This window comes from Monodon monoceros, unplaced genomic scaffold (genome assembly GCF_005190385.1).
Source record: "Monodon monoceros isolate NGI ecotype Baffin Bay Population unplaced genomic scaffold, NGI_Narwhal_1 Super_Scaffold_11, whole genome shotgun sequence".
NCBI lineage: Eukaryota > Metazoa > Chordata > Mammalia > Artiodactyla > Monodontidae > Monodon > Monodon monoceros.
In genome coordinates this window covers 120579994-120707668 of record NW_021703767.1, presented here as the reverse complement: position 1 = coordinate 120707668, position 127675 = coordinate 120579994, and the positions used below count along the sequence as shown (strand labels likewise).

At 38.8% G+C, this 127675-nt stretch overlaps 2 protein-coding genes and 1 pseudogene across 7 annotated transcripts in view; all 3 read right to left on the bottom strand.

Annotated features, from left to right (window-relative positions):
- The window catches only part of TFDP2 (transcription factor Dp-2), a 168665-nt gene extending 125316 nt beyond the window's left edge, over positions 1–43349 (bottom strand). For 3 of the 5 annotated variants that reach the window (XM_029213886.1, XM_029213887.1, XM_029213888.1), the window contains exons 1-3: positions 43051–43349; positions 8276–8394; positions 193–259 (exon numbers count right to left, since the gene is read on the bottom strand). In XM_029213886.1, coding sequence (XP_029069719.1) covers positions 193–259; positions 8276–8290 — 82 coding nt within the window. In that variant the 5' untranslated portion in view covers positions 8291–8394; positions 43051–43349. The remainder of the gene's footprint in view (positions 1–192; positions 260–8275; positions 8395–43050) is intronic. The other 2 variants (XM_029213891.1, XM_029213890.1) reach the window with 2 other exon arrangements.
- Positions 43350–51074: 7725 nt separating this feature from the next.
- On the bottom strand, positions 51075–127140 carry GK5 (glycerol kinase 5). 2 transcript variants are annotated; one of them, XM_029214346.1, is made up of 16 exons: positions 126930–127119; positions 121139–121232; positions 119321–119396; positions 95512–95605; positions 90939–91070; positions 82902–82977; positions 82272–82333; positions 81738–81811; positions 81473–81533; positions 79959–80085; positions 78645–78749; positions 67074–67207; positions 60664–60767; positions 59741–59800; positions 59241–59374; positions 51075–55867 (listed from the first exon to the last, which is right to left on the bottom strand). In XM_029214346.1, the coding sequence occupies exons 1-16, from the start codon at positions 127089–127091 to the stop codon at positions 55719–55721; spliced, it is 1644 nt and encodes a 547-aa protein (XP_029070179.1). In that variant the 5' UTR covers positions 127092–127119; the 3' UTR covers positions 51075–55718. The 2 variants fall into 2 exon arrangements, with proteins under 2 accessions (XP_029070179.1, XP_029070180.1); XM_029214347.1 differs by having other exon boundaries at positions 55543–55867; positions 67074–67168; positions 126930–127140.
- On the bottom strand, positions 116847–117695 carry LOC114890646 (annotated as a pseudogene).
- Positions 127141–127675: the final 535 nt, after the last annotated feature.

The window sequence follows — 127675 nt, the reverse complement described above, 5'->3', positions numbered from 1 at the left end:
CTCCCACCTCTCAGAGGTAACTGACTTTTATATGATAAAAGTCCTTTGGAATACGACAGTTCTTTGGAATATAACACAGTAATATTATATAATTATTATACATAAAGTAATTCTTCATTTAACTGTTTATTTTATATAGCAAATGCAATAAAACTAGCTCAATGCAGAAAATTTTTATTCAACTGTCCTTACCTTTTGTTGGACTGAGATTCTGATCTATAAATCCTCTTAATTCTGCATTTGTAGAAGTCAAACCAACCTGAATAAAACAGTTTAAAAAATTATACATAGGATCTTAAATAATATGTGATCACTTAATAAGCTATTATTAATAACCTTCCACCAGAGGTCCATATCAAATATTATACATTGTCACATAAAGATGAGTTAATGATATCAACTATAGGAGCTGGATTAAAACATTGTCATTTTGCTTGAAATGGGAAAAATAACGCACTGTCCAGATCAAGATAAAAATTAATGAAATAATGTTACTTATGAGCAGATGTGAGATCTACAGATTTCACTGATGGTTTTTTTTTTGAAAGCAAGTAATCTGGCAACCATGAAGTTGCCAAAAGATATACCAAAATTCCACCCTCATTGCTGCCCTTAATTTTTACTGTTCACAATCACTGCATATAATGCTTTTAAACATTATGACCTGTAATGGACCAAATAAAGACCATTAATACCACAACGCAGACATGAGGTCCACTGGCCTTGGGTTCATCCTGCAGTTCATCAAGCCCACTATGTGTATGGCCGTGGTCAAGTCACACAAGCTCTCTATATCTCGGTCTCCTCGTCCATAAATTAGAGGCCGCTAAAGGTGCTTGCTTACCAATTCAGGTTGTTAGAAAGATTAAGAAAAAGAATTCATGTAAAGCACAGGGCTTGGCACAAAGTGCTCCATCCATTTTAATGTTCATTACTGTTTGTAAGATACTTGAGGGACTACCTAAAGCAAGTGTGCTTATAAATTCTCCTTTAGACAATATATTTCTTTTAATGTGATGTCTACTGGACTACTTGGAATCATAAGCTGAATATGGTAGTATCAGCAAGCGGAGTTTTAAAATTTCATTATAGATAGAGCCAGCAGGAAAAAACCCTCTATTTTTAAAAACTTGTCACAAAGCAAGTATCCAATAAATGGTTCTACTGTTACTACTGTATTATTGTTTTAATCCTTGTAGATTTGTAACCTTGCAACATCCACGCTAATTTGGTACCCCAAACATCCTCTCAAAGTACTAACACACCGAAAGGATTTTAAGGCACACAAAGTTCTGTAAGTTTGTATCTGGGTACTTGCTTTATGTTTTTAAAGTATCCACTGCTTTAACACTGTATATTCTTCAAAACCACTCATGTGATACTTTATAATTTCATAATATAAGAGCTAATTATTTCATTATTTGGGAATTCAGATGTTCTACTAACAGCTATTTCTTTTTTTCTAGAGATGCTACCAGAAATATTTCTACATATCGTTCACATCATAGAAAAGTAATTCGGATGCAAACCTATGTCTGGCATCTCATATTAAATTTTTATGGAAGCGGCTGAAGACAGAGGCACCTAAAACATAGCCTCTTAATTCTATGTAGATAATGGTGCAGATCCTTAACCCTGTCTAGCTTCTTGTAAGTATTCTATGAGAAGTAAACCTTTTGCAACACAATTTCCAACAAAATACCACTGCATGGATTTCCAGAGCTGCTCACAAATACTAACGTTAAGCGTTCAATTTGTAAATGCCAAGAGTTTACTGTGGCATCACAAACATGCCTCTCCTTTTTAAGCTCTTCTACTACAAAAAAAGAGAAAGGCGAAATTTTTGTTGGTGCTCTACTGTAAACAGAAAGCAAAGAAGGCAAAGACAGCCTTTAATATATTCCATGCTTAATACAATGTGATTATTTAATACATTACAATAACTTCAAAAGTATCCGTTTATACCTTTTTGTTATTATACAAAGATAACGGCAAAAACCTCAACCAAAACCACATATTCACAGACGAGAGTTCAGTTACTGGATTACTGTTACATTTAAACACCTGCTCTTACTGTTTAACTTTTGCTACTTCTAAGTGAAGTAGCAAACGAATTAGGAAATGTTTTAAGCAGCTGTACACCTGCACCTTAGTGAACAACAGGTTATACCACAAAAAGATAAAAGTCAATTGTAAATCAATAGTGCGTGTACTTTTGGTCTCATGGATGGAGGGGAGGTGTTTGTATTCAGAGCTTAAATAAATACTACTAAAATTTATTTAATTAAAACTTCAAAACTGTATTAATTTCTGCTTTCATAAACACTGTATAGTTTAAAGATTCAAAGAAAAAGTAGATATGCAAGTAGAAAATGTTGGGTAGGAAAGGCATTTAAAAATATTAGCTATTCTTTCTTTATTCTGTCCATTTAAAAAGGATCTTTCTATATAATGTTTCTCAGATCAAGAGAAACAAGTAAACTAATTTTATGTAAAATTTTTCATCTAATAAGATCCTGAGAAAAGTTTTTCAACACAAACACTGTGTTGCATACTGTAAGCAGTCACTAAATGTCTATTGAATAAAAAATATCCAAGGCCCAAATGTTAAGAGTCAAACGATATTCCCCAATAACAGCATTATAATTTCACTGATCTTTAACATTTCAGACTGATATAACTGAAAGATTCAAAGCAAGATGGTCTGTGGTCAAAGTTCAGCTGTACCATTCATTCACAAGCAAGGTGTTCTTGGAACAGTCACTGCAAAATGAGGATGACAATACACATGTGTACAACAAACTCAGACAGCTCTTTAGACCAAATTAAATAATTATGTGAACATGTTTGTTAATGGCAAAGCAATATTCAAATTTGGGTCGTTAATTCAAAGGGCAATGGCCTTACTACTTCAACACTGACCTAGACAATTCATAAGAGAGACACAAATGACCAATAAACACAGAGAATACCAATTTGACCTAACTAGCAATTAGAGAAATGTAGTAAATTACATACCATTTTTTTGCTGATTAGATTAGAAAGAAAATAAAGGGAAATGGCACTCTCATATACCACCGGTGAATATGTAAATTGGTGCAACCTTTCTGAAATGCAATTTAGCAATATGAACCAAGAGTCCAAAAAGTACATACTCTTTGGGCCGGTAATTTCATAAGACTTTTGTTTCATGGAAATAATCCAATGAGTAAACAAAAATAAACAAAAAGTTAAAAAAAAAGAGAAAAAATGGAAATAACGGCCAATATTAGGAAACTAGTGTAATGTCCATAGAATAGGTAACATAAAAGAGCCATTTAACATGATGTTACAGAGTTATCAAGACAAGAAAAGGTTTTCATCATAGAGACTAAGCTAAATAATAGGTTACAAAACAGTCTGGCCTCATTTTTATTAAAAAAATATAATATACATAGATTTTGGTGTATATATATATATATATATATATTTGTGTATATACCAGATGTGTTCTTAGGCAGAATTTTGCTGATAATCTCTAGGCTAGTTTCTTTTCTTTATCTGTACTTTCTAATTTTTCTGTAATGAGTATTATGGCTTACATACTGTTAAAAGATTCTTTGACAAGGCAAAAAATTACACCTCAAAGTATCTTTCAAATTCTTTATTGTATACTAAGTGAACTTCAGTGAGAACACATCTCCATTTATGGAGACACTAGAAGAGTATCACTGGATACTAGATACTACCTGATAACAATTTTGTCCCAGATACAATGAATATATTGCCAGCTCTGCAGAACTTTCTTTTGCAAAACGAAACAGCCCACACTCCCTGCAGTTCTGGTAGGGCTGTTCATCTTGGAGCCTCAAACATGCTACGACAATAGGAGTGGACCCATGACCCACAGTGAAGCAGCAAACCATTTATGGTACCCTACTTCCTTCTCTACTTGTCTAAGTGTGTGGGCCAAGCAGAGTTAACCAAAGCTCCTCCATGGAATTTGAAATATAAATACTAAAAAAGAAAAGTTCCCTCTCTTCTTCTGAGATAAGCATTAAAAGGCCAATGTAGGCTATTATGCCACAATATAGAGCCAAGAGTTGGAAAAAGGGAGGCAGAGCCCTGATGCCTATCATTTCCCTGAACCCGGTTGTATTTGAAGCCAGAGTACTCCAGACTTTTCAGTTACGCCAATCAACACATTCCACGTTTTGCCTTAAGTGATTCTGAATAGGGTTTCTAACACCTGCAACCATAAGAGACCTAGGATGACATGGCTGAGGCAAAACTAACGTTTCACAAAAAACTGTTCTCATAAGAGAAATGCAAAATGAGAAACAGGAACTGAAGATGCAAATATTTGAACATATGTTTAATAATGCTTCCACAGGGCTTCCCTGGTGGCGCAGTGCTTGAGAGTCCGCCTGCCGATGCAGGGGGCACGGGTTCGTGCCACGGTCCGGGAGGATCCCACGTGCCGCAGAGCGGCTGGGCCCGTGAGCCCAGCAAGTCCGGAGCCTGTGCTCCGCAACGGGAGAGGCCACAACAGTGAGAGGCCCGCAATACCGCAAAAATAACAATAATAATAATAATTCTTCCATAAAACCTGCGCAATCTCTTCTATATCTAAGAGTCACTTTTCAGCAGCATGTGACACAATTATCACTCCACCCCCACTTCCTGAAACACTGTCTTCACTTGGCTTCCACATCATCAGGGTAACGTTCTTTCCTTCCTTTCTGTCCATTCCTTCAGTGTCCTTTGCTGCCTCTCCTCCTCCCCAATTGTTGGATATTCCCTGCGTTCAGACCTTGGTCCTTATGTATTCTCTAGCCACGCATGAACTATATAATCTCATGGAATCATACTGCTTTAAAATAATCAATCTAACATGAAATGACTCCAAAATTTTTATATGCAGCCCCAAGCTTTCCCCTGAGCTCCAGAGTCATTATTAATCATTATATTAACTGCCTGGTCAATATCTCCACCTGGATGTTTTCAGGTCCCTCAACTTTAATATATTCAAAACAATTTTTGAGTTTGCCACAAAATCCTGCACTTCCCCAAGGGTTCCTCTTCTCATTAAACCGCAAAGGCACTTACCCAGTTACACAAGCCAAATGCTGAGAAATCTTTAACTTCTTCCCTGTCCCCATATCCTAATTACTCAATAAGTCCTGGTGGCTGTCCCTTCAAATACATCTTAGATTCAACTACTTTTCCCCATCTCTAATATCATTACCCCAGCTCAAGTCACCATACTCTGATGTCTAACTACTGGGACAAGTACCAAATGAGTTCCCCACTTCTACTATGCCCCTCTGCAGTCTATTCACTCAGCAGCCAGACAAGCTTTTGAAAATGCTAAGTCAGGACATGAAACCATCCTCAAAACCTCCAACAGCTCCCCACTGACATTTAAAACACACGCTGCTCACCCCAGTGTTTGAGGCTCCCCATGACCTGGAGCCTCGCACTCTCCCTGGCTTAATTACTCTGTTCCGTCTTATCAACTGGTCCTTTGCTGCTCTTTGAACAACCTCACCTTCTCCCGCCTCTACCTGGAATGTTCTTTCCCCAGATATTCACATGGCTGGCTCCTTCTTCTTGCACTGAGACTGAAGAGCATTCTTCTGTCTAAACGTCATTTCCTTAAAGAGGACTCTTCTGAACACCTCGTTGAAAGAGATCTCCCTCATCGCTGTCACTTTCTCTCCTCTTACCCTGTTTTATTTTTCTTCATAACTGTTATCGTTACCTGACATTATATATTTACCATCTTCTCTCACTACACTATAAACCCCAAGAAGGTAGGAGCCCGGAACAGCGTCAGACACAATCTATTTGTTGGAGAGAGATGGGGAGGGGGGAGATGAGAATGAGTTGTTCATGGCATTGTAAACTGGTATGAGCCTTCCCGTAAGTACCTCGACAAAATATATTAAAAGTCACAAAAATGTTCTTATCTACTGCAGAATGGTTAGTGAACTTGATTAGATGTTTAGCCTCTTTCAATTCTTTCCCACATGCTTCAGCCCAGTCTGAGGCCTGACCTCTCCATGTCCCCAACTCCAAGGAATCAGAAGAGGGTCAGCTCATGACGTAGCCCTTTCCCCCTAGGTTGCTGTAGCGGAAAGAGAAACTGTTTGCATACTCTTTGATTACTTCCAAATATACAAATGAAATAATGGGAGAATAGTTACCACTGGTTCAAATGCTTTGTTACTTTAGGGAAACAACTTTTAATATAGCAAACTCTACATATGGCTAGGAAGATTTAAGGTACATTTTTAGGCCAAAATATACTTGCTACTTGAATGTTAACCATCTTGTTGCTCAGGATAACTTCTATATTCTCTTTTTTCTAGAGGAGGGAAAATCAAGGAAATATCCTGGAAGAAAATTCCCAATACACAGACTAAAAATTTGCTTCTTCTTTTCCCCAGACAGCACTTAAACGAATATATACAAGAGCCATAGATTAAAACAGACTACTCTTAATGGATAAAGAAGATGTGGTACATATACCACACGAACGAAATGAAATTGGGTCATTTGTAGAGACGTGGATGGACCTAGAGACTGTCATACAGAGTAAGTCAGAAAGCGAAAAACAAATATCATATATTAACCCATATGTGTGGAATCTAGAAAAATGGTACAGATGAACCGGTTTGCAAGGCAGAAATAGAGACACAGATGTAGGGAACAAACATATGCACACAAAGGGGGGAAAGCTGGAACTGGGAGGCTGGGATTGACATATATACACTAATATGTGTAAAACAGATAAATAATGAGAACCCGCTGTATAGCACAGGGAACTCAACACCACTTCGCTGTACAGTAGAAACTAACACAACACTGTAAAACAAATGTACCCCAATGAAAAAAATTTTTTAAAAGCAGACTACCCCTGATAATTTATGCTAAAATAATTAATTAGATGATAATGAACCAAAGTCTATATCTGCTTATAGCTACTCCTGTGTGTTAAAAGCAAGGTCAATAATGGGAAAATAGAGATAAGTAATCAGGGTGTTTTTTTGGTTTTTGGCTGTTTTTTGTTTGTTTGTTTGTTTTTGATGCTCTTCTTTAAATGTATAATGGGTAGTATCTGGAACTATCTGTCTGGCTCACAAGATCTTTTTATACCATATAACACCTGCTTCTGGTCACAACTAGCCAAACTACTAGCAGATACCAGGCTGAAGTAGTGCCAGAGGTCCTTCCCAAGGAGTCTGAAATTAGAGCTGACATAGGCAGACAGGATTTGTCAGGCTGCCTGCCCCCATTTCCTTCATCTCTCTCTCTCTCTCTCTCTCTCTCTCTCTCTCTCTCTCTCTCTTTCTCTCTCTCTCTGAATAGGCTGGTACTGTAACAAGTAGATCAAGATGCTGACTGAGAACTGAGGAAGATGCTTTGCAGAGAGACAGAGAGTAATGAAGCCAATGCACAGAAACAAATAGAGTTGACAAATGGAAACCAAATACTGCTTCGATTCCTGGTAGATTTCAAGTTTCTGGACCCAGATCTTTCTGAGGACCCACTAAATTCCTCCTCTTGAATTCCCTGAGACATCCGGTATCTTTATAATAAATTCCCTTTTTGTTTAAGGTAGCCCAAGCTGGTTCCTGTTACCTGTAATCAAATATTCCAACATAATCTGGGAACAGTAATTATAATAAATTATTTCCCTATATGTTGTAGTATTTCTTTTCTGGCATAATCCTTCACCATGACTGGAAATAAATCCATTGATACAGGGTGATAATAAGAATGTAACTTGAAAGGAAGTAGATTCAGAAGTGAGAGCCTTAAGCAAAAGAAAAACAGAAATAACTTCTCCAAAAAAACTAAGTCTCATGTTCCCTCAGAAATCATCTCATGGAGGACAGCAAGCTTCTTCTGAATAACATCTGTACACACTTCCAAGAGTAAATCCAAAAGAAAAAATGTGAGCCAAAGAAAACAGTGATTTTTCTCAATAATGCCAAGTAAGTCTCCAGCAAGCACCAAAACAAATTTATCACAGCACACAAAACAGGAGGGGTGGGGGAGTGGGAAACCTTCTGGAGATAGCAATTTTGCAGCTGTTGAGATGGAGCAACCTGGCACAATATTCAACAGTGTTAAAGTTTACTATCTCATTCTTTGCTGGAACAAAAACAGTGATCAACTAATGCCGGTACACTGAATTTCATTAATCAGAATGACAAAGCAAATATGCATACGAAAAAGTACAACTCATTTTTTAAATACTTACATTTAAAAATTTACAGATACTTACATTTTTTGCCGTCATGTCAAATTGTATTCAATTTAAAATTCTGTAAAGCCATTAAAAAACAAACAAAAAACCAAAACAAAACAAAAAACTTCGTCTTCAATATTCTTTAAAAGAACATCCTGTTAAAGGGAAAAAAGGGAATAATAATGTAATAATAATAATAAGCAACATTTATGTCATATTTACTATGTGGCATGCATTGTTCTTTAAATTATCTAAATTAACCCTCAAAACAACACTGTGAGATAGGTACCATTCTAACGGTCATTTTCCAGATAAAAATTGAGATTTAGAGATGTTAAATAATTTGACCAAATCAACTCAGCTAAGAAGTGACAAAGACTGGGCTTTGAAATATTATACCATGCTGTTTTAGATAATCCACTGAAAGCAACACCAGGGCTTCTTGGAGAAACAGCCACTTCCAGCACTGGGCAGGTAATGTATAAGATAAACCTAGAACATTGTATTGTACCTAAAGTAAGTATGGGCTCGAAAAATGATGGAGACATATGAAAAGTATACAGGAGCCAGCTTAAAGGGTCTACAACTTAAAGGGACAACTTAAGCCAGTTTAAAGGGGCAATTAAGCACCTAAGTATATACTGATAGCAACAGACTAGAACAGATTCTAAACCCATTAAATAATAATCCAGGAGTCCATACTGATAGAAACAGATAAGGAGGAGGAAGGGAAAGCTCTTCTCTGCAATACAATGCCAACTAATATGTATAAAGAAATTAAGCAGTTAGAAAACTACCAATTTGTAAACACTGTGATATTAACGGATTGGGCAAGAATCACCAAAAGATGCTAAAACTAGTAGATGAAAGTTGGTGAGCAAAAGGATATTTACATAGTCTTGAAATATTTCCCTACAAAATACCTCTTAATTCCAATTTTACAGTGCAGAAACCTGGCACATACCACTTCATCCAAGGTGATCAAAGCTACCAAATGACAACCAACAATGAGACAAACCAACATCATACATCTCCTCAAGTGCACTGCAATGGATACAGTATCACTTCTGAGGTATTTCCCAAAATGTATAATCTAAATCGAATCATGAGGCAGCAACTGAAAAATTCAAATTGAGAGACATTCTATAAAATAATGGCCTGAGCTCTTAAAAAAATATTAGAATCATGAAAGACAAAGGAGGCTTAAAGAAACAGTCCAGATTTTAAAAGACTAAAGTCATATGAAAATCAAGTTCCTACATTGGAACTGCTTCACATTTATCAGTTATTTGTTATGTCCTCTTCAGTGTTACAAATATGATGTAAATAATAAAGCACAAGTTCATGACGTCCCATTCACCAAACTACCTGACATATTCACACTAAGGAATTTAAGGCTAAAATGTAAGTATTGCATTTTGAAGATTAATACTTTAAGAAAGTTTAATATATCTACATAAAACTCTGTAGCTAACAGATATGAAACATCTCTTTAAGCACAGACTTACAAAATTTGTCCACATAGAAAATCACCAACGTAGTAGCAACAAATTTCAGAGACAATATTATACAGATTATGGTCTCTGACCACAATGAAATTAAATTAGGAGTCATTTTTTTCTAAAGTTGTATATTTAGAAAATAAAACTATAGCATGGCTCAAACAATCCATGAATTAGAAAAGGAAATTTAAAATGTTTAGAACTGAATGACAATGAAAACAATAATAAAAAAACAGTAAAGTGCAGCTGAAATAGTACTTAGAAGTAAATTTACATTTCTCTTCATTCATTAAGTAATCAACTTAAAAGCTTTTTAAAAGATCAGTGGGAACTCAAAGAAAGAAGAAAAGAAACAGAAGAGTAAGAATTAATGAAATAGGGGGCTTCCCTGATGGTGCAGTGGTTAAGAATCTGTCTGCCAATGAAGGGGACACGGGTTCGATTCCTGGTCCGGGAAGATCCCACATGCCGAGGAGCAACTAAGCCTGTGCACCACAACTACTGAGCCTGCGCTCCAGAGCCCGCGAGCCACAACTACTGAGCCCACATGCCACAACTACTGAAGCCCACGTGCCTAGAGCCTTGCTCCGCAACAAGAGAAGCCACCGCAATTAGAAGCCCGCGCACCGCAAAGAAGAGTAGCCCCCGCTCACCGCAACTAGAGAAAGCCTGTGCACAGCAGTGAAGACCCAACATAGCCATAAATAATTAAAAAAAAAGAATTAATGAAATAGGAAAAAAAATCAAAATAACAACTGGTTCTAAGTGTCCTGCTTGACGTAGACATATAATAAGCAGCAGTGTAGCAGAGTGAAAAGAGCATGATTTTTCTTTTTTTAACTTAGGCTCAGTCTGAGCTCTGACACTTATTAGCTGTGTGACCTTGAACAAGTGACCTAACCTCTTTGAGCTTCAGTGTCCTCATTTGAAAAATAGGTATACAGAGTTTTTCAGGGTTATTATTAGTGAAACAGGAGGGAAGGGGGCAGGGCAAAACCTTTGAAAGAATGACATAGCCCTTGAGGTTACGACATAAAACAGGTTAGAACCAATTAGGTCCAAGAGGGCAGAAGATCAACTTCCAGGAGACCTTGAGCCTCATTACATGCCCACTGTAATACATTAGCATATGCTAAGCGACACACCCACAGGCGCCATGACAGTTCCAAGGCCAACCATAAAAGGCCAAGACGTGGACAGTGGTGGCCCAATTCCTGGAAATCTCCATCCCTTCTCCAAGAGAGGTGGAATAATCCTCCCACTCGTTAGGCTATGAAATTACTCAGCCCATAAAAACTAACCACTCCATATTTTGGGGCCTCTTGCCTTCTGAGATGGCCCACACTCTGTCTGTGGAGAGTGTTTCCCCCAGGGCCATTCTCACCTTTTCAGAGGGACCACATTCTGTTTACGGAATGTGTATCTCTCTAAATAAATCCACTTCTTATATCACTTTGCCTCTCACTAAATTCTTTCTGTGATGAGACATAAAGAACCTGAGCTTCATTACATCCTGAGACAAGATGTGTGATCTCAATTAAAAGACAGTGGGTTCAAGTCCCAGTCTGGGTTTTGGCTGGGTCTGAGTCCCAGCCCGTGGGTTAGAGTCCCAGTCTGGGTTTTGGCTGGGTTTGAGTCTCAACTTGTGGGTTCAAGTCCCAATCTGGGACTCAAGTCCCATCTGAGTTGTGCTGTTTCATTAGGAGTAAGTTAGATACATTGTGTCAAAGTGAAAAGCAACTGTATCACCCAAGACAATGTAACAAATGTCCTCCAATTTATAAATACATAAACACTGAACACTCCAAACAGCCAAAAAAAATCAGTTTTAAATATTTTTTAGATGGTCTTATGACCTATTGAAATATAGTTATAACAACAACAACAAAATAGACTCTTTTCTACCCAAAGTACTTGCTAAATTTTAGAAACCTGCTGTATCTACTACCTAAGGCAGATCCTGTTGCCTACCCGATATGAAATATCATTTTCCTCCTCTTCCTTAGGAAAAGTTGAAGGTAGTAATATGCCCAACTGAAACTACTACATTCTGTCTCCCCCTCAGATGGGTTGACCATGACACAATTCTAGCCAATGAAATATAAGCAGACCATCACTGGGCTGGGCTACTAGATTCAGCTAGTAAATGCCGTTTTCCCCCCTCCCCATTTCTTCATTTCCAGAGTATGCCTGTAATGGCTAGTGCTCCTTGTTTCCATGCATCTGCTTCCTTATTATACTCAGTGTTCAGTATGGGATTATATTTCCTAAGGGCCAGGTTGTTGAGTGACACTGCTACTCATGCAAACAAGAAGAAATTAACAGGGTGTTACTATTTCAACACACTGTAACAGGAGGCAACCAATAAAAATACTTTGTAGCCACATTAACCGAGCTTAATAAGACAAAACATAATTTTGTTTAGTATTCCCTTTGCATCTTCTCACCAAAGATAAGCATAAACTGCAACCTCTAAATGTTACCTAAATGATAAAGTTTGAAATAGAGCCAAAATACATGAATATTTTGAGCACATTTACATTAATATCTCTGTGCCTCAATCTCTTCATCTACAAAATAGTATTAGTACATCTGCTTAATTAAATGAGTCAAGACTTGGAAAATAATTAGGACACTGCCTAGCAAAAGGTAATCAATGTTAAAGAAAAAAGTGGTTCACTGACTCATGACAAATTAAGGTTTCTTCCTCCAAAATAAATAATACTTAATTCACATGTAGTTGAAGTGATAAATACATTTAAATGTGGTAAAATGCTATTACATTTAAATCCAAGTTTAAAGGAGAAAAAACAAGTGTTTAACTGTGGTTAAGAAAAACTCATCTAAAATTAACAAGAGTCGGCAATAACTTCATTCATTAATTTATCTATCTATCCAGCATTTACTGAATACCCACTATGGGCAAAACACGAATCCAGGTACTGGAGACGTCCTAGTAGATGACAGAAACAGGAAGCATAAACCTTCAAGTGTAATTTAAATGATATAAAATTACATTAAGATAAATGTTATAAAAAGAAATGGGATTGCAACAGACATCTTCATTCAATTAAAAATGAAGAAGTATGCTGTACTGGCTTTGAGTGATAGCCTATAACCTTTTAATTAAAAATATCCATTTCTAAGTATTTTTAAAGCTTTTATCTTTCTTTTACACTGTCTTCATTTGCAGTATATGACTTAAATCAAGGGCCTAGAAAGTAAATAAATGCAGCACTGAATGTTTCAAGAAACTGCCATCTTTGGCAGTATTGGTGATTCTCAAAGATAAACCAGTCATGTGCACTGATGCCTTATGTTTCATCCAGACTCAACAATTGTACTCTTCTTCCTGTCACCATGCTCTGCTGTTGGGTAAAAAATTAAGTCAGATTTCTTCTTCCAGCTTCATGAACACATTATGTCAAGCTCAAAAAGTCAATCTTAGTGACCTCACCATCTGCCATGATCTCTTGTCAGGCTCAGACAATTCAACTCCCACAGATGGTCTCAAAATGCAAGCCCCTTTCCTTTCCAATCACAACTTAGCAGCTGTGGGCACAAAGCCTTTTAAATTGGTACAACATTAATCAAAATATAAGGAAGAAAGCAAAAATACTTATGAATACATTTACAGAACTAACATCACTTGAATCGGGGTTTGTAGACTTTCTCACACTGCTGAAAAAGATGTTACTAAAAATTAAATTTCAGCAAAGCCAGCATATTTCAATGGAAGGCAATAGTAATTTTAAATACACGCTCACGTTTCAAAGTTTGGAAAATATACACAACAATAAAACAGATAACAAATAGCAGCCATAATCCCACCTCTGAAAGGCAACTACCATAAATTTTTTTTTTTTTTCTTGCGGTATGCGGGCCTCTCACTGCTGTGGCCTCTCCCGTTGCAGAGCACAGGCTCTGGACGCGCAGGCCCAGCGGCCATGGCTCACAGGCCCAGCCGCTCTGCAGCATGCGGGATCCTCCCGGACCGGGGCACAAACCCGCATCCCCTGCATCGGCAGGCAGACTCCCAACCACTGCGCCATCAGGGAAGCCCTACCATAAACTTTTGATGTAACTTTCTTCAGTATTCTCTTTCTGCACTCTAACTTTTGATAAATGGTATTAATTAGAAGATATTTTCATAAAAAGTGACAGTATATAACTTTTTCTTAGGTGATGAGCACATCTAAGTGCTTCACCTATATAATCTCATTCAATTCATATCACAACTCTACCAGGTAAATGTTATTACTGTTCGCATCTTACACATGGCAAAACCGAGCTTTAGAGAGCTGAAGTAATTTGCCCAGTTAATCAACTGTGTAAATGGCAATGCCAGAATATGAAGTCAGGATCTTAGACCAGCAGACATGTTCTTAACTACTATGCTAATTTGTAAAATATATTTGCCTTGAAATACAATAAATATATCCTCAAAATAAAACAAAATACATAATTACTATTACAATAAATCCATATATAAAAGGATAACTTATTATACCAAAAGAATTATTTTCATATAGTACAAATTATATATCATTGGGTCAGGTTTTTCCCCTTTTTAAAGGTTCTTTCTTTATTTAAATTTCAGTATTAAATTTACATTTATTTTTCTGGGTAGGTAGTAAACTTCCTCATTTTTTTACAGATATATAGTATTCCTTTACATTGTTACACCGTAACCTATGTCACTAGTCACCTACTGATGGACATTTAGATTTCCTACATTTCTACACTGGTGACAGTAATCACATTTTAGTGACTCAATCCTCAGTGTTTGATCTGCTCTCTGACCACCTTGCCAGCTCTGTGTTGAAACACTTTCCCATATCCTTCTCTCATCTAGGTCCACTGGCCTTCCCATCCATTCTTCAAAGACAGGCTCTCCTGCCTCAGGGCCTCTGCACATTCTGTTCTCTCTGCCTGGAACTTTCCCCAGCAGTTAACGCTCCTTCCTTCAGATCTCTTCTCAAATGTCACTTTCTCAGGGAAAACTGTCCTTCTCCCACTACCCAGACTAGGTCAGGAGTCTCCAGTTAATGCTCTCCTACCTTCTCCTTTCATAGTACACATCTGGTTGTCATTATTTATTTGTGTGGTTATCAGATTGTGGCCCATCTCTACAACTGAAGAGTAAATGCCATGAGGGCAGGGACCCTATCTATTTTGTTTGTTTGTTTTTTGGCCGCACTGCACGCCTTGCAGGATCTTAGCTCCCTGACCTGGGATAGAACCCAGGTCCTCGGAGTGAAAGCACTCCTAATTCCCTGGAGGTCCTAACCACTGGACCTCCAGGAAATTCCCAACCCTATCCATTTTGTTCACTTATTATATACCCAGTGTCTGGCACATGGCTGGAACTCAAGAAATATTTGTTTTTTGTTTGCTTTTTAAGAAATATTCATTAAATTAATTATGTACTCAATATTTTATTTATTTTCATGCTTTAATGATAATCTCATTTAATATGACTTGGTAGCAGAAAATGAGAAAACATATAAACATTGAACACATTCACACATCCGAAATGCCACTAAGCTACATAGCAGAATGTGTGTGTCACTGTCCTGTCATGAACAAAAAGTGTTTTGGAGCCAGCATTATATCTGTGTTCATTAATTTCAAAAAATGGGAAAAATTTTATAATAGGGTATATTTAATTTCACTGATGTTTAAGGTGAAAAGAACAGTAGGCAAAAGTTAATTTTCTTCTTTTTTTGGCTGCCCCAGGTCTTAGTTGCAGCACACGGGATCTTCGTTGTGGCACCTGGGTCTTTAATTGCAGCATGCGGACTTCTTAGTTGCGCCATGCAGACTTCTTAGTTGTGGCACGCACTCTTAGTTGAGGCATGCGGACTTCTTAGTTGCAACATGAGAACTCTTTATTGTGGCATGCATGCGGGATCTTATTCCCTTACCAGGGACTGAAGCCGGGCCCCCTGCATTGGGAGCACAGAGTCTTACCCACTGGACTACCAGGGAAGTCCCAAGAGTTAAAATTTACAAGCTGCCCTTCTAAGAAACCATCAACATCTTACACTTAAAAAGAAAAAGATAATTGCTTTTATGTTCATTGCTCACCTTTTTTAATTGAAAAAAAATGTGTCCAGGTTTACATAAGCTTTCACCCAGGACGCTACACAATGATAAAAACTGGTTAATACTACAAGCAATCAGTAACAACTTTTAACAGAGTCTTCCACATATGTGCAGGGAAATTACGAATAATGTTGTCTGAGCACGACTTATTGGTTCACTTATTCAGTAAATACTGATTGACTGCCTGCTGCTTGTCAAACAGTAGGCTGAGCATTAAAGATACTTCGAGAAACAACGAGACGGTCCCTGCTTTCATGGAGCCTACATTTTAACTCTGAAGGTAGGCATTCAACAATGTTTCCCAATTAACTATGTAATTACAATTACTATAAGTGCTACTATAGAGGCAAAAAAAAAGATGCAAAGGGAGCACGTACAACAAGGGTCTGGAACTCTGGTGGTTTTAAAGAAGATTCCTCTGAGGAAGTGAAGTCTGAGCTGAGCTCAACAGACAGAGTAAACCACTGGCAAAGAGAGAGGGGGACCTCACAGCCAGAGGGTGCAAACATGACAGGGGAATGCTCAGAGGAAGAAAAACATATAGCAAGTTCCAGTAGCTGAAGGAAGATCTATGTACCTGAAAACAGAGGGCAAGACGAGGAAAGACTGAGAGATAAGGTTGGAGGCCCAATCATGCAGGACATTACTTTTTTCTTTTCTTTTTAATTAAATTAGTGGGAAGCCTTGGAAAGATTTTTAAGAGCCGAACATCTGAACCAGAGATACTAAATTACATTCACCAAAGATTAAGTACAAATTACGTGCATTCTAATTCTTTAAAAACTGGTAATATCACCTATAATATTCTGTAATTCTTTGGTAACTGAAATATTCACTCACTTCATCATCTACAATTCACTTATCTAACAAACACCTTATCCTATTAGAACAAAACTCAAAGCTCAGAAATAAGCCAAAAAAAAAAAAAAAGTCCCCAGCTCTCAAATTAGCTTTCATAAAACCTATGCACTTGTCAGTAACTCAAGTACACAGGCCTTTCTTCACTTGATTTTATTTAACATAAAATTCTTGGTAAATTTGCTTATCTTGATTTTCAGGGAGCAAATGGGTTAGGCACTGCTATAGGTGAGTACATTGACAAAGTAATTGACAACTGGCAGCTTAATACTAAGGAAAACTAGACATATTATATTTTACCAAGTAAATTCACTGAAACAGGATTTCCCCCGGGAAGTTCCCTGGTGGTCCAGTGGTTAGGACTCTGCACTTTCACTGCCGTGGCCCGGGTTCAATCCCTGGTTGGGGAACTAAGACCCCGCAAACCATGTGGCACCGCAGGAAAAAAAAAAAAAAAAAAATCCTCCCTCATTCCCTGGCAAAACCACATTAATGACATGGTCTTATACAAGCTTTCACAATAAAACCTAACGAATATTATTGTTTAAAACATTTTCATAGATCATAACATTTATTATTTGTTCTTAATTACAGAAAACAAAAGTTAAGAGAGAAAACTTATTTCTGCCCTGACCAAACAAGCAACATCAGAAGTAATTACCCAAATTTAGAAAAAAATCACATTTCAAGATCCTGCCAAGAACCTAATAGAAAGCTTCTTTTATCAAGTGGTACAAGCCAAAATTTAAACCATTAATCAATTTATGCACAATGCATGGATTAGATCACCTGTTGTCCATATGCTCTTTAGCAAAGTCTTGTTTCCAGATACATGTAGCTCTAGATAAGTAATACAAATGTTAAGATCTATCCCTACTTGATACATCACAACAGACTAGATGAGTTTTTAAAACATCATTTGGGTATTAATATAATTTACAGACAAAGTATTGTACAAAAAACGATGCAAGTGTAAAATGTTCAATTCACCTAAGGGTCCAAGAAGAAAAGAAAAATGGAGGCAATCAAAAGGAAGCAACTGGTTATATAAAATAGGTAAGTAATGAGAACCTACTGCACAGCACAGGGAACTCTACTCAATGCTCTGTAGTGACCTAAATGGGAAGGAAATCTAAAAGATTGGGCATACATATATGTATAACTGATTCACTTTGCTGTACAGTAAAAACTAACACAACATTGTAAAGCAACTATACTCCAATAAAATTAATTTTTAAAAAAGCTAAAAAAAAAAAAAGGAAGCAATCAGTGAAGAAAACAGTACAGTTTCTAATCCTCATTTAAAACAGCACTGTTCTTATATAAATACTTCATATATATCCAAATGGAAATGAAACAATTTTATATCCAGCATCATCACAAGAGCTAATTACTATATAATTACCCAAAATAACCTACAGAATAGTTATTACCTCCATTTTACAGGAGGGAAAACTGAGTCAGCTTAAATAACTTGCACAAGGTCATATACAACCAAAATTTGCAATAAAGTTACTACATACATGTTCCATGATATCATAAAAAGATGAGTTCCAAGCAGTTTTAATTTTAAAGTAATTTAAGATTTTAAAAACATTTAAGAAACTTTGTATTGTATATAAATGGCGAAGAATATAAACTATTATATAGTTTAAAATGATCTAAAATCAACTTTTGTATACTTCAATAAAAGTTAATTAAAAAAACTAACACAACATTGTGAATCAACTCTACTCCAATAAAAATTAATAAAAAATTAATTAATTAATTAATTAAAAGAGACTTCTAGAAAAATGGCAGAGGGTAAGAACATTTGTCTTGGGACTTCCCTGGAGGTCCAGCAGTTAAGACTCCACGCTCCCAATGCAGGGGGCCCAGCTTCAACCCCTGGTCAGGGAACTAGATCTCGCACACCACAACTAAGAGCCTACATCCCGCAACTAAAGAGCCTGCATGCGACAACAAAGATCCCGCATGACGCCACTAAGACCCAGCACAGCCAAATAAATAAATAAATATATTTTTTTAGAAAAAGAACATTTGTCTTATTTATATGAGCCCTCTATCAACTTAGAGCTATCACATATTTTTAATTTGATTTATTTAACACTGGTTTAAAAATAAATTAATTTTTTAAAAGAAGATAGCCAGAAAGTACAAAAAGGTGTACAGCGAAATGTTATTCTCCTGATGTTGTTGGCCCATCTGCCTATTTCCCATCTGCCCCATTTATACCCCTGCATGGACAGTCAAAGTACTTTGTTTCTACTGTATCTGCCCCAGATTTCTTTTAAGCACATACAAGTAATACAAAACACTCTCGTTTTCCCATTTTTAAAAAAGCTGAGGGGCTTCCCTGGTGGCGCAGTGGTTGAGAGTCCGCCTGCCGATGCAGGGGACACGGGTTCGTGCCCCGGTCCGGGAAGATCCCACATGCCGCGGAGTGGCTGCGCCCGTGAGCCATGGCCGCTGAGCCTGTGCGTCCGGAGCCTGTGCTCCGCAACGGCAGAGGCCACAACAGTGAGAGGCCCGCGTACCGCAAAAAAATGAGTATGAATTTTGTAATCTGCCATATCACTTGTTTGAAAGAGCTTTCCAGTTGATTCTCTTGGGGCTTCTCTGTAAACAGTCAGATCATCTGTAAGTAATGATTACTTTACCTCTTCAGCCACTTTATATACTTCTATCATTCTTTTCTCTGATTGCACTGGCTGATTTCTGCAGTACAATGTTAAATAATAGTGGTGAGTGGTAATAACAGACATTCTTTCTTATTATTCTTTAATCAGACTGTTCCTTTAATGATACTTAATGAAAAATATATCCATAGGTGCTGAAAGGGCATTTGATAAGATTCCATATGCATTCTTCATAAAATATAATCTTACTAAATATTAATCATTTTCTCTTATTAAATATTTATAATGAGAATTTAACAAGACTGTATAATGAATGCATGTTAAATCTTATCAAATCTTCTGAAAGCATATTTTAGCATTTGCTTAAAAGGCATTAGTAGTCAAAATTAATAATAATTACTAATAAATACTTAAAGTGTTTTCTTATTGATAGAACTTATTTGTAAGAGTACGGCCCCAGTTGCTCTTTAGATGGGCAACCCTTTGACAACTTTATTTTTCCTATGGTAACCTGACAGCTTAGACTTGTTACCTCTTCTGGAGGTAGTTTTTGGTAGTTTATATTTTCCTGGATAATCATCCATTTTGTTCAGGTTCTCAATTTATCTGCTCCCAGGCTGATATTATTCAGCCTTAAAAAGGAAGGGAATTCTGACACATGCTACAACATGAATGAACCGTGAGGACATTCTGCTAAGCAAACTAAGCCAGTCACAAAAAGACAAATACTGTAATTCTACTTACATGAAGTACTCAGAGTAGAGGCAAAATCACAGAGTCAGAAAGTATACCGAATGGTGGTTGCCAGGGGCTGGGGGACAGGGGATGGAAATGGGGGACTGCTGTTTAATGTGTATAGAGTTTCAGTTTTACAAGATGAAGAGTTATAGATATGATGAACTACATACTAAAAAAGGCTTAAAGTGGTAAATTTTATGTTATGTGTATTTTACCCACAATAAAAAAAATTTCTTTAATGGATAGACAATAAAGTAGGGGATGAGCAAAAACAAAAAACTTTACACGGAAAAGTAAGCAAAACAGCCACACAAATTCTGGAAAATACAGAGTAAGGATTAGCCCCGTCTAATTATTAAAACCAGTTATAAAGTTACAACAGTTAAAATGTTATATACTGTAAATGCAAAAGCGTATAGATGGATGGACCCGAAAAACAAGTGCAAGAATAGATTTAAATCTACAAAGAAATTTAGTATATATCAAAGTTGACACTTCATATTAGTTAGGTATAAACGGTTTAGGTAGATTACTCAATAAATAGCAATAGGATACAAGACAATTGAGTAATCATCTTAAAAAAATTAATTGGAGGGCTTCCCTGGTGGCACAGTGGTTAAGAATCCGCCTGCCAATGCAGGGGACGTGGGTTCAAGCCCTGATCCGGGAAGATCACACATGCCGTGGAGCAACTAAGCCTGTGCGCCACAACTATTGAGCCTGCGCTCTAGAGCCCGCGAGCCACAACTACTGAGCCCACATGCTGCGACTACTGAAGTCTGCGCATCTAGAGCCTGTGCTCCACAACAAGAGAAGCCACTGCAATGAGAAGCCCACACAGCTCAATGAAGAGTAGCCCCCACTCGCCGCAACTAGAGAAAGTCCCCCACACAGCAACAAAGACCCAACGCAGCCCAAAACAAATAAATACAATAAAATAAATTTATATAAAAAAATTAATTGGAGCCATAATTTGTACCTTGTTTGAAACAAATTCCAGACGGATCAAAAAATCCAATGCAATTTTTTAGGTGTTAGAAGAAAACATGGGAGCTTGATTTTTTAATCTGTGTGGAAACCTCTTCTAAAATATGAACCCAAACCCAGGAGTCATCAAAGGAAGAAAACTGATATGACTACATTTTTTTATATTTAAAGAAAACACCACAATGCAAGTCATAAGAAAAATAAACTGGAAAGTAGTATTTGCAATTCACATTCCAAAAAAAGAGTTAATTTCTAACCTATGAAAGCTCCTATAAATAAACAGAACATAGAGTCTAAAGAAAAATGGGCAAAAGGTACATAACAGAAAGCACAAATGGCTTTTAAACATAAAATATATTCAACCTCTCTCATAAGAGAAATACAAAATAAAGCTGTAATACACAAGATCAAAAATACTGACACTGGTATACTGTACTGAGAAAAAGGAGGGAAAACAGACTTTATCATACTTGCTGGTGGTAGAATAAATAGGTACAATCTTTATGCAGGGTAACTTCACCATATCTATGAAAATTATACATGTATATATCCCATGAGGTTTTTTTCTAGGGTCATGTGAAACCATAGATATAAAGGATACTCACTATGGTGTCACTTTTATAGCAAAAGTTAAGACAAACCCTGTTTACCAATATTAGACTAGTTAAACAAATGATGGCCTAAAACAAGAAATAAGGGAGCGCATTGTGAACTAATAAAGAATGACCTCCAATGTAAACCTTTCAGTGAAAGGAAGCAAGTTAAAGAGAAGTACGTGAAGCATACTAGCATTTGTATAAAAAGACTACCTCCCAGGCAAGGAACTGGCTGGACATATGGCAAAGAGTGGGAAGAACACATTTTTCTTTTCTTTGATCAATTTTAATGAAATAATAAGATGAGCTACTTACATCCTTTATACATTCTGTATTTTTCCTACAAACACAAAGTACCTATGTAACACACCAATTTAATTTTTAATTCTGTATTTTCCTTCATACAGAAACAATACTTCTGGACTTCCCTGGTGGCGCAGTGGTTAAGAATCCACCTGCGAATGCAAGGGACACAGGTTCGATCCCTGGTCCGGGAAGATCCCACATGCTGTGGAGCAACTAAGTCCGTGGGCCACAGCTACTGAGCCTGTGCTTTAGAGCCTGCAAGCCACAACTACTGAGCCTGTGCACCACAACTACTAAAGCCCACATGCCCTAGAGCCCATGCGCCGCAACTACTGAGCCCACGTGCCTCAACTACTGAAGCCCACATGCCTAGAGCCCGTGTTCTGCAACAAGAGAAGTCACCACAATGAGAAGCCCATGCACCGCAATGAACAGTAGCCCCTGCTCACCGCAGCTACAGAAAAGCCCGTGGGCAGCAATGAAGACCCAATGCAGCCAAAAAAAAAAAAAAAGAGAGAGAGAGAGAGGAACAATACTGCTTTCAAAAAATAAGTAGAAATAATATCTGAAGTACAGAGTCAGGGTATGGTTTTTGTAACATTTTAGATAGAATCCTCGCTTAAGGAGCTTGAAAAACCAGAATTATTGTATTCTAATCAAATCCTATGTAAAGAAAAGCCTTTTTCTACAGTAAGGTAGAGAACTAAACAAGACCAAATTCACCATATCTGACACACAGTGCAATGTAGCGACATGTGGGATTCCAAGATAAAATTACAGGAACACAGGTTTTAAAAAGCCAGAAGATGGCACTATTACTTCATTAAAGTCTCACTGGTACCTACATCTAAGTCTCTCAAGGTCTTATTAAGAGACCTGTTTTTCCTTTTCTCTATGTCTCTGTCCTGTTGCCCTTCTGCATTCATGCCTATATTTACCTATCCTTCTACTCTTCACCCAAGATATGAAACTGAAACAAACATTAGTGGAAAAGGAAGATAGAAGAAATTCCTGAATTTATAACAATACTATTTTAAGTGAATACAACATATTTAAAACGTATTATAAGGTTCCTTTTGCTTTAAAATCGTAGTTGATTTACAACTTTATATAAGTTTAGGTATACAATATAGTGATACACAATTTTTTAAGATTATACTCCATTTATAATTATTATAAAATATTGGCTATATTCCCTGTGATGTATAATATATCCTTGTAGCATATTTATTTTTATACACATTAGTTTGTACCTCTTAATCCTCTAACACTATTTTGCCCCTTCTCCCTTTCCTCTCCCCACTGGTAACCACTAGTTTGTTCTCTATATCTGAGTCTGGTTCATTTTTGTTATATTCACTAGTTCATCTTTTAGATTCCACATATAAATAATGTCATACAGTATTTGTTTTTCTCTGTCTGACTTACTTCACTAAGCATAACACCCTCCAAGTCCATCCATGTTGTTGCAAATGGAAAATTTTCATTCTTTTTAACGACCGAGTAGTATTCCATTGAATACATGTACCACATCTTCTTTACCCACTCATCTGTTGATGGACACTTAGACTGCTTCCATATCTTGGCTATTGTAAATAACGCTCCTATAAACACTGGGGTTCATACATCTTTTTGAATTAGTGTTTTCCATTTTCTTCAGATATATACGCATGAGTGGAATTGCTGGATCATATGGTGGTTCTATTTTTATTTTTTTGAGGAACCTCCACAATGCTTTCCACAGTGGCTTCACCAATTTACACTCACAGTGTACAAGGGTTCCCTTTGCTCCACATCCTGGCCAACATTTGTTATTTGTGGTCTTTTTGATGACAGCATTTCTGACAGGTGTGAGGTGATAGCTCGTTGCGGCGTTGATTCGCACTTCTCTGATTATTAGCAACGCTGAGCATCCTTTGATGTGCCTGGTGGCCATCTATATGTCTTCTTTGGAAAAAATGTCTGTTTGGATCTTCTGCCTATTTTTTGATTGGGTTGTTTGTTGTTAAGATTGACATGTATGAGCTGTTTATATATTTTGCGTATTAATCCCTTACCAGTCATATCATTTGCAAATATTTTCTCCCATACAGTAGGTTCTCTTTTCGTTTTGTTGATGGTTTCGTTTGCTGTGCAAAAGCTTCTAAGTTTAATTAGGTCCATTTGTTTATTTTTACTGTTGTTTCCTTTGCCTTAGGAGACAGATCCAAAAATATGTTACTACAATTTATGTCAAAGAATGTTCTGCCTATGTTTTCTTCTAGGATTTTTATGGTTTCCAGGCTTGCATTTAGGTCTTTAATCTATTTTGAGTTTATTTCTGTACATGGTGTGAAAAAATGTTCTAATATCTTTCTTTTACATGTAGTTGTCCATAAGGTTCTTTTGTTAAATACGAAAACACAGGTTTATATCCATTCTCTTTTGAAACTACACTAAAATGAAGCTAAAGGACTAAAAAGGGATAAAACCATCCAAAAAATATACATATTGGTACTACCCTGGTGGTCCAGCAGTTAAGACTCCATGCTCCCAATGCAAGGAGCCCGGGTTCCATCCCTGGTCAGGGAACTAGATCCCGCATGCCACAAGTAAGAGCCCGCATGCCACAACTAAGACCCAGCACAGTCAAATAAATAAATAAATATTTTTTTAAAAACATATACATATGTAGCATGAAAGGAAACATCAGGGACATAAATACAGCTCACTGAAGCTAGACAGAGGGTAGCTGAACTTGGCTTGGTAAAACAGAACAAGCCAAACCCTATGCATGTGAGGGCAGGTGAGGGTATGAAACCAATAAGCTGCAAACACAACAGAAAGGCTTAAGAATGGAGACATCTGGGTCGGGGCTGAAAATAGGAATATCGGTTGAAAGGCTGTATAAGGAACAGGTTTCACCCAGAAGCCTTATCATGTAGCCAAGAAACTGCTTCTCCTGCACCCTAGCAAGAGACAAGTGATTTGTCTTAAGACACTAAACTAGGATGTAGAAACCAGGTACACACATACCAGGTACACACATATGCGTGTCACAGCATACCACAAAGAGATTAAGTTAAGATTCACATGCTGAACAGTGGACCCCAGCCGTCTTCCCCAAATCAGCTTCCAGAACACAAGCCAATCAAGCAGGAGACTACGAGATTCCTCCATAGGGAATCTGACCCAAGAGAAGAGACCCTCAATCACTCCATCACCCTGTATTAAGACTTGCAGTTAACAACTCCCCACGGACAGAGTTTTTACTGTCTCACTCTTTACACAGATGGCCAAAGTTTACTGAACAAATGAGGAAAGTCTCTAACATGAAATAAAAAGACCGAATTAACAAAACAGAAGAAGGAAAAGAAAGGAAGGAAGGAAGAGGAAAGAAAGAAAAGAAGGGGAGAAAGAGAAAGAAAGCAAAGGAAGAGTGCGAAATCTACAAACTATAACAAAAAGCTTTTTAAAATTAGAAAAAAATAAGAATCACAAATCTAGAATGTCCAACTGAAAGGGAATTTCAGAAAAAGAAAAGAGAAAAGAAGGAAAGAAATTATACCCCCAAAAGGATATATTTGTTTCTGGTAACACAGTGAACTAAAGGGTCTGTAAACTTCACCTTAACAAATATCTAGAAATGCTGGATACATTAAAATACATATTCTCTCAAATGCTGAGCTCACAAGAAAGCAAAGTTTTCAGCTGCCATGGAGGAATTTGTCAACACAAATAACCAAAACTTTTAACTTTTAATGGCCTTAAAGTGACAAGAGATGAGGTTTTGGGAATCACATGAAGTGAAGAGTTGGAATTAAGGCCCCTACTCCCTTTCTTCTTTTTTTTTTTTTCCACCCTGTTTCAAACATTCTCAGTGAAAGGATGGACTAGGGGAGGAGAAGGAAATCAACCACCAGCAAAGACAAGAAAATGTCTCTATCTAGCTCTGGAAACTAGGGGAAAAGGAGGTCTCCTAAAAATCCTCAGATTCAGGTATCATAATGATCTCCAATTAAAAAAAAAAAAATTCATCCAGACACAGCAAAACACTAAAAATAAAGAGATCTTAAGAACAAGCAGAGAATGACACCAAAGGCACAGGCAGCAGAAGACAAAATAGACAAACAGAACTTCATGAAAAATTTAAAATTCTGTGCATCAAAAGACACTATGCGCAAAGTAACAAAGCAACCCACAGAACAGGAGAAAATATGTGCAAATCATACATCCAACAAGGGGTCAATATCCAGAATATGCAGAGAACTCTTAAAACTCAACAAGCAAAAAAAGAAAAAAAAACAAAACCAAACAACCCGATTCCAAAATGGGCGAAGGACTTGAATAGACTTGCTTCCAAAGAAGATGTACAAAAGGCCAACAAGTACATGAAAAGATACTCAACATCACTAATCATTAGAAAAAGGCAAAATAAAATCACAGTGAGGTTCTATCTCACACCCATTAGAATGGCCACTCTCAAAACAAGAAGCGTTGACAAGGATGTACAGAAGTCGAGACTTTTGTGCACTGCCAGTGGGGATATAAAATGGTACAGCTAGTGTGGAGTTTAAACAGTATGGAAGTCCTGAAAAAATTCACACTAGAATTACCATGTGATCCAGAAATTCCAATTCTGGATATATACTCGAAAAAACTGAAAGCAGGGTCTCAAAGAGATATTTGTACACCCATGTTCATGGCAGCATTATTTACAACACCTAAAATTTGGAAGTAACCCAAGTATCCATAGACAGATGAATGGATAAGCAAAATATGCTACATATACACATACAATGGAATATTATTCGACCTTAAAAAAGAAGAAAATAATGACACATACTCTAACATGGATGAACTCTGAGGACACTATGCTTAGTGAAATAAGCCCATCACATAAAGACAAATACTGTATGATTCTATGATTTATATGACTACTTAGAGTAATCAAAATCATAGAGACAGAAAGTAGAATGGTGGTTGTCAGGGGCTGGAGAAGGGGAAAATGGGTGCAGAATTTCAGATTTCAAGAAGAGTTCTGGAGATGGTGGTGATGATTGCACAACAATATGAATGTACTTAATGACACTGAACTGTATCCTTTAAAATGGTTAACACAGTAAACTTTATGTTATGTGTATTTTACTACAATTTTTTTAAATTGGGGAAAAAAACACAGGCAGAGAGAAAAAACAGATTATCTACAAGCAAATGACAATTAGACTGCAGAAGACTTCTCAACACCAGCAAAAGCAAAAACACGGTGAAGTAATATCCTCAAGGTGTTAAGGGAGAACAAAAGCAAACTAGAATTCTAAACTATTTTAGAATAGTTTTCACCTAAAAATAAGTGTGAAATAAAAGACATTTTCAGTGAGTTTACCTTCAACAGACATTCAATAAAGAGGCATCCAAAGGATATACTTCAGGAAAATGGAAAACTAAGCTGAAAATGCAAAAGAAATTCAAGGAAGAGAAATAAAAAAGGTACGATTATATATAAACATACATCATCTGTATGACAGTTATACTGAATAATTTTAGAAGATGAAGAAAGTGGGGGGAAAAACAGGAGGAAATATGCCTGGACAACAGTAATATAAGAAGGGAGGCATTTGATCAGAATTAAAGAATTCAAAGGGCCTTGTGCTGTTTAGAAAATACTGTGTTAAATTAAATACGCTCACTAAAAATGTAAAGGCAACCACTTAAAGGATAAAAGAATTATCAAAAGCTGGTAGGATAGAAAAACAGAAGCAGCACAGAAAAAGCAGTATAAATGGATGGTAGAAAGAAATGCAAATACATAAATAAACTCGTTAGTCAAAAAGACTGTCACATTGGGTTTAAAATAAACAATAAAATGGAAAACAAAATCCAACTGCTCTTTGCAGTATCTAACACATACCTCCACAGAAAGTAACAGAATGAAAAAAGACAATGTGACTCTATAAACACACAAATGGTCTTCACAGTAAGAGCATTATAGAGGATAAAGAGGATATAACGATTAAAGGTTCTTTTCAGCAGGAAGACACAAATATTCTAAATTTGAATGTATTTTATAACAGTTCACAAATGTATAAAGAAAAAAAGGACAAATTTTCAAGGAGAAACTGAGAAATCTACAACTATAAAAGAGATTTTAACATACACCTCTCAGTAATGATGAGTCGAACAGACAAAATAAGAAAGTCAGTAAGGGTATACACAAAATTTCATCAACACAATTAGTAAGTGTGGTCTAAGAGGCATATGTACCAACCTGCCCCCAAAATGGGAGAATACACATTGTTTTCCAAAGAATTCTCTTCAAAACAATGCCTCATTTGATGTGGTCAGTATAACCCTTACACCAAAGCCAGATAATAGGAACAATATGTTAAACTACAGTCGAGTTTAACTTACGTACAGCAACAAAATCAAAACAGAAAAACACAAAAATCAATAAACACTAGGAGGATTACAAGGGTAAAGAAAGTCCAATAGTAGGAAAGATTAAATACTTAATAATAAATTACAAGAAATGTATAAAAACTTGTATGAGGGAATTGAAAACATACGTCTACACAAAAGCCTGCGCACGAATGTTTGTAGCAACATTATTATAATAGCCAAAAAGCGTAAACAAACCCAATGTCTACCAACTGATGAATGGATAAATAAAAAGGACTATATCTATACAACGGAATGCATATTATTTGGCAATAAAAAGGAGATGAAGTATTGTTACGTTACACTATGTATAAACCTAGAAAATATTACACTAAGTGAAAGAAGGCAGTCACAAAATGCCACATGTTGTATGACTGAATTTAAATATGATTTAGATATTATACATGAATAGTTCATTTATATGAACTATTCAGAGGAGGCAAATCCAAAGAAACATAAAGTAAATTAGTAGTTGCCCAGGGCTGGAGGGAGAAGGGAATGAGGAGTGACTGCTAAAGGACACAGGTTTCTCTTCGGGTTACTGGGAATGTTCTGGAATTAGGTGGTGGTGATGGCTGCACATCTCTGTGAATATACCAAAAACCACCAAATCATATACTTTAAAAGGTGAAGTTTATGATAATTATAATGCAATAAAGCTTTTTTTAAAAAAAAAAAAAACAAGGAAAATTTTCAATACTCCTAAAGAAGATTTGAACAACGGAAAGACATACCCTATTCTTGGATAAGACAACTGAACATTATAAGGATATAAATTCTCCCTAAGTTAATTTATAAATTCAATGTAATCCCAATAAAAATACTAACAACCCATTTTATAGAGTTAGACAGGCTGATATTAAAGTTGACATAGAGGGACTTCCCTGGTGGCGCAGTGGATAAGAATCCACCTGCCAATGCAGGGGACACAGGTTTGAGCCCTGGTCCGGGAAGATCCCACAGGCCATGGAGCAACTAAGCCCGTGCGCCACAACTATTGAGCCTGTGTGCCACAACTACTGAAGCCCACGCGCCTAGAACCCATGCTCCACAACAAGAGAAGCCACCGCAATGAGAAGCCCGCGCACCGCAACAAAGAGTAGCCCCCGCTAGCCACAACTAGAGAAAGCCCACACGCAGCAACGAAGACCCAACGCAGCCAAATAAATAATTTTTAAAAAATTTTTTAAAATAAAGTTGACATAGAAAACAAACATGCAAGAATAACTAGGAAAGTACTGGAAAAGAAAAACTATGAATGGAAAATAACCTTACCAGATATTAAAATATGCTATACAGCCTCTATAATTAAAACATTGTGGTACAGATGCACGAATAGGCCAGTAGACCAGTGGACAGAATAGAAAGTACAGAATTAGACCTAAATACAAATGGAAATTTAGTATATGACAAAGTTGGCATCCCCAATCATTGGGTAAAGGTGGACTCTTTTCAGATTTTTTAAAAATTGTGGTAAAATACACGTAACATAAAGTTTACTATCTTAACCATTTTTCAGTTTAGAGTTCAGCAGCATCAAGTACATTGACACTGCAGTATAACCAACCTCCAGATCTCTTTTCATCATGAAAGACTGCAACTACATAATCATTAAACAATAGCTCCACATTCACCCCTCCCTGTGGCCCTTGACAACCACCATTCTGCTTTGTCTCTATGAGTTTGACTGCTCTAAGTACTTCATATAAATGGAATCATATAGTATTTGTCTTTTTGTCACTGGCTTATTTCACTTATCATCAAGTTCCCAGGGTTCATCCATGTTATAGCATGTGTAAGAATTTTCTTCCTTTTTAAGGTTAAACAATATTCCACTGTATGTATATACTACATTTTGCTAATCCATTCATCTATTGATGGACACCTGGGTTGCTTCTATCTTCTATAAACATGGGTGTAAACATGAGTGTACAAATATCTCTTTGAGGCTCTGCTTTCGATTCTTTTGAGTATATATCCAGAAGTGGAATTGCTGGATCACATAGTAATTCTACTTTGAATTTTTTGAGGAACTTCTATACTGTTTTCAACACTGGCTGTACCATTTTATAAATGTTACCACCAACAGGGTAAGGGTTTCAATTTCTCCACCAACCGAGGTTCCAATCCTCACCAACACTTGTTATTTTGTTTTATTGGGTTTTTTTTTATAGGCGTCATCCTAATAGGTATGAGGTGGTATCTCACTGCGTTGTTTTTTTTGTTTGTTTGTTTTGGGGGGTACGCAGGTCTCTCACTGTTGTGGCCTCTCCCGTTGCGGAGCACAGGCGCCGGACACACAGGCTCAGCGGCCATGGCTCACGGGCCCAGCCGCTCCGCGGCATGTGGGATCCTCCCGGACCGGGGCACGAACCCGTGTCCCCTGCAATGGCAGGCAGACTCTCAACCACTGCGCCACCAGGGAAGCCCTCTCACTGCGGTTTTGACTTGCATTTCCCTAATGATTAGTGGATGTTAAACATCTTTTCATGTGCTTTTTGGCCATTTGTATATCTTCTTTGGAGAAATGTCTATTCAAGTCTTTTACCAATTTTTTTTTTTTTTGGCTGTGTTGGGTCTTCATTGCTGCACACAGGCTTTCTCTAGTTGCAGCGAGCGGCGGGGGCTACTCCTCGTTGTAGTGCATGGGTTTCTCACTGCTGTCGCTTCTCTTGTTGCAGAGCACGGGCTCTAAGCACGCGGCCTTCAGTAGTTGTGGCACTCGGGCCCTGGGGGGTGCGGGCTTCAGTAGTTGTGGCACAGGCTCAGTAGTTGTGGCTCTCGGGCTCTAGAGCGCAGGCTCAGAAGTTGTGGTGCACGGGCTTAGTTGCTCCACGACATCTGGGACCTTCCTGGACCAGGGATCGAACCCATGTCCCCTGCACTGGCAGGCGGATTCTTAAGCACTGCACCACCAGGGAAGTCCTTTTGCCAATTTTTGAATCAAGTTGTTTGGGTTCTGGTAGAAGTTCTTTATATATTCTAGATATTAACGCCTTATGAGACATATGATTTGCAAATATTTTCTCCCATACCATAGGCTGCCTTTCACCCTTAATGGTGTCTTTTGATGCAGACATTTTTAATTCTGATGTAGTCCAATTTATCTATTTTTACTTTTGTTACCTGTGCTTTTGGTATCATGTCCAAGAAATCACTGCCAAATCCAAAATCATAAAGATTCTTACCTATGTTTTCTTCTAAGAATTTAATACTTTTAGCTCTTAAATTTAGGTCTTTGATTCATTTTGAGTTAATTGTCATATATGGTATAAAGGCCCAATTTTTTTTTTTTTCACATGGATATCCAGTTTCCCCAACATCATTTGTTGAAAAGACCACCCTTTCCCCATTGAATGGTCTTGGCACCCTTGTCAAAAATAACTTGCCCATATATGCAAGGGTTTATTCTGAGCTATTATATTCCACTGATTTTTATGTCTGTCTTTATGCTAGTACCACATTGCTTGATTACTGTAGCTTTGTAATAAGTAGTGAAATTGGGAAGTCTGAGTCCGCCAGCTTTGTTCCCTTTCAGGATTATTTTGGCTATGTAAGGTCCCTTGAAATTCTATATGAATTTTAGAACGGATTTTTGTTTCTGTTAAAAAAAAGAAATTGGGATTTTGATAAAGATTGCACTGAATCGGTACATCATTTTGTGTGGTATTGACATTTTAGCGATATTAAGTCTTCCAGTCTAGGAACACAAGTTGTCTATTTATTTGTGTCTTCTTTAATTTCAGCAATGTTTTGTAATATTCCATGTACCAGTGTTTTGCCTCCCTGATTAAGTTTATTCCTAAAGTATTTTATTCTTTTTTCCTTTCATGCTATCCTGAATGGAATTGTTTTCTTAATTTCCCCTTTGGATTGTTCACTACGTTAGTGTGTAAAAATGCAACTGATTCTTTTGTGTTGATTTTTTTATCCTGCAACTTTGCTGAATTTGTTCATTAATTCTAATAGGTTTGGGTATGTAGAATCTTTAGGGTTTTCTACATATAAAGATCATATTGTCTGCCAATGGAGAAAATTTTGCTTCTTCCTTTCCAATTCAGATGTCTTTTACTTCTTTTTCCGGACTAATTGCTCCAGTTAGGACTTCCAGTACTATGTTAAATAGAGTGGTGACTGCAGACATCCTTGTCTTGTTCCTGAACTTGAAGAAAAGCTTTCAGTCTTTCACAACTCAGTGTGATGTTAGCTGTGGGCTTCTCCTATAGGGCCTTTTTACATGTTGAGGTAGTTCCTTCTATTCCTAGTTTGTTGAGTGTTTTTATCATAAAGGGTGTTGAATTTAGTCAAATACTTTTCGGTATCAACTGAAAAGATGAACTTTTTAATAAATGGTGCTGGGCAGTCATTCTGAAAAAGATAAAATTAGATCCATATCTCACACCATACACACAAATAAACTCCAAAAGGATTAGAGATCGAGATTTAAAAAATGAAAGTGGGCATCCATCAACTTAACCAAGGTAAACAAGGGTAAACAAGGTAAATATCACCAATGATAAAACATATTGACATGACGAAGCCCTTGATGAGCTCTGTGAAAGAAAGACACATCATCTTTTGTGGTATTTTTAGTAAAAAGGCATAACCATACTCCAATCATGAGACAACATTGGACAAAGTCAAATAAAGGATATTCTGGAAAATATATGATCGGTCCTCTTCAAAAGTGTCAAGGTCATGTAACAAAGAAAAACTGAAGGCTGTTAGAGAATAGGGAATACTAAGGAGAAACAACTAAATGCAATGTGGGAGCCTAGATAGGATCCTGGAACAGAAAAATGTCATTACAGAAAAAAATGATGAAATTCAAATTAAGGTCTGTAGTTTAGTTAATAATATTGTCCTGATGTTAGTTTCTTGCTCCTGATAATTATGCAATGGTTATGGAAAGGTTAAATTAACATTAGGAAGTTGTGTCTTTCCTGTAAGTCTAAAATTAGTTTAAAGTAAAAAAGTTTAAAAAAAAGAAATACAGCAATAATTATACCACTAAGAGTGATAACCATCAAAAGAACTAAAAGCAGATATGGTTAAAGGTAGTTTTACTAATTCGTGCTGTTAGAAATCAAGATAGTTCCCCTTGGGGAAGAGGTGTTCGTGACTGGAAAGGGCAGTAGGGTGCTGTTAATCGTCTGTTTCTGGATCTAGGGTGTTAGTTACACTGATGTGTTATTTAGTTAGTGAAAATTTGTCCAATTTTAGGTATCTATCATCTTTCAGTAAAAAAGCAGTTTTTAAAAACATAGTTTTACCTCTGGATAGTGAGATGAAAAATATGAAGAAGATTCTTTTTCAGAAAATTTTAAATTGGTAACTGCCAAATATTAATACAAGAAGTCAGAAAGGCAAGCATGAGCCCCTAAGCCCAGAAGAATCCAGAAAGCACAACTGGTCTATTTTATTTCCCCATCGTCAGCAACTGATCTCCTATATTCCTCTTGAGAAAAAGTGGGATTTGTGCAAGATAACCAAGAGCTAAGACCAAGAGTAGATATAACAGGGGGTATCGGGCTTCCCTGGTGGGGAAGTGGTTGAGAATCTGCCTGCTAATGCAGGGGACACAGGTTCGAGCCCTGGTCTGGGAGGATCCCACATGCCGCACAGCAACTAGGCCCGTGAGCCACAACTACTGAGCCTGCGCGTCTGGAGCCTGTGCTCCGCAGCAAGAGAGGCCGCGACAGTGAGAGGCCCGCGCACCGCGATGAAGAGTGGCCCCCGCTTGCCACAACTAGAGAAAGCCCTCGCACAGAAACGAAGACCCAACACAGCAAAAATAAATTAATTAATTAACAGGGAGTATCTTCAAGGGAACTATCAGACACAACAAGATTCACACAGTAAGCACTAGATAATGTAAACTATGAGAGAGCTTCTGATATCGGACATAAAAATTTTACCAAACACACACTGGCTACTTAAGATAGATGTAGATTCAATGTGAAAAATTCATCTAAGTTGCTAGTAGTCACAACATGAAAAAGTTTTTCCAAACTTTCTTTAGCCTAGAAATCATTTTATTGACTGCTATTTGTTAGTTGCATATGTTCTTTTTCTTCCAGTTTTGAGACATAGCTGTCAAAAGCACTGCAAAAGTTTCGGTGGACAGCATGATGATCTGTCTACATACATCATGAAGGGATTATCACAATAAGCCTAGTGAATATCCATCATCTCATACAGATACAAAACTAAAGAACCAGAAAACTATTGTTCTCCTTGTGATGACAGCTCTTAGGATTTCCTCTCTTAACAACTTCCGTACATAACATAGAGCAGTGTTCATTATATTTATCATGGTGTACATTACACCCCCAGTTTTTTTTTTTTTTTTTTTGGCCGCACCATGCAGCATGTGGGATCTTAGCTCCCAGGGATCAAACCACCCCCCCTACAGTGGAAGCATGGAGTCTTTTTTTAAAAAAATAAATTTATTTATTTTTGGCTGCATTGGTCTTTGTTGCTGCACGCGGGCTTTCTCTAGTTGTGGCGAGCGGGGGCTACTCTTCGTTGTGGTGCGCAGGCTTCTCACTGCGGTGGCTTCTCTTGTTGCGGAGCATGGGCTCTAGGTGTGCAGACTTCAGTAGTTGTGGCACACGGGCTCAGGAGTTGTGGCTCGCTGGCTCTAGAGAGCAGGCTTCAGTAGCTGTGGCACACGGGCTTAGCTGCTCAGTGGCATGTGGGATCTTCCCAGCCCAGGGATCGAACCCGTGCCCCCTGCATTGGCAGGCGGACTCTTAACCACTGTGCCACCAGGGAAGTCCCAGCATGGAGTCTTAACCACTGGATCGCCAGGCAGGTCCCACAAACTCATTCTTTAATAACAACATACTTGGCTCTTTTCAAAATAAAATGGAATCTGTTACATAAACTTATTATGCTTTTGAGTATTAAAGAAAAAAAAGAAAGATTTCTCTTTTCCAAATACTTTCCCCTATTCTATCTTTCCCTGCACTTAGAATTCTTCAAGGGCTGAGGCTATGTCATGCTCTTCTGTCAGTTCAGTGGCTTACACAGTGCCTGTAACATAGTAAGCACTCCATATCTGTCAGCTGAGTGACTCACACACAGACCAGCTGGTGAGGAATCACCATTGCTCCATGCCTACTATCTGGCTGATGGTTCATATCATCTCTAAGAATAAGTAAGGTAAAAAAATAAAGAGGGTGGGCGAGGCTTGAATTTCAAAGGCTAGTAAACAGAATAAGGGAGTTGGAAAGTAGTCAAAAATTAAAATCTAATTAGATCATTAAACATTTTTCCAGTGGGGAAGAAAATACTTTAAAGAAATACATGCATTTTAAAAACAGGGACTTCCCTGGTGGCGCAGTGGTTAAGAATCCGCCTGCCGATCCAGGGGACTCGGGTTTGAGCCCTGGTCCGGGAAGATCCCGCATGCAGAGCAACTAAGCCCGTGCGCCACAACTACTGAGCCTGTGTTCTAGAGCCTGCGAGCCACAACTACTGAGCCCACGTGTCACAACAACTGAAGCGCACGTGCCCAGAGCCCGTGCTCCACAAGAGGAGCCACCGCAATGAGAAGCCTGCGCACTGCAACGAAAAGTGACCCCCACTCGTCACAACTAGAGGAAGCCCACGCGCGGCAACAAAGACGCACGCAACCAAAAGCTTATTAATTAATTTAAGGAAAAAACATGAAGGACTTCTCCAGTGGTCCAGTGGTTAAGACTCCACTTTGCCACTGCAGAAGGCACGGGTCTGGGAACTAAGATCCTGCATGCTGCGCAGTCCAGCAAAAAAACAAAACAAAACAAAGAAGATGATTCTGGCTGCAATGCTTAAGGATTGGAGACAGAAAAAGATCAAAGAAGGAAGGTCAAAAGGAAGCTATTATTGTAGAGAAAAGGAATGGAGGCCCAGACTATGGTAACAACAGTAGGAATGGCGAGAAACGGACATGGATTACCTTTTTGCTTCAGGTATCTCTATCAAGAAAAATTCTCTTCAGACTGTATGGGGTTAAACAAGCATTGGTATCTTGCACAAAATGGGCATTTAATAAATTTAATCAATGAATTAATGGAAACCAAAGCTCAATATAGATGAGAAGATTCTAAAGAGAGTTCCTAACTGCTCTAAGGAAACCTTCAACAAGGTATATCACTCCCGATGAAATGTGCATGCAGCTGCTAGGGAAAGGGGATCCTGCCAACTATTGATCACTGAAGTTAAATGTAACTCTAGACAAGATTTTAGAGTCATTACTGAGAGAAGTCTATGAACACAGAAAAAACAATAACCAACCTATGCTCCTGGAAATCAGTATAGTTTCATTAAGGATGAGTAATGACAGATTAATGCTCTTTTTTTTTTTGACAGTTATTAAACAGATAGGATTTTTTTTAATGAAGTATATATAAAGTTACCTGGGTTTTAGGAAGGCAATTGTTAAAGTTCCTTATATTTTCCTTGTGAAAACCTAGAACTATTTGAGGTAGATAATGATAAATTAGCTGGATTTCTAATTAGCTGAACAACTTGAATCAAAGAATTAACAGGTTTTTAAAATTCAACATTATGAGGTCTCTAGCAGGGTGAGAGCTCTGCTCCTAGGCCCACCTAGTCAACATTTTAATAATATTTGCATGAAGGCTATGTCAGCATTATCAAAATTATAGTTTATCAAATCTATGGATAAACAAATAAGCTTTTTTATTGAATGACCAAATCAAGACTTTTTCTTTTTTTTAGAGTCAACATACTGGAACCAATCTGACGAGATAAAATTTAATCGGGATAAATATCAAGTCCTACCAAAAAATATTCTATTAAAGAACTGGGAGAGCATGGACAAAACAACTCAAGAATGTTAGGTGACTACAAAATCAATAATGGGTAATGCACATAGCACTTAAATGCCAGGGACTATTCTAAATGCTTTACATATATGCATTCATTTATTCCTTAGAAGAACCCTATCAGATAGGTACTATGATAAACCCCATTTTACAGAAGAGAAAACTGAGGCCCCAAAATGTTTACATAATTTACTCAAGGTCACCCAGCTGATAAACTGTAGAACCAGGATTTAAACCCAGGCAGGCTAGCCCCAGAGTTCGCCTTCCTGACAGGACATTATTGTAAATTAACAGTGCCACGTGATTGCCAAAGAAGCAAGTCTACCCTTAATCTTAAATCAGAGAGGTAACTTACGGTCTTCTCTACTGGTTAATATCTAATTATGGGTACTACACTTTTAAGAAGAATATGGATGAACTGACAAACCCACAAATGAGCCATAAGTAATTTGAGGAGGTGCAAATCAAAACAACAAAATCATTAGAGGAGGTTAAAGACTGAGAATATTTTGTCTAGAAAAGAAACGAATCATGAGAGTATAGGAAGTATCTTCAAATATTTGAAAACCCACTACAGAGGGGACAGAACTAAAACCAGTGAAGATATAACTTCTAGTTCTGTAAAAGAAATAATTTTATAAAAATTAGAGTTGTCCAAATATCTTTGCCTCAGAAACTATGAATCTTCTCTCCAGAAAAATATACAAATGCACATAAAATTTCCAAGGGTTCACAAATCTACTTTTAATGTATTCATGCCCCATCCTTAGAATTATTTATCCCAGATTAAAACAGAAAGGATTCAAGTATGAAGAGGCAAATATATTTTATAATCTTTAAAACTGATTACAGCTTAAAACTTTATGGTCTAAAAAGCACTGAACTTCATGCTTTCTAGTTTCCTCTAAGACACATTAAGATACATGTTACAATAAGAGCTTAAAATATCATGACAGGTTCAGAAAAAAAGTGAAATCAAGTTTGCCAAGCAACAATGTAAACCGACTATAAGTAAGTTCTGACTGTAAGTAATAATGGCTTACTATTTCATCTTTAAAAGAAACATACCTAAGTTTAAAGATTAAAAAATGAGGTGCTAATATACTACTCAATATCTAATATTTAATGCCCAAATTAGAAAGTTTCCCCCTCTGCCTTTAAGACTTCATCTTAAACTCTCCCTTCTCATCTTTTAGTCCCGATTGGTTGTTAAGGTTGACAAACTAAGAAACAATGTACTAGAAGTCAGAATACTAGGTTCTACTTCACTATTTTTGCCATGAATTTAATTTTGGCTTAGTCTGTCTCCTCACCACATTCTACAAACTTTCATATACCTAAATAGCCTTTAAAAATGGTGAAGTTCATATTAACAAATTGAAGGAGAAAAACCATATGATCATCTCAATCGATGCAGAGAAAGCTTTCGAAAAAATTCAACACCCATTTATGATAAAAACCCTGCAGAAAGTAGGCAAAGAGGGAATTTTCCTCAACATAATAAAGGCCATATATGACAAACCCACAGCCAACATTGTCCTCAATGGTGAAAAACTGAAACCATTTCCACTAAGATCAGGAACAAGACAAGGATGTCCACTCTCACCACTATTATTCAACATACTTTTGGAAGTTTTAGCCACAGCAATCAGAGAAGAAAAAGAAATAAAAGGAATCCAAATTGGAAAAGAAGAAGTAAAGCTGTCACTGTTTGCAGATGACATGATACTATACATAGAGAATCCTAAAGATGCCACCAGAAAACTACTAGAGCTAATCAATGAATTTGGTAAAGTAGCAGGATACAAAATTAATGCACAGAAATCTCTGGCATTCCTATACACTAATGATGAAAAATCTGAAAGTGAAATCAAGAAAACACTCCCATTTACCACTGCAACAAAAAGAATAAAATACCTAGGAATAAACCTACCTAAGGAGGCAAAAGACCTGTATGCAGAAAATTATAAGACACTGAGGAAAGAAATTAAAGGTGATACAAATAGATGGAGAGATATACCATGTTCTCAGATTGGAAGAATCAACATTGTGAAAATGACTATACTACCCAAAGCAATCTACAGATTTAACGCAATCCCTATCAAACTACCACTGGCATTTTTCACAGAACTAGAACAAAAAATTTCACAATTTATATGGAAACACAAAAGACCCCGAATAGCCAAAGCAATCTTGAGAACGAAAAATGGAGTTGGAGGAATCAGGCTCCCTGACTTCAGACTGTACTACAAAGCTACAGTAATCAAGACAGTATGGTACTGGCACAAAAACATTGGGATCTCGCCAACGTGGCTCCCCAGCCGCCTCCAGGGCAGGCTACATAGATCAATGGAACAGGATAGAAAGCCCAGAAATAAACCCACGCACATATGGTCACCTTACCTTTGATAAAGGGGACAAGAATATACAGTGGAGAAAAGACAGCCTCTTCAATAAGTGGTGCTGGGAAAACTGGACAGGTACATATAAAAGTATGAAATTAGAACACTCCCTAATACCATACACAAAAATAAACTCAAAATGGATTAAAGACCTAAATGTAAGGCCAGAAACTATCAAACTCTTAGAGGAAAACATAGGCAGAACACTCTATGACATAAATCACAGCAAGATCCTTTCTGACCCACCTCCTAGAGAAATGGAAATAAAAACAAAAATAAACAAATGGGATCTAATGAAACTTAAAAGCTTTTGCACAGGAAAGGAAACCATAAACAAGACCAAAAGATAACCCTCAGAATGGGAGAAAATACTTGCAAGTGAAGCAACTGACAAAGGATTAATCTCCAAAATTTACAAGCAGCTCATGCAGGTCAATAACAAAAAAACAAACAACCCAATCCAAAAATGGGCAGAAGACCTAAATAGACACTTGTCCAAAGAAGATATACAGACTGCCAACAAACACATGAAAGAATGCTCAACATCATTAATCATTAGAGAAATGCAAATCAAAACTACAATGAGATGTCATCTCACACCAGTCAGAAAGGCCAACATCAAAAAATCTACAAACAATAAATGCTGGAGAGGGTGTGGAGAAAAGGTAACACTCTTGCACTGTTGATGGGAATGTAAATTGATACAGCTACTATGGAGAACAGTATGGAGGTTCCTTATAAAACTAAAAATAGAACTACCATACAACCCAGCAATCCCACTACTGGGCATATACCCAGAGAAAACCATAATTCAAAAAGAGTCATGTACCAAAATGTTCATTGCAGCTCTATTTACAATAGCCAGGTCATGGAAGCAACCTAAGTGTCCATCGACAGATGAATGGATAAAGAAGATGTGGCACATATATACAATGGAATATTACTCAGCCATAAAAAGAAACAAAATTGAGTTATTTGTAGTGAGGTGGATGGACCTAGAGTCTGTCATACAGAGTGAAGTAAGTCAGAAAGAGAAAAAGAAATACCGTATGCTAACACACATATATGGAATCTAAGAAAAAAAAAAAAGGTCATGAAGAACCTAGGGGCAAGACAGGAATAAAGACACAGACCTACTAGAGAATGGACTTGAGGATATGGGGAGAGGGAAGGGTAAGCTGTGACAAAGTGAGAGAGTGGTATGGACATATATACACTACCAAACGTAAAATAGATGGCTAGTGGGAAGCAGCCACATAGCACAGGGAGATCAGCTCCGTGCTTTGTGACCACCTAGAGGGGTGGCATAGGGAGGGTGGGAGGGAGGGAGACGCAAGAGGGAAGAGATATGGGAACATATGTATATGTATAACTGATTCACTTTGTTATAAAGCAGAAACTAACACACCATTGTAAAGCAATTATACTCCAATAAAGATGTTAAAAATAACTAAAAATGGTGAAGTGCAATGTAAATATACGACTCATGCATTATGCATAAAACATAAAATATCAATAGCAAGAAAACAAAGCCAGTCTTTCTACAATGCTAAAAAAAATAAAAGCAAATGTATATTCACATTTCAATTCCTAATTACAAAAAGCAATCTTTGAATCCTTCAGGTTGTTTTAATGTATAATTTCCATCCACAAATGCTTTCCATATTAAGGATAAACACATCTGTGCACCCAATTTCAAGCTGTATTGAGGGGACATAGCTCACAGTTAAGAATTTTGGGTGCAAGGGAAAAACCTGAAGGTGCCAGTTGGAGGACACATTTCCAAGAGTTGGGGGGAAAAGTACATGATCACAAAATGGTAACGTGAAGTATTAAACACTTGAAACTTCTGTTTTCCCTCTTAATTAAACAACTAGACATAAAGAGAACTCCAAAATAAGAGTTTAGTAAGTCTTGGGCCTTTATTAAATATAAGCACCACATTGCTGAAACTGCAACTGTACTGCCAGAACAGGGCTACAGACACCATGTCTGCCATGAGACTAGACTCTAGTTCCAGGCACAAGATGTTCTAATAAATAACAAATGCATCAAGAGCCAGCACAGAAGTGTGACAGAATCCGGGGTCTAGGCATTTGATTTTTCTCCGGGTGCTACTTGAGAATGGACACTGCCATTAAAGATTTATTACAGTAACAGGATAGTGATAAAGCTTTAGCTAAATTATAGGCCAACCAATGAAATGGAAAAGCAACATGCAATATCAGATCAACTAAATTATTTTCTGTATAATTTTGTACAGAGGTAGGGTCATGATTACACCGTACAGAAGACAGATGAATAACCTCAACCATGCCTGTTAGGTGAAGATGATTTCAAGCCATTAAGAGAAAAGAAAAGTGGCCCAGAAAAAAAATTAGGCTATAGAAATCAAATGAAAAAACACAACACTAAGATTTGGGGGAGAAAGGGGAAGGAAGGGAATGAGCTACTGACTTACTAAAAAGAGAGCAAAGAAGTGGGACAGGGAGTCTGAGCCCTCAGGGCCAGAATGAGGAAAAGTATTCAAAGCCTCAAAGGGAGCTTCAGCAGTGAATACGGAAAGGGATGAGCCTGTTAACTGTTTCAACGGAAAAAGAGAAACAATACGGGGAACTTTTCTAAACCATCATTCACGGGGGTCAATTAAATGCCTAACTCGAGCAAGGCAGGGCAATTAATAGGAGGTGAGCTTTGTTCCAAATGGTGACACCGATTAGTCCATTTCCTCCTGGCAACACCCTCAATAGGTGGATACTATTTTACAGATGAAGAAACTGAGACCACACAACGCCAGGTAACAGAGACTGGTACCAGAGACGGAGCACTCATCCCCTTAGTTGCACTGTCTCCCTGCAAGAGCCTATAAAAATCTTTACCCTTTTCTGTGGAGAGAGACCTTGGCTCTCCGGAATTTCTCAAAGGAGTCTGGGCCCCAAAAGTGACCCTCTACTTGAGAGAAAAGTTCCCTTATAGAGGCTACGAGGCTCTTCCAAGCGCACGAGGCTTTGGAACTCTGAAATACACCTGGCAGAGATGGAAAACCAGACATAGAAGCCATGCTTCTCCCCTGAAGATACCGAGAAAGTAGAAAGCAGCCCTTCCTCTCTTCCACGAGGCGTGACTCAGGGACGGTGCCTCCCCCAATTCGCTCTGTGTGTCTGTGTGTGGCTGGGGGGGGGGACGGGGGGGGAACGGGGGGGGGGACCGGGGCGGGAGGGGCGGTCTCCGGTTTCCGACTCTCTTCCCCAGACATTCAAGGGTTACTCGGCCAGGCCTGGAAGAAGGCGTGGGAATAAACAGATGGGACTCGGGGTGACAAGGGGACCCGGAGGCGCAGGGAGGGGAACTGCCCAGGAACACGCCGGGCCGGGTCCAGAGGCCCTCGGCACGGAGCCCGCGCCCGCACCCTGAACCTTACCGCCGCTTGGCTGCAGAAAACGAGGCGACCGCGCAGGGCTGTTCTTCGAGCCTGGGGCACGTCTTCGGGCGCCGCCGCTCCAGTGGCGCCCGCGGCTGGCGGCGGCCGGCTCCCGGCCGACTCGCACGCCGGGCAGGCTGGCGATCCGCGGCCTGCCCAGTCGAGGCCCTGGAGTTTGAGGCCCCGGGACGCCGACCGCGCGCGCGCCCCTGAGCCTGCCCAAAGAGGAAGGGTCAGGGCGCGCCCGCGTACCGAGCAGCGGCAGCGGCTGCAGCCGAGACCGCTGGCAGCTTCGTCCGCCCTCGCCCGGCCAAGCCACTGCCCCGCTTCCCCCGCGCGAGCTTTGGCGGCGGAGCAGCACGGTGAGCGCCGATTGGCCCTCGGGATGAATGTCGTACGGCACCTCTTCCCACGGATTGGCCAGGCCTGCGGTGCGTGCGAGGAGTAAACAAACCCCGCCCCGAGGCTTCCCAAAGAGAGGAGGGGGCCGCGAGGTGTAGCAGCGGGGCGTCAGGCACTGTGCCGGGTCCCTGGGCTGTCCACTGGAGGTTCTCAGTGGGTCCCCCGCAGGGATCTCGCCAACGCGGCTCCCCAGCCGCCTCCGGGGCAGGCTACAGGCCTGAGGCCTAAAATTTATAGACACACCCTTCCCCGCCCCTTCCCCCGGCTTGGGTGGGAATCTTGACTTTTCCATCCACCCCCATCCCCCCGGGCCCAAGCAGGAAAACCCCCATCTCTCTTAGAAAAGGAGGAACTAGGTCATCCCTAGTTCCCAAGCACAACTCCGTCCCCAGTCACTTGATGGGTCACCTCCGGGGCAGCAGCATGGAGGGGCATGGGGACGAGTGATTGAGGCCACGTGTGGGGACGAGTGTGCGGTAAATTATTCAGACAGGGGTTAGAGACCGCTGGGCATGTGGCTTCTTCAGTACACAGGCAAGTAAGATCCAAACCGGGCCAGGTCACCATGTCACGTGGAAGCTGAAGAGAAAATCGCAGCTCCCACCCCCCAAATACCTGTCCATTTAGTTCAGTATTAATACATTTTGTGCCTATCTGAAAACCATGTGTGAGCTTACATTTTAGTGGGGTGGGAAGGACAATATGCAAAAGAAATAAGCAAAATATAAGCTGTGTTACATGCTGGGACATGCTTTGGGGAAAATATGTAGCAGAGAAGGTGTTTGAGGGATGGCTTGACTTAAATAGAGTGCTCAGTGAAGGCAGCAGGAAAGGCACCATTTAAATAAATGCCTAAAGGAACTGGGGGAGGTGAGAAAGCACCTTTGGACCTTTCTCTGGGGTGGAGTGGAGAGATAATTTCTGCATAATTGTACGTAGATAAAGTCCTAGGTGGTCAAGAATGCTGAATGCAGTCTCCTTGGACTCATTCTAAAATGCAAAAGCCCCAGTGGAGTCATTACCTTGCATTTTGCAATAACAAATCAATAAGATTTATTTAGTTTCCACAGAAATTTTGTGGTTTCAACTTAAATACTTTTCAAACATCGTAAGCACAAAGATACAAAAATGAGGAAAACAGACGAAACCTCCATCCTCAAGGAGCTCAGTCTATCAGGAGAGATGGATTGTTAATCACCTCAGGTCAAAGTGTAAACTGTCCAAGTAGAAGTAGATGCAGAGCTGTGCTTGGGCTAATGGGGGAGGGAGAAGCAGTGGATGTTATTAAGGAACTGTACCTCGGAATCTCTTTATCTATGAAGACAACTCAGTGCTAAATTTTGGAGTAAGGCTATGGCAATCAGGGATTCTCTAACCTCTTTGTAAATTTTTAAGGTTAGAGTCGGAAGATAATATTAAGTTAAACCACATGAAATTGTTAATATTTGGCAATTTTCATATGACTCGAAGAGTTAATATGAGGATTTTGCTATGTAATACATATAGTAAGTGTTCAGTAAATAATGGTGATATTATGATCATTTGATAATAGTGCTTTTGAAAAGAATGATTTAAAAGTCAATGTTTCATAACACCTTCCAACGCCTTGAAGTAAAATGGGCAGTGCAAGTTTCAAATTTTCCATATACTGGTTTGATCTAGCTGTGAATTTCCATGACCTAATCAGGGTATGCTGTAAAAGACACAAAATGCTAGTTTCACGGCAGGCCAAGAAATTCAGAATAAGGAACAGCTTGGTTTTCAAGCCAAAAACTGAAAATTCCCCAGAACAGAATAAATTGTCAAGTTGCTTCAGGGAGGAAAATTCATGTAAATCAATTTTTCATTCCCACTCACAGTTCCAATTTAGCAATTTGCACAACAGCCAGCTTTCTCTCTTCCTTCTCATTTCCCCATTAAAAGATCTGATTTCCTTTGAAAAGGAAAATAAAGCTTCCACTATCTCCAAAGCAAGAGAGTAGATGTTTGAAACACGACAGAACACTTACTGATTTGGCAAACACTTACTAAGCGCTTATTGTATGCCACCAACAGTGCTAGGCATTGGAAATACACACATAAATGTCCAAAGAGCTTTGTTCATGGGTATTCCTTGTGCTTAGAACAATCCCCCAGTTTATCCACACCTCATCTACACATGCCTTCTCATCTAAGCTGAAACAACACTCTCTCCAGAAAAGCTTCCTCTGACTCCCCGTCTCCAGCTCTTGGCCCATAAAATTGTTTGTCTTTCTAACGTTCATCAAACTTCTGATTACTCATTTAGTACCTGTATCCTGTTAGACCGTAAGCTCCCTGCGATTCGGATCTACGCCATTCTATTCACTACATTATCCTCGGTGCTTGAGGGAAGCTCAGTAAGTTTTTATTGAATGGATGAGTGTGCCACAGCCTAGCACGTTGGAAAGAGGAGACGAGCATAAATAAAGTCTCTACTTGTATATGCGGGGCAACAAACAGACGGCCATGAAAGAGACAGATCTGCTAAAATTAAACCTGAGGAATTTCCCTGTGCTGCCCCTCTCCTGAAGCTGGATGCTGCTTTCTAGAGGCATAGCTATAGTGCTCCTGGACCGATGTCTCTCAGACTTTAATGTACCCAGGAATCACTTAGAGATCTTATTAAAATTCAGACTCTAGATCAGCAGGTCTGAGGTACCCCACCTCAGAGTGGGGTAGAGTCTGCATTTCCAATGAACTCCCAACTGGTGATGCTGCTGCTTCACCAAACACCACAGTTTGAGTGACAAGGACCTTAGTGACACCTTTTTACCATTCCCAAAAACCCATAGTTGTCTACACTTTTGTAGTTGCAGATGACTTTTTTTAAAAATAAATTTATTATTTATTTATTTTATTTATTTATTTTTGGCTTCATTGGGTCTTCGTTGCTGCAGGCGGGCTTTCTCTAGTTGTGAGGAGCAGGGGCTCCTCTTCTCTGTGGTGCGTGGGCTTCTCATTACAGTGGCTTCTCTTGTTGTGGAGCACGGGCTCTAGGCATGCAGGCTTCAGTAGTTGTGGCACGCGGGCTTAGCTGCTCCGCGGAATGTGGGGTCTCCCCGGACCAGGGCTTGAACCTGTGTCCCCTGCATTGGCAGGCGAATTCTTAACCTCACACCCAATCCATCCAGTGACAGACAAAAGAAATAACACTTAAGTGAAAAATGTGTTACAGAGAGGCCTTGTCTTCCAGAGACAGTTGTATTATGTGCAGTTTAGTCACATTAAACTGCAGAGTGGAATCAAAGCCTTGGAATTTCCTCAGTGAGGGACACAGCTTTCTCCTCAGTTCATTTCTGGAATGACTTTGTTCAGGCAGTGGAAAGATTACACAGCCACCATTAATAGAAGTAAACTTTTCTTAATATCAAACCTAAAATTATTTTAAGATAAATATCTTATTTATCCTAAAAATATAAATTATATGTGAGGTATAAGAAATAATGATAATATGATCTAGCAGTCCCACTCTTGGGCATATATCCAGACAAAACTACAATTCAAGAAGACACATGCACCCCTATGTTCATAGCAGCACTCATTTACAATAGCCAAGACATGGAAACAACCTAAATGTCCATTGACAGAAGAATGGATAAAGATGTGGTACATATATACAATGGAATATCACTCAGCCATAAAAAAGAACGAAATAATGCCATTTGGAGCAACATGGATGGACCTAGAGATTATCGTACTAAGTGAAGGAAGTCAGAGAGAAAGACAAATATCATATGACATCAATTATATGTGGAATCTAAAATATGACACAAAGGAACTTATCTACGAAACAGAAACAGATTCACAGACATAGAGAACAGACTTGCTTTTGCCAAGGGGAAGGGGGATGGGGGAGGGATGGAGTAGGAGATTGGGATTAGCAAACGCAAACTATTACATCTGCTAACTAATACAGAGGAGCATGTTTACACACTGGCTCCTGTCCCCATTGTTTAAACATTACCCATATGGTGTCAACTTTCTAGCATTCCAGGCTTGACCATGGGTGAAAAATGACAGAATGAGTTCAAATGAGTATTCCAAGCTGGGAGGCAGAGAAATCCCAGCTCATAAAACCAGAGATATGGTAAAGTAAGATGCTGTCAGGTTACACCTGGGGCAGCTGGTTGCTACAACTGGAATCAAAAAGTGGGCTAAGAGGATGTGAAGTGGGGCAAGAGATGACCAATACTGATATAAATAATTGGATAATAAATGGAGGACAGGCAACAACTCTTCCTTACAGTAGAATTCCATGAATAAATGTAAAGACATAATGGAAATAGAAGATCACCATTATTAGGCAAATATTACAGAAATGATTGTTGCAGACAGGAAGCATCCAGGGATACTAAAAACTAGTGAGTGAAAGTGTGATGGGAAACAGGATATTTACATGGTCTAAAAGTATCTCCTGTGTGGGATGAATTGGAAGATTGGGACTGATATATATACACCACTATATATAAAATAGATAACTAATGAGAACCTACTGTATAGCACAGGGAACTCTATTCAGTACTCTGCAATGACCTATATGGGAATAGAATCTAAAAAAGAGTGGATATATTTATATGTATAAATGATTCACTTTGCTGTACAGCATAAACTAACACAACATTGTAAAGCAACTATACTCCAACAAAAATTTTAAAAAAAAAGTATTTCCTCACAAGATACTTAACTACAAAGGGGAAAATAGTACTTTTACAATGGAAAAACCTGGCAGGCACCCCTTTAATCAAAGGATCAAGGTTAACAACAATAATAAGACATATTGATGTCTTCCTGATAGAATGCACTAAGGCCACGGACATCACTTCTGCAGGATTCTAACAAAAATTCAGAACTTTAACCTAATCACAAGAAAATATCAGGCCAACCCAAATTGAGGGACATTCTATAAAATAACTGCCAATCTTCTTAAAAAATGTTAAGGTCATGAAAGAAAGACAGACTAGGGAACTATCACAGATTGGAGGAGAGTAAGAAGACATGAAAATTAAATGCAACGTGGGATCCTGGATTGAATTCTGGACCAGAAAAAGGACAAGAGTTGGAAAACTGACAAAATTCAAGTTAAGGCCTGTGGATTAGTTTATACTACTGTATTAATGTGAATTTCCCATTTTGAGTAGTTATATTATGGTTATGTAAGTGACATGTTAATTAGGAGAAGCTGGGGGAAAGGAGAACTCTATGTACTATTTTTACAACTTCTCTTTAAGTCTAAAATTATTTCAAAATAGAAAGCCAAAAAGCTAAATATTGAAAATCAACTATATTTCAGTTAAAAAAAAACTAAATACTGGTGGATCTTATTAAAACACAGATTCTGTTTCAGTACATCTGGAATGAAGCCTGAAGTTCTGCTCTTCTGAAAAGCACTCTGGTGACACGGAGGCTACTGGTCCCAACAACATATCTGAGTAGCAAGACTTGTTCCCTCCTGTTGTATTAAGGTGAAACTGACACTCAATAAACTATGCATAAAGTGAGTAACTTGATGAGTTTTGACATATGTATATACCATGAAACTATTCCCACAATCAAGATAATGAATTTATGGTTGGCAGGCAATTCTACACGGCTTTCTTGTTTCTGCTTGTCTGGTAAGCAGAGGTACTGAGGCCTCTGTTGTAAAATAGAGATAGTGTCTCCCCCCAGAGTAGAGGGCAGTTTTGTTTCCTGTCCAATATAATAAAAATTATGTCCTCTGGAGCAAGCATCGGGCACACTTGCTTGCAGCCCATTACAAAAGACTCAAGTTTCCTAAGCTCGAGATTGCTCAGCTGTACTGCAAACCCACTGTGTGCACAGCATCAACCCAGACAATCCACACAGGAGTTAAGAGGCAAAGGAAACCAATGCAAATATGAAGATTATGATGTTTGCTATGTCATGAGTAATAAAGTCTTTAGTCTCTGACCCAGGAGTCTCATATCTGCTGCCAGTATCCATGGAGCTCGTTAGATTCCAAGTACAGTAAAACTTCAAACTCTTCTCAGTTCTTGACAGAGTTTGGTGATGAAACTGGGATGCTGACAGAGGCAGGACCTTCTGGGAGAGACAGGACAACCCTCTGGGCTGGGTTAAAGAATATGAGAATTCCCTGGGATCTGGTGGCTAATAACCTTGCCCAAGTGGTGGGGAAGAGGGAGAGGTAATTTAGTAAATCTAAGGTATTTGCCTTACAATCTCCACATCCTAGTGGGTTGTTTCTAAATAGCAAAGAATCCACTATTAGTCCCTATCACCCTCATTTATTTTTTTCCTACAATTTCTTTTACATAGCCAGATTCTTTACATATATATATATATATTACACATATATATACACACAGATATATATATGTATATTTTTGGCTGCGCTGCACGGCTTGCGGGATCTTAGTTCCTCGATCAGGGATCGAACCTGGGCCCTTGGCAGTGAAAGCACGGAGTCCTAACCACTGGCCCGCCAGCGAATTCCCTAAAAATAATTTTATAATATTTAATACAATTTATAGTCACATACATTTCAGAAAAGTCAGCTCCACATACCTGCCCCTTCCTGTCCTCCTCATTAGACTAATAGGACTTTGAACAACAATAAAATCAAAACCATACCCCTTTCTTTCTTCAAATAATTGAATGTTTATTATCCTTCAAAATCCCTACTACAGAATGAACCATGGGCTCCCCTTCGGTCAGGGAATGGAATCCAGATTGTCCGACTGAATCCTCTGCCATCATCATCGGGATGTCGCTATTTATGTGTGCGGATGTGAAGCAACGAAGAGAGAAACACTAAAAAAAAAATGGCTTTAATACACAATATGTACAGATCATTCACTGTTTCGTTATAATTTCCCAAATAATTTTAATGATAATTTTCATAATGGATTTTAACAGCTGCTAGGTTAATTCCGTCACATTAGCATTTGAAAGTATGTTTCTTCCAGTTATTTAAAATTTTTCTAAACATTTATATATACAGTATATTTTCACAATAGATTGTATCATCTTTTTTCCACTCCAAAGAATTAACTCTCATCTCTAGTAATTTCCTCTGTGCAAGAATGTGGAGTATAGAATAAGCCTAAACAGGATCTAAAGAGGCAGGGTTACAGAAAACCTTTCTTCTCTAACCATATTAAGCCTCATTTTTTTCTTCTTCCAGTTAAAAGGGAAACACAAGCCCAAATTTATCTTGAGTCACAACCGAAGTTAACATATGCTTATTTCTCTGTGACGTTCTTAATGTGCAGAAACCAAAACAAGAAATGGTATTAAATAAGAATTTCCAGGTAAAATTAAAAAATAAATCCAAAAGTTAAAGTAGACAAAAGGTAACGGGAAAATTCCCATACACATGAAAAAGATTCCTTTTATTCTGCATCCTTGATTTTATCTATAGATTTTAACAATGATTTATGATGTTCTCAATGACCATTTAATAAAACTATGAAATTCATAAAGAACATGAGAGAAATAAAATTATAAATTTACTGATGCATACAAATTGGAATCTATATTAACTGTCTTGCACAAATAGAAAAATTTTGAATTAATTTTCCACAAAATCATTCTGAAATATTTACACAAATCAGCTTATTTTAAATAAAAAATATTTTTAGGATTATGATACCTATGTACAAAACATGTATTTGTACACTTTACTTAACATTCTAAGTAAAGGTGTCTTTGAAACTTTTTTGCTATTATACAGTGTTAGTACCACACTACATAATAAGTGTGTAAGAAATACAAGAGCTCTTCTGCTCAGTACATTACAAAGTCATGTTCAAATGCTATATACATTTTGCCCAGAAGGATTTGAAAATGCTACTTAATGACTTCTTAAGTCACTGGACTGATTTTTTTTTAAAGTTTTTAAAAAGGATATTCCTTTAAGGATATGGCTCCTTTAGCAAACAACCCAATTAGCAAATGGACAAAAGATATGGACAGACATTTCACTAGAGGATAAACAGATCGCAAAAGAGCACATGAAAAGATGTTCAACATCATTATTAATTAGGGAAATGCAAATTCAATTCACAATGAGAAAACCACACACTTATCACAGTGGACGAACATAAAAAACGGTGACAACGTCAAATGCTGGTGACAACGTGGAGAAAGTGGATCCCTCATACATTGCTGGTGGGAATGTAAAATGGTGCAGCTATTCTGCAAAACAGTTTGGCAGCTTCTTGGAAAGATACGGCTCATTTAGATTGGAAACCTTATCATTTATTTTCTACACAACATAGGTATCTATACAGACACATCCATTTTATTTTAATAAACCAAATGTAATGTAAAGTGGGGGGAAAGACAATGGAAATAGAATAACAGAGAATTTCCGAAACATCTGATTCTGCAGGTTCCTGCCTCTATCATTCCCATTCCCATGATCATTCCTGCATCCTTCTAGGGGCAAAGGTCCCATGGGAATATGGTAACAAAATAACCAGTGACTCACAATAGATGCTGGTGCCAAAATACTTACAGCTATGACTATCCAAAACTTTAAAAAACAATGTGATTCTTGACGGCCTATTTGACTTCTCTGGAGTTACCCCTTTAGGCTGGTTTGAACCAGATGACCTGGATTTGAGTATGCAAGATGAGGACTCTGGGACCAGATAGATCCAGGGTGTGTTTTGGGCTTTTAATTTTAATTGAGAAACATGATATAAATTTCCCAAAGGGATTCAGAATCCGCTGGGATAGATTAAAGCCTTCTAGGCTATCTCTGGGATGATTAGAATCACTTAAAGTTGAAGAGCCCCAGGGTCCAGCTATGTCTCACCTCAAAGAATTTTAAAATTACTGCCAAACTCCTGGGCTAGATTACTTTTCAAATTAAAGACTGGTCCTCAGTATAAGTGCCTTGCAAAAGCGGGTATTTCTAAAGTTTCTTCCCTCTAACATGAGAGTGTTTGGCATTCCTAAGATTCAATCTGTTAGTCAACTGCAGTCAAATACACAAAACCTGTGAATAGGAAGGCTTCAGTTGTACCTTCGAAAGTTAATATGTATATTTATGGATGTGTATCTCTACACAAATAGATATGCAAATATATAAACATACAAAGACTTTAAGAATAAACAGTATGAGGATTCTAGTTCTCATAACAAAGTAGTCCTTCTTAATCCAACAAAACATCAAATAGAAGCTGCTCCCTATCAAGAAACACATGTAACATCAAGGACAAAATGTACATGCAAAAAAAGTTGCACTTACAAACACAAAGTACAAATTCATCCCACAAATATGAAGGCACAGAGTTAAGTTCTGTGGAAGCAGACATGTTTTCTGCTTTCAGGGAACTTCTAGTTTGGTGGAGGCTTGCGCAGAGGCAGATAAAAGAGTAATCATCTCCTTTGTTCAGAGATGAAAAGGAAACAAAAAGGCAGATCAAATCAAAGATGATCTGGAGACTACATTAATCCCATACTGAAGTCATAAATTCACTCATTAAGACCACAGAGAATGCAGACATGGGGGTGAGGGTAGGTGGATAAAAACAGCAGAAGACAATTACAGCATGACATTTTTTCCCCACCTCATTAACCAGCAAAGCAGAAACGCTATTTACTTTAAGATACTACTACTTCTTTTTGCTAACAACTATTTCCTAAGGTAAAAATGAAGCAGAGAGAAAAGGAGTATGATAGACACTTTACATTCACTGAGTCTTCAATTTTCTTCCAACAGTCTACATCACTGGTTCTCAACTGCGGGGGTGATTTTGTCTCCCAGGGGACATTTAGCAATGTTTGGAGACATTTTGCCATCATTAAGTAGATGGATGCTAGTGGGTAAAGGTCAGGGATCTGGTAAACATCCTATAATACATAGCACCCAAAACCAAAGAATTATCTGTCCTCAAATGTCAAAGATGCTGAGGTTGAGAAACCATGTCATGGTTGGATATAAAAAAATTGAAAAATCAGTAAGTCTATAGTATAAAAGCATTTAGTACCACTTTAGGAAGGATTGTACAGGAAGATTCTCCTCCTTGATAAGATAGCTACAGATCTCCTAAAATTATCTGATAGACCCATAGTGAGGAAATAAAACATGCTGAGAAATATTAGCATAGAAATTTTTTTAACTTCAATTATTAGCATACGTATGAAAAATAAACTTGAAAGGACAATTTTTTGCTAAATTGATTCTGATAATCAGCGCTTTCTACAACCACAAAAGCAAATGTGGTCATGTTTCTGATTTAGGTCAAATCTGACAAAAGATCTAGTAAACTGTGTTACTAAAAAAAAGGCCAGACATATTAAAAATAGAAGATTAACTTGAAAACTAATGGAAGAAAAAATTAGCCACTGATTTTTGAGGAGATGCTCAATTCCAGTAGAAAGATATTCAAAGTTATTTTTCCACATTATCTAAAAGATATTTCTCCTTTATTTTGTGGTTTCATGATGAGAAAGAACAATGTGGAAAATGAATGAAATAACAAATGTTTAGGTATTAATAATATCACAATTCAGTACATCCTAATACAAAAAGACAATTATTTCCTATGGACATCATACCCACTGAGGAGCAGACTCTGTAAGAAATAGTAAAACAGAGTGGCTTTCATATGACTTTGATAAGAAAGCTTTTAATTGGCCACTAAGTTTTGTAAAAAAGGATGTGAATAACAGAAAGAATGAAACGAGTAAGATGTTATCTACATAAGGGGATCTGACTTATTACAGTAAACAAAACACCTTGGCTTAACAAAAATATTTCCAAGTCTAATATCTATTACCTGTCTCTGAAATGGACGTACATGATAGTAACAGCAAACTTCCCTATAACAGTCACTTCTTTAATTACATTATTATTTAACAGTGAGTTCTATAACAGTAGGACTTTATGTGATATGATAAAGCCTGACCAAGAGGGAAATAAATACATTATTGCTGCAAATCTAAAAGGAACCTAGCCCCAAAACAGGGAGGGGCAAATAACATGAGAACATGTTGGAAGGTGGTCAACTTGCCTTAGGACAAGTTTACATCTGGCCTGAAGCTACTCACAACTCTTAGCTCTTTCTTACCTTACTCTACCCTGTTTCTATCAAGTGAGTTTGAAAATGTAGGACTCATGCTGTTCCTCTCTGTGGATCTCTGGCTCAGTGGCTGAGGGGCAGTCACTAGCTTGACTACACTCCCATCCCCTCTGTCAGCTACCTCACTGCACAAATCTCAGAGAGATGAGTAGATTGGACAAAAACAAGAAAGATACCTGGACAAGCAAAATACCCCAATGAAGGCAATTCTTAAGTCAGCAATAAATTAGGGCACTTTCTTCAAATTAAGCTCTGTCGACTAGGCACTTAATAAAAACAAAAGACGTTTACACCAGCATCTCAACAAGTAAGAAGGATAGAGAAGAGGAGAAGAAAGGCAAGATTTATATTTACTACGTGTATTTTGTAAAAAATGAGATTTTATACTTTACCCAGAAATTTTTGAAAGAAATGCTATCTGAGAAGGAAAGTATTCTCCTATTCCTTATGAATCAATACCCTTTTTGGTTTTATTAACTAAAATGATTTTTTTCAGTGTTTTTCAATATATAAAGAAAGCTCAGATTTTGGTTAAACAAGGAAAAATTAAGGCAGTGTCTTTAAACCCAATAAGGGAAAGAATTGACTACCAAATGAGCCTATCTAAGAGAGACACATTGAGCTAATATTTGGATACAACACTGAACAATTATGGCTTTAAATAGAAAATATTAAAATTCAAATATCAAAATTCCACATTTTCTTGGTTATTCTTTCTTTATAACTATATGGACTTCAAAGAGCCCACTTCATTTTAAAGAATTAAGGAAACACTTTTCACATCATTTTGGAACAAAACACGAACAGTGCTTGACCCGGAACTATTAACTCAGATAGTAAACAATTATGTTCATATTGGCCCAGTACAAACAGGAGGAGGACCCGTGACTGTCAAAACATGGTTGGAAATAGCTAGCGTCCTTTGGAATTTGCTACAAAACAGAAGATTTAAAAGTTCTGAGGTATTGTTGCCTTACAATCTTACCAAGGTTTAGAATTTTTTCAATGAGGAGTTTTGTTTTGTTTTCATAAAAGCAGTGCTTTTTCTCTCCGGTTGCAGAGCTCAGCTCCAGTCTTCTCCTCTCATTCATGGTCGTATTGTTGTCCCTGAGCTTTGTCTCATCTGCACATCACAGCAACCAGCCATGCGTGGTTTCAGTCATTCCGTTAGTGCTATGTCTTGTTATACCAATTCATGGAGCGTTTCACTGCTTTGACCCAGTTTCCCATATTCTTTTCATATTCTTGCCATTTCTTCTGTGGCTTGAAAACTATTTCACTTTGCCTCAGTTTCTTTAGTTCCTCCTTGTCAGTCCAAAACCCTATAGATGAAAAAATTTACTCTCAAGTTTTAAGGCAAATAATGAGTCCATAAAGTTTATCCACAAACCTATGTGAACTGGTGAACAGGTGAACAGTTATTACTTTAAAACACAATTCAAAATATTTTGTTGCTTTGAGCTTGGTTAGATTGACTATCCCTGCGAATAAATACATCAGGATTTTAAAATCTTTAGGTTTCTAACTAGCAGCTTTATTTCTGTGTGGAAGAGCACCAGATCATTTCTAGAGCAACCACATTCTGCCATCATTTAATTTCATGACTAGTTCTTAAGAAAAAAAAAAAAAAAAACCCAAGTAAGAAATAGTAGGGGCTTCTCTGGTGGCGCAGTGGTTAAGAATCTGCCTGCTAATGCAGGGGACACGGGTTCGAGCTCTGGTCCAGGAAGATCCCACATGTCGTGGAGCAACTAAGCCTGTGAGCCACAGCTACTGAGCCCACATGCCACAACTAGCGAAGCCCGTGTGCCTAGAGCCCACGCTCCACAACAAGAGAAGCCATCGCAATGAGAAGCATGCACACTGCAATGAAGAGTAGCCCCCGCTCATCACAACTAGAGAAAGCCCGTGTGCAGCAACGAAGACCCAACGCAGCCAATAAATAAATAAATTTATTTATTTATTAAAAAAACCAAAGCAAAACAATGACAAATTAAGGTTTTTCTTTTTTTTTGGCAACACTCTGCAACTTGTGCAGTATATTAGTTACCCGACCAGGGAACGAACCCGGTCCCACAGCAGTGAAAGCACAGAGTCCTAACCACTGGACCGCCAGGGAATCCCCCAAGTTAAGATTTTTGTCATATATCTTAAGGTAAGAGGCAACTCCTCAGGATATGCATAAAATTCAAAGTTGGGGATTAATATAAAAAATAGTTTCTTTTTCAAACTATTGCATTTCATACAAGGCTTTTAAATTCCAGTTCAAAATAATCTTGTAGTTCTGGCATATATTGTTCTTTACAAAGAGGATCATGTGATTTATAATAAAAAGCAGCAAGAAAACATATTATAACTACGATCATATGTAGTCTGAAATGGTAGCGATCCCTTGTTAATAAACTTGGTACATCTCACTTACTCTGAAGTATTAACATAGTTGACAAGTCTTCAAGAAGTACATTTTTCTCTTACCAATAAAGCTGACACATAAAATTCTTTCTTCTAAAATTTTCCATCAGGCCACATTCTATTTACAAAGTCAGTGTTTTAGACTGTCTATATTTAAAGATATTAATTATTTTATGGAAGTTATTAAAAGACTAAAAATAATCTTTATTAGTGTACTACAAGTAGATAAATCTAGTCATGAAAATAAGTATGTTCTTAAAATTCTTATTTCCAGAATTTATTATTTACACTTAATGGCATACATACTCTTAAAAGTCACTTTATTAAATGTGTATTGAACAGACAGTTTCTGGGTGAATTTTGAAAATACAGAGAATTTGCGTAGCCTTCATGTCTCATATTTCTTTTTTTTTTTTTTTTTTTTGCGGTACGCGGGCCTATCACTGTTGTGGCCTCTCCCGTTGCGGAGCACAGGCTCCGGACGCGCAGGCTCAGCGGCCATGGCTCACGGGCCCAGCCGCTCCGCGGCATGGGGGATCTTCCCGGACTGGGGCACGAACCCGTGTCCCCTGCATCGGCAGGTGGACTCAACCACTGCGTCACCAGGGAAGCCCCATGTCTCATATTTCTGAGAGAGAAGTAATCCAACCAGAAATTTCAGATTCTCTGAGGAGGTAAAACTGTTCCCTGTAGTTAGTGAAGTATCTCTGTATTGAAAAGTTTTGAAATTAAATACAGATAAAATGAAGTAGATACAACTCAAGCCACTATGTTATATGTAAGAATAACTTGCATGTGTCTGTTATTTAAAGTGTATTAAATGTTCAAGAGAATTTGACATATTTAGCTTTATAAGGTGATAAGTGTAGATCAATTTGATTAACTTTATAAACAATATTGGAATGCTTATGAGCATTTGGCTTACTGTAATGATAACCTTAATTTATTCATTTTTCAAGAGCTGTTTAAGTACTGGAGAAATTTCTTTGTTATAGTTCTAAGTTTGCTCAATTAGTCATGTGAAATTATTAAAAATAACATCAGCTGTATTGTACTTAAGAGTTGAAATATACAAAGTAACTTAAATTTGTAAACGGGAATGACCATTTAAGGGGAAGTTATTTTCTTCAACTTGAATTAATCAAACACCAATCAATGAACAAATGAAAGTGACTGTTTCAATTTTATTCAAAGTTAACAGATTTTTAGTAGAATAAAGTATAAGGTGAACTTACCAAGATTTGATGCTTTTTGGGTCCATAACTTTAATTGCTAAATAACAGCCTAAACTTTTAAGTGTAAGATATCCTGTTTTGTACAAACACTCCTCCCTTCCATACAGGAACACAGGAAAACACTCCCAGTGTCCCAAGCGTCATCCTGCTCCTAAAGAGCCCTCTAACTGGCCTCCCCATGTCTGTTCTTTACTCCTCCCAACTAATTAGTGAAAACACTCATTGCCAAAGTGATTTGTTCAAATATAGATCTAACCATGTCCTTCTGCTTAAAATTGTTCAGTGGCTCTCCAATGCATTCAAGATCAAGTCCAATCTCCTCTATATGAAGAGGCCACCATGACTGGACCTCTATGTACCTCTCCAGCCTCCCCTCTTGCTCTCATCCTATCAGCACCATAATGGGCCAGTACCTTTGCACGAGCTGCCTTCTCTACTGGACCACTCACCTCTATTCTCTCCTCACCTGGTTGTCTGCTAAGCCCTTCAAAATTGAACTATATGTTGTCGCCTCTGGGAAAGCCTACACCAATTGCTTGATACTGTGGCTGTTCGCTGGACTTATCACAGAAGAATAATAATGGGTTGACTTGCTTGACTGCTCCCACTGGAGACTCCCATAGCAGGGACTATATTATTTAAACTCTATTATTCCCAGCAGCGACTCTCATGAAGGAGGTGCTCAACAAACATTCACTAAATGAAAGAGCGGAGTGGTTTCTAATGCCAAAGACAAGCTTATCTAATCAGAAAGTTTACCCAGAGACATTCCCTTGCTAAAGACCAGACCAGTTGAGAATTAGCTTTCCTGGTCTCATTCTTCTGACTGAAGGAGAGCACCAAGGAGGGAAGAGGTGCAACCAGGCCCACCCACAGAAGAGATCACTGGAACATTTTGTGAGTGATGTGCATATGTGTACGGGGTCTAATGGACACCAAGGCTTTCCAGACCCTCTCTATCTATAATTTTGTGATTTGGGAGGAGAAATGCTATCTGTAAGAAATGGTTTTGCAAGACAGCTCTTGTTTTAATAAAACCCACACGTACCAACAGCAAGACCAGCTAGAGAAGCTGCACCTACGCAGGACATATCAACGTGGACGGGTCTGTCTATTGTCTCATTAATCAGGTCTGAAGTCATCTGCATGACAAAACTGTTCTTACAAACTCCTCCATCTGCTCTGTGGGGAGAAAGATATTGGAGATAAATTACTGTAACAAAAGCATAAATACATTATTAATTCTTTTTTAAAAAGCCACACATTTTTTTTTAGATCCTTGATTTTATTTTTAAAGTTTAAAGGTTCTTATAATACACATATGGGTGCTAAGATCCTCTCAGATTCCATATTGGGTTTTATTCTCCTTAAATCCAAAATTAGCTTTCCTTCCTCTCCAAATTCCTATGATCAAGAATTTTGTTGCAAAGAAGGTAAACATAAGTTCTTTTTGAAATCCTGAATAATCATAATCATGAAAATGCCAACAGCAGCTACCACTTAACTTCCAATTTCTAATTAAATCTATTAGGAACAAAGTTTACCTACCGGATTTTTCTTACAGGAATGTGGATCTCTTTCTGCATCACCTCATATAACTGTTTGTTTCTAGTTAAAAAAACAAGGAAACTATTTAGAGGCAGTTCATATCATAATAATTCTCTGGTTTTTTCCAATCTAGAATAATAACTGTGGTTTTATTTACATGACATTTATAAAATATGCAAAAGAAAACACTAAAGAAATATATTAGCCTAACTGGATGTCAATAACAGATGGTCAAGTAAACAAGAGGTTCAGGCCCTTCTGTTTTTCACTTTGATGCAAAAGAACATAATTTTTATTTCAGAACTAAATTTAATCTATTACCATTCCTGCAAATAAAAATTTAAAGCAAGCATCCATTTAATAGGTATGGATGACACACCATAAATAGCATCTAATAGAAATCAAATATAAAAATAATGATTTTGTAATCAGAGAAAATGTTATTTTAAACATTACAAATGTTCCATTTGTTCCATTCATGACAGCTGCGTTTTTAATTTTAATGAGCTACACCTGCCCCGTAACAAAAAGACCAAAAGAAATATACATAAAGAATAATTCTGATGAGTCAATCTTTGAGTATAAAAGAAGCATTATTAGTTAGAATTCTCCTTCATGAATAAGGAAATAAAAGACTTTGAAAGTCCAAATTTTGAATCCTTTATGCTTAATAAATTGGATATTTTAAAAATCATTCAGTTTTCAGATATCAAATCTAAGTGGTACTGGTACTATTAAATGTGAAAAAAAAGAGATGCAAAAAAATTAGTAATGAGAATAGATTATATCATATACAGTATGAATTAAACTAAAGGTATAAACAGTTAAAATTAAGAAATTTTAAAATTTAGTTTAGTAGAAATTAATAAAAGGAAATAGCGATACTGTATGGGGAGGGGGGAGTTTCGGGCAGGTTCTGGTACCTGAAAGCTATGGACTCCAATATTGCTCGTACAAGGTGGTATTTATTGGTGGAAGACTTCAAACCCATAAAAGAGGCACATGCACAGGGGTCATTTAATGGAGCCTGAAGTAAAAGACAGTAATATATTATTACTGCTCTAAATTATATCTATAGACTTGAAGGTATATTATACAATAAAAACATAGCTATGTTAGAAAAAAAAAGAATGCTCACTCATTTAGAGATAAATAGTTTTAACATAAATGATAGCCCCAAAATGATGTTAACTATTCAAATAACCTTTTGATAGGACTTAAGCAAGGATGAGTCACAGATATTAGACTTATGGGCTGGATCTTCTGTTTGCACCTGTACCAAGAAAAGGGACTGAAGCCCAGAGTAATAGATTATGAAATGCTTAGCTTGATATATGAGGAAAATGGAAAGCAGTGCCAGTATTTCCCCTTTTCTCCAACTGTAAAGTGTTTACACTGAAACTGTTTACTATGTAGAGTGGTTTTTTGAAGATATTAAGTTAGACTTAAGATAAAAAAACTACAACACAAAAAAAGTGTTTTTCAGTGTCATAACTTACACCCAATATGTTGTCAGACTTTCAAAGTAAACTCTATTTCTTAGCTTAAATAGTGTTTTTTCTTTTATTTTATATATTTTATTTATTTATTTTTGGCTGCATTGGGTCTTCTTTGCTGCGCACGGGCTTTCTCCTAGTTGCGGTGAGCGGGGGCTACTCTTCCTCGTGGTGCACGGGCTTCTCATTGCAGTGGCTTCTCTTGTTGCAGAGCACGGGCTCTAGGTGTGCAGGCTTCAGTAGTTGTGGCTCGCGGGCTCTAGAGCACAGGCTCAGTAGTTGTGGCGCACGGGCTTAATTGCTCCGCGGCATGTGGGATCTTCCCGGACCAGGGCTCAAACCCGTGTCCCGCGCATTGGCAGGCGGATTCTTAACCACTGTGCCACCAGGGAAGTCCTAGGCTAGGTCATTTATGATATTAGGCAATAACACTAAAGAATCTGCCTGTCAATGCAGGGGACACAGGCTCGAGCCTGGTCCGGGAAGATCCCACATGCCGCGGAGCAACTAAGCCCGTGCACCACAACTACTGAGCCTGTGCTCTAGAGCCCGCGAGCCACAACTACTGAAGCCCGCACACCTAGAGCCCGTGCTCTGCAACAAGAGAAGCCCCCGCTCGCCACAACTAGAGAAAGCCCGTGCGCAGCAACGAAGACCCAATGCAGCCATAAATAAATAAATAAATAAATAAATAAATAAATATTTATATTAAAAAAGAGAACATAGAGCTGTAGATTTAAAAGAAAAGAAAAGGAAAGAAATGACCCTGCCTAACATCTGCATTTAAAAGGCATAATCTTGAGCTGGAATTATGTATTCATCAGACGAAGTTTGTATTCATCTTTGTGTAGCCAGAAATGCAAGACGATTCTGGGACACAAAGATGAAACACAAAGATGCCTGTCAGGCCTTGCCATCTCACAAGGAAACAGACAGAAGAGTCCCAACACACCTACGCAAAGTCATGACAGAGGGACAGGCTAGTGTCGTCAGGAAATGATGGTCCCCAGAAGCTCCTTCTAGCTTCAGAGCTTGACATACCATCTTTACCTGGAAAACTTTCTACCACACCTCCTCCTAGTTAATCCTACTCCCCTTCCAAATTTTGGCTCAGCTTCCTCTGGGAAAACTTCGAATCCCAGAAACTAGGTCAGGTTCCCCACTATCCATTTTTATGGAACCTTGTAACTTCCCATCATATCATGTGCCAGTTAATAATCACAGATATTTGTGTGATTGTTGAAACTCCATCTTCTGTGCTACACTGTTAGCATCACAGGCAGAAACTCATCTGATGTGCTCACGGTGTGTCTCCAGGGCCTAGCACTGCACCTAGCCCCACACAGGGGATCAATACGCATTTGTTGAATCCATGAACAAATAATACTTTTCCTAATGCCTTAAATGAAGAAATTCTATATTACATCTTATCTTTATCATAGCCATGATTTTCCTCCTTGTGATCTTATCTTTTAAATTTATTTTGAAAGAGAATTTTTCGAACTTATTAAAACATCTTTTGGTGATTCACTCAGTAAAAGCTAAGTGATATAGTAAAGCTGGTCTATATACCAAGTGATATAATACTGTATGACAAAGATGGGTCAGACTCAGCCAGTTCAATTAGTCCCTAGTAGTATGTGATGGGTTTTTTGTGTTTTTTATGGTTGTGCCGCGTGCCTTGCAGGATCTCAGGTCCCGACCAGGGATGGAACCTGGGCCCCGGCAGTGAAAGAGCTGAGTCCTAACCATTGGACGGCCAGGGAATTCCCTTGCTATGGTTTTTTTCTGCGTAAAAATTACTTCTTCCAATATACCACATAAAATCCTGGCCTGAAATCACTTTTGTACAAATAGCTATGAACATAATTTACCGTTAGTAATAGGCCAACTTGAGGGGTTATAAATTCCATAGAAACCTAAAAATTTCTTAATAGGTTACAATGTCCCTGCATTTGTTAGTCCAACTGAGTCTCTCTTTGGGATGATAAAGTAGGAAAAACACTGGCAAGGTACTTTTAAGGGCCTGGTCACACCTTGCCAGGGCAGACAGCCTCCAGCCACACCTCCAATCTATCACTGCCAGGCCCATCAAGTGAGCTTTCCAGAACAGCAGGACTCAGCAAAGTTGTGTGTGGCTCTCTAAGCAAAACCAGCAGACTCCTGCCCGGGCCACAGGTCCTTGTCCCCACTGGAACCTCAGCTTAATCCGCTGGGGACTTGCACAATGGTTAAGGCCACCATGCCTCTTGTCTTTGTCAACCTAGACCCTAAAAGTAAGTTCTTCTGGCTCCAGTTATGTATTCCTGTTGTCAGAGTATTTTATGCTCTCCCAGGAAACAGCAGAGTGGTTAAGAATCTGGACTCCGGAGTCCTAAAGCCATCTCTGTCACTCACTAGCTGTGTGACACTGCCCAAGTGATAGAACCGCTCCAAACCTCAGCTTCAGGATGGGATGTTAAGAGTATCTTCTACCTTGTTGAGTGACTGAGGATTAAATGAGACCGACGCGTGTAATGAATTTAGGACAGTGCCTGAGACATAGCGAGTATTCACAGGTTAGCTGCCACTATAATTTATATTTTAATTGTCATTTCTTACTCAAAGCCTTCCCACTATTACTCACTTTCTTCATAACTCTTTTACTATGCCTTTTCAACTTTTCCTTCTGTTGTCAATAAACTCCTCTAACTCTTAACTCTGAGACGTGCCTTCCACTGATTTTGTGGTTGGTTGCTATAATGAGCCTGGCTCTGTGCTGGGCAAATGGCTTCAGCTGCAGCTATGGAGTGGAAGGTCCACAGGCTTCCATACACAAGGACCAGAAGGACTGTTCTAGCCTCCCATGACCACCGTCAGCCACCATGCATCTGCTGTCAGCAGACACGTCACCTCCCCCGTGTTTGCTTAGGCCCGCATCAATATCGTGCTTTATATCCCTTTACCTTTGCATGGCTCAGATGTCCCAGTCACACACAGAACTAGGGGGGGAATTACAGGGGGAGGGGTTCTCAGCAAACTGCTTGAATCCTTGTCTAAAGCAGCCATGTTTCATGCCCTCGTCCTACTGCTGCCACCACAACTGCAGGGGGAGAGCACAAGTCTGTCCAAGGCTTGAAAAGACAAGGTGGCCCAATCTGATTCCCTCCCCTGGAATCTGAAAGAAGAAGCGCTTCAGAGGGAACAGACGCGAAAAGGATGCGCAAGATGGAAAAAGGTTGTTGTGTTTATATCCAAACTGTGAAAAGGCAGAAAGTATAAGGAAAAGAATGACAGTTAAACAGAAGCTATGAGGAAGAAAGGGTACAGAGCAAAGCTGGTAAGGAGAAGGGAAAAGCAGAGCCACAGAGAGGCAGAAACCACAGAGAAGAACACTGAGAACTGCTACGTCAGTTGTCAACTCCTTTCCAATCCTGGTGCTCAGGAGTGTGTGAACAGCCAGCTCCTCTTGGGCGGGCAGGGGAAGAGAGGGAGGTGCTCAAGCAAGCCTGTTCCTTGCAAACCCAAGAACCTTCACTGGAGCATGACTCCTCATCCGCTGAAGACTAGGACTTGGTTCACGGTCCTGCCATCCTACTGTGTATGGCCAACATCACAGTAACTTTAACATCAGGTAGATGGCCACTGATTCTTGCCTCCGATACCTGTGAGGGATGCTCTGCTCTAGCATGCCCCTCCCCAAACCTAGACAAAGCCACAATGGCTGCACCAATTGATGCCACTCTGTGTACAGCCCTATGCTCCAGCCCATTCCCTAAAGTGGCTGCCCCACAAGTTCCCCCTGTCCTCGAAGTTCCTCCAATGCCCCTTTCTCAGATGATACCCCTGAGGCTATTAGGAGCCTTCAATATCCTGCCCACCATTACTGGCAACTTTAACAATATTCTAAAATTAAAGGCAGTATCATAGATACTTGGCCCTTCCTTCCTTCCATTCTCCTAGCCCGCATTTTCTCTAGTTGTTGACGTTGGCAACTTACAGGTGATCTCCCCACTATTTTCTGAACACCTTAGTATCAACACACTATTGTTGTTTGAATTAACTTTTGGTTTCCAATTAAGAGTTTCATTTTACATCAGGAAATAATGAGCCTGCGGTCCTTCCCCACCCCACCCACTTCAACATACTGCCAGGTTGCAATCATGGCAGGACAGGGACATTTTGTTAGCAACATGAAATTAAAATCACATCTGTGATGGTGTTGTCTAATCTTTTGGACTTTAGCAATACTTTGGTTTCTTTAATCACATAGTTTACATTATTTTTACAGGCATATGAACTGGTGGAGAAGTTAGAGTTGCCAAGACAGAGTCACAACTAGGTCCCCCAGCACATTTTTCAAAAAGGGAAGAATCCACAGTAACCTAATTAAACCCTCCCTTTGCTGATGACAACTATTCATCCAACCTTCCTCCTTAAACCTCAATCAGACAAATATTCTTCATTACCTGTCCTATCATGGATGCTATTTGGGTGCCTCACATCACTCTGAAGAGGATGCAATGCAACCTCTTTATGTAGTTAATACACTTTTAGTCCTTTGTGATAAAGTATATAGAAGGAAATTATTACAGATATTAAAATAATGCTCATTTAAAAATCTAGTTTGAAAATATGGTATTTTTAGGGATTTAAAACCATCCTGATCTAACTCCTTTCACCAGGTTCTACATTGTATTATCCAAACTTTTAAATTTTGGATTTTTTGTAACTGATTGCTTGAGTATAGACGGACTAGAAGAAAGGGAAATTTTTATTTTTTGAAAGAAAAAAATATTTAGAGGAGTATTAAAGGACTAATTATCCCCCCAAAAAGGAATTTTGTTTATAATAATATACTTGAAAACAGTTTGTAAAAGTCTTTGTAACACTCTGCTAAAATTAAAGGTAGTATCAACAGATCTTTCAATTAAATACAAAGTTAAATATTACAAAATCAAGTATTTTACTGAGTTCACTTTTTAGTTAGGCAAGGTAACCAACATCCCACATCATAACGGTTAACCAAAAGAAATTGTGATGTTTTTTTAAAATGTTAGGGACTTGCCTGGTGGCACAGTGGTTAAGAATCCGCCTGCCAATGCAGGGGACACGAGTTTGATCCCTGGTCTGGGAAGATCCCACATGCTGCAGAGCAACTAAGCCCGTGCGCCACAACTACTGAGCCCATGCGCCACAACTACTGAAGCCCGCACACCCTAGAGCCCACACACCACAACTACTGAGCCCACGTGCTGCAACTACTGAGCCTGCGTGCTGCAACTACTGAAGCCTGCGCGCCTAGAGCCCATGCTCCGCAACAAGAGAAGCCATGGCAATGTGAAGCCCATGCACCACAACAAAGCGTAGTCCCAGCTCGCTGCAACTAGAGAAAGCCTGCACGTAGCAACGAGGACCTGATGCAGCCAAAAAAAAAAGAAAAAAAAATTAATGAAACTTATAAACAACTGAAAAAAATAAGGTATAATATATACCTTAACATTATTTTTCTAATTCTCAATGGTACACCTCTTCTAACTAAAGAATGCTGATCTATTTTCCCTCACTGGTAAATGGCTATTTTTGGTCATGATAAAGTAACCATGGGTCTTATGTAAAAGTTCTATAATAAACCTGCCAACTTTTAGTTTTCACAGAGATGGAGTTCTGAGCAGAAGCCAGCAGAATTTGCCCTGCCCTCTCGTGGAATTCATGCTAGGTCAAAACACAACTTCTCAGCCCTAGAAAGTACCTTTCACTTCAGTTCTGTTCAGTGCCCACATTTTCAGATACATAATATTAGGTGTGAGTATGAAGAGGGAAATGTTTGTAATTGCCATTAACTTAAAAAAAAATACCTGCAATCCACTAAAAGATGGAACAAAATAAACTCCTTCAGAATCTTCCAAACTTTTGGCCATTTTTTCAGTTTCAGCAGCATCTGTGAACAGATCTGCAAAAACAAAAACAAACAAACAACAACAACAAAACCCTAAAACAAAACGAAGGGGTTGGGGAGGGACAAACAGAATTATGTTATATGACTAGTATTCACCTGCATCAGCATTTATTACGAATATAATGTGAGAGGTCGCTCACTTAAAAGGGTCAACACAAAGGCAATCTGCCCTAGTGCTATCTGGGTTCTCCCACTGCAAAGGTTTATGGCCCATGGAAAGGACAAGGGAGACAGAAGACCCTCTTAGATGGGCTCTGGATGTAACAGGCCTTACTTTTTTCCTTTAAAGATAATTGGGCTGTTTAAGAATCAATTCTATGTATTTTTTGGCATTAAAAACTTTATTCTCCTAAAGATTACACCCATTCTAGTTTTCTGATGAAAAGATCATCTATCTATAACAAACAAGAGAGTCAACTGAAAAACTATTCCATCTAAGGAGTTCAGTAAAGGGCCAGTAACACAGAGATACACTAAAAGTCAATTTTTATAAAACAAACAAAAAATCAAGATCTAATTTATTTAGTATACTTTTTTATTGAAGTATACATATAGGAAGATGCACAAATGCTAAATGTACAGCTGGATGAATTTTCACAGTGTGAATACACCCAGGAAACCAACACCTAGGTCAAGATGCCAACTTCTTTTGCTCAACATCATGTTTGTGAGATTCCTTTTGTTACAAGTAGTTGTACTTCATTCATTCTCATGCCTGTATAGTATTCCATTCTCACCATATACAGTTCATTCAATTATTCTACAGCTGATACGCATATGGGTAGTTTCCAGTTTGGGGCTAATATAAATAGGCCACTTTGAACACTCATGTACCTTCTTTTTGGTAAGCATATGTATATGTTTCTGTTTGTTATATACCAAGGGATGGAGTTGCTGGTCCTAGGATCTTCACATTTAGGACTAGCTTTAGCAGATACTGCTGAATCATTTTCCAAAGTGGTTTTGCCAATTTAAGGCTCTTGCCAGGCATGTGAGAGTTCCAGTTATCCCATATTCTTGTTAACAATTGATACTGTCTATGGTTTTCATTTTTACTGTTTGGTGGTATTGCACGATAGCTTGATTTTGTATTTCTCTGTTGACTAATGAAGTTGAAATCCTTTTCATTGGCCATTTGGATACACTTGTTTGTAATGTGACTCCTGAATAAGCATGTGAGACTGACAGCATAGATCAGATGCAAAAGATCAGGAATTGGTCATAATAAATATTGCTGGCCTTATACAGTAATACTTAAGTTGGTTTTATTTTCTTGTATGTTTTGTTATTCTTATAATGAAGAATTGATTAAAGACAAGACGTTTAAGGAACACCTATGATAAAACTATGGTTAATGAGGATCGCTCAATAATTATTACAAATTTTACTCAAAATGACAGTTATCAGATCCATAAGTTACATTCATTTGTTCAAAATGTCCAATAACACATCAAAATTGACAGCACTTCAAAAACTAATATATTAAGAAGAAAACACTGCTCTTAAAATCTATACTTTGAAGAAATCATGTCCAAATGTCTAAATTTTTCAACCAAGATGTGGAAAACATACTAGATGGCTGGTTTGAGGAAAGTTTTTGGTAACAGACAAAGAAACAGGGGGAAGAAAATCTAGTTTGTCCACATTCTTTACTGGTTGTTCTGTCCTTGCTTGAAGAATTTCTCTAAACAATCTTCTTCCTAAAATGCTCACCAATGAGCTGATTAATGGAAAGTCCTGTGGAGTAGGCAGACTTCACTCTGTCTCTCCCAGTGAATGCAACTAAGAATCCTGGATGCAATACACAGAAAAGCTATCTGAAGACTCAAAAGAATAAGCTAGCAGTCCAACCAAGGAACTCTGAGTACCACCAAACCAGCAGTGAGTTTCCTGTTTTTTATTTTCTCTGATATCTCCTGTCCTAGAATCAGGGACAGCCTGAAACCTGAAACTTGGGTCTGTACACCAGGTACAAATATGAAGAGCTTCTGAAGAAGCCCCTCTTTTTGGTCTGAGGAGTGAGAGTCAGGGGTCTCCACAGGACAGAGAGTGGGGAAATGATCCTGTTTTTTTTGTTTTTTGAATGTTTTTTCATTCTACCTGAATGAGAGAGAAAAAACATTGTATCTTCATGTTTTTGCAAAAACAAATAGGAAGGATAAACCAAAAACAAATGTAGTGATTATCTACAAGAGGTAGGAAGACAGGGTGAAGGGAGAGGAGAGGGAGTCAACTGCTCCTTCTTTTATGAATTTGACTTGGAAATCATGTTAAAATTCCACATTAAAAAAATGTTTTTAAAAAGGATGCAGAGGGAAAAAAACTAAAAATGAATGGTAACAGAAACAAATGAACCCAGTTCTTTTCAAATTAATAAACTCACCGAAGGGAGAAGAAAAAGAATTAATCCAGGTAATTTGAATAGCATGCTTGGACCATATACCCTTAATATAAAGAAAAAAAAACCTTTGAACATTGTTTGTTGGAGTGGTATGAGTCTAGTAACTCAAACTCTTTGGTGTATATTTTAAGATTGAGCAAATAAGTACATAATATTAATGTTGTTGGGAGCCAGGTTCTCGACGTGGTTTTTTCCACGTCGAGAAAAAACAAGTGGGAGACAAAAATATAGAACAGGGACCCTGCTCTCTCTCTCACACACACACACACACACATTTCCAGCTCTGCTACAAAGGCATTCCAGTCATTGTTCTTATATGTTTTTTAATTTTTTTAAATTTATCAAATTGTACATTTACTTATTGGCTGCACTGCATAGCTTGTGGGATCTTAGCTCCTCAACCAGGGACTGAACCCGAGCCCTCAGCAGTAAAAGTATGGAGTCCTAACCTCTGGACCACCAGGGAATTCCCCCAGTCATTGTTTTTATTTTTTTAATAAATGTATTTATTTATGTATTTATTTTTGGCTGCATTGGGTCTTCGTTGTTGGGTCTTAGTTGCTGAGCACGGGCTTTCTCTAGTTGCAGCAAGCGGGGGCTACTCTTCATTGCGGTTCGCGGGCTTCTTATTGCAGTGGCTTCTCTTGTTGCAGAGTTTGGGCTCTAGGCGTGCGGGCTTCAGTAGTTGTGGCACGTGGGCTCAGTAGTTGTGGCTCGCAGGCTCTAGAGCGCAGGCTCAATAGTTGCGGCCCATGGGCTTAGTTGCTCCGCGGCATGTGGGATCTTCCCGGACCAGGGCTTAAACCCATGTCCTCTGCATCAGCAGGCAGATTCTCAACCACTGCGCACCAGGGAAGACCCTCATTGCTTTTAAATACCATTTCCCACTAAAAGGAGGCAGGGCTCATTGGAAAAGTGGCTAATTCCAGGGCAGGGATACAAAAAACACAAGATGAGCTTAAAACCACCTCGTGCCAGAAATTAAGGAAGTGCTCAAAAATAATACAGATAGACACTTCAAAGACATAGAAGCTAGACTGAGGAAGTTTTCACTGGCCAAATCTGGGGCTATTTGAGCATGAAAAAAAATAAACAAATAAGAACTGTAAAAATTATAACCTGCTGAATAAGATAAGAAACCATGAGTTTATACTAATAATAAATTAACAGAGGAGAAGGGAAAGCTCTTCCTTATATAACAGAATGCTAACTAATAAACAGAGGGAAAAATGGAGTTAGAAAGCACCATTTTGCAACTATCATAGTGAAGACTGATCCAGGTAGGAATCATCAATGAAAGCTAAATTTAGGGGATGGGGGAAGTTTGGTGAGAAAAGGGGTATCTAGCTAATCTCAAAGTATCTCGCCACATATTATTTATTACAAAAAAATGGTAATTATACAATGGAGAAATCAGAAAATATCTTATGCACTTGAACAAAACTGACAGAACCAAAAGAGGAGTAAGAGGCACTTTGCATGTCCAGGTATGTATTCTGAGAAAGACACATTATCACTTATGCATAATTTCAGTCCAAACTATATAACCTGGATCTAGACATGAAACACCCAAATTGAGGGACATTCTATAAAATAACTGACTTATATTCTTCAAAAATGTCAATAGAAACAGAATAGTTGATGAAACTGTTCTAGATTAAAGGAAATTATACAATAAGCAATCCTGAACTGGACCCTGTATTGGAAAAAAATTGCCATGAAGGACAGGATTGGGACATCTGACAAAAGTATTGTACCCACCGTTAAATTTTCTGAAGTTAATAACCATACGTTAGCTATGTGAGAGAATATTCTTGTTCTTAGGAAATACATAGTGAAATACTACAGGAAAAGAAGTAAGATGCATGCAAGCTATTATCAAAGAGCTCAGAAAATTATATAGATATTTATCTATCTTATAGCATATTGGATGGATAGATGGATGGGTGGGTAATAGATAGATAGGTAAAGCAATTATGGCAAAATGTTGAAACATAGGGATAATCTGGGATAAAGGGTATACAAGAATTTTTGTACTATTTTTACAAGTTTGAAATTATTTCAAAACAAAAAGTTAAAACAGTTCTCATTTTCTCTTCTCTCTTTCTCCACCCCCCCACATATACGTATATAAACTCACTGAAACGTATATAGGGTAACTTAGATATGTTTAAAAGAGATTTAGTGTATCAATCTACCTTTTATGATTTGCATACTTTTACCGTTTTTGGGTTGGAAATTTAAAATGCTTCTCTTTATTTGCATATTAATAAGCATTCATCACTTTCATCTAAGTACTAATTTTTACAGAATTATAGTCATTTTCTTTATTTTCTGGACACTATTAAATTGTGTTTCAAATGTTTTCCTTGGCCCTATGCTACTTAAGAAAAGACATTTCAAATTTCCATGTGGCTAAGTACCATTTAAATACTGTTTTTACTATTCATTTCTAACTGTATTACATAACAGGCTGAGATGTCCCACTCTTGTTTTTTTGTTTTTGTTTTTGCGGTACGCGGGCCTCTCACTGTTGTGGCCTCTCCCGTTGCAGAGCACAGGCTCCGGACGCGCAGGCTCCGCGGCATGTAGGATCTTCCCGGACCGGGGCACGAACCCGTCTCCCCTGCATCGGCAGGCGGAATCTCAACCACTGTGCCTCCAGGGAAGCCCTGAGAGGTTCCACTCTTGCTTGTCTAAGTACGGCACTGAGAAAAGGATTTGGTTCTGTGCGTGTGTGTGTGTGTGTGTGTGTGTGTGTGTGTGTGAGAAAAGGGATTTACACAGACTTGAAATAAAAACATAGATGAACAGGAAGAAGAATGAAGAACAGAAAAGATGTACACTCTGTTGTCTATTCTTGACCAGCAATTTGCCCCATAAATTACACATCACAGAATTAAAAGCATTTATTGGAAGGAAAAAAAAAATACCATTTTGAAACATTGGACAGGAACATTACTTTCTTTTGTAGAGCAAGCATGCACACACATAAAATCTTTAAGCCCAGCTTAATTAGGGGCTCTTTTTAGTGTTAAGATCACTTCAATCTCTTAAAAGGATATCCAAAACTATGTTCTTAATGTATGGAAATAAAGTGTTTACATTACAGTAAGAAAACTTAAATCAGTTTGGTATAAGAGCAGCTCAAATAAAATAGAACAAAGAGAAGTCTGGCCTACTACCAGGAAAAAAATATATTTTTATTTGGAAAACACTTTATTTGTATCCTTTGCTTTCTCCATATTGAGATCTTTGTTCTAGCTCATTTTGGGTAATTTCTTCAGAAAGTATATACTGCATGGCCAAGAAATGTGCCTTTTGCACTTAATCTGAATGACGTCTTAGCCGGACCCTGGAATATTGGCTCCCTGTTCTTTTTTCTCTGTAATGGGTAGATGTTGTTCCACTTTCAAAATTTTACAACTAACTTCCAGGCCGGTCTGATTCTCTTCTCTTTATAAATCAACTATTCTTCCTGTCTCAACTCTTTTCTTTATTCTTGGGATTCAGACAATTCATCTACATATGACTGTCTTAGTGTGTGACTTTTTTAAACTTGGTAAAGCCATTTCACTCTGAAAACTTAGGTCTTTCTTCAGTTCAGGGACATTTATTTTCAATTCTCTCTTCAATTTTTACATTTTCATAATTCCATTTTCATATTCTAGAAAAGAGACAATTAGTCACATATTTCTTTCCTCTGATCTTTCCTCTATATATCTTACCTTTCAGCTTTATTTTCTATTTTTTCCCTTTTTGTTGTTAAATTCTTCCTGATCCCTACTTGGGTTTTCAGTACTGTCCACTTTACATTTTATTAATTTCTTTACATATTATATATCACGGTTTTTGCCCTTTGAAATTCTTTATTTGTTCCCAACATTTCTTCGCAATATTTTCTTTTATCCATTTACATGTTTTATTTTTGTTGTTGTTATATATATATATATATATATATATATATTTTTTTTTTTTTTTTTTTTTTTTTTGCAGTACACAGGCCTCTCACTGTTGTGGCCTCTCCTATTGCGGAGCACAGGCTCTGGACGCACAGGCTCAGTGGCCATGGCTCACGGTCCTAGACACTCCGCAGCATGTGGGATCTTCCCGGACCGGAGCACAAACCTGTGTCCCCTGCATCAGCAGGCGGACTCTCAACCACTGCGCCACCAGGGAAGCCCTGTTGTTATATATTTTTAATAAGTTTATGTATTTATTTATTTTTGGCTGCGTTGGGTCTTCGTTGCTGTGCCCGGGCTTTCTCTAGTTGCGGCGAGCGGGGGCTACTCTTCATTGCAGTGCGTGGGCTTCTCATTGCAGTGGCTTCTCTTGTTGTGGAACGCAGCCTCAGTAGTTGTGGTGCACGGGCTTAGCTGCTCAGTGGCATGTGGGATCTTCCTGGACCAGGGATCGAACCCGTGTCCCCTGCATTGGCAGGCGGATTTTTAACCACTGCGCCACCAGGGAAGCCCACTGTTGTTGTTATTTTAATCTTCTGTTTCCTCCATGACATCGGCCTCTGTGGGAGCCACCTGTTGTGCTTTATCGAATTTGGTCACCCTCCTTCAAGGTACTGGATGTTCTTGAATGCTTTGTGCTCCTTCAGGTCAGGCTTATGGGGTTGGCAGGCAGTGAGAGGTAAGGGAATGAATACCCTTGGCTCTCGGGTTTCTCAGAGTTTGAGAAAGATTGGGCCTCTCCACTTATCCTGGAAGAGGAGCAATTCAGACCAATCAGTACTGACGTCCACTGTTATCAGGCTCTCCCAGGAGTGGGGAGGCCCAGCTTTTTCTTCTCCACATCTGAGGGGATTTTCTCTTGGCTCAGCAGGCTCGATCCATAGAGAACATCTACAGGGTCCTCACCAGCCTCTGGTATTTTCACCAATAACACTCAGTTGGTGCCCTCTACAGACCCTGGGTCTGCACAGTCTCCTTGACAACTCAAGGTTTCATTCATGACTGGGTTCCACTCCAGCTGCAGCCATATTTATCTTACTGTGTGTCATCCCAGCAGGAAGCAAGAGGGATGCAAGACCATGAACAAAAACCCTACTCACTAGCAATAGCATGTAACCATTCACCACCACCTAATTAGTTCCTAGATGAGAGAGTGTTTATCTCATCTCCTCTAATGAGAGAGGCTGTTATCTCTCTTCAGAAGAGGCCCAGAGAGAAGAAATCAGTTTCCTTTATTTCTAGTAAACAAGAGTCCTGGGTAATTTACAATGTATGCTGGGAGTCTGATGGGGCTTGCCTGGAGCAGGCAGATGTGACATGTAGCAATTAAAAGTGGAATTGCTAGGGAAAAGATGTCCCCTGACCCGAGTTACTGGAGGACAACAGAGATGGGAACTGTCTCAGTTGTAGAAAAGAAATAGGGCGTTCTTTCAGTTCCTTAAATAGGCCATGCTTCTCCCTGCTCAGGGCCTTCTTCACTGGTCCTCTCTGCTTGGGCTGCTCCTTGACCAAGTGTTTTTCCCATCTGTCCAACCACTCTTGTTCTTCCTTCAGTCCTAGCTGAAACACGACTTCTTTTTCTATTTTTTTTTTTTTTAGTTGCAGATGACTTTTTTAAAATAAATTATTTATTTATTTAATTTATTTATTGTTTTTGGCTGCATTGGGTCTTTGTTGCTGTGCACGGGCTTTCTCTGGTTGCGGCGAGCGGGGGCTACTCTTCGTTGCCGTGCGCGGGCTTCTCATTGCAGGGGCTTCTCTTGTTATGGAGCACGGGCTCTAGGCACGCGGGCTTCAGTAGCTGTGGCATGTGGGCTCAGTAGTTGTGGCACACGAGCTCTAGAGTGCAGGCTCAGTAGTTGTGGAGCATGGGCTTAGTTGCTCCGCGGCATGTGGGATCTTCCCGGGCCAGGGCTCGAACCCGTGTCCCCTGCATTGGCAGGCGGATTCTTAACCACTGCACCACCAGGGAAGCCTGAAGCATGACTTCTTTAAAGAAGCCCTCTGATTCCCCAGACCAAACAAAGCACTCCCTTTAGAAAGAGATCACTGATTCTACCTCTATTTCTCTTTCCTAGTACTTAACACTAATTTCTTTTGTTTTTTTCCATTATTCATTTAATATACATCTTTCCTGCTAGACTATAACCTCTGTGAGGGCAGGGAGTGACTGTCTTATCCACTGGTGTCTCCTAGCATGTACAGGTCCAGGTTCGTACTTAGCACTTAATTACTTGTTAACTGAATAAAAGCTGGAAGACATAGAAATATTTCTAAGATTGAGATAGCAAAATAGGGAACAAAGAGTGAAGGGGAGCCGAGATGGACCAGATGAAAAGGAAAAAGAGATGATCCCATAGGAACTCAAGGGGGAAAAAAGTGAGAGAATTGGCCTGTGTGAAAAAGATTAAAAAAATAAATCTGAAAGTCAAGATGAAAGTGGTTTAAAAGAGCTTTCGTGCCTGAGCTCGACTGAGGCATTCAACCCAGTAAAGGGGTAGGAGGAAGCCACCATTCAGAGTGGAACAAACGCAGCATGTCACACAGACATAAATGCTCAGAATACACATCTTCAAGGAAATGACAGGGTCACTCAGGCTCTTATGCACTGTGTTTCTCCTGAACATAATTCAGTTATTTTCTCGATATACTCATTAAAGTGAATTCTCAGAACAGAAAGAGATATATTCAAATAAAGGTCAACTTTTTTTTACATTTCAGACAGATGTATACCAATAATGTTTAGCTCTGCCAATGATTGAATTTTGGGGCTCTCACGCTGTGGCCTCTCCCATTGCGGAGCACAGGCTCCAGACGCGCAGGCTCAGTGGCCATGGCTCACAGGTCTAGCCGCTCCGCGGCATGTGGGATCTTCCCGGACTGGGGCACGAACCAGCGTCCCCTGCATCGGCAGGTGGACTCTCAACCACTGCGCCAACAGGGAAGTCCAATGATTGAAATTTTTAAGTAAATAATTCAACTCTGAATTCTCTCTCTCTCTCTCCAGTCAGACAAATGGTCCTGCTTCCTGCCAGAGATGGGACTGGTCTTTAGGAGGGGCTTATGTGTCCACTGGAAATCACACCACTTTTCTAGGTCAGGGCCATTTAGCTCCATCCCCCAGAAAAGAGTTTTCATCATTTGAGAATCACAGTGAATGAGCCCCAACCCAGCAAAGCAGTGGAAATGATTCCCCCTGATAATGTGTACATGATGTCAAAGGAACTTGGGAAAGATTTTTTTTTAATGAGGAATGTGAAATTATTCTGCTTTTTCTTTGCACTTTTTTTTTTGGCAGGGGGAAAGAGTAAAATTAATAAAAGGTATAACTAAAAGAGAGGAAATAGGTAACCTATATTTTCTATTTCTGATAATTCTGAGTTGACTAAAGATACATGTCCAAAAAATTAAAAGAGTACATTTAAGGAAGAAGAGACTTTTAAGTGATAAAAAGCTTCCAAACAAACAATTTGTTGTTGTTGTTAATAAGTAATCTTATGATGACAATGCAGGTGCAGGCTTATAGAGAAAGAGAGAGAAAGGAAGAAATGGATTGGCATTTTCCTCCTGAAGTGTATGTTTTCTGCCAACAGAATTATCTTTGTCTTTAAACAAATCAGTTTAGTTCAAATCAGCAAAGTAGATAGCAGAGCCCCTCATAATTTAATCATCAGACATAACTATTGTTAATACTTTGGTATATAACACTACATACTGTATGCATTAAATATGGTTATATAATATATAGGCTCTTCATTATTCACAACAGTCAAAAAGTGGAAACAACCCAGATGGCCATCAACTGTTGAATGGATAAATGCTGGTTCATCCATATGGTGGAAAATTATTCAGCAATGAAAAGAAATGAAGTAATGATACATGCTACAACATGGGTGAACCTTGAAAACATTACATGCTGAGTGAAAGAAGCCAGTCACAAAAGACCACATACTGTTTGATTCCATCCATATGAAATGTCCAGAATAGGCAAATCCATAGAGACAGAAAGTCGATTAATGGTAGCTTAGGGCTGGGGGGTAGAACAGGGAGTCACCGCCAATGGGTAGGGGGGTTTCTTTTATGGAGAACAAAAATATTCTAAAATTAGATTGTGGTGATGGCTACACAACCCTGTGAAAATACTAAAAAATACTGAATTGTACACCGTAAGTAAGTGAATTATTTGGCATGTGAATTATATCTCAAAAAGCTGTTTTTAAAAAAAAGCAAAAAATATTCATACAGGCTGTTCTGCGACTGCTTCATCCCTTCCTTAATGTATCACAGACAAGGTTGCATGTCAATAAGATGTGCAACTACACGGTTATTTGTGACTACAGTATTTGTGTTATTTGTACAGCATTCTACTATATGGATGTACTGACATTTACTTACTTAACGCTTTATTATTAGACGGGAACTTATTTCCAATTGCCGTGTTAAACACCCATGTATGTACACATGTCTTTGCACACCTGTATGATTATTTTCTTAGGAAACAAAGAATAGATCTGAGGGTCAAGGGTCTGTACTCTATAAAATGATACATGTTGCCTAATTGCCCTCCAGAAAGGCCATACTAATTAACATTCATTGCAATGGGAAACAAGAATACTTTTCTCTCTACGTTTCCATCAATGCTGAGCATCGTAAAAGTAATTAATTTCTGACAATCATAGGAGACATCAATTTTTAAATGTGTATTTCTTTGATTATTGAATTTAAACAGCATATTTTAACAGTCACTTGATTTAAAAAATACCTATTCCTCTGCCTTTTGTCCAATTTTTTGGTTATCTTTTTAAATTTTTCTAACAAATGCTACAAATTGTCCTTACCAGTTTGTCTTTCAACTTTGCTACAGCATCTCTCCCTACACGTTCTAATGTTTTCTATACTTACATCTATTATTCTTTTTCTTTATGGTATCTGGCTTTAATGCCTAGCCTTTTACCATCCCAATGTCATAAAAATAACATCCTGTATTTTCTTCTAGCACGTCATTTTATTTCGTTTCATTTGAATCATCCATTCGTGCTGATCTGCGATCCTGTGGCTTTCCTGAGTTATGTCTGGCCTATGAAATCTGTTGAAACAGACGACTCACCTAACTGTTGAGCCCACTGTATGGCAGTACCGGTGTCTGCTGCATTGCCTTCAGCTAAGCACACCACTTCTTGCCCAATCTTCCACCCAATTAATGGATAAAAGCCTTAAAAACAAATAAACAATATAAGTCACACAATAAATAGTGAATTAATTACAGAGGAGTCTACAGTGGAACAATTTGATTATCTCAAAAACTAGCAACATGCCTGTGGAGTCAGACTGCCTGAGTTCAAATCCCAGCCCTCTCTCATTTTCTAGCTGTGGTCTTACAAGTTTCTAGTTTCTTAGTCTCAGTTTCCTCGACTGTAAAGTGGTCTACCTCGGAGAGCTTCTGTGAAAATAAACTGAAAAAGGACTTAGGGCAGTGCCTGGCATAGAAAAAGAACAATAAATATTAGCTTTTAGTAGCTACAAGCATATCTGTGTCTCTAGAAACACAGAAACAATATTTTAATTGAGAAATTAAAGGTTATTATGAGATTGGTTTGTCAGACAACTAACCATGCTATTGCATTTATCTGTAGTTACTAATTTTTTTTTAACTCTTTATTGAATTTGTTGTATTAGAAGGCAAAATCTTAACCACTGGACTGCCAGGGAAGTCCCCTATCTGTAGTTTCTAAACAACGTTCCTAAATAGAAACAATGATCATTCTTCTGTGTTTTTTTTTTTTCATTTAACTTAATTTTTATAATGATCATTTTTCCAGCTTTCATTTTCCCAGTTAGGGAAAAAGGAAGAACTTTAGGGGGGATGAAAGGCAAGAAAAACATTTTTAAATCCACCTCTTAGTAACCATGTTAGGAGACCAGAGCTCAGACTAAGAGCCCCAAGCTCTCCTGGGTGTAGTTATACAATCTAAATTTCTTGGTTTGTGCATTCCAGAATTTCCTCCATTAGAGAGAGCAAATTCTTAGCAATTGTCATTAAAACCCTAAATATGCATGGATCACTAGTTGAGAAGTACCACCGCCAAAAAGTATCACAAAAAGAAGAAATTCTAACACATAAAAGAAATTTTAGAGGCCTAGAAAGATGTTTTCAACAAATATAACATGTATTATAGGTAAATATTTGGAAAGCTGACCAAAATACCCTAGTCTTTCTGAACGTTTCCCTAAAATTTTTCTCATTTTTTAGTGCTTTTAATTTAAGAAAAAAGGGAAATGGGGATTAACTGTCTCTAAGAAGAATAATGAAAAATATTAGACAATATCCTTAATATAAAATAAGAAAATAGTGTCACAAAAGTTAAACAAGTAAAAAGAAGGGATATTTTGTTAATAAATAGGATATATTCTAACTACCTACCTCCAACACTCTGTTGAGGGTTATTTCCAGTATTAATATCCAAAAATGTCCCAGTTCCCATGGTTAACTTCACATCTCCTGTCTGGAAGCAGCATTCTCCAAACATGGCTGATTGCTGGTCAGCAACCTACCAAAAACATTCAAATATAAGACCTTGGGCCCTTAGCAGTGTTCCATTTCACTGTATCCCACTGTCTTACTTATTGTATTCTCATGGTTCACCATTTTATTTCCTTTTCCTTAAAAAAAGGAAACAGAGAGCAACAACTATATGATAGGAGTCTCTCTAGGACTAACGTTATGGGGATAACTAACGTGTCTCAGGAATTTTCAGCAGTCTACCTACTTCACCACTTTTAAGTATCATAAGAATAATCTTAGAAATAAAAGTCAGAATAAAATTTGTCCAGAAAAAAACAACTAAGATTGTTCATTTGAAACTTGCAAGCATTTTCATTCATTAGTCAAAATAACTGGCCACACAAATTTCTCTTTTAATAAGAGAGATAGGTGTATAAGTAGATGTAGGTTAAAAATATACATTTCCCAAACATACATTTTTGTTAAAAAAATTATAACTTTTTTTTTTTTTCCCACATCTCACAGCTTGCAGGATCTCAGCTCCCCAACCAGGAATTGAACCCAGGCCATGACAGTGAAAGTGCCAAATCCTAACCACTAGACCACCAGGGACTTCCCTATAACATTTTGTTAATGTAACTACATGTAGATATATATACAGCAATATTTTAAGGACCAAAACTCATCTGAAGAATGCTTTCTCACTAATCTATGTCTTCTAGCCATACCTTAATCTAAACCTGAGCCTACTAAGACTGATCCTCTCCAGGAATTTGTAACTTGAGAATTTAATTCCCCTCCCCTCACTTGATTTCTCCACCTACCATAGTGACTGTCCATCTAGGGACAGATGCTCTATACCTCCTGGTTAAGCTGTTACAGGAAATTAAAGACAAGATCTGAGTTTCTATAATAAAGAAAGAAACCTCAAAAATCAGAAACAGCTAATTTTTCACTCATCCACAAATTCTTTACCAGCTAAGTAGATGCTGAGGAAGGATTTTATAAAATGTAAATATATTTCTTCTTTACTTTAATTGCCCTATCACGGTTTATCATTATACTATGTCATATATAAACTAAGCATTGGCCCCATCACGGTTTTTTATCTCAGAGTATTAAATACAAGCCACACATTACTCAAAATACAACATTTAAAAAAATTTAACACAGTTTTCTGGAAAACTATATATAGAGAAGTCAGAAAAGGTTATCAAATATTTCCATGATAGAACACTGGCCCACAGGTCCTTTTTCCAGAAAGTGGAGAACACTTCTGATTATATTGAGAGCCCTTTAAGTTAAAAAGAAAAAAGATACTTTAACTTTATTCTGCAAGGGCCTTTTTTGTTTCTTAAATCTAATCCTAACTATTCATATACATTCATTTAGTTTATACTATACAAGGAGAAGCCCTCAAGTTTTCTACTTACCAAGGCCACTACTGGTATAGGCACGCCAAATATCTCTTCATCCACTGATCCAAAATTGTGGCTTCAAATAAAATTGGTTAAAAAGTAAGTTATAGCTCTAGAAATATTAATTCTAAAATTCAGCAAATTGTTTTTAGCGTAGGCCAAAAAGTTACATAATGAACATACAAGCACCTCAAATGTATAATAAGATGCTTTTCCCCACACAGGCCAGGTGAATTCAGGGACAATTTTGCTGGTTTCTATGTCTGATTTTCATTATTACCTCGTATCCTTCACGGGAGGCAGCAGAAAGAGCGGGATTGAAAGCAGGGAGGTGATGAGCTTACTCCAACACATCTGAGCACAGAAACATGTCATCAGAATCCAAGCTAAATTACAGAAAAATTGGTGACTCAGAAAGAAGGGAAGGGGCTTTCCTGGTGGCTCAGTGGTTAAGAATCTACCTGCCAATGCAGGGGACACGGGTTTGAGCCCTGGTCCGGGAAGATCCCACATGCCAGGAGCATCTAAGCCAATGCACCACAACTACTGAGCTTGCGCTCTAGAGCCTGCAAGCCACAACTACTGAGCCCACGTGCACAACTCCTGAAGCCCGCGGGCGCCTAGAGCCCCCGCGCCTAGAGCCCACGCTTCACAACAAGAGAAGCCACCGCAATGAGAAGCCCGCACACCACAACGAAGAGTAGCCCCCGCTCGACACAACTAGAGAAAGCCCATGAACAGCAATGAAGACCCAATGCAGCCAAAAGTAAAATAAATAAATTCAAAAAGAGAAAAGAAGGGAAAAAAACTTTACCTCATATGGGTCAAAAAGTCCAGTTGTACTGGCATTTGAAAAATCTGTGGCAAATTCAGAACCTAAATTTATATTGGAAACAATTTATTTATGATCAGGTAGTATAAATCAACACCTATCCCTAGTTTATAGTCTCGACCTTTGTCTGCCCTCAAATTCGTTCCAAAATGTGTATTTCCAGTGCAAAGTCTCCAAAGCAATTTCCCACTAAACCTTTTTGAAATTTTATACTTTACAAAAGCACTTTCAGGCACATTTCCATATCATGATTCCCAGTTTAAAGATGTGGAAAGGGGCTCAGAGAAGCAACGTGATTACCTATAGCTATACTATACGTATAGTTGCAAAGTGGTAGATTAGGAATTGAACTCAAGTCTTCCACTCTCGAAATTACGACTGTTCCTCGGTCTTATGTTTGAGGTTTCATCACAATTTTAAAATCACCCTCCTCTTAGAATAAATCTGAAATTAATCTAGCTTTAGTTTACTATGAAGTAACTACGGTACCAAAGAAACAGTATGTCTGGGATATGGAGGAAAAAGTTTCAAACGTCCACTTTTTTCAGATAGGTCATTTCTGTCAGTCAAATTCCACGTACTTGAGATACAGATCTATCAAATCATCTTTACCTTTTGTGAGCTTATGTAACAACCAGGTATCAATAGTCCCAAAGCAGCAATTTTCTTCTTCAATTGCCTTTCGCACCTTGAAAACACAACAGCACAAAATCAATTCAAAAGGCTAAATTATTAAGTGCATGACTAAGTGCCAACCACTAAATACAATATAATCCCATTTTTTATAAAAATTAATATATACATAGAGAAATAATTTCTAGAATTTACCCCCAATTGTTCTAAGTAATTACTATAGGGTATGAAAGGCTTTAGTTTTACACCAAGAATGTTTACTTTTGTGATGAAAAAAACAAAGTGTATCTCTTTTTCAGTTTAGATATACAAATATGTCTAAATATAGAAAGTCTAAAATGGGATGGCACAGTATGGCTCATAGGTCAAATCCAACCTGTTGTCTGTACCTCAAGTTAAGAACATTTTTGTAATTTTATAGTGGTTAAAAGAACAGAAAGAATACCTTGTGACAGATGAGAAGTATATGAAACTCAGATTTCCATGTCCTTAAATAAAGTTTTACTGGAACACAGCCATGCTCATTTATTTATGTATTATTTATGGCTACTTTCATGCTACGATGGCAGACTGTTTGTGACAGAATCCTTATGGCCTTTAAAGCCTAAAATATTACTTACCTGGAATGTCACAGAAAATATCTACCAAAAGAAACAAAAGAATCAAAACCTCTTTAAACTAGCTAATAGAGAAATTGGCATGCTTGTAAAGATATCATTAACTTACTGGAAAACAATTCCATAAATCCTACTTGATCACCTCTTCAACTCCTATTTGTCCTTCAAGACTAGCATTTCTTGGGTATGCCTAACCCAGTACCACACGGGCAACTTCCATATAGCCATTATCTCATAGCATCATTACTTCCCTAAGCTCCTTAAGAGCAGGAACTAGATTGCATTTATAACCCCAGCACCTAGGAGGGTTCCTTTCATATAGCACATGTTAAAAAAAAAAAACTGGAGAAAATATTTGCAAACAAAGCAACTGACAAAGGATTAATTGCCAAAATATATAAGCAGCTCAATATCAAAAAAACAAACAACCCAATCCAAAAATGGGCAGAAGACCTAAATAGACATTTCTCCAAAGAAGATATACAGACTGACAAAAAACACATGAAAGAATGCTCAACATCACTAATCATTAGAGAAATGCAAATGAAAACTACAATGAGGTATCACCTCACACCTGTCAGAATGGCCATCATCAAAAAATCTACAAGCAATAAATGCTGGAGAGGGTGTGGAGAAAATGGAACCCTCTTGCATTGTTAGTGGAAATGTAAATCGATACAGCCACTATGGAGAACAGTATGGAGGTTCCTTAAAAAACTAAAAATAGAACAACCATATGACCCAGCAATCCCACTACTGGGCATATACCCCGAGAAAACCATAATTCAAAAAGAGTCATGTACCAAAATGTTCATTGCAGCTCTATTTACAATAGCCAGGACATGGAAGCAACTTAAGTGTCCATCGACAGATGAATGGATAAAGAAGATGTGCACATATATACAATGGAATATTACTCAGCCATAAAAGGAAATGAAATTGAGCTATTTGTAGTGAGGTGGATGGACTTAGAGTCTGTCATACAGAGTGAAGTAAGTCAAAAAGAGAAAAATGAATACCGTAGGCTGACACATATATGTGGAATCTAAAAAAAAAAATGGTTCTGATGAACATAGGGGCAAGACAGGAATAAAGACACAGACGCAGAGAATGGACTTGAGGACACAGGGAGGGGGAAGGGTAAGCTGGGACGAAGTTAAAGAGTAGCACTGACATATATATACACTACCAAACGTAAAATAGATAGCTAGTGGGAAGCAGCTGCATGGCACAGGGAGATCAACTCCGTGCTTTGCGACTACCTAGAGGGGTGGGATAAGGAGAGTGGGAGGAAGAGGCAAGAGGGAGGGGATATGGGGATATACATATGCATATAGTTGATGCACTTTGTTATACAGTAGAAACTAACACAACACTGTAAAGCAATTATATTCCAATAAAGATGTTAAAAAAATAAAGCTTGCTAAATAAATGAGATTTAAAAAAACAGCAAATGGAGACATTTAAGAATGAATCATATTTTAACAGTAGAAAGGATCAATAAAATGAAGACATGGGCTTCCCTGGTGGCGCAGTGGTTGAGAGTCCGCCTGCAGATGCAGGGGACGCGGGTTCGTGCCCCGTTCTGGGAAGATCCCACATGCCACGGAGCGGCTGGGCCCGTGAGCCATGGCTGCTGAGCCTGTGCTCTGCAACGGGAGAGGCCACAACAGTGAGAGGCCCGCTATCGCAAAAAAAAAAAAAAAAAAAAAAAAATGAAGACAGATGACATGAGTTCCAAAAAAGAAGTCATCTGTAGATTACTTATAACAAGTATTTTGAAGAGTCAAGTACTATACCACTTAACTATGGAGTACTTAAAGTAATATTATTAGATTTCAAACTCTTATTAAATTTAGAAATTGTGATTCTAAAATTTGTTTCAGATTAGACAAAGGTTAATCTGTATTTCAGCAAGTAGCAATAATGAGTGCCAGGTAGTAAGTTCATTTGCTCATTCAAAAAATACTTGAGGGCTTCCCTGGTGGCACAGTGGTTAAGAATCCACCTGCCAATTCAGGGGACACAGGCTCAAGCCCTGGTCCGGGAAGATCCCACATACCGCGGAGCAACTAAGCCCGTGCACCACAACTACTGAGCCTGGGTGCCACAACTACTGAAGCCTGCGCGCCTAGAGACCATGCTCCGCAACTAGAAGCCACCGCAATGAGAAGCCTGCGCACTACAACGAAGAGTAGGCCCCACTCGCTGCAACCAGAGAAAGCCCGCGCACAGCAACAAAGACCCAATGCAACCAAAAATAAATAAATAAAATAAATAAATTTATTTAAAAAAATATTTGAGAGCCAGGCCCTCTGATTGATAGGTAGTAGGCCCTTGTGAGGCTAGATGGACACAGAGTAGGTATCAGGGCTTCCTAAGGTAGGAGGACCAAGGGCAATCCTCTGCACATTGGGTTAAGACTCCAAATGGCTCTACCCTCGGAGAAAGGGTAAACTAGAAGGATGGGCTCTTATAGGAACTCCAACTCAGCTTTGAACCATCTCAATCATTAAATTGGATTGAGATAATGCTGGTGCATAGAAGAATGGAAGAAGCATACATAGATCCTATCCAGAGCAACATATGTTAAGGCTCTCGTAATTTCTACACACAAGCTCACAAATACAATGTCTAGTTCATATATATATACACACACATATACACACACACACACACATATATATGTATATATATACACACACACATACATGCAAACAAGTAGCTAGGTTCACCAAACTCATCAAGTTGTACGCATTAAATATGCATAGCTATTTGTATGCCAATAATCACACCTCAATAAAGTGGCTTAAAATTTTTTAAAAAACCAATTAAGTAACCAGGCATACAAGGAAACAAGAGAACATTGCAGGGGGTGGGGGGAGGAGAAAGAGACAGTCCATAGGAGCTATAGATATTGGAATTAATAGCCATGGACTTTTAAAATACCATGCTAATTATGTGGGGAAAACAAGTGAAATTCTAGAACTAAAAAAATTAAGAACTTAATGGACGGGTTTTTATAATAGCACATTAGAAACAAAGAGATAAGAGATTTGGAAGACAGGTTAGAAGAAAATATCCTGAATAAAGTCCATAGAGACCAAAGAATAGAAAATATGTAAGATAGAGTGAGAGACAAAAAGGATTTAGTCAAAAGGTCTAACATACATGTAATCAGATTTTCAGAAGGAAAGAAGATAAGCAGAATGCAGCAGAAATTTATATTTGAAGATAATGGCTGAGAAATTTTCCAAATCAACAACAGATAACAAACAATGAATTTAAGACGCCCTACAAACGCCAAGCAGGTTGTCACACCTAGATAATAAGCACAGAAAATGTGTTTGATAAAGTCAACATCCAGTCATAACAAAATGTCTTGGCAAACTAGGAAAAGTAGAGAATTTCCTTAATTTGATAAAGGATAGCTAAAGAAATTTATACTAAATGTGAAATGTTGAAAGCTTTTGTTCCAAGATCAGGAATGAGAAAAGGATGTTTGTAGTCATCGCTTCTAGTCAATATATCCTGGAGGTCCTTGTCAACGCAAAGGAAAAGAAATGAGAGTAGAGTCACATTTCTACATCATATGCTATTAGAGCAGCGGGTCCCCAACCTTTTTGGCACCAGACACCGGTTTCATGGAAGACAATTTTTCCATGGACGGCAGCTGGGGGGAGGTTCAGGCGGTCATGTGAGCGATGGGGAGCGGCAGATGAAGCTTCGCTCGCTTGCCCACCACTCAGCTCCTGCTGTGCAACCCCGTTCCTAACAGACCGCCGACCAGTACCAGACCCCTGTATTAGGGAATTGCAAATTAAACCAATGAGATACTATGTCACACCTATCAGAATGGCTAAAATCCAAAACTGACATCAAATGTTAGCAAGGATGTGAAGCAACTGCCATTCATTGTTGGTAGAAATGCAAAATGGTACAACCACTTTGGAAGACAATTTAGCAGTTTCTTACAAAGCTAAACATAGTCTTACCATATGATCCAGCAATCACATACCTAGGTATTTACCCAAACGAGGTGAAAATTTATGTTCATACAAAAACCTCCACACAAATGTTTACAGCAGCTTTATTCATAATTGCCAAAAACTGGAAGCAATAAGATATCCTTCAATAGCTGACTGGATAAACACACTGTGATACATCTACACAATGAAATACTAATTAGTGGTAAAAAGAAATAAGCTATCAAACCACAAAAAGACATGGAGAAACCTTTAATGCATATTGTTAAGTGAAAGAAGCCAGTCTGAAAAGGCTACATTCTGTATGATTCCAACTATACAACATTCTGGAAAAGGCAAAACTATATAAAGACAGTTAAAAAAAAAAATCGGTGGTTGCCAGGGTTTCAGGGGTAAGAGGAGAGGGATGAATAAATGAAATGCAGGGGATTTTTAGTCAATGAAACTATTTTGTATGATACTGTAATCATAGATACATTACATTAATAATATTTTATAATAATGTGTTACTGCTGATTCATCAATTGCAACAAATGTAGCATATTAATGCAAGATGTTAATAACAGGAAAACCGTGTTGGGGGGAATATGGGAACTCTGTACTTTCTGCTCAATGTTTCTGTAAACCTAAAACTCCTCTAAAATTAACATGTACTAATTTTTTTAAAGGACAAAAGATTTATTCCGCTTGTATATGTCTTCTTGAGTCAGTTTGGGTAGTCTGTGCATTTCTGGGAAGTTTTCCATTTTATCTAAGTTATCTAATTTGGCATACACTTGTTCATAGTATTGCTTAATAGAGCTTTGTACTTCTGTGAAGTTGGAATTAATGTTCCCTCTTTCATTCATAATTTCAGTTATTTGGATCTTTCTCTCTTTTCTTTTTCTCGTTGTCAGTCTAGCTAATCTTTTCGAACCAACTTTTGGTTTTGTTGATTTTTTCAACTGTTTTTCTATTCTCTGTTTCATCAATTTTCACTCTAGCCTTTATATTACTTTCCTTCTGCCTGCTTTGGGTTTAGTTTCCTCACCTTTTTCCAGTGTCTTAAGGGAGAATATTAGATTTGTTTTCATGTAGTCTCTCTATGTAATATAGTCTTGTTCTAAAATTCCCTGTAAAGGCTACTCTTGCTACATCATGTCTTAGTATACTGTGTTTTCATTTTCATTCATCTCAAAATTTTTCTAATTTCTCTTGATACTTCTTCTTTTACCCATTGATTATTTAAAAGTGCTTTGTTTAATTTCCACATATTTTTGAACTTCCCAAATTTCTTTCTGCTACTTACTTCTAATTTCATTCCTTTGTAGTCATAGGAATACTTTGTATAATTTCAGTCCTTTTAAATTTATTGAGACTTGTATTATGGTGTGGCATACGTTCTATCCTGGAGCAGGTTCCATGTGCACTTAAGAAGGATGTATATTCTGCTGTTATTAGTTTTCCATAAATGTCTATTAGGTCTAGTTGGTTTATGCTGTTCAAGTTTTCTATTTCCTTGTTGATCTTCTCTCTAGTTGTTCTAACTACCACTGGTGAACTGTTTATTTACACCTTCAGTTCTGTCAGTTTTTGCTTCCTGTATTTCGGAGCACTGTTATTATGTGCATTATTGTCATATATATATTTTTTGGTTGTGCAGCTCAGCATGCAGGATCTTCCCTGACCAGGGATGGAACCTGTGCCCCCTGCAGTGGAAGTGTGGAGTCTTAACCACTGGAATGCCAGGGAAGTCCCAATTGTTATATATTTCTGATGGATGGGCTTCTTCTTATAAAATGCCCTTATTTTCTCTAGCAACATTTTTTTGTTTGTTTTTAAAGTTTGTTTCGTCTGATATTAGATAGTCACTTAGCTTGTGTTTGCTGTTTGCATGGAAATCTTTTCCACTCATTTGCTTTTTAAAAAAATATTTTATTGAAGTATAGTTGATTTACAATGTTGTGTTAATTTCTGCTGTACAGCCACGTGATTCTATATACATATACATACATTCTCTTTCATATTCTTTTCCGTTATGGTTTATTACAGGATACTGAATATAGTTCCCTGCACCATACAGTAGGACCTTGTTGCTTATCCATCCTATATATACTAGTTTGCATGTGCTAATCCCAACCACTCAATCCTTCCCTCCCCACTCCCCCTTCCCCTTGGCAACCACAAGCCTGTCTTCTCTATGTCTGTGAGTCTGTTTCCGTTGCATAGATTCCATCCATTTACTAAAGTACTAAAGTATTCCATCCATTTACTAAAGTATTCCATCCATTTACTAAAGACTAAAGTATGTCTCCCATAAGGCAGCATATAGTTTGATTTTGCTTTTTTATCCAGTCTAAAACCACAATGAAATATCACTACCTACCCACCAAAATGACTAAAATTAAAAAGACTTATAGGACTTCCCTGGTGGTGCAGTGGTTGAGAGTCTGCCTGCCGATGCAGGGGACACGGGTTCCTGCCCCTGTCCGGGAGGATCCCACATGCCGCGGAGCAGCTGGGCCCGTGAGCCATGGCCGCTGAGCCTGCGCTCCGCAACGGGAGAGGCCACAACAGTGAGAGGCCCGCGTACCGCAAAAAAAAAAAAAAAAAAGACTGATAATATCAATTATGATGGTAAATGAAATTATAAATTCCCTCCTTCACTGATGAGGGGTGTGTAAATTGTCAAAAACTGTGGAAAAATGTTTGATATTATCCACTAAAGGTGAAAATATATATACACATTCATGCCCTAAAAATTCCATTCCCATGCATAGATACAGCAGAAATGCATTTACATAGCATTATTCATAATGGCCCAAAATGTACATTTGGAAATAACTCAAATGTACATGAACAAAATGGATAAATGGATAAACTATGTAAAATCATATACTGAACACTAAATAGCAATGAAAATATAAGGAAATTAATTTACATAAAATTTGGTCATATTTCACAAATATGTTAAGCAAAAGGAGTCAGACACAAAAGAATAAGCACTGTATGATTCCATTTACAAAATTCAAAAATATTCAGGCAAAGAAAGCTAAAGTGTAGTGTTGAGGAATAAACATGTAAATTGTAAAAGTGGAAAAAAAATGTAATACATAGTGCCACAGTGTTCTAGTTCTTGATTCGAGTAGTGTTACACAGGTATTTGCTCCACAAAATATCACTGAGTGGTACATTTTTGTTTTGTTCACTTTTCTATATGTGCCATGACTCACAATAAAAAGGTTTTAAAAAAACAAACTGAGTAAGGATTCCTTGTCTTCCATCCCAATGTGGTGGACACTTAATTTTCCCTCAAATAAGCAAATTATTATCTTTATTCCTTGCATTTTTCTCATCCCTATAATCTAGACACACATACACACGCGTGCGCGCACGCACGCGCACACACACACACACACACACTCTTTCCTTACCTCAGTCAGGTTCTGCAAAATCCAGGCCAATCTCAAAGAAACATGTTGGGTTGTGAAAGTGAACAAACTGGCTGCTAAAAATCGTTTACTTCTAGTGAAAAAGTGCAGCACTCGGCAGGAGCTGTGTATGAGCTATTTAAAAAAAAAAAGATATTTTAGGAAAATGCATTTAATGGTGTTTGATGTTTCTATATTAAATTTCATACACATGCAAACAAACCCAATAGCAAACAATTTATTTAACTACTTATAAAGTGTTCTCAGCACTTAAGGAGATCCAGCAAAGCACCCTAAGAGGACAATTTGCATTCTAAATTATGAAATGTGACACATCTACTATGAACTTCTTTAGCAAACACTAGAGGCTCAAGTACGTATAAAAGTCTTTTAAAAATAACTATTTTCTACCTCTTTACCTATTTTTAACTATGGAAGTAAAGGTAGAGAGTCAAGGGAGAAGGCTATTTTTCTATTAGAAATATATTTTTAATCAAGTTAGCATTAACTCAGAAGGGAAGCTCCCCCTACACATTAAGTGCTTAAAATTTGGGATAAGAGATTTTATTTAATACTATTTATATTTATCTAATGATTGAAGATGAAACATACAGTTTTCAATTTACTTTTTCGTATGCAAAACCTTTAGCTGAAAAAAAAAAAGCCTTATACAGAAAACTAGCATTGAGTTTTAAGGTTTGTAAGACATAATAAAAAAACCCAAAAAACCACAACAAAATAAACCCTTAACCTGCTACCTAACTAGAAGGATGCAGATGGACAATTCAACTTCTGAAACTGATGTTGGACAAAACATTCATTTATAGAGAATTTACCTACTTTATGCATTTTTTCCTATTATTCCCACCCCTCCCCAAAATAAATGGAAAGATTTTGGTTTATTTATTTAAAATAGAAATAAATTTATTTTTCTTTCATTTTTAGCATAATGCATCAATCAAGAAATGTGTAGACTCAGTTCTCTCTACATTTCAGTTTTGTCCTTATTTTTTGTTTTTGAACAATGAGGCTCATTTTAATTTTTTTCACCTTGTTTTCTTTTTGGTGAAAACATTTATGCTCTACTCCCTTAGCAAATTTCAGTTATACGGTACAGTATTATGAACTAGTCACCATATTATGCATTAGATCCCCAGACCTTATTCATCATTATAACTGAAAGTCTGTATCCTCCTTTTCACCCTGTTCAGTACTCAAACCTTCTGCACTTCCTTATATTTTACATTACTTATTAAATATAAGACCTTTTCAAAGTATTTAAGGTGAACACCCAGAATCCTTCTTCTGATGTGTTATATGTTAAGAAACATTTCGAACTGAAATGAGTTCTTCTTCCATAAGCAACTATACTTTTCCATATAAAAACTTAGATTTAGGATCCTTCAGGGATCTTCTGTTAAAATGCAGATACTTTGGCAGGGGCACAAAAAAAGTACTAAGAGTTCTAATACCTGCACTTTTTGTCAACATGTGAACGAGGAACACTTTTGTTCATATATTTAACAAATATTTATTGAGTACCTTCCATGTACCAAGAAGTGCGCTAGGTCCTGAGAAAACAGAGTGAACAAGAGGCAGAATCCCTGCCTTCTTGAAATTTACATTCTAGTGGGAAGAGACAGACAAATACGTAATCAAATCAATAAATGAGATAATCTAAGAAGACACTGGTTGTAAGATGAACCACTATTTAACGTACTAGCAAAAAAGTAAAAAATCCTGCTAGTTAAATTATGACATAGTTGTAAGATATAAATTATGGTTAAAATGACCAAAAAACCCCTGATGATTAAAAAATGTATCCTAGTTAAAAATCATCCTTTTCAAAATTGGAAAAAAAATGTATGTCTTACAACTCATACATTGCTGGTGGGAATGCAAATGGTACAACCACTTGGGAAAAAGTATGGCAGTTTCTTACAAAATAAAACATGCAGTTACCCTATAACCTAGCAATCATCCTATTGGGGTATTTATCTCAGAGAAATGAAAACTTATGTTCACATAAAATTCCATAAACAAATGTTCATAACAGCTTTATTTGTCATAGCCCAAAACTGGAATTAGCACAGATGTCCCTCAACAGGTGGTACATCTGTACCACTGAATACAACTCAGCAATACAGAGGAAACAAGCTATTGATACATGTAACAACCTGCATTCTCCAGAGAATCATACTAAGTGAAAAAAGCAAATCAAAAACATGTTTTATGCTGCATGATTCCACATATATAACATTTTTGAAATGAGAAAAATGTGTAATGGAGGACAGATTAGTGGTTGCAAGGAGCTAGGGATGGGAGAGGGTGGGGAGGTACACAGGAGAGTGGTGAATGTGGTTATGAAAAGCAACATGAGGGAGGGATCCTTGTAGTGATGGAACAGTTCCGCGTCTGTTCATCATCCTTGTGGTGACAGATACGTGAACATATGGAGAAAACTGTACAGAAACTAAAACACATACACATACCTACAGATGGAACTGAGTACAAGTAAAACTGGGGAAATCTGAATAAGATCTATGGATTATATTAATGTCAATATCCTGGTTGTAACATTATGCTATAGTTTTGTAAAATGTTACCCCTGGGAGAAACTGCAAAGCCTGTAAAGGATCTCTATTATTTCTTTCAACTGCATGTGAATCTACAATGACCTCAATTAAAACTTCAATTAAGAAATGTACACCTCAGAGTCTCTGAAATTTGATGAGTGCTGTGAAAGAAATAAAGGACAGTAATAGAGATCGGATTGGGGGGGTGAGGAGTGCTACTATGAATAGGATGGCAGAGAAGGGCTCCCACAGAGGAGGTGGTGGTGAGGCTGCGCCCTGAAGGATGAGAAGGATCCAGCCATGGTGGCAGAGAGAGCCCCTTGCAGATACAAGGGCCTTCAGGTAAGAAAGGGCTTGAGGGCTGACAAAGCTGGAGCCTAATCCTTAGCAGCTTCAGGGAGAGAGGGGTCTGGGAAGGGGTCAGAGCTGGAGACAGGATCAAACTCTGATAAGGAGTTGGGACTTTTATGCTAAAAGCAAAGAGAAGCCTTAGCAACCAACAGGCAAGAATCAGAACAGTGAGAGGAAGCATGGGTGCCTGGCGTGACTGGAGGAAACTGTGGTTCCAGGAGATTGCCACCACGCCCCAATTACTTCACCACTTTGCCTGTGGGTAGCCTTGGCTAAACGCATGACCTTGGTGCCCGCTCTGGCACATCCTCCCTAAACATTTCCAAGAACCTGAGTCAACAGACCATAAGCATCTGGAAAAGGATGATTATAGGGTAGGGTTCCTTCACTGGCAGGACCAGCTCTGCAATTTTGTGTGCTAAACTCCATGAGTCTGTTTGTGTGCATTTCTCTGCTAAGAGAGGTCAAAATTTATATCATATACCTGTTCAATATCAAGTAGACAAGTGCTTTAAATGCTCAGTTTTGTGCTTGATGTCAGTTTTTCATCACGATTTGAGATCTGGGGCTTATACTACAGAAATAAATGTTTTCACAATTTATTTTAAAAGGAATAAAAGTTTTATTAAACACCTCACTGACTAACTTAAGGAACATCCAATGACTTGACCTATTAAAAACTAAAATTATATATTAAAGTATAACACTGCACATTATAAATAGTATAATTTTAAATTATATCATTCAAAGTTCACAATATTTCCTTAAAACCACTTTCAATTCTCTTACTCTATCTTTCCCATGAACAGCACCTCTCAGTATTCAGCCTCACAAGTTATTAAAGCAAGGTGCATTTTTACATATTAAACTAACAAAAAAGATCATTGTGGGTGGGCCTATGGCAGATTTGTTTCACTCATGCATCGCTGTCATATTCTATAATGTATTCAAGTTTGTTTTCATATAAAATTAATGTCTCCGAACACCTATCAAGGAAAACTGATGCTGCAGACACTCCCCATGCACCACCTGGTACGGGCAGCCTAACTGAGAAGGCATTTAACTGTGTGGCATTAGAAGCGTTCAAACAATCAATATGCAATATTGATTGTAAGACCAAATATTGCAGGTTTCAACATATTTGAGGAGCTGGAAAATTGTCTCGCTCTTTAACTCCGTAGTCTCACACTTCAGAGTGAGATGCTACTACGGCTGTCACTGTAGTCAGCATCATCGTCTGCCAGGCGTCACGGTGAAAGCTTGTGGCAGTCTATCTCAACGTCCATTAACCATTTTTATAGCAAAAGATGATAAAACCTGGACATAGTCTGTACCTTTTCTGGACATAGTCTGTTTTTTTTTCAATTTCTCCAGGAATGGAAATGAATTCTCACTAACTTGTGAACCTCTGGTCCCCCCCAAACCTCCTCATCACTTCCTGATGTGCAGCTGTTAAGGACTTCGGTCCACCAGCACGCTCTTGGGTGACTACTGTTAAATTTCACTGGGGTGGGGAGTGTGCATGTGTGTATTTTCTGCTTAATGTCCTAAGACATCATCAGTAGATGATACAATTCTGCCTACGGCTAAAGGACATTTACAGGAAAAAACAGCAACAACCAAATCACCGAACGTAAGAAAAAGATTACCTTCATTAAAAGAGAACTATTCCAAGATTTTACAAGTTCAATAGCTCTTAGGTCTTGCCAACTAATGAAGTTGTGGAAATGCTTTCCCGTTTTCCTAAGAAAAATGGAAACAGTATTTTGAGACTCAATATAAATCAGAGACTATATTATATAAAAGATCTGTCACAAGAGAAAACAAAATTAGAAGCCAAACTGTAATTTCAACATATGATTTAATTAATTGGGGCTTTCTGAATGCCTTCTTCTCTTTGATTTGATAAATTGAACACACTTTGTAACAATTATGTGATGTACAGTATAAAATTTGAGATCAGATTCTATCCAAAAAATCTTCTTTTTGAGGCATTACAATGTATACACTTCCAAAAACAAAACTGATGAAAAGCCTTCAAAGACTTGCTCATACAATTTTAAAAGCAAGATAAAGAAGCCAATACTTTCTCTTTTCATTGTACTTATTTTAATATACACAATCAGATAAAAACTTCTGTACCTACAGAACAGCTAAAATGTAGCCTGAGCCTGTTTTTTTTCTTTATAAGTTTATTTTTGGCTGCGTTGGGTCTTTGTTGCTACACATGGGCTTTCTCTAGTTGCAGCAAGTGGGGGCTATTCTTCGTTGTGGTGCACCGGCTTCTCATTGTGATGGCTTCTCTTTTTGCAGAGCACAGGCTGTAGGTGCGCGGGCTTCAATAGTTGTGGCATGTGGGCTTCAGTAGTTGTGGCATGCGGGCTCAGTAGTTGTGGCTTGCGGGGTCTAGAGCACAGGCTCAGTAGTTGTGGCGCACGGGCTTAGTTGCTCCGCGGCATGTAGGATCTTCCCGGACCAGGGTTCAAACCCGTGTCCCCTGCATTGGCAGGCGGACTCTCAACCACTGCGCCACCAGGGAAGTCCCCTATGTTTAGTTTCTGAGGAACTGCCAAACCGTTTTCCACAGCAGCTGCACCATTTGACATTCCAGCAACCAGTATGTAAGAGTTCCAATTTTTCAATATCCTCACCAACACTTGTTAGTTTACATTTAAAAAATTATAGCCATCCTGGGAGATGTGAAGTGGTATCTCATTGTGCTTTTGATTTGCATTTCCTCAATGACTAATGATATTGAGCACCTTTTCATGTGCTAGTTGACCATTTGAATATTATTTAAACCCTTTTTCCATTTATGAATTAGGTTTAGGCTTTGGTGTTGTTGCTGAGCTGTCAGAGTTATTTATATTCTCTAGATATTAATTCTTTATCAAATATATGATTTGCAAATATTTTCTCCCATTTTATGAGTTTTCACTTACTTTAAAGTGTCCTTTTTTTTTTCTTTCTGTTTTTCACCTTTATTAATGGGATCACAGCATTCACATACATCATGAATACGGTACATCTTTTTCCTTTAGTGATCCAAACGATCACGATTATCATTACGACAAATCAGAGAAGTGATTCTCCTATTGTTATTTTTTAATATATTTATTTATTTATTTATTTATTATTATTTTTGGCTGCGTTGGGTCTTAGTTGCTGTGCGCAGGCTTTCTCTAGTTGCAACAAGCAGGGTCTACTCTTCGTTGCGGTGCGCGGGCTTCTCACTGCGGTGGCTTCTCTTGTTGTGGAGCACGGGCTTTAGGCACGTGGGCTCAGTAGTTGTGGCTTGCGGGCTCCAGAGCACAGGCTCAGCAGTTGTGGCGCACTGGCTTAGCTGCTCCGCAGCATGTGGGATCTTCCCGAACTGGGTCTCGAACCTGTGTCCCCTGCACTGGTAGGTGGATTCTTAACCACTGTGCCACAGGGAAGTTCCTCTCCTATTGTTTTAGTCCTCCATCTTAAATTACAAACCAAACATACCAAGACACATACCTTCCATATTACATGCTTCAGTCAGTTTTCAGATATCTAACTGTAGATTTAAGATATCAATGGCTATAAATTTTTTCAGACTTTTTTTTTTTTTTTTTTTTTGAGGTACACGGGCCTCTCATTGTTGTGGCCTCTCCTGTTGCGGAGCACAGGCTCCGGACGCGCAGGCTCAGCGGCCATGGCTCACGGGCCCAGCCGCTCCATGGCATGCGGGATCCTCCCGGACCGGGGCACGAACCCATGTCCCCTGCATTGGCAGGCGGACTGTCTACCACTGCGCCACCAGGGAAGCCCTCAGACATTTTAAAAATGCAAATTATACATTATGTCAAAATAATTTCAGCATGACTTTATTTCTTATTATTCTGTACTAAATTTAGGGCTCTTCTCAGTTTCTACTTTGGACAGTCCCAATAGTTAAGAAAATTAAAGAAAAATTACTCATCATAAATAGAAGAAAATATCTTGATAGTATTCTTTGATGCACAAAAGTTTTTAATTTTGATAAAATTCAACTTACCTATTTTTTTCATTTGTTAGCTGCACTTTTTCTTTTTTTAAAAAATCTTATTTTGGCCGTGCAGCATGCGGAATCTTAGTTCCCCGACCAGGGATCGAACCTGCACCCCCTTCTCTGGAAGCGCAAAATCTCAACCACTGGACTGCCAGGGAAGTCCCTGTTAGCTGGATTTTTTATATCATTTAAGAAGTCATTGCTGGGGCTTCCCTGGTGGCACAGTGGTTGGGAATCTGCCTGCCAATGTGGGAGACGCAGGTTCGAGCCCTGGTCTGGGAGGATGCCACATGCCGCTGAGCAGCTGGGCCCATGAGCCACAACTATTGAGCCTGTGCTCTGAAGCCGGCAAGCCACAACTACTGAGCCTGCACTCTTTGAGCCCGTGAGCCACAACTACTGAAGCCTGTGCTCCTAGAGCCCGTGCTCCGCAATGAGAAGCCACAGCAATGAGAAGCCCATACACTGCAACGAAGAGTAGCCCCCGCTCGCCGCAACTAGAGAAAGCCCACGGGGCAGCAATGAAGACCCGACGCAGCCAAAAATAAAATAAATTAAAAAAAAAGTCATTGCTAAATCCACAGTAATGAAGATTTCCTCTGTTTTCTTCTAAGAGTTTTATAGTTTTCTGTTTTAAAGTTAGTGTTTTATCCATTTTTTTAAGTTAATTTTTGTATGTGGTATATGGTAAGAGTCCAACTTCTTCCTTTTGCAAGTGGATGTCCAGTTTTCTCAGCATTATTTGTTGAAGAGACTGTTCTTTCCCTATTGTCTGGTCATGGCTCCCTGGTATAAAACCAAGTGACCACAGTATTAGTTTTCTTGGATTGCCATAACAAAGGTCACAAATTGGGTGACTAAAACAATAGCAATGTATTGTCTCACGGTTCTGGAGGCTAGAAGTCCAAAATCATGGTGTTGGCAGGGCCGTCCTCCCTCTGAAACCTGTAAGGGGATCCTCCCTTGCCTGGGAGGATCTGGTAGTTTGCAGCGATCTTTCCTTCACATGGTGTTCTCCCTGTGTCTGTCTTCACATGGCAGTCTTCATATGAGGAAACCAGTCATATTTGATGAGGAGTCCACCTCACCCTGCATTATGATCTCATCCTAATTTAAATAATTACATCTGCAATGACCCTATTTCCAAAGGTTACGTTTTGAGGCACTGCTGTTGAGTTATTTCCCCAAAATCTCCTTCGCTCCTAAGTGTGAGATTACTAAGTCAAAGAGTAAGACAATTTTCCAGCTCCTCAAATGTGATGAAACCTGCAATATTTGCTGTTATAATCAATATTGCATATTGATTGTTTTAACACTTTTAATGCCACACAGTTAAATGCCTTCTCAGCTAGGCTGCCCCTTCCAGATGGTGCATGGGCAGTGTTTGGAACAACAGGTTTCCTTAATAAGTATTTGGAGACATTAATTTTAGATGAAAGCGAACATGAATATATTATAGAATATGAGAGTAATGCATGAGTGAAACAAATCTGTCATAATCTCACACACATTGATTTTTCTTTTTGTTAGATTAAGGTATAAAAATGCACCTTGCTTTAATAACTTGTGAGGTTGAATACTGGGAGGTGCCGTTTAAAGGAAAGACAGAGTAATTAAGGGAGTTGAAAAGCTTTTAAGGAAAGGCATGAATCCTGAACTGTATGGTTTTATACAGTTTTTGTAATGTGTAGTATTATACCTTAATGTATAGTTTCAGTTTTTAACAGATAAATTCAAACATTCCTTAAGTTGACTAATTACTTAACTCAGGTAAGTGAGATTTTTTCAAGTTTTATTCCTTTGAAAATAAGTGTAATAACTCTAGAAATCTGCTTTTCCCACTCCTCAGGGATTGCCATTTCTTCCTGGCTGAGGGCTGTCAATTTGTGACTTTTCCGAACGACTTTGGCAAAGTATGTATTCCTTGTTGGTGTGTGGTCGCTGAAGTTTCTGAAACGTCTGTTATGTTTTCTCTGTGATCGGCTAGTGATCTGACGAACATTTTCTAAAATGTGTGGCCTCGCAAACCCCCAAAAGATACTGGCCCTTTAAATCTTCCAACAGACGCTGCCAAAGGAAGCAGCTGCAGCTGAGAGGGCCAGAACCTAGGTAAGCATCTGTGCCAATTCTTCAGGGCATTGCAAAATCTACCAAAGTACATAGGCCCACATTTTGGTAGGACAAAGTTCTCAGCCCTCATTCCTGGAATGTGGGCCGCTTTCCCCACATGTGCAGTAGGGCTGAAGAATGCAGGCTGGTGGCTGGTTTGCACATGTCCTCTCTTACCCAAGGATAGCAGCCTCTACCTTTATCCAGCAGTCCCCTAGCTGTTATAAGGTCGGATCAGGTTCCAGAGTTCTGAAAGAGCTTATTCCAATCTCTCCAAATCAACAATTGCTTTGGTGGAGGGACCAACCCCTATAGCTTCCCACTCCACTATTTTGGTGATGTCACTCTCTACCCCTTGGCTTACAAGTTAACTATGTACCTTTTCAATACCTAATCTGGGATTAATCTAACTTTCTTCTGGGTTCACTTTCAATGTCAGAACCATTGAGAGGAGTTGGAGGAAAGTCCCATAGCCTTGTGAATTGGTACCATACCTATGAGATACAAGCTCGTCTGCTCTCTCAAAGTCACTTAAAATGATGAAAGTCTCTCTCTTGTCCCTAATTAGTTTCCTCTCCATTCCCCACCAATGGCACATCTAACTTTTCACTAGATTTCTCAAGCCCTAGGCCACCACTTGCCTCCTGTTTCTCAAGGGAAGTAAGGACACAGGAAATGACTTTCCTCAACTCTCTACTCCTCCAGCTACACCTACAGCGATAGTGCATCTCACTCTTGGGTCAGAGGAGAAGCTTTCCCTCTCCAAGTCTAAGGCTGGCACCTCCACCTGTACTCTCTTTATCCATGCCTTCCTGTCTCTTCTATCACTTCATTTCGCAAACATTCCTGCAACTGTCTTCTCTAAACTTGCTTAAATCTCCCCATATTTGACCCACGATACCTCCCCACCCAACTAAGCCCTCTCAGTTTCCATATCAATTCCTACTACCTCAACTACATACAATTCAAATGCAATTTAGATTCCCAATCATTCATGAAAATTACATTCACTACGTTCATCAATGTAGTTATTTATTTATTTAGTATTGCTTTCTTTCTTTTTTTTTTTTTTTTTTTGGCCGAGTGGCTTGCGGGATCTTAGTTCCCTGACCAGGGATTGAACCCTCACCCTCAGCAGTGAAAGCGCCAAGTCCACCGGATCTCTGAGGACTTTCTTCGTTGTGGTGCGCAGGCTCCTCGTTGTGGTGGCTTCTCTTGTTGCGGAGCACAGGCTCTAGGCGCGTGGGCTTCAGTAGTTGCAGCACGCAGACTCAGTAGTTGTGGCTCGCAGGCTCAGTAGTTGTGGTGCACGGACTTAGTTGCTCCATGGCATGTGGGATCTTCCTGGACCAGGGTCTCAAACCCGTGTCCCCTGCATTGGCAGGTGGATTCTTAACCACTGTGCCACCAGGGAAGTCCTGAGGTGTCTTTTTGATATGAGATCAGAGACCTGAATAAGCAACAGCTTTCAAAGAGACTTCCAGTTTCAGCCTCACTCCCCTCAAACCCACTGTCCATGCTGCTTTAAGAATACTCTTTCTAAAATATAAATTTGGTCACACTGCTCTCCTGCTTAACAGCTTTTGAGTTTCCCACTGCTTATAAGGGGTAAACTCTTTACCACAACCAATGGCCTTCTCTGGTCTGGGTCCCTGCCTTCCTCTCCAGGTTCATCGCAATCAAAGCCTTGAGTGCCTACTATGTGCCAGGTACTGTTCTCGGTGTGAAGGACCCTGTGAGGACAGGGCAGATGAAAGTCCCAACACTCATGGAACTTCTTAATTCTATGGGAGAGATGTAATTTTTAAAATGTGTAAACAAGTAAATAAAAATTTTAGACATGAAGTGATTTTAGATATGAAAAATTTTAGTGATGAGTGATAGGAAGAAAATAAAATGGTAAAGTCACAGGTAAATAAAATGGTCAGGGAAGGCCCCTTGGAAGAAGTGATCTTTGAGGTGAGCTCCAAATGATGAGGAAGGGAAGATCTTGGGTAACAGAGCTCCAGGCAGGAGGAGCAGCAGGCACAAAGCTCGAAGGCAGGAATCGGTGGAGAGCGTTCAAGAAGCAGGCCGCGGGGTGGCTGCAGCACAGAGCATAGCAGGAGGGTCGGTCAGAGATGAGGTTAGAGTCAGGAAGGAGTGAGAACACTTGGGTGTGGTGCCTTCCCGATGTCACTGCTTGAATTCCAGAGCCCTTTATCTTGTTTATTTTTAGTTTTTTTGGCTGCACTGCACAGCTTGCAGGATCTTAGTTTCCCAACAAGAGACTGGACCGCGTCCTCAGCAGTGAAAGCACGGAGTCCTAACCACTGGGCCGCCAGGGAACTCCTTCCAGAGTCCTTTAGATGCTTCAGACGCACCATGCTCTTGCATCTCCCGCCTCTGCCAGTGGTTTGTTCTCTCCACTAAGGGAACTCCTACTCATCCTTCGAGACTTGGCTCTGTGAAACGTTCCCTAACTCCCACTTCTAGGCTATTCAGTCACCCCCTCCGGCTCCCTCATTAAGGTATAAAGCAGTCCTGCAGAGCAGACGTCTGTCAGCTGCACCCTCACTATGTACACGTCTGTATCTAACACTAGACTGTGAGCCTCCTGAGGGAACAGTGAATTCACTTTCAGATTCTCACCACCTAGCCCAGATACAAAAGAGGTATTTGATTGATAAATGAATAAACGCTGCTCTGCTAATGAGAACTATCAGACTGGGTTTGTCAGAAATGAAATCTATTGATATATGATTCTTTGGAGCCATTCTACAACAGCATCTACTTACATACTTAAATCCGATGTTTTCACTGGTTCATCAAATATTTATACAGCAATTTCTGCCAGAAGCTGGGGATACAGCTGTGAACAGAGACATGGCATCGTTGCCCTTATGAATATATTTTCTACCAGGGAAGTCAAACAAATAATCAATTACTCAGTTGCTTACTTACAAAAGGAACAAGTCCATGAAGGGTACCATGGGTGTCTTAACGGGGAGACTCTACCTTGTCTGGGAGGTCAGGAAAGCCTTCTTTGAAAAGTGACAACAGAACTGAGCTCCAAAGGGTAAGTAGGAATAAACAAGGAGGGTGAACATTCCCAACAAAATGTATTATATGTCCAAAGGTGCTAAGGCAGGATGGGGCATGATGTGTTAAAGGCTGGTGTAGCTGAAGAACAAAAAGGGGAGAAGATCACAAAGTGAATGTGGCATCATTAACTCGTAACATGAAGATGATATATAATGCTGATCTCAAGTAATAGCCCATGTTTTAACATTCACTTGTGGTGACTTACGTTTGTTTTAGCTCTATCAACAGTAAAAGGAAAAAGAGAGGGAAAACAAGAATGCAGTATTGTAAATGAACTGTCTTAAACCTCTCTAACACAGTGTACCATTCTTGGCTCTGAATCTATTTTGTGCCATAAATAATTGCTAAGAACCATTAACACAAGTAGCAAGTGCCACAGTGAAAGATATATTTGGTGCTGAGTGAATGCAGACTAATTTAGATACTTGCATTATGAGACTGTAAATTCCTGGAGGGCTGCTGTTCTGATGCATCTTTATATTCAAATCAGCAACTAGCACAATGCCTTACTTGCGATGAGCCCTCAAACAGTTACCAAGTGTATCCCGGTGCAGGGACTCATGGCTTATACTACTAATTGGCACACACCCTGATCTGAGGTTAGTTGGCAGAAGCCTCCCTGAGAGACACAGTGTCAGAAGAAAGAAAACAACTCAAGATATTTTTTTTAGAACAAAGTGAATTTAAAACAACCAAAATGGAGGAGTTATCATTTACAGTTGTTTTAGAAAACAGGCTAAACACAACCACTGATCAAATATGTTGAAAAAAATTTTAACCTGAAGCATATGAAGAAAACTCAAGGACTGAAAAGAGTTAAAAAAAAAAAAAAGAGTTTCGGCGAATAGGCAGAAGATGGCAGAGTAGAAGGACATGTGCTCACTCCCTCTTGTGAGAGCACCAGAATCACAACTAACTGCTGAACAATCATCGACAGGAAGACACTGGAACTCACCAAAAAAGATACCCCACATCCAAAGAAAAAGGAGAAGCCACAATGAAATGGTACAAGGGGCGCAATCCCCATAAAATCAAATCCCATAACCGCTGGGTGGGTGACTCACAAACTGGAGAACAATTATACCACAGAAGTTCACCCACTGGAGTAAAGGTTCTGAGTCCCATGTCAGGCTTCCCAACCTGGTGGTCCAGCAATGGGAGGAGGAATTCCCAGAGAATCAGACTTTGAAGGCTAGCGGGATTTGATTGCAGGACTTTGACAGGACTGGGGGAAACAGAGACTCCACTCTTGGAGGGCACGCACAAAGTAGTGTGCCCAGCGGGACCCAGGGGAAGGAGCAGTGACCCCAAGGGAGACTGAACCAGACCTACCTGCTGGTGGTGCAGGGTCTCCTGCAGAGGCGGGGTGTGGCTGTGGCTCACCACGGGGACAAGGACACTGGCAGCAGAAGTTCTGGGAAGTACTCCTTGGCCTGAGCCCTCCTGGAGTCCGCCATTAGCCCCTCCAAAGAGCCTGTAGGCTCCAGTGCTGGGTCACCTCAGGCCAAACAACCAACAGCGAGGGAACTCAGCCCCATCCATCATCAGACAGAAGATTAAAGTTTTACTGAGCTCTGCCCACCAGAGCAACACCCAGCTCTACCCACCAACAGTCCCTCCCATCAGGAAGCTTGCACAAGGCTCTTAGATAGCCTTTTTCACCAGACTACAATCCTGCAGCCTGTGGAACGAAAACGACATTCATAGAAAGGCAGATAAATGAAAAGGCAGAGGACTATGTACCAGAACAAGATAAAACCCCAGAAAAACAACTAAATGAAGTGGAGATAGGCAACATTCCAGAAAAAGAATTCAGAATAATGACAGTGAAGATGATCCAGGACCTTGGAAAAAGAATGGAGGTAAAGGTCGAGAAGATGCAAAAAATGTTTAACAAAGACGTAGAAGAATTAAAGAACAAACAAACAGAGATGAACAATACAATAACTCAAATGAAAAACACTAGAAGGACTCAATAGCAGAATAACTGGGGTAGAAGAACAGATAAGTGACCTGGAAGACAGAATGGTGGAATTCACTGCCACGGAACAGAATAAAGAAAAAAGAATGAAAAGAAATGAAGACAGCCTAAGAGACCTCTGGGACAATATTAAATGCACCAATGTTCCCATTATAGGGGTCCCAGAAGGAGAAGCGAGAGAGAAAGGACCCAAGAAAATATATGAAGAGATTATAGTCGAAAACTTTCCTAACATGGGAAAGGAAACAGCCACCCAAGTCCAGAAAGCACAGAGAGCCCCAGGCAGGATAAACCCAAGGAGAAACAAACCAAGACACAGAGTAATCAAATTGACAAAAACTAAAGACAAAGAAAATTATTAAAAGCAGCAAGGGAAAAATGACAACATACAAGGGAACTCCCATAAGGTTGACGGCTGATTTCTCAGCAGAAACTCTACAAGCCATAAGGGAGTGGCACAATATTTTTAAAGTGATGAAAGGGAAGAACCTACAACCAAGATTACTCTACCCGGCAAAGATCTCATTCAGATTTGACAGAGAAGTCAAAAGCTTTAGAGACAAGCAAAAGCTAACAGAATTCAGCACCACGAAACCAACCCTACAACAAATGCTAAAGGAACTTCTCTAAGTGGGAAACACAAGAGAAGAAAAGGACCTACAAAAACAAACCCAGGGCTTCCCTGGTGGTGCAGTGGTTGAGAGTCCGCCTGGCGTTGCAGGGGACACGGGTTTGTGCCCCCGTCTGGGAAGATCCCACATGCCGTGGAGCGGTTAGGCCCGTGAGCCATGGCCACTAAGCCTGCACGTCTGGAGCCTGTGCTCCGCAATGGAAGAGGCCACAACAGTGAGAGGCCCACGTACCGCAAAAAAAAAAAACAAAAAAAAAAACCCAAAAAAACCCAAAACAATTAAGAAAATGGTCCTAGGAACATACATATTGATAATTACCTTAAATGTGAATGGATTAAATGCTCCAACCAAAAGACACAGGCTAGCTGAATGGATACAAAAACAAGACCCATATATATGCTGTCTACAAGAGACCACTTCAGACCTAGGGACACATACAGACTGAGAGTGAGGGGATGGAAAAAGATATTCCATGCAAATGGAAATCAAAAGAAAGCTGGAGCAGCAATACTCATATCAGATAAAATAGACTTTAAAATAAAGAATATTACGGGATAGAAGGAAGGACACTACATAATGATCAAGGGATTAATCCAAGAAGAAGATATAACAATTATAAATATATATGGACCCAACATAGGAGCACCCCAATACATAAGGCAAATGCTAACAGCTATAAAAGAGGAAATCGACAGCAACACAATAATAGTGGGGGATTTTACCACCTCACTTACACCAATGGACAGATCACCCAGATAGAAAATTTAAAAGGAAACATAAGCTTTAAATGACACAATAGACCAAATAGATTTAATCAATATTTCTAGAACATTCCATCCGAAAACAGCAGATTACATTTTCTTCTCAAGTGCACACGGAACATTCTCCAGGATAGATCACATCTTGGATCACAAATCAAGCCTTGGTAAATTTAAGAAAACTGAAATCATATCAAGCATCTTTTCTGAGCACAACACTGTAAGATTGGAAATCAATTACAGGTGGAAAAAACGTAAAAAACACAAACACATGGAGATTAAACAATATATTACTAAATAACCAAGAAATCACTGAAGAAATCAAGGAGGAAATAAAAAAATACCCAGACACAAATGACAACAAAAACACAATGATCCAAAACCTATGGGGTGCAGCAAAAGCAGTTCTAAGAGGGAAATTTATAGCAATACAATCCTACCTCAAGAAACAAGAAAAATCTCAAATAAAGAATCTAACCTTACACCTAAAGCAATTAGAGAAAGAAGAACAAACAAAACCCAAAGTTAGTAGAAGGAAAGAAATCATAAAGATCAGAGCAGAAATAAATGAAATAGAAACAAAGAAAACAATAGCAAAGATCAATAAAACTAAAAGCTGGTTCTTTGAGAAAATAAACAAAATTGGTAAACCTTTAGTCAGACTCATCAAGAAAAAGAGGGAGAGGACTAAAGTCAATAAAATTATAAATGAAAAAGAAGTAACAACAGACACCACAGAAATACAAAGCATCCTAAGAGACTACTACAAGCAACTCTGTGCCAATAAAATGGACGACATGGAAGAAACAGACAAATTCTTAGAAAGGTATAACCTTCCAAGACTGAACCAGGAAGAAATAGAAAATATGAACAGACCAATCACAAGTAATGAAATTGAAACTGTGATTAAAAATCTTCCAACAAACAAAAGTCCAGGACCAGATGGCTTCACAGGTGAATTCTATCAAACATTTAGAAAAGAGCTAACACATATCCTTCTCAAACTCTTCCAAAAAATTGCAGAGGAACACTCCCAAACTCATTCTATGAGGTCACCATCACCCTGATACCAAAACCAGACAAAGATACTACAAAAAAAGAAAATTGCAGACCAATATCACTGATGAATATAGATGCAAAAATCCTCAACAAAATACTAGCAAACAGAATCCAACAATACATTAAAAGGATCATACACCATAATCAACTGGGATTTACCCCAGGGATGCAAGGATTCTTCAATATATGCACATCAATCAATGTGATACACCACATTAACAAACTGAAGAATAAAAACCATATGATCATCTCAATACATGCAGACAAGCTTTTGACAAAATTCAACACCCATTTATGATAAAAACTCTCCAGATAGTGGGCATAGAGGGAACCTACCTGAACATAATGAAGGCCATATATGACAAACCCACAGCAAACATCATTCTCAATGGTGAAAAACTGAAAGCGTTTCCTCTAAGATCAGGAACAAGACAAGGATGTCCACTCTTGCCACTATTATTCAACATAGTTTTGGAAGTCCTAGCCATGGCAATCAGAGAAGAAAAAGAAATAAAAGGAACACAAATTGAAAAAGAAGTAAAACTGTCACTGTTTGCAGATGACATGATACTGTATATAGAAAATCCTAAAGATGCCACCAGAAAACTATTAGAGCTAATCAATGAATTTGGTAAAGTTGCAGGATACAAAATTAAAGCACACAAATCTCTTGCATTCTATACACTAAGAATGAAATATCAGAAAGAGAAATTAAGGAAACAATCCCATTCACCACTGCAACAAAAAGAATAAAATACGTACGAATAAACCTACCTAAGGAGGTAAAAGATCTGTACTCAGAAAATCATAAGACACTGATGAAAGAAATCAAAGATGACACAAACAGATGGAGAGATATACCATGTTCTTGGATTGGAAGAATCAGTATTGTGAAAATGACTATACTACCCAAAGCAATCTACAGAATCAATGCAATCCCTATCAAATTACCAATGGCATTTTTTACAGAACTAGAACAAAAAATCTTAAAATTTGTATGAAGACACAAAAGACCCTGAATAGCCTAAGCAATCTTGAGGGAAAAAAACGGACTTGGAGGAGTCAGACTCTCTGACTTCAGACCATACTACAAAGTTACAGTAATCAAGACAATATGGTACTGGCACAAAACCAGAAATATAGATCAAAGGAACAGGATAAAAAGTCCAGAGATAAACCCATGCATCTATGATCAACTAATCTATGACAAAGGAGGCAGGGATATACAATGGAGAAAAGAGTCTCTTCAATAAGTGGTGCTGGGAAAACTGGACAGGTACACATAAAAGAATGAAATTAGAGCACTCCCTAACACCATACACAAAAGTAAACTGAAAATGGATTAAAGACCTAAATGTAAGACCGGACACTATAAAACTCTTAGAGGAAAACGTAGGAAGAACACTCTTTGACATAAATCACAGCAAGATCTTTTTGACCCACCTCCTAGAGTAATAGAAATAAAAACAAACAAACAAAAAGAGTTTTCTGGCATCTGAGGGGTGGGGGGGAACGAGGAGAAAAATAAAAAGAAAGTTCAGGGCTTCCCTGGTGGCGCAGTGGTTGAGAGTCTGCCTGCCGATGCAGGGGAGACGGGTTCGTGCCCCGGTCTGGGAGGATTCCACGTGCAGCGGAGCGGCTGGGCCCATGAGCCATGGCTGCTGAGCCTGCGCATCCGGAGCCTGTGCTCCGCAACGGGAGAGGCCACAACAGTGAGAGGCCCGTGTGCCGCAAAAAAAAAAAAAAGAAAGTTCAAAGTTTTAGACATCCTAACAGCAATTCTAAGGAAAACAAAGTTCCTATGGCCATGATGAATGAATGCACCATGGACGCTGGAGGAAAAAACAATGAGCTGGGAAGAGCAGGCACTGGCTGGGGCTGGATGAACAATATGTTATTCCACAGGGTCAAATCTGTCTCTCTTTTTCTCTCAACAGTGAGCAAGAGGACTTCCCTGGTGGTGCAGTGGTTAAGAATCCACCTGCCTATGCAGGGGACACGGGTTAGATCCCTGGTCCGGGAAGATCCCACACCAACTGAGCCCATGCACCACAACTACTGAGCCCACGTGTCACAACTACTGAGCCTGCATGCTACAACTACTGAAGCCCACATGCCCAGACCCTGAGCTCCACAACAAGAAAAGCCACTGCAATGAGAAGCTCGCGCACCGCAACAAAGAGCAGCCCCCACTCGCCACAACTAGAGAAAGCCTGTGCACAGCAACAAAGGCCCAATGCAGCTGAAAAAAAAAAAAAGAGTACCTAGGGAATTCCCTGGTGGTCCAGTTGTTAAGACTCTGTGCTTCCAATGCACGGGGTGTGGGTTCCATTCCTGGTTGGGGCACTAAGATCCCATATGTCCCACGGTGCAGCCAAAAAAAAAAAACAACAACACAACAACAAAACAAAACAAAACAAGAAAAAGGAAGAGTACCTCTCTGGAGGAAATGAGCCATGCCTGCCTAAACCTGTGGGATATCTCCATATTCACATGTCCCAAACCAAACACTTGATCATGTTTCCTTCTACCCACCCTCATCACCACCTAACTCATTCCTCCTCTTATATTCTCTATAATTTCTTTCACGTCCTCCCAAACATCAAGGCCAGAAATAGTGGTAAGTTAATTTTTTAAACTGAACTAATTTTTTTTAACTGAAGTATAGTTGACTTACAATATTATATTAGTTTTGGGTGTACAACATAGTAATTCAATATTTTTATAAAATATATGCCATAGAAAAATATAAAATATTGTCTATATCCCCTGTGCTGTACATAACATCCTTGTAACCTATTTATTTTACACCTGGTATTTTGTAGCTCTTCATCTCCTTCACCTATCTTGGCCCAACCCTGACACCTCTCCCCTCTGGTAACCACTAGTTTGTTCTCAGTATCTGTTCTGTTCTATTTGTTCATTTGTTTGTATATGTTTAATTTGTTCTGCATATTAAGTGAAACGCAGTATTTGTCTTTCTCTGTCTGACTTATTTCACCAAGTATAATACCCTCCAAGTCCACCCGTGTTGTTTCCAATGGCAAAATTTCATCCTTTTTTATGGCTGAGTAATAGTCTTATATATATATATATATATATATATATATATACACACACACATATATATATAGTCCTATGTTTCTATATATATAACACATCTTCTTTATCCTTCTATCTATTGATGGACACTTAGGTTGCTTCCATGTCATGGCCATTTTAAATAATGCTGCTATAAACACTGAGGTAAATATATCTTTTCAAATTAGTGTTTTCATCAGATAAATACCCAGGAGTAGAACGGCTAAATCATATGGTAGTTCTATTTTCAATTTCTTGAAGAGCTTCCATACTGATTTCCATAGTGGCTGCACCAATTTACATTCCCACCAACAGAGCACAAGGGTTCCCTTTTCTCCACATCCTTGCCAACATTTGCTACTTTTTTTCTTTTTGATAATAGCCATTCTAATAAGTATGAGGTGATATCTCATTGTGGTTCTGAAATGTATTTCCCTGATGATAAGTGATGTTGAGCATCTTTTCATGTGCCTTTTGGCCATCTGTATGTCTTCTTTGGAAAAATGTCTGTTCAGATTCTCTGCCCTTTTTAAATTGGGTTGGCTATTTTTTTTTCATATTGGGTTGTATGAGTTCTTTATATATTTTGCATAGTAAACCCTTACCAGATGTATCATTTGCAAATATCTTCTCCCATTTGGTAGGTTCCCTTTTTGTTTTGTTGATGGTTTCCTTTGTACAAGAGCTTTTGAGTTTGATTATGTCCCATTTGTTTATTTTTGCTTTTATTCCCCTTGCCTAAGGAGATAAAGCCAAAGAAATATACCTATGACCAATGTCAAAAAGTGTAGTACCTATGTTTTCTTCTAGTTTTATGATTTCAGGTCTTACATTTAGGTCTTTAATTCATCTTGAGTTTATTTTTGTAAATAGTGTGAGAAAATGTTCTAATTTCATTCTTTTATGTGTAGTTGGTCCAGTTTTCCCAATACCACTTATTGAACAGTCTTTTTAAAAGATTATATATTCTTGCCTCCTTTGCCATAGATTAATTGACCATGTGTGCGTGGGTTTATTTCTGGGCTCTCTATTCTGTTCCACTGATCTATGTATCTGTTTTTGTACTGATACCACAGTTTTGATTACTTTAGCTCTGTAGTATAGTCTGAAGTCAGAGAGCAGAGACACCTCCAACCTTGTGCTTTTTTCTCAAGACTGCTTTACTATTCAGGGTCTTTTGTGGTTCCATACAAATTTTAGGATTATTTGTTCTAGTTCTGTGAAAATGTCATGGGTATTTTGATAGGTATTGCATTGGATCTGTAGATTGCTTTGGGTAGTATGGATATTTTAATAATGCTAATTCTCCTAACCCATGAACATGGGATATATTTCCATTTATTTCTATCCTCTTCAATTTCCTTCATCTATGTCTTATAGGTTTCAGAGTACGTGTCCTTCACCTCCTTCATTAAATTTATTCCTAGATATTTTATTCTTTTTGATTTATAAATGGGATTCATTTCTTTTGTTATTAGTGTACAGAAATGCAACAAATTTCTTTATATTAATCTTGTATCCTGCAACTTTACTGAATTCATTTATTCTAGTAGTTTTTTTTTGGTGGAGTCAAAGGTTTTCCTTATATAGTATCACGTCATCTGCAAACAGTGGTAGTTTTACTTCTTCCCTTTCAATTTGAATGTCTTTTATTTCTTTTTCTTGTCTGATTGCCGTGGCTAGGACTTCCAATACTATATTAAGTAGAAGTGGGAAGAGTGGGCATCCTCATCTTGTTCCTGATCTTAAAGGAAATACTTCCAGCTTTTCACCACTGAGTATGATGCCAGCTGTGGGTTTGTCAGATGGCCTTTATTATGTTGAGGTTTGTTCCTTCTATGCCAACTTTGTTGACAGTTTTTATCACGAATGGATATTGAATTTTGCCAAATGTTTTTTCTGCATCTATTGAGATGATCATGTGATTTTTATCCTTGGTTATGTTAATGTGGTGTATCTGTGGTGTATCATGTTAATTGACTTGCAGATATTGAATCATCCTCACATCCCGGGAATAAATCCCACTTGATCATGATGTATGATCCTTTTTACATATTGTTGAATTTGGTTTGCTAATATTTTGTTGAGGATTCTTGCATCTATTTCATCAGCTATATGGGCCTGTAAATTTTTTTGTAGTATCTTTATCTGATTTTGGTAACAGGGTAGTGCTGGCCTCATAGAATGAGCTGGGAAGTGTTCTCTCCTCTTTTATTTATTTGTTTGTTTGTTTATTCATTTATTTATGGCTGCATTGGTCTTCATTGCTGCACACAGGCTTTCTCTAGTTGCAGCGAGCAGGGGCTACTCTTCATTGCAGTGCATGGGCTTTTCATTGCAGTGGCTTCTCTTGTTGCAGAGCACGGGCTCTAGGCACATGGGCTTCAGTAGTTGTGGCACACAGGCTCAGTAGTTGTGGCTCGCAGGCTCTAGACGCAGGCTCAGTAGTTGTGGTGCACAGGCTTAGTTGCTCCGTGGCATGTGGGATCTTCCTGGACCAGGGCTAAAACCATGTCCCCTGCATTGGCAGGCAGATTCTTAACCACTGCACCACCAGGGAAGTCCACCTCTTTAATTTTTTGAAACATTTTGAGAAGCATACATATTAACTCTTCTTTAAATATTTGGTAGAATTCCCCTGTGAAGTCATCTAGTTCCAGACTTTTGTGTGTTGGGAGTCTTTTGATTACTGATTCAATTTCAATACTAATAATCAATCTATTCAGATTTTCTGTTTCTTCCTGATTCAGTCTTGGAAAACTGTATGTTTCTCGGAATTTATCCACTTATTCTAGGTTGTCCAATTTGTTAGCATATCACTGTTTGCATTATTCTCTTATGATTGTATTTCTGTGATATCAGTTGTAACTTCTATCAGTTGTAACTTCTCTTTCATTACTTATGTTTTAAATTTGAGCACTCTCTCTTTTTCTTAATGAGTCTGGCTAAAGTTTATCAATTTTGTTTATCTTTTCAAAAAAAACAGCTCTTAGTTTCATTTATCCTTTCTATGTTTTTTGGTCTCTATTTTATTTATTTCCACTCTGATCTTTATTATTTTTTTCCTTCTACTGACTTTGGACTTTGCTTGTTCTTCCTTTTCTAATTCCTTTAGAGGGAAAGTTAGGTTGTTTATTTGAGATTTTTCTTTTTTCTTGAGGTAGGCTTCTATTACTATAAACTGCCCTCTTAGAAATGGTTTTGTTGTGTCCCATAGATTTTGGACGTTGTGTTTCTATTTTCATTCATCCCAAGGTATTTTTTGACTTCTTCTTTAATTTCTTTGTTGACCCAATGGCTTTTTTATAGTGTGTTTTCAGTCTCTGCTTGTTTGTGTTTTTACCAGTTTTCTTATTGCTATTGATTTCTAGTTTCACACTGCTGTGGTCAGAAAGATGCTGGATTTAATTTCAATCTTCGTAAATTTACTGAGACTTCTTTTGTGGCCTAGCACGTAATCTATCCTGGAGAATGTTCCATGTGCACTTGAGAAGAATGTGTATTCTTCTGGTTTAGAATGTAATATTCTACAGATATCTATTAAGTCCATCTGGTCTAAAATGTCATTTAAAGCCAATGTTTCCTTATTGATTTTCTGTCTGGATGATCTATTCATTAATGTGATTGGGGTAATTAAAATCTCCTATTATTATTGTATTACTATCAATTTCTTCCTTTATGTCTGTTAATATTTGCTTTATATATTGGGTGCATAAATGTATTGGGTGCATATATGTTAACAAGTCTAATATCCTCTTCTTGGATTGACCCCTTTATCATTATTTAATGTCCTAAATTGTCTTTTGTTATAGATTTTGTTTTAAAGTCTATTTTATCTGATATGAGTACCGCTACCCCAGCTTTTCATTTCCATTTGCATGAAATATCTTTTTTAATCCCTTCACTATCAATGGGTGTGTCTTTAGCTCTGAAGTGAGTGTCTTGTAGGCAGCATATACATGGATCTTGGTTTTTTAATCTAATCAGCTACCCTATGTCTTTTGATTGGAGGATTTAGTCTATTTTACATTAGAAGTGATGATCAATAGGTATGTATCTATTGCCATTTTGTTACTTGTTTTCTGGTTGTTTTTGTATTTCTTTGTTCTTTTCTTCTTTTAATCTCTTCTCTTTGGGTTTGATAACTTTTTAAGTATTATGTTTGGGTTCCTTTCTCTTTGCTTTTTGTGTATCTACTGTAGGTTTTTGATTTGCAGTTACCATGAGGTTCATATCTATAAATATATCTACTTGTTTTAGAATGACAGTCATTTAAGTTCAAACACATTCTAAAAGCCCTACTTTTTTTTACTAAACCCCCCCACCAACATTTTATGTTTTGGTGTCATAGTTTACATTTTTATGAATATCCCTTAACTGTTTATTGTAGTTATAGTTGATTAATGGTTGATTTTACAATTTTGTCTTTTAACCTTCATAGTAGCTTACTTAAGTGGTTGATCAACTGCCTTTACAATATATTTACATATATCAGTGAGATATTTTTCCTTCAAATAAATATTTTCTTATTTCTTAGCACTAGGGGTGTGGGTCCCGATTAGATCACTTCTCCTTCCTTCCTACCAGACTCCACTTTCCTTAATAACCTTGGTTGTAGAAGAGTCATTCTGCTAGTCTTCAGGCTGTTCTCAAAGAGAGCTGTTCTATATGTCATTGTAGTCTTGATGTGTTTCTGGGGGAAGGTGAGCTCAGGGTCTACCTACTCCACCATCTTGATCCCACCCAGTCAAATACTGGAAAATTTAAACTTCTTCCTCTTTCCTAACACTGAATTAAAGGCCAAGTCCGCATGAATTCACCCTTATCCTCCACATCCACCACTTTTCTTCCCCACTGCCCCAAGCTCAAGGTGCCCTTTGGAATCTAGGGCTTTGTAACAGAGAAACATTTTACAGCATTTCTGTTGTTATTGTTTTTAAGACAAGAAACACATGTTGAACGCAATATGGGGATAGTGGAAAGAGCATATTCTTTGGGATTAAAAAGATAATTTGGAATCTTGGCTTGATTAATTAACTGAGTGACTTTGAATAACTTATTTCTCTGATCCTCAGTTTCTTTCTCTGTAAAAATACACTTAACAACTAAATAACAGGATTGTTGTAAGGATACTGGAACCTGAAGGAAGTATCACAGGTAATCACTATATGTAGCCATTATGGTATTATTATTGTGTTTAACCCATACATACCTCATATGCTGTAGGTACTTCAGTATTAAATTTGAAGTAGACTGAAAATATAACTCATATTATATAGTCTTGTGTTTTTGAAATTTTTCAGGTTCTCCTGAATCTCTTTAGGTATAAACTAATTTTTCAGATCTTCAATCCATGCTTATTTGAATTTTAATGAAAGCAACAGTCTTTTTATTACTATTACTTTATATAAGTTAGGCCCAGCTGACATGCAGCAAGCATTTTTTTTTTCAACATCTTCATTGGAATTGTTTTACAATGGTGTCTTAGTTTCTGCTTTATAACAAAGTGAATCAGCTATACATCTACATATACACCCATATATCCTCCCTCTTGCATCTCCCTCCCACCCTCCCTATCCCACCGTTCTGGGTGGTCACAAAGTACTGAGCTGATCTCCCTGTGCTATGGGGCTGCTTCCCACTAGTTATCTATTTTACATTTGGTAGTGTATATAAGTCCATGCCACTCCCCCACTTGGTCCCAGCTTACCCTTCCCCCTCCCCATGTCCATTCTCTATGTCTGCATCTTTATTCCTGTCCTGCCCCTAGTTTCTTCAGAACATATATTTTTTTAGATTCCATATATATGCGGTAGCATATGGTGTTTGTTTTTCCCTTTTTGACTTACTTCACTCTGTATGACAGACTCTAGGTCCATCCACCTCACTACAAATAACTCAATTTGTTTCTTTTCATGGCTCAGTAATATTCCATTGTATATATATGTGCCACATCTTCTTTATCCATTCATCTGTCGATGGACACTTAGGTGGCTTCCATGTCCTGGCTATTGTAAGTAGAGCTGCAATGAACATTGTGATACATGACTCTTTTTGAATTATGGTTTTCTCAGGGTATATGCCCAGTAGTGGGATTGCTGGGTCATACAGTAGTTCTATTTTTAGTTTTTTAAGGAACCTTCATACTGTTCTCCATAGTGGCTGTATCAATTTACATTCCCAGCAACAGTGCAAGAGGGTTCTGTTTTCTCCACACCGTCTCCAGCATTTATTGTTTGTAGGTTTTTTGATGATAGCTATTCTGACTGGTGTGAGGTGATACCTCATTGTAGTTTTGATTTGCATTTCTCTAATGATTAGTGATGTTGAGCATCCTTTCATGACTTTATTGCCAATCTGTATATCTTTTTTTTTTCTTGGATGTCCTAAACTGTTTATTAGGTAAGAATTTTACAAACATTACTTATATTAGCGGTAGCGGTGGAGCTGGAGAGTATTGTGCCTTCTCCAGGCTGCGTGGCGAGAACCACCGATCATGTAGTAGAACCTGTGGCCCTTGCCGAGGCCACGGCTCTTCCTGCCTGCAGGCATCAGGCCCCGCATCTCCCTGTGCTTGTGGACTGGTTTGGTGATCCACTGGGTGTCAGGGTTTCTTCTGATAGCTCGGCAACAGACTGAAGGCTCCAGGCAAACTTGAGCTGGTTGACACCATGGTGGACGGGCTTGCCATAGGTGGCGCCCTTTGGGACCAGGCGTTTGCGGCCACCGCAGTGCATGCAAACACGATATATCACATAACCTTGCTTGGCCTTGTAGCCCAGCCTCCGCGCCTTGTCGGGCCAGGTGGGGCGCGGGGCCCGGTGCAGCACCGAGAGCTGGCGGTACTGCCAGCAGCGCACCCTGAGCAGAAAGCGCATCACGTCCGACTGCTTCTTCCTCCACAGCTCCTGGAAGTACTTGTAAGCGCCCATCTCGGCTCACAGGAGACAGGAGGAGCTCCGAGGTCGCAGGGTCCCCGAGCCTGAATGGTGGAAATGAAAAGAGATCTGCGGCGGATAGAATACTGTATATCTTCTTTGGAGAAATGTCTATTTAGGTCTTCTGCCCATTTTTGGATTGGGTTGTGTTTTTTTTGATATTTACCTGCATGAGCTGCTTGTAAATTTTGGAGATTAATCCTTTGTCAGTTGCTTCATTTGCAAATATTTTCTCCCATTCTGAAGGTTGTCTTTTCACCTTGTTTATAGTTTCCTTTGCTGTACAAAAGCTTTTAAGCTTCATTAGATCCCATTTGTTTATTTTTGTTTTTATTTCCATTTCTCTAGGAGGTGGGTCAAAAAGGATCTTGCTGTGATTTATGTCACAGAGTATTCTGCCTTACATTTATAGTGTCTGGCCTTACATTTAGGTCTTTAATCCATTTTGAGTTCATTTTTGCCACCACCAGGGAAGCCCTAATTTCATTCTTTTACATATAGCTGTCCAGTTTTCCCAGCACCACTTTTTGAAGAGGCTGTCTTTTCTCCACTGTATATTCTTGCCTCCTTTATTAAAAATAAGGTGACCAGAGCTTCCCTGGTGGTGCAGTGGTTGAGAGTCCGCCTGCCGATTCAGGGGACATGGGTTCGTGCCCCCATCTGGGAAGATCCCACATGCCACGGAGCGGCTAGGCCCATGAGCCATGGCCGCTGAGCCTGCGTGTCCGGAGCCTGTGCTCCGCAACAGGAGAGGCCACAACAGTGAGGGGCCTGCGTACTGCAAAAAAATAAATAAATAAAAAATAAGGTGACCATATGTGCGTGGGTTTATCTATGGGCTTTCTATCCTGTTCCATTGATCTATAATTCTGTTTTTGTGCCAGTACCATACTGTCTTGATTACTATAGCTTTGTAGTATAATCTGTAGTCAGGGAGCCTGACTCGTCCAGCTCCATTTTTCTTTCTCAAGATTGCTTTGGCTTCAGGGTCTTTTGTGTTTCCATATAAATTGTGAAATTTTTTGTTCTAGTTCTGTGAAAAATGCCATTGGTAGTTTGATAGGGATTGCATTGAATCTGTAGATTGCTTTGGGTAGTAGAGTCATTTTCACAATGTTGATTCTTCCAATCCAAGAACATGGTATATCTCTCCATCTGTCTGTATCATCTTTAATTTCTTTCATCAGTGTCTTATAGTTTTCTGCATACAGGTCTTTTTTTTCCTTAGGTAGGTTTATTCCTAGGTATTTTATTATTTTTGTTGCAATGGTAAATGTGAGTGTTTCCTTAATTTCTCTTTCAGGTTTTTCATCATTAGTGTATAGGAATGCAAGAGATTTCTGTGCATTAATTTTGTATCCTGCAACTTTACCAAATTCATTGATTAGCTCTAGTAGTTTTCTGGTAGCATCTTTAGGATTCTCTGTGTATAGTATCATGTCATCTGCAAACATTGACAGCTTTACTTCTTCTTTTCCAATTCGGATTCCTTTTATTTCTTTTTCTTCTCTGATTGCTGTGGCTAAAACTTTCAAAACTATGTTGAATAACAGTGGTGAGAGTGGGCAACATTGTCTTGTTCCTGATCTTAGTGGAAATGGTTTCAGTTTTTCACCATTGAGAACAATGTTGGCAGCGAGCATATTTAATTAAGCCAGAAAGTAGGTCCACCTTCATCCCCCTTAACCAAGCAAAACTGTTCTTACTTCAAAAATTTTAAACTACCCAAACAGGTTTCTCAGCAATGTGTTCACCGTGGTATGAACCCAGCATTAGAGTTCTTATTGCACAATGCACTTACTTGTCCCATGTAATAAAAGTTGCTCTCTGTGTTGAGATGCCAAGACCGACAATTTGATTCATCTCTAGTCCTGCAGCTAAAAATAAAGATAGAAAAGATACATTTAAAAGCCCAGGAAGTTTTTCTTTATAATATTATCATATGAAAAAGAAATCATTTAATATAATCTTTAACAAAAACAACTGGGCTTAGCATTTTAATAACACAATTGGAGGTAATAAATAAAGCATTACCAGGAGGATTTTCTAGTATTTTTTTACTTAAAGGGAAAAAAGGTTATAATCTAATAATAATAAAACGGCATTTTTGCTTTAAAGATTAGAAAAAAACAAACACTACTTAAAGTAAGTCAGATTGTATTTTCTTCTTGATAATACTGATACTAAAAAATTGATCTTAATTTAAGCAAAGATCTGCCACAGTAGAAGCTAGTTGATGGCAACAAGAGAAAGTTCTCAGGGAAAGTAGTATAAATATTGAAGCACAGATCTTATTTTCCACACAAACAGATGCTAGAATGCAAATAAAAACTTGGATTTTTGGAAGGCTTAAAATATAGCAGCTCAAGTGTTTTCGTGATATTCTTTTTAAAAAGCAATTTATCCCACTGAACAACATAGGGACAACTTCAGTTTGAGCACTGAGGAAGACACATCCCCCCCTTTTTCAGTACTCCTTCCAAAAATATTTAATCTAACCTGATCATAAGTAAATAATCTGACAACCTCCAAATGCAGGACAGTCTATTTAACTCTTCCATACTTTTAAAAACTCTTAGTGTCATGAAGAACATGGTCTAGATTAAAGGAGACTAAACAGACTGACTGCTAAAGGCAATGCCTTATCTCTGGTTGGATTTTGGATTGAAAAAAAAAGTTATTCAAGACTGAGATTAAAAACAAAAGAAGACTGAGATAAGAGGGGAATATTGAGGACCAAGTATTAGAAAATATCACTGGGTTAATGTTAAATTTCCTGTGTGATAACTGCATTGTGTTTCCATTTGAGAATACTCCTTATCTTTGGAGGTAATGATGAAGTATTTACGGATGACAGGTTATTACATCACAACCAACTCTCACATTGGTCAGCCAAAAAGAAAAATAGTTTGTAGAGGATGGTGATGTAAACACTGTAAAACACATTTGAATCTAGGAGAAAGTACACAGCTGTTCAATGTAGTATTCTCTGAACTCTTTTTTATAGGTTTTGAAATACTTCAAGCCAGAAAGGTGAGAAGGAGAAGCAATTCAGTCAGAAAAATGAAGTAAAAGACCTTTTCGAATTGACAAGTACTCTTTCGCCGTATTCTTAAAGAAGGTAGCACTGCAAATGTTCTTAAAGAGCTAAGATCTCTTACCCTGGCTGTGGCCAGGAGAGCACTTTGCATTAAGAGGCTGCTCAGGAAAAAACAAAACAAAAACTTATTTTACAATAAAGGTAACTCAGTTGTAAACTCCTAAGAGCAGGAACTGTGTGTTGTAACTTTGTTTATAACCCTCTGGTATTTTAAACACAACAGGAAATCAAATCGGCACTAGCTACAACAGGGAACCAAGAGGGAAGGTGAGACTTTAATACTGCAGCTCAAAAAGAGTTAAAGCAGAGGACAGAGCTGCTGTTACCTTTCCTTGACAAAGTGGTTCAGTGTAAACCACAAATGTTCCCCTCCCCAAACTACTGGGAAACTGTGACCCCAATAAAATATTGTATGTATAACTTAGGAAACCCACAAAATTCTACAGACGCCTGAGGAAAACTCTTTATTACACACAAAACATATTTACTGCCTATATTTACTTCTATAAATCCAAATACCTTTGACAGATTCTTTTATTACAGCAACAAACTGAAGCCAGAGAATATCAGGATCAATTTCAACCCAGCCAGCTTGAGGATAAAGACTTTTTACCTATTTAGGAAAAGAGAAGATTTAGTATAAACAACATTAGATCAAGTCAATAGCATCTGGGTCTTAAGGTTACTGGTTAAAATAATTTAAAACAAGATTTTATTAATTACCTAATTCATTTTTATTGTTAACATGGGAAAAATACATATACAGGGACTTCCCTCGTAACTCAGTGGTTAAGAATCTGCCTGCCAATGCAGGGGACATGGGTTCGAGCCCTGGTCCGGGAAAATTCCATATGCTGCAGAGCAACTAGGCCCTTGTGCCACAACTACTGAGCCTGAGCTTTAGAACCCGCGAGCCACAACTACTGAGTCTGCGTGCCAGAACTACTGAAGCCCGCGCACCTAGAGCCCATGCTCCGCAACAAGAGAAGCCACCACAATGAGAAGCCCATGCACTGCAGCGAAGAGTAGCCCCTGCTCACCACAACTAGAGAAAGCCCGCATGCAGCAACAAAGACCCAATGCAGCCAAAAATAAATTAATTAATTAATTTTTAAAAATACATATATGAAATAAAAAAGGATACACCAAAATAAGTTTTCTTCAGTTCATAAGTTTACAGAAGATTTTAGCTTTATTTTATTTTCTAAGTTTACCTTTATTTTTCAGGTTTTCTACAATGAAGATGTGTTGTTTTTGTAATTTTAAAAAAAGTCAAACTTAAAAAAGAAACTTAAATTAGCAAATAAAGTACTGAGTTCTGGTTCAAGCTATGATGGAGTAAGCACACTCCACCCCCTCTTTCCCACTGAATACAGATATAAAACCTGGACAGAATGCGTGGAGCAGCTATCTGTGGACTGCAAAAAGCATTTGGTGGCAGGCAGACTGGGGAAGAAGATAAGAATTAGAATACCACTGAACTGGTGGTGAGTTTCCCACTTTTCTTCTGGTACCCCCTGGCCTGGACTCAAGGCAGCCTGAAAACCAGAAGTGGGTATCAGGGTGCAGTGAAAACGCCTGTAGAGTTTTTCTAACACTCAGAGGGAATGCGAGAAATCCCTCACTTTTGTTTTTTATCCCCCCACACCCGCCTCCATACTTTTATATCCTGGCTATCCCATCGTGGTGGCTGCAGCAGTAAACCACAAGCACCCAAAATACTGAGGGAGGTAAAACTTCCTCTCTAATCAGAGGAGCTGGGGGCCCAAGAGGGTAAGGTGAACCCCCGATGGCTTTTTTCTCTCTGTGTACTCCTGATGCCTAGCTTCAGATGTGGACATAGGAAGTATCCAGCAGAATGGGATAATGAAAGCTCCCGCTTCTGGCAAGAGGACCCAAAAGGGGGAGGCTCAGGGAACCAAAAATCCCAGGAAGATCTGAGAGGGAAGAGCTTGGGAAAGCTACTCCAGAAAGTTGTGGATGAATTCCTAGGCTCACCTGGAAGCTGCACTTATATGAATACAATACCAGACAGCATAGCAACGATGTTAAAAGCAGAACTGAAAAAATAGACCACTGCCCAGGTCCCAGACTGACCTCTAGGTGGCACATACTACACAGGGCAGATCCAAATAGTACCTCCAAGATCTTAAAAACAGAATTAACATTGAAACCAAAGTCCAAGGAAGGCTGGTCAGCATTTGTAGCCTGAACACAGCTGCATTAACTGCCTACTAAAAGAAAAATATCAACATTTGTCATAGACCTTATACAAGACCCGGAGTCTTATAACATGATAATCAAAATGCCCAGGATAGGGCTTCCCTGGTGGCGCAGTGGTTGAGAGTCCACCTGCCGATGCAGGGGACACGGGTTCGAGCCCCGGTCTGGGAGGATCCCACATGCCACGGAGCAACTAGGCCCGTGAGCCACAACTACTGAGCCTGCGCGTCTGGAGCCTGTGCTCCACAACGGGAGAGGCCGCCACAGTGAGAGGCCCGCGCACCGCGATGAAGAGTGGCCCCCGCTTGCCGCAACTGGAGAAAGCCCTCGTACAGAAACGAAGACCCAGCACAGCCAAAAATAAATAAATCATTAAAAAAAAAAAAAAGCCCAGGATATAATCCAAAATTACAAGGTATATTAAGAATCAGAAAAATCTCAGCTCACATGGGAAAAGATAATAGATACTAATACCAACATAACACAGAGATCTGATAAAGACTTTAAAGCAGCTATTATAAAAATGCTCCAAGAAGTAAGGGTGAATTCTTTTGAAACAAGATAGAAAGTCTCAGCAAAGAAATAAAAGACATGAAGAAAAACAAAATTTTGGTAATTCCCTGACAGTCCAGTGGTTTCACTGGACTGTCGCTTTCACTGCCAAGGCCCAGGTTCAATCCCTGGTCAGGGAACTAAGATCCCACAAGCTGAGCGGCATGGCCAAAAAAAACAAAAGAAAAAAGAAATTCTAACAATTTCAGGATTAAAAAATACAATTATTAGGGGAGTGGGGGAAATGGATACAAACTTTCAGTTATAAGATGAATAAGGTCTAGAGACCTAATGTACACCATGGTGACTAGAGTTAATAATAATGTATTATACACTTGAAATTTGCTAAGAGAGTAGTTCTCAAGTGTTCTCAACATCCACACACACAAACACACAAATGGTCACCATGTGAGATGAGTATCTCATCTGTATACTCATGGTGACTAATTAACATTAATTATGTTATTTAATTAACAATGTATACGTATACCAAAACATCAATTTATATACCTTAAATATATACAACTTTTGGGCTTCCCTGGTGGCGCAGTGGTTGAGAGTCCACCTGCCAATGCAGGGGACACGGGTTCGTGCCCCGGTCCGGGAAGATCCCACATGCCAAGGAGCGGCTGGGCCCGTGAGCCATGGCCGCTGAGCCTGCGCATCCGGAGCCTGTGCTCCGCAACAGGAGAGGCCACAACAGTGAGAGGCCCGCGTACCGCGTGGCCATAATCGCGTCAAGCCTACAAACCAGGGTCCCTGGCACTTCAGGGTCCCTTCCTCCGACTCCACCAACCCGGACAGCTCACCATCCCTAAACATGTCACAATAGTTTAGAAGACCAAACCGAAATTAGATCAAGAATATAATCAAAGCTAAGAAGAAAACGTGTTTTGTTGATTAAAAACAAAAGACAACAAGACAACAACCAGTGTTTTTCAAGAATGTCCAGAGGGTACACAGTATTGGAGAGTCCACTGTTTTCTTTGGAGTGGCCTTTCTGTCCTGTTCTTCCAACCAAGATGTTATCATCTTTTACGGTTTCTCACAATGGCATGATGTTTCAATGGGGAACATGATGAACCTTCTTCATTTTGAAAAACTAAAAATATCAAATATTCACATGTGGGATTTCTAACTGTGAATACTACTCTAGTATATAATGCCAATATTTAAGAGTTCATAGAAAGATTTTTTTAAAAATACAACTTATAGAAAAAGGCTAAAAATGTGCCTCTGCTATTAAAAAATGAGATAAGAGATAAAATTAAAGTCTTCTGAGAGACCTAGTACTAGCCTTCTAATGTAAAGTTTCCTGTTTGGGATTTCAATTTTAATTAAAGGCCAACAAAGCCTACTTTGTTCTTATCTCTAAAGGGTGATCTGTTCAGTTCTTCTTTCTCTCCTTTTTAAGCTATTTATTTAGCAATATCAATCAAATCCTATACTAAGACGTTTGGGTTTCTATTATACATTCTTTCCAACATAATTTAGCAGAGGTGTGATTTTCACTTGAGTAAATAAACACAAATTCTGTGTCTAATCCATAGAGTCCCATGAAGCAAACTGATTTCCTAATACTTTGATTAAATGCAATTCAGTTATTTATTCTGTACTCATGAAGTAATAAGCCTGGTGCTAAGAAGCAATAGACCAACAAGACCATTCTTCCCAAAGAACTCAAGCCATCTGAAGTAAAGTACCAGTTGTTGTTTGGTTTTTTTTCGGATTTGTAATTCATTGTGAACCAACAATTTTTAAGACACAATTAAAACAACTTTCTAGGAAAAAAGGACATACAAAGTAAAATCCCAAATGTTTTATTATTGAGGTCAACAGACATAAAATGACTCTGCCAAGTCGCTACACAAGTTTCTAAATCTTAGTTTTTCTCTCTCAACCCCAGCAGCTGGGAGCCACACTTTCAGAAGCACTGCTGTAAACTCCTATCACAGGATGAGAGGCACTGCTTTCAACTCCTAATTTGAGACATAGCACTTCATCCTTTGAGGGCAAGGAATTTTTGTATTTTTATTTACTCACATACCTTTCCAGACACCTTCGCCACAGTTTTGAGTCTGACCAAACCATTCTAGTCTAATGCTGCTCACAGCAATCTTGATTCATCTTTTAGATTCTTACCTCATTTCTAAAAAAATAATGATTCCCCCCAAATTATATAGCAACTGTGAAACTTGATCTTCTAACAATTCCTGCATCCCTTCGGTTTCAAACACTTCAACTTCTTTGAAAAAAAAATCACTGCTTAAAACAAAAGTACTTTGTGTCTAGAATTGTAAGGGAGACTGTGTGTAAAGTATCATCGTGTTCTGATAAAGACTCATAAAAAGATAAGGAGGACATAGTCGCTGAAGGACAGAATCCGCCTTTCAGCTGTCCTTTCAGGTGGGTTTAGGGGTGGGGTGTGTGGGTGGTGGGCAGTGTTCCTGCAGAGGTGAACAGAAGAGGGACTAGGGAGCTGCTCTAGTCCCAGCTCCCTGTCCTGGTCCTGAAACCAGAATGAGGAAGTCCTGAAATCAAACGCTCAAAGCAGTCTTTTGGCTGGACCTGCTCCTGGGCAACCCCTGAAGCTGAAAAACACTTCTAAGGGGGTGGGAAAAAGGGTGGGAACCAAGCAAATGAGGGAGTCCAGTGCTGCTGGGAATGGGTTAGGTAACTAATAGCTCCTGTTCCCCCAGCACCGCCAACATAAAAAGATGTTGGTATTGGAAAGAAGAGTAAATAAGAAACATCACATGGAATCAACATTATTTTTGGCATGCTGTCAACTGTGTAGAAATCAACACTTCATTAAAACGAGAACAGAAGAATACCAATCTGTTAGTTGCTTTACTAATAACAACTAATGACTTGATAGGTTTCTCAAACCAGAAAAAAAAAGATACTTTCATGAATTGTCAAAGATGGAAATGAGAAAAGTAATGACAACACAGCCTTCAAAACTTGTCCAATACTTCTCATATCTCTGGGAATCAGTTGCTCAGCACTTTGAGAAGCAATTAATGATGATAACTGAATTACGAACATAAACTTAAATTCCATCAAGATTTGAAAATCCTAAATGTAAATAAAGACAGGGTTGGACGCCTATCAAGGAAGTACAGGAGAAACCAAGCAAGTCACAAAGCACCCTCTGACTGGATACGCGCAGCCAGCCTGCCCTGCCCTGCCCTGCCCTGCCCTGCCCCGGGAGTCATCGCAGTCCCACCCAGGTGAGGCCAGAGAGGCGAATCCTCAGGTGAGCGGAAGCGAGTGAGCGGCCCCAGGTCACAAACCGAGCCCCTGCTGTCTTCAGCCGGGACAGGAAGGGCGCGCAGGTTTCAGCCCTGCCCGGGGAGGGAATGCGAAGACTTGGCCGGTCCCAGCGCGCCGCTCAGGTCGGAGGGCCCGTGGTGCTGCAGGTGGCTGCGTCCAAGCCGCATGAGGAGGTCCCGCCCTCTCGCCCCCCCGCGACCCGATCCCGGGTGCCCCGCGCGACCCAGACCCGCTGCCCCGACGCCAACTCCTCGGTCACCTTCTGAGCACTGGAGCCGCGGATCCGCGCCGCGCGGTCATAGACGTGGCAGCGAATCACCGAGCTGCCCACGTCCAGCCCCAGCACGAAGCCTGCGCGCCGCGGGTCCGGCGCGCTCTGCTCGGGGCGCGTCTGCTCCGCGACTGTGGGCGGCCCTGGCATCCCGATCCCCACGCCTCTCCGCACCTGCCTCCAGCCGAGCGGGCGCGCTCTAAACGCCCGTACCTCAGAGGCTGAGCGTTCCCCGCCGGGCCACCGCCCCCGGCCCGCCCCCTCCGCGAGATCCGGGAACGGCCCCGCCCCCGCTGCGGGCCCCGCCCCGACGCCGTGACGTCACGGCTGCGCAGGAACCTTTTGCAGGAGAGAGCGCGGTCTCGGCGGTAGGGTGGGGCGGGTGGAGGCGAGCAGGCAGGTGGTGGGTCCCTGGAGTCCCGGGTCACCCGTGCCGCCCGATTCTCCAAACACCGGCAGATCTCAGCGTTGCCCTGGCCCGTAATTTTCGTGATTTCCCTCCTAACTCCACGTACCCTGCGGCAGTGCCTGCATTTCTTTCAACCCAATTACGTATTATGAATCTCTATTAAGAAAAATAAAAAGAAAAGAAATTCAAAATTCCGCCGAATGTATTCATTAATAAACTGAGGGTTTTCCCCCCAAGACTTCTCTCCTCAGAAAACCTGGTCAGGTTTGCACATATAATACACATCAAAAAATACTTGCTAAATGAAATAAACACTCAGATGAGT

Coding starts and splice junctions, on each gene's coding strand:
- GK5 (XM_029214346.1), bottom strand. CDS start 127,091: ATGCCAGGGCCGCCCACAGTCGCGGAGCAGACGCGCCCCGAGCAGAGC. Junction 82,978..90,938: donor TTTTGCAGAACCTGACTGAG/GTAAGGAAAGAG, acceptor TGTGTTTTCAAG/GTGCGAAAGGCAATTGAAGA. Junction 81,812..82,271: donor GACTTTTTGACCCATATGAG/GTAAAGTTTTTT, acceptor TTCTGTGCTCAG/ATGTGTTGGAGTAAGCTCAT.